At 35.9% G+C, this 144,179-nt stretch overlaps 9 protein-coding genes across 34 annotated transcripts; 7 read left to right on the top strand and 2 right to left on the bottom strand.

Moving 5' to 3' along the window:
• Positions 1 to 46: 46 nt before the first annotated feature.
• On the top strand, positions 47 to 11,343 carry LOC140795395 (poly(ADP-ribose) glycohydrolase 1-like). 2 transcript variants are annotated; one of them, XM_073147932.1, is made up of 11 exons: positions 47 to 334; positions 442 to 627; positions 1,178 to 1,281; positions 1,884 to 2,088; positions 3,953 to 4,057; positions 5,928 to 6,046; positions 7,865 to 8,008; positions 9,137 to 9,209; positions 9,417 to 9,626; positions 10,373 to 10,435; positions 10,686 to 11,343. In XM_073147932.1, exons 1-11 carry the CDS (start codon positions 86 to 88, stop codon positions 10,845 to 10,847), a joined length of 1,620 nt encoding a protein of 539 aa, XP_073004033.1. In that variant the 5' UTR covers positions 47 to 85; the 3' UTR covers positions 10,848 to 11,343. The 2 variants fall into 2 exon arrangements, with proteins under 2 accessions (XP_073004033.1, XP_073004032.1); XM_073147931.1 differs by having other exon boundaries at positions 9,134 to 9,209.
• Positions 11,344 to 27,936: 16,593 nt separating this feature from the next.
• Positions 27,937 to 31,541, top strand: LOC140794635 (rhodanese-like domain-containing protein 4A, chloroplastic). Of its 2 annotated transcripts, none has more exons than XM_073146739.1 (4): positions 27,937 to 28,643; positions 30,128 to 30,230; positions 30,798 to 31,037; positions 31,277 to 31,541. In XM_073146739.1, exons 1-4 carry the CDS (start codon positions 27,976 to 27,978, stop codon positions 31,328 to 31,330), a joined length of 1,065 nt encoding a protein of 354 aa, XP_073002840.1. In that variant the 5' UTR covers positions 27,937 to 27,975; the 3' UTR covers positions 31,331 to 31,541. The 2 variants fall into 2 exon arrangements, with proteins under 2 accessions (XP_073002840.1, XP_073002841.1); XM_073146740.1 differs by having other exon boundaries at positions 27,951 to 28,643; positions 30,124 to 30,230.
• A 16,168-nt stretch (positions 31,542 to 47,709) lies between these two features.
• On the top strand, positions 47,710 to 59,507 carry LOC140795750 (probable serine/threonine protein kinase IRE). 5 transcript variants are annotated; one of them, XR_012110350.1, is made up of 17 exons: positions 47,710 to 47,965; positions 48,127 to 48,318; positions 48,426 to 49,577; positions 49,657 to 49,782; positions 51,140 to 51,312; positions 51,526 to 51,787; positions 53,111 to 53,203; positions 53,270 to 53,410; positions 53,512 to 53,604; positions 55,609 to 55,816; positions 55,914 to 55,999; positions 56,711 to 56,799; positions 58,303 to 58,354; positions 58,423 to 58,484; positions 58,569 to 58,745; positions 58,844 to 58,924; positions 59,006 to 59,507. XR_012110350.1 is itself a non-coding variant. In XM_073148503.1 (17 exons), exons 1-17 carry the CDS (start codon positions 47,960 to 47,962, stop codon positions 59,084 to 59,086), a joined length of 3,066 nt encoding a protein of 1,021 aa, XP_073004604.1. In that variant the 5' UTR covers positions 47,710 to 47,959; the 3' UTR covers positions 59,087 to 59,507. The 5 variants fall into 5 exon arrangements, 4 of the variants coding, with proteins under 4 accessions (XP_073004604.1, XP_073004603.1, XP_073004605.1 ...); XM_073148503.1 differs by having other exon boundaries at positions 48,426 to 49,574; positions 58,428 to 58,484; XM_073148502.1 differs by having other exon boundaries at positions 58,428 to 58,484.
• A 998-nt stretch (positions 59,508 to 60,505) lies between these two features.
• Positions 60,506 to 62,904, bottom strand: LOC140794670 (thioredoxin-like fold domain-containing protein MRL7 homolog, chloroplastic). 2 transcript variants are annotated; one of them, XR_012110172.1, is made up of 5 exons: positions 62,093 to 62,868; positions 61,474 to 61,558; positions 61,176 to 61,287; positions 60,916 to 61,098; positions 60,506 to 60,747 (listed from the first exon to the last, which is right to left on the bottom strand). XR_012110172.1 is itself a non-coding variant. In XM_073146795.1 (5 exons), exons 1-4 carry the CDS (start codon positions 62,800 to 62,802, stop codon positions 60,955 to 60,957), a joined length of 1,011 nt encoding a protein of 336 aa, XP_073002896.1. In that variant the 5' UTR covers positions 62,803 to 62,904; the 3' UTR covers positions 60,506 to 60,747; positions 60,916 to 60,954. The 2 variants fall into 2 exon arrangements, 1 of the variants encoding a protein (XP_073002896.1); XM_073146795.1 differs by having other exon boundaries at positions 60,916 to 61,058; positions 62,093 to 62,904.
• A 2,949-nt stretch (positions 62,905 to 65,853) lies between these two features.
• On the bottom strand, positions 65,854 to 70,085 carry LOC140794775 (large ribosomal subunit protein uL18-like). The gene is made up of 9 exons (XM_073146950.1): positions 69,961 to 70,085; positions 69,515 to 69,584; positions 69,338 to 69,429; positions 69,115 to 69,241; positions 68,934 to 69,013; positions 68,741 to 68,857; positions 67,061 to 67,195; positions 66,249 to 66,418; positions 65,854 to 66,134 (listed from the first exon to the last, which is right to left on the bottom strand). Exons 1-9 carry the CDS (start codon positions 69,961 to 69,963, stop codon positions 66,014 to 66,016), a joined length of 915 nt encoding a protein of 304 aa, XP_073003051.1. The 5' UTR covers positions 69,964 to 70,085; the 3' UTR covers positions 65,854 to 66,013.
• A 15,201-nt stretch (positions 70,086 to 85,286) lies between these two features.
• On the top strand, positions 85,287 to 95,089 carry LOC140795481 (chromatin assembly factor 1 subunit FAS1). Its single transcript, XM_073148051.1, has 13 exons — positions 85,287 to 85,754; positions 85,884 to 86,778; positions 86,877 to 86,976; positions 90,896 to 91,043; positions 91,145 to 91,268; positions 91,689 to 92,059; positions 92,230 to 92,589; positions 92,671 to 92,752; positions 92,825 to 92,962; positions 93,548 to 93,958; positions 94,112 to 94,249; positions 94,365 to 94,410; positions 94,556 to 95,089. The coding sequence occupies exons 2-13, from the start codon at positions 86,089 to 86,091 to the stop codon at positions 94,726 to 94,728; spliced, it is 2,781 nt and encodes a 926-aa protein (XP_073004152.1). The 5' UTR covers positions 85,287 to 85,754; positions 85,884 to 86,088; the 3' UTR covers positions 94,729 to 95,089.
• An 8,532-nt stretch (positions 95,090 to 103,621) lies between these two features.
• LOC140794774 (large ribosomal subunit protein uL18-like) lies at positions 103,622 to 108,087 on the top strand. The gene is made up of 9 exons (XM_073146949.1): positions 103,622 to 103,746; positions 104,103 to 104,172; positions 104,258 to 104,349; positions 104,450 to 104,576; positions 104,679 to 104,758; positions 104,835 to 104,951; positions 106,732 to 106,866; positions 107,498 to 107,667; positions 107,785 to 108,087. Exons 1-9 carry the CDS (start codon positions 103,744 to 103,746, stop codon positions 107,903 to 107,905), a joined length of 915 nt encoding a protein of 304 aa, XP_073003050.1. The 5' UTR covers positions 103,622 to 103,743; the 3' UTR covers positions 107,906 to 108,087.
• Positions 108,088 to 109,512: 1,425 nt separating this feature from the next.
• On the top strand, positions 109,513 to 119,941 carry LOC140794772 (protein FAR1-RELATED SEQUENCE 6-like). Of its 19 annotated transcripts, XR_012110189.1 has the most exons (14): positions 109,513 to 109,888; positions 110,247 to 110,348; positions 110,626 to 110,771; positions 110,903 to 113,056; positions 113,137 to 113,247; positions 113,357 to 113,461; positions 113,554 to 113,616; positions 113,716 to 113,802; positions 115,196 to 115,491; positions 116,701 to 116,834; positions 117,647 to 117,809; positions 117,905 to 117,993; positions 118,314 to 118,486; positions 119,067 to 119,941. XR_012110189.1 is itself a non-coding variant. In XM_073146943.1 (10 exons), exons 4-9 carry the CDS (start codon positions 110,906 to 110,908, stop codon positions 114,099 to 114,101), a joined length of 2,520 nt encoding a protein of 839 aa, XP_073003044.1. In that variant the 5' UTR covers positions 109,513 to 109,888; positions 110,247 to 110,348; positions 110,626 to 110,771; positions 110,903 to 110,905; the 3' UTR covers positions 114,102 to 114,150; positions 116,701 to 116,835. The 19 variants fall into 19 exon arrangements, 5 of the variants coding, with proteins under 5 accessions (XP_073003044.1, XP_073003045.1, XP_073003046.1 ...); XR_012110183.1 differs by lacking the exon at positions 115,196 to 115,491 and having other exon boundaries at positions 113,550 to 113,616; positions 113,731 to 113,797; positions 116,696 to 116,834; XR_012110185.1 differs by lacking the exons at positions 118,314 to 118,486; positions 119,067 to 119,941 and having other exon boundaries at positions 113,731 to 113,802; positions 115,196 to 115,482; positions 117,905 to 118,118.
• Positions 119,942 to 122,826: 2,885 nt separating this feature from the next.
• LOC140795363 (transcription factor RF2a-like) lies at positions 122,827 to 130,815 on the top strand. Its single transcript, XM_073147881.1, has 4 exons — positions 122,827 to 123,916; positions 127,423 to 127,555; positions 129,599 to 129,683; positions 130,196 to 130,815. Exons 1-4 carry the CDS (start codon positions 123,240 to 123,242, stop codon positions 130,579 to 130,581), a joined length of 1,281 nt encoding a protein of 426 aa, XP_073003982.1. The 5' UTR covers positions 122,827 to 123,239; the 3' UTR covers positions 130,582 to 130,815.
• Positions 130,816 to 144,179: the final 13,364 nt, after the last annotated feature.

Genomic DNA, 144,179 nt, shown 5'->3' with positions numbered 1-144,179 from the left:
CGGATTCGGGCCGGGTTTAGCCCATTTCTCCCGCTATAATTTTTATACACAATTCCTGTCTCTCTCTCTCTCTCGATCGATCGAAATGCAGAGGAGAGAAGATCTCGACTCCATCCTCCCCTTCCTCCCCCTAGTCCTGCGCTCTTCTTCCCTCTTCTGGCCTCCCAAATCCCTCGAATCCCTCAAAGCCCTCGCCTTGGGCCCCGACGTCAGCCACGTCGACTCCGGCGAAGTCCTCTTCGACGTCATCCTCGACCTTCGCGACTCTATCGGCCTCTCCTCCGAGAAGCTCGCAGCCAAATCCGCCGATGGCTACGTCCTCTTCTTCGACGAGGTATTATACTGTTATATTTTGCACAAAAAAAAAAAAAAGATTGGATTTTGATCGGTTTTGAGCAAACTCGGGAATTGGGTGCTTCTCTTTTTGGTTTATGTGAGCAGTTGATGTCGAGAATGGATTCGAGGGTGTGGTTCGGGGAGGTGGTGCCGACATTGGCGAGGTTGTTGCTGCGGTTGCCTTCTCTCTTGGAAGATCATTATAAGAAGTCCGATGAGGTATCTGGGAAAGGTAGATTTGGGCTTCGGATAATGGATTGGCAAGAAGCAGGGGTCGTATTAATAAGTCAGGTGGCTTAAATTTCTACAGTCCTTCTATAAATAATCGGCTCATCTATTGCTTGTTCTTATAATGCTATTACCTATATTATTGCCTTTCCTTTTGTTGCAAAACACCACTTACATTTGAGCCATATTGCAAAAATAATTATGATTAAAAATCAGAATCTCTTTATTCAGGTATATCTGCAAATTAAACACCCCTTATTTGTTCAGGAATATTCTCAGGATATCTTTTTTTTTCTTTTGTTGAGAAAAGTACCCTTCTGTGTGGAGATTGGAAAGGAATTCTAGTGACAAAATAGATTATACTGAGAATTTTCCTTATAAAAGGAATCCCTTGAAAAAGATCTGGAGGTGGCTTTCTCAAATGCACCTTGAAAAGGCAGAATCGGCTTTCAATTATAGGAAGAGTTTATTTGCAATGAGGCTACAGTGTAGGCAGTGATAAGCAAGAAAAGCTTATTGTTCAGGGTGAATGGGTGAAATTTACACTTACTATGCATTTTGTGCATTGGTTTGCTTGGTTGCGCTACATTTTCTTATCATACTTTTATTCCAGGAGTTGATTGCTGCTCTGCTTGCTTGTGCATTGTTTTGCCTGTTTCCTACCAGTGATAGGGATGCCAAACATCTTCCACTGATCAATTTTGACCGCTTGTTCTCGTAAGTGATTTCTCTCTAATCTATTCAGATCTTTGTTTTTCTTTACATGTTTATATTATGTAGTACATGGTGCAACCATTAGAATCTGCATTGATTGGTGTTTTTATCTGTTAGAAACATGCCGCGCTAGGTGTTTCTCTCACTCTAGTTTGTTCCATTTGGAACATATCTAACTTATGTTGATGAGCTTAGTTCTATGCTACCCTAAGCTAAGTAGGAAAGCTATAAAAATACTTCACTAAATTGCTAGAAAAAGACTCATTCATAATATGATTCTATGTATGCAAGCAAGAGGAACTACTATTTTGTCAGAGGCTTCAGCATAATCACATCAGCAAGATCCATAAATTGGGATTAATAGGTTTATGATGATACTAATTGAAATGTCTTTCTTATTAATTAATCTTGTTCTTCTGCTGTTATTAACTATTTGATCCCAAATGTTGTCAAGTAGCAATTATAGCTTTGGGTTCCCCTCCTGTTCCTGAAGTCCTCTTTGTCGCTTTTGACTTCCAATGGTCTTTCTCTAGAAAACTTAATATCGTCTTGGGCACAGTGTTTTTGGTTTTGTCTCACTTTTTTCCATTGGCATACTTCTCCAGAACCATTCAGCTCAGTGCAAAGCAGAGCCAAGAACAAAAAATAAAGTGCCTGGTTCACTATTTCGAGAGGATATGTATGCACATACCCACAGGTTCTGTTTCATTTGAAAGGAAGATGCTTTCTCTCCAAAATAGTTCTCATGGCATTTCGTATCCTGAGGCTGCTGACTGGAAAAATTCTAATGTGTCTCTGTGCCAATTCAAGGTAATATTAAAAGTAAATCTAATTTGTCTTACATGAACAACAGCCTAACCTGGTAATTTTTACTTCTTACTTTTTTGTGCTCTCTCTCTCTCTCTCTCTCTCTCTCTCTCTCTCTCTCTCTCTCTATATATATATATATATATATATATATATATATATATATCCAGGAGGGAGAAATAGTTTGTGACAGATGATGGTCTATCCGTATCTGTATCAGCATGCGGAGATGCTTCTATCAAAAATTTAATTCGGCCACCCTCAGAAATTAGCCTTTGAATTAGTGCTTAAATGTTGAGCTTGGGCTAAGGAACTACTTCCAAGGGGTTGATCTAATGTGGACTTTTGGCCCTAAAAATATGTCTATTCATTGGAACAATTCTTGTTATCTGTGATCTCTCCGATCCCTGTTGGGAGAGGCTTGGAAAATGATCTTTTTTGTTCTCTTTAATTATTATATTACAGTCCAGCCAGAGGCTTGTTTTAACATATTATTTTAACTCAATATGCAAATATGAGGAGCATGGACAATGCACGCTTCTCTTGCTTTTTCTTTTATATGGTGCTGAAAATAACTTAATTGAACCTTACCTTTTCAAACTTTCTTCCTGTGACCAGTTGCTTTTGCATTAGATATGTCAAATAGCTGGGGTCCAAAAGCTTGAGCTCAACAATGGTGTTAGAAGAACTTCTTTGTCATATTGAAATGATTAATCTTACAACTTATGTGCTATCTCAAGACACTCAATTGTGAGTGAGGCCCAATACACTGCATGCCTTTGGCACACTTCTAATTTATTTCTAAAAAACCTTTTAATATATATTTTTTGGTTTGAATATATGTAATTTGATCTACATTAGTCTTTTATCATTAAATAATGTTGTTAATGACTTATTTTATTAAAGATATGAAAATAGTCAAATAGAAATATAATTCAGCACATAATATGATTGAATATTTATTAATTGACAATGTTCAATAATTAACACTAAAATATAATTGAACGTAGAATGGCGGGAAGAATCAAATAATTTATTTGTCAGTCGAGCTACACGGATCTCTTTGACTAACCCTTAATGGGTAGTGGATTTCAGGCGACACCCTACTCATGCTTTTGGATTTGCAAAATGTTTATAAGATATCTCTGAAGTCAATGGTGATTGATGGAGCAATTCATGATCATAATTTCCAGTATGAATAGGAGCTGCCCGGGTTGACACAAAGCTATATCAATTCTGCACGCACTTGTTCTGACAAGCATGGGTCGACACAGTCCAACATAGGATAGTGCCAGTGGCACAGCCATGTGCCCATGACAGAGGCCAATTATCCGACTGTCAAGGCCAGCCTCAGATAGAAGTTGCAAGACATGAGCTATTGCATATATTGATGTCAATTAACATGTTCTGTCAAAAGATTAAACTCTCAAAGAGTGGTCAATATTTTCATTATATGTAGGAGAAACAAGGCCCGATGTCAATAGGTTGTGTGCATGCACCACTTTCAGGACATATAGCATGAGGATGGAGAATGTTCCTGATTGATGTAGTTGATCTCTATGTGATGTAGAGCAATTTGGATTACCTTGAGGAGGGTGTGGCTTATGAGAGCAATTGGGATGCCTTAAGGTCTTGAATAAAAGATGGTCTTAGATAAGACATAAGATGAGTAGATATGTGCTTGTAATGCCATCCTCGTTTTGCTGAGTGTGAACTGGTGAGTTCTTATTCATGATGATTCATGGAATACTTCTGATAACAAAGCACAGTTAGCCAGAAATGTTATTTTATTGTTTGCAAAATATTTACCAGCTATTCTCACCTAGACTGGAAAAAGAAACTGTTATAACAACTTCCTTATCTTCAGGTGCTTCCTTTGGGCTTGATAGAGGATCAGCAGCATGATGCTCTTGAGGTAGACTTTGCTAATGAATATTTGGGAGGTGGTGCACTTTATTGGGGCTGTGTGCAGGTTTTCTTTCTTAAACTTTTTTATAGGTAGATGCCACTTTTCTCAATCTCAAGTTAATTTCTTTTGGGACTTATAATATGTCAAAAGAACATCTTGATTTTTGAAGCTATTGGTCATTCAGTATTAGATGTAATAATAAGTAGAGATGAAAAGTCAGGCAAAGCAGTCAAGCATGGTTGGATTTAATTAGATGTATGTGACAGTTGTGATGAGTCATATTTATGACCTTTCATTGGATGTTAAAGCTTCTTTTGACCTTGCAGTTTCAAATTTATCTATATTTATATTTCTTTTGGGCATTCCATACCTTTAAGTACACCTAAAGTTTCTTCGGTATGATGAACATGTAGTTTGGGTTAGTTCTGCTCAAGATGGTCTTACTCATTGCAAGCTAAGCACCTAATTCAATTCCCAACATTTATTAGTATTCATTTTATTGCTTTTGTAGTATTGTTTTCAGTTTTATTTTCAGAGTTTCAGCTGGGCTCTCGAGGTCATAATTTTGGCAGTTTTGGTTGCTTTGAGATTTGGTTTTGTGTTTTGTCCGAAAGGACTAAGAGAAGTGTAGAAGACAAGAAAGAAAGGACTTAAAACAACCGGAAAATGATCTATGTAGAATTTTTGAAAATATTTTAGAGATACATTAGACTACTTTTGCATGAAATATTAGTGATTTCCAGGTTATGTCTGAAGATAAATATAGAACTGAGTTAAATGTGAAATATACGCTCGTATAGTTAGCTATAGCGAATAATTTATTTAGATATATTTTTTTCTTTTAGAAATAAGCCTCATGATGCACATTTTATACCTTTGTCTATATTGTATAGTAGATTTACTGGTTATATATAGGGGATTCCTGCATGCCTTATTTCTTTGTGATGCCTCAACCAATCAAGGGTTTATATATATATATATATTTATATATATATATATATATATAGTGAGAGAGAGAGGGGGGGGGGGGATGAACTCCAAAATGTAAAACTCACAAAATGACGAGTTCACATTTCTTAAAGAATGTTAGGCTATTTTATTGATTTTCTTCACTTTCATGGCAGATTTACTTGTGATGATACTTGTTTCAAATTGAGGTATTCAAAATTTAAGTTTTGTAAGTAAGATATTATTTGGCCATACTAACTCAGAGAGCTTCGAACTTGGACATTTAGAAAAGGATTTTATATATTTTACTAACCAAATGATATTATTGATTTTTGGAAAATTTGTATATAATACTCTGTCTTTTAATGAAATTGTGGTTACACCCTACATTTTTACTATTTATAAATTGAACCATATTATTTAGTGAATATACACAGAAAACATTTTACCGTTTGATTAGTTAGTTAAATTTAACTAAATCTTTATGTTAAGTTAACTATACTAAGAAAATTATAAAAATACTCTCAACCAAGTCATACTAAGGGTATTTTAATAATTCTATAAATAAGGACATTTTAGTTATTTTAGAAATAAAATATCTCTACTTAATGGAATATTTTCATGGAATTAGTTCAAATATAACTCCAGGGCCTTTTCTATACATATTTACTATATTATAGGGCTCGATTTGTAAATAGTAAAAATGTAGGGTGTAAATCACAATTATGTTATAAAGCAGGGTGTTATATATAAATTTTTCTTGATTTTTTCTCACTCATTTTCTAGTTCATGCTGTCTTGTCATCACCTTTTGTGCTCAACATGCATATGAAAGAACTGTGACAGAAGAACTCTTCTCATCAATTTTGCCAAATTGAGGCCTAGCAAAGCATTAAGCATTAGAGTGTCCTTCGCAATGAACTGAGTGCTTAAACATACTGTTGATTTATTAAATTTTTATTCTGACTTATTTTTTTGCTGAACAGGAAGAGATCAGATTTATGATCAACCCAGAACTAATCATAGGCATGCTCTTTATGGCTTCCATGCGACAAAATGAGGCTATTGAAATTGTTGGTGTAGAGAGGTTTTCACAATACATGGGGTTAGTGTTATGAAGATCTATTGGACCTCTTGGACTCAATTTATGATTGTTATTAACTAAGCATAAAAGTTGTTATGCCGTGTACTTTATTAGCTACTGCAATTGATTATATATTCTGTGTGGCTTAGCTTGTGCACTGTTTCATTTACTTATACACTCACTAATTTCTATTTAATCATGTGAAGTTGAATAACTATTTCTGTAATTACCTTAGAATTGATTAAAGGAAAACTGACATATGGTTGATATGATGAAAGGAATCACTAAAAGCCACCCGTTTATAGCACCTGATGCCATAATAACCATTGTTTGACCCTCTTATACCCCATGTTAAATCACATGCACTGATTCACAAAATAATGTTGTAGGTTTCAAGCTGGCGTAATTTGCATTTCTTGAGTGTCTTCAATTCTCGAATTCCATTTCTCAGTTTTCAAATAGTTGGTATTTCTACCCGGGACTCTGGCCCTCTGTTTCTTGGCTTTTAGTTTAAGACCTGCTAGAATCATGTTTTCTTTTATTACATGGAGTTAACATGTTCTTCACCTTAAACATGTGTTGATTCATCAGCCATTCTACCTACAGAACTGGTATGCTGACAAGTGTCCCAGGTGACGCTGCAGTTTCCACATTCTTATAAAGGTGTGATGGTATGACTTGGCCGTCGCATCAAAGAGATCGTGGGTTCAAGTCTTGGACACAATCTCCTAAATAAGGGTATGGTTACTTACATATTCCTTCCCAAGACACCCACCTATGTGGGAGTATGGTTCACCAGAACACATTTTTTAGTATGAGAGCTGATGAGTTGTGGGCATGAAGCAGTTCCAGGGCATTTTCATAATTTTCTCAGCCTCATTCAACTTCTGGAATAATGAAAAATTAGCCATGGATCTATTCAGCATCCAATGGATACTTCTATTCCCATGTGAAAAAGAAGTTTGTGTCTATGGATTAGGAAAAGTTGTACTATATTGACTTGTTCAAAACTTAAATTTCTATGCTATAGTGATACAGGGATAGAATATGGGATGGAGAAGCTTAATTGCTTCTTCATGTAATCATGTTTCTTGAAATATATTCTATTATTCCTCAGACACAAAATTGACTTGAATTAAGCAAGTGTGGTTAGTGATATCACTTGTCTTCTACTGAAAGTAGCTAGCAATTGTTGACTTCTGATTTATCATGGTATCATAGAAGTAAGTCTGATGGGTGCTTCATTTTATAGCATTTGACAGTAGTATAAAGTGATTGGAAATAAAGAAACTTGCTGAAGTCAACAGGAGACTTTGGAAGTGAAGGGTTGAGAATTCAGAACAATTGTGCTTTACTCTTTAGCACTATTGCCATCAATTTTTTTCCCTTAATATCTAGATTGTAGAACAACTGAACTATAAGTTCATCCTACCGTTGTAGCTGGTGCATTCTTGCTTATACTTCTATTGATAGTAGAAATAGGATTTCCTTTCTAAGCAATTAGTGGTTTATAATGTTGCGAGGAATAGTGTGATGACAGTAAATATTAAGTGTTTCTTGACTATTTGGGGTTAGCTATAAGGAGATCAGTGTGATGGTTAAGATTGCCCATTTGACTTCGGATCAGGGTCAGGTCAGGTATCAGTGGTATGCTTGCTTATTTACTGCTATCTTCCCCAAAGAGGCATTGGTGAGAACTGAGAGCCTATATATTGAGATGCACTTTATTTTTGTTATGTCAGCTTTCTTGATTAATGAATGGCTATATTGCAGCTAAATAACAACTTTATTGAATATATGTCCAACATCATTGTCCAATGCTGTGCTGCTGTATGATAGGTATGGTTCCTCCTTTCGTTTTGTGGGTGATTACTTAGACAAGAAGCCATTTGATTCAATGGGCAGACGAAAAACAAGGATTATAGCAATAGATGCTTTGTACAGTCCAAAAATGGCACAGTATGGAATTGAATGTATTTTAAGGTATGCCAGAGTTTTGTCTTAATTTTGATACTCATCATGTGAATTACTTATCATCAAAAAGCACTGGACTTGTTCATATGTTACCCATAAGGAAAGATAAACACCTGACTTTGGAGTCCTGTTATAACATCATAAAGATGATATAAGTCTGCATACTATATTATACCTCCTGGACTTAATTTTGAGAACTTTATATCACTCCTTGTTTTTAATTAGGATTGTCAAACCTTTATCTACTACAGATATTCCAAACAATATATCCAATATTTGCAGCATAAATAAGAGAATAACCTAGAATTGGAGTTCTTTAGAGATTAAGAAAGTTACCAAGCAGAAAACTCTAGGTTAACGATCGAACTATCCCCATACATCTGCCAACAATCTTTTTTCCCCATTAATAGATAATCATTAATAAATATGCATGCATGGTTTTCACCATGCAAGCATATAACTTAATGAACTTACAAGTAGAATAGCTCTGAAATCATAGATTTCACAGTACAAAAGGTGGATGTGATTGTGACGATAGTAGGTCACATACTGATGAAGTTCAACAAAAAGAGAAAAAGGAAAAAACAGCAATCTGGTTAACATGCTTCTCTTATTCCTTCTTTTTTGCTTTGCAGTTTGCACAATATACATTGAACCCATGAATTTGGATATCTGACAGTTGTCCCTTTACTAGTGCTGGTTAAAAATCTACCTCCTTTCTGTTCCTTTTCTTCTTCTTTTTTCTTTATTAGGATTGATGAGAGCCAACGAATTATTATTTATGAGGTCAAAAGGTGATGCTCAATCTCATTAGGCAATTAGATGATCATGCCTATCTCAGATTTAAAAACTTGCTTGTGCTGGCTGCTCAAATGACAAAACCAAATTTCAATTATTCTTTGTCTCTGTATTCATTTAAGTTGAACGAGAAGATGAATTTGACTTGATGCTATAATTGTGAAAAATATGTTTGACATGGTATAAGGTTAGATACCATGTGTTTGGTTTTTACATCCTAATGGAGCTCTAAAGGTCTTGAAGAATCATTTTTTGTACGCCATCTCATACATTATTACTTCATTTTGTCAAATTGAAGTTCTTTATTTCTTTCTTCTTCTTATATGGATGTTTAAGCAGGGAGGCAAACAAAGCATTCTGTGGATTTTTGGATAGATCAAAGTATGAAAGCATCCTCAAATTTTCTCAGGAGGTTCATTCTTGTAGTTACTCTACATGTTTCTGTTACTTCTGCTCTCCTAGTTCCAGAAAACTGCTTACCGTTTGGTCTCATAGAAGGGTGTAGAATTTTGTTAAGAATATATATATGCACCAATGCTTTATGATTGGTTATGAACTTTATGAACTCGATGTTTCAGAACATTGTAACTATGTTTTCTTTCACCTACTCATTAAGCAGGCTTCTAAGGCATCTCCTGAAATGGTCGGGAGCCACAGGAATTCTGATGATAAATGTTCAAGTAATGTGGATCTGATTGAGAATAAAAAAGGCTGTCAATCTACAGATTCTAAAGAGAGTATTGGCATTGCAACTGGAAACTGGGGCTGTGGTGTTTTTGGTGGAGATCCTGAGGTTAAGAGTATGATTCAATGGCTTGCTGCATCTCAGGTATTACTCACATGTTGGTTTGCCATCCTCTTATAAGCTCCTATTTGAGTACATGTAGCACCAGATAAGTTGTAACCATCAACTGTAAATAATTTCAATTTACACATGATTCTCAACCTCCTGATAGAACCAGTTAAGTTGTAACCCCAACAACTAGGAGTTATTTATGATCTGAGCAAGGTCTTCTACATTCTAATCTTGGAGAAAGAGAGATATTATTGTATCATGGACCTCAATTCTATCTTCCACCGCTGCCTATTTTCTCTGAGGAAGATAGTAGCAAAGCTCCTATATGACTCCAAGGCCCAGTTTTTACCAGATCGGTGATGATGATTCCTCGCCTCTGTAGATATGCCTTTAGGTAGTATCAGATACCTAATAGGGTACAACCTTCTATGAGATAGAAAGGTGTGATTTATTCTTCCCACTGTCCTCTCCATTTACTCTGTACTATGTTCCAAACAGCTGTTCCTTTATCAGACTGCTTGCATAGGGACCATCACGATAGTGGAGCTTTTCTCCTTAGTTTCCTATGGAGGGACCGTCTTCCAGCCATTATTCTTTCTAGGTCTCTCCTGATTCCTGTTACCAGTCTAGTATATTCTTACTTTCTTTTTCAATAATATTGCCATGCTTGTGTATTTAGTTGCAGCACCTCTCTCTCTCTCTGTGTGTGTGTGTGTTGACAGATCAGTGCATGTTAGATTTTTCTTCTTAACTTTTTTTTGTTAATTTCTGTTCTGCAGGCACTTAGGCCTTTTATTCATTACTACACATTTGGTGAAGCATCATTGGAGGGATTAAAGCAGGTAATCCAGTAATTTTCCTTTTATTTTGATATGAAAATCTCTTAATGCAAATTGAAGAAAAAACATTTCCTAAAAATGGAAATGTTAGGCGAACACAGGGCTCATCTGCTATAATCTTTAACTGGGGAGTTTCTGCATATAAGAATATGTTGAGAATGACCAAATATCTTCATGTTATTATTGTTGCTTACCAACTGGCGAAGACAACAGCAACAGTTTGCTAATGCATAGTTTGTTTCTTGTCTGATAGGTGACTCAATGGATATTGAATCATGGATGGACGGTAGGCGAATTGTGGAACATTCTTGTCGAGTATTCATCCCAAAGGCTGAGAAGGGAAACAAATGTTGGCTTCTTAGCTTGGCTCCTACCTGACAACAGAACAAATGATGTACGGTGTATGTCAGAATAGTGTGATTTAAATTGATCTTAACAAGGAAGCAGGAAGACGAAGCAGGAAGACCGTTTCTTTCTGTTGTATTATTATTTCTGCATTGTGACAAGAAGCAATAATGTTCCACTCTGCACATTGCAGTCATATTGTTCTGAACAGCAGCAATTCTTTGCAGTATCAAATATACGATGTTTGACCATCATCTTCCTCTGGCTAGTGAAAATCTAGTGTTGTTCCTTGGGAGTGAAAACTTGAAGCTGGTCCCATGTTTCCAGATGGGTATCCAACCATGAGCTTTCAATCTGGATTCAGAGTGTTACATCTTTGGTGGTAAAGATCCCTTTTGTGTCAGATGGCATTGATTGTAATACTCTCCTTTTGGTTTTAGTGAGTAAATCCTACTATTTTGTCAACAGATTTGGTGCTGCTTGTGACAATCTTTGGATTGCTATTAGGATCTGGAAAAGAACATGTCAATTAATTTCAATTTGTATATGCCATGGTTTGTGGTCCAGAGATTCTTGTCTTCCATTTGTCTATAGAGAGACAAATTCAAGGGCCAGTTAGTTATCCATCACAGAAAGTGGTAGGTATCTTATTCAACCACATTGACTAGAGCATGATCTCTCCTAGTCAAAAGTCCTTGTGCTTTTTTTGTTCAAAATGGATCATCCTTTTGTTGGAAAAAAAAAGTTTGCAAATTGGCTGTAAAAAAGGGTGGGTAAGGTCTCAAGACTTGAGGCATGATTATGATCATTGTATTTGAAATTTCTCTTTTGAAAAAAGAAAGATAAGGTTCATATTCTAGTTTATTGTGTGAAAAGTGGATTGATAAAAATAAAAAAATATTGTTCTAGGGAAGGAAGGATAAAGAAGTCTTGAACATTTCAAGATGTTTAGGTGTTCCCCAACTACTACTCTGCTCGGAGTTGGTATTAAGCAAAGTGGAAGTGGACTTGTGGATAAAGTCAACCAGCATGTCATAAATAAGTCCATACCTGTCGCATTCATTTGTTTGCAGATAAGTTTAGGTTTTTTAGGATAAATTTAGCTTTAGCTTAAAAAAAAAAGAAATAGGGTTTGGGGCCCTTAAATCTATGATCATAATTAATTAACTGTCTCAGCACAATCTCATTTAGAGTAATTGGTTTATTTCGAATCCTATCAAAGTCAAACCTATCTATTATTTAAAATATAAAAACTTCATCCACTTAAATTAAATCCACTTGTTTGACCTATCAAAATATACCACCAATATTATATAAATTTATTTGTCCAACAACCATCAATATCATTCTAGAAACAAAAAAGAAAAGAAAAAGAATTGAACTCTAATCTTCTCTTTATCATTATTTTCCTCCTAGTAAGAGAAAAAAAAAAAAAAAGCATTCAAGAACCTCTCAGTTTAGTTCTCATCAAACACAACCTAACAGCAAGGAATTAATGGAAGGTCTCATCCCCTTCATCTGCAAGGCAATGCTAAAGAGGAGGAGGAGGAGGCCAAGGATGTACTACTACAAGTGCCTCTCCTCCGGCGCCGGCGCGAGCAGCCAAACGCTCCTCCTCAACAGCGACAAGGCTCACCGGCGCCACCGCTCGTCGGAGGAATTCCCTCGCGAGGCCTTCTCGCCGGAGGAGACCACGCGGCCGCCGCGCCGGTCGCCTAAGAACGTAAGGTCAAGAAGCATGCACGTCTTAGCATGCATCGGCGGCGGTAGCGGAGGAAGTTGGTACAGTTAAAAGGTATCAGGGGTTTCAAGGTTTAGTAGTATGGAATATTCGGTTTAAGTCCTCTTTATTATGCTATATCTCCTATTTTCTAAGTGTTGTTGATCAAGGAATAAAAGGGCTCTTATTCTCACCAACGTATGGATAAAATCTAGTTATTACTTCTAAGGTATCATATTTCACCTAATAATCTCGCATATATTTGGATAAGAGAGAGAGAGAGAGAGAGAGAACTTCACATATATATTAGAAAAAATTATAAATAAAAAAACACTCTACAATTTAATATATTATTTTATAAATAAAGCCTTCAATTTGCTAAAAAATTATGACAAGTGTTTACGTTTAATTTAACAAGCACTTGAGAATGGAATAAAAAGTAATCATTTTCATTTCAAGCAATATATTCAAATATAATATTTGAGATTAATTAACATTAGTTTTGAATTCATTGATATGGTAGGATTTAGTGTTTAAATACGATTTTAGTGTTTTAGACGCTTAATTGATTTGATCTTATTTTGTTGGAACTTACTGTTTTGATTTGTCTCCAAGCTATTTGAGAGACATAATTTTGTTTTTATAATTAAATTACCAGCTACATGGTAATTCTCCTTGATTCTAAGACCCTAGAATTAAACTACATGGTAGTTTTGAAGTGATATCAACAAAGGGTGATCATAGTCAAAAACAAAAATGTCTTATATCTATCTAATTATATATATATATATATATATAATATGCATTATGTATTACATATAAGTGTATATTAAAAAGTCAGACAAACTTGGGCCTGAGAGGCACACCTCTTCCAATGTCCAACCTAAGATCGAATGTAGGAAGCACTAAGATTTAGATCAAGAAATATATAATAAAATAGAGAAAAAGAGAGAGTAAAGAGATCTTTCCTTTTAATTGCTTTTATCTTTTAACTTGTGAGGCCTATGAAATAAAGCTTAATTTTCCCCCATAATATGTGAGGCGTTTTAGAAAATGGCTACTAAGTGGAATTTTAAGGACCCTTTCTTATTGTTTTATTTCTTAAATTAACAACTAATAGGAAATATATGTATTTTTGATCTTTTAAAATGTTCCTTGTAATGCCATCGATGAATTACTTGATTAACACAAATTATTTTCCCATATATTATACTCTTGCATTTTCTAGTAACATCACATTTTCATGAATTAAACTATTGTTTCTTATCACAAAAGAGTCATTGAAAGTATTCTTATATATTATCAAGGACTTGCAACACTCTCTTATTAGTTTAGTAGCCCTTAAAAGAAAGAGAAGCCTCCACGTGTAGGGTTTCTAGGTAACCCTTCTTAGGGGAGTGTAAACGAGCCGAGCTCAAGTAAGCTGGGCTTAGCTCGGCTCAGTTCGAGAGGTGAAAAAATTTAGCTTAGCTTTTTCAGCTCGAGCTCGGCTCAATGGCTTGTGGGCTTAATGGGCTAGTCTATAGCTCGATAAATCATAGTGTTATATGGAAAAATAGTGCAAAAATTCTTTCTGGCATAGTAGAAAAGTCATAATTGATCATAGTATATAGATTAATTCCTACAGGATTATACCCATTGGACTTTCTTTCTTTTTTTTTATAATTTTTATTGTGATGATATTCTATTTAGATCTTCAAAGATATAATCAATGACTCGCACCGCCAGACTTTTTAGTTCAGGTCTTGTTTGATTCATGCATACAATTTTTTTTAATGATAACTTAATGCATACTATTTAAATGTAAATTATGTAGATTTATAATTATACTCAAGTTTTGTTATTTAGTTGTAAAATGTAATGACTAGATTACCTTAAATAGGTTTATACAAGAATTTGCGTTTAGTTACCAATTGAGACCGGCACTGAGACGGACGTCGAGATAGTATAGTATTTTAATATATAAAAAATTAAAAATAATTATATATGATATATAATATATTTTAATATAGATAAAAATTAATATTGAGAATTTAAGTTACAAGTAGCTAAAAAATTTAGAATTATAACTAGTCTTTTTTTCTCCTTAAATAATTAAGGTGATTCTAAAAAGATAGAAAATTAAAAAATCTTCCTACTACCCTTGATTACTACTACTATGCATTTATACGAGAGGCAAAATTAGAAAGGTAGGAAAAAGAGGGAAGCAAAGAGAGCGAGAGAGATTAGCATCTCAGTGTCGTCGGAGAGGGGCAGCTATAGTTGGAGAGGGAGAGAAGGCTTATTGCTGCTGCCGCTTGCCGCCGCTGCCACTAGTGAAAGATGAATCTGACATGAACTCCAGACACAACCAGACCTGATTGCCACCCTAATCCTATATCATCAATGATCAATCCATCCACATATCCCTCTATTAATCTATTCAAAATTTTCCTTTTTTTTCCTCCTAGAAAATAAAATAAGCTAAAGGTTAACAATTTCCCTTTCCAATCTTCAAATCACTACCACACTGAGATAACTCCATTAGAATTGCATGCACACCCTGCTAGGTTGCTACTCTTAGGACAAAGAATTCATTTCAACAATATTTATCTCCTCATGAATGTGTTACTCTACATGTCTCTCTGTACTTACTCCACCATTAATTGAATAGAAAGGAAATTAAATTCTCCCACCCAACTCTTTCCTCCTGCAGGAAATTTAAACTGATTTTATCTATCATGCTAATCATCCAAGTTAATTAGCCTGTGACAATTAGATATATGTTTTATTTGGCTAAGGTTTTCTCTTCTTCTTCTTTTCTCTTGTTAAATATCTTATTTTTAAGAGTTAGATACAACATAAAATAGCCTTATCTGAATATATATATATATGGGCATAAGAAAAAAAGAAAGAATTTTTGGAGGATATATATGCAAAAAAGAACCCTTAAAAATATGATACACTTGTCTTCTTAATAGTCATTATTGTCTTAACTAAGAATATGCTTGTTACCAGTGTAGGATTTTCTGTATAACGGTTAAACATACTATACCAATGACACTCTGAACTTTTTCTTTTTTGTATATAATTACTCCCTAAATTTTTTATTTTTAGTACATAATAATCCTATAATAGAAGACGTTAAGTGAGATATTTCTAATAGTTTAAAGGGTCATTATATATCAAAAAAAATCAAAATCATTGTAAAAAAAGTAATAGTTCAGGAGGTAAAATGGTATTTATCTCTTAATATAATAAACGATGACACTCTGTTACTTCAACAATATTATAAAAGAGTCAGAAGTTTTTTCGCGTTAGTTGCTATTTTTTTTAAAATAAAATAATGGAAAAGACTACATACTATAACGTTATAAAAAAGTTTTCTTTCTCTCTCTCTTTTGATGTCCAAACTTCATGCTCTATATAGCATGCGAGAAGTTACACTTCACGTAGGAGTTCTGATAACCCCTCTTTATTTCATTACAGAGACATCACAATAACATATAAAGATATGGTAAAGGAAAAACTTATCTCTGTCATTTTATTTCGTGATCTAAATTCTAGTACTTTCTACATTCAACCTGAGCGTGCTTAGGATCTCTTATCTTAATCTAAGTCAATGACTTGTGCTATTGATGGTGCTCAGAATCTAAGCCACCGCTCACTTGTGGAATATGAATAGCTTTATTTTAAAATAAGACTCATTATTCTAATGTAATAATTAAACAACAACTTAGTTTATTCTGATATAGTAATTCATCACTCTCTAATCTTACGCCATACAATATTTTCTAAAAATATTTTAATAATAATCCATCCATTATTATATTGCCCCCCAATTAGATATCACTTAATTACATATTATCTTAACTAAAGTTAAGTTTCCTTTTTTTTTTTAGAAATAGTCATGTCAAATAAATAATTATACTGCAACGCACTACCATGTATTATCATGCACAATATAACTATGTACTACATAGCCATGCATAGCATAGTTATACACTACATAGCTACACATTGTCATGTACTGCATAGTCACATACTACCACACATTGCATAACCATTGTTCGGTGGGGTTTCGTGGGCTGGACGGAATCTATAGATGAACCCAATCGTAGGCCTTCCCACTAGGTGAGGCTATCATATCCATTGATAGGAAGTGGTGGTATCTCCCAACGGGAGGGGTGCCACCTCAAACACTAGGTCAAGGCCTCCCTCTTTGATTAGTCTATCTGTTAGCCATTACTACCAAATACAAGCTCCATGACCAAGAGGTTCCTATTAGGAAGGGTTAGACGTATTTCTCTTAGCTGCATGCACCATATTGCTGACATAACCCAAGGCTCGGTAGCAACATGTGTGGTCCTCCCATTGCCTACTAATTTTTGACAACCTAGCTTCATGCAATTCACAACGCAACAAATCATCTTCTAAATCTGTGAACCACTAGTGGCCACCCTCGCATTCTAAAGGTCTAGCATACCATACTTGTTCACCTTAATCCTCACCCACAGGGTGTTATCTCTTTTAGCACCATTAACACTAGCTTCTTAGTGAGCATTATGCGTGCCAATTTTAGTCGTCGGACCCCCCAACCTGCCATCCTCCTTGAGACTGGTGACTATCTCCTAACCTAGCAAATCGATGCCACGACCATTTCCCTTGCCCCAGGAAAAGTCTCTAGCTAGTTTTGAAATGGCATCGAGGACCTATCTCTGAGAGCTAAGAACATCTCATCCAGTAGGTCGGGATGATAATAAAGTGGAATTGATTGAGGTGAGCCTACCCGTAGTGGATAGAAGATTACACTTCCATCCTGCCAGTTTCTTCCTCACATAGTCAATCAGTCCACTATGTTCCGCAACTCCAATGTGTCAGTCGGAGAGTTGGACGCCTAGGTACTTGAAGGGTAGACTTGTGATACGATCACCTCAGGATGATTGTTATCGCAACAAGGACTGATTCTAGATAGATCTAGAATCAGACTCTGTCTTATCCAATCATCCAAAAGATCTAAGATCCTAATAGATTATCCTCTTGGAAGTCAAAAATCCAATACAATTAGAATCACGATGATCAAAGGTGTAGATCAGAAGTTGTGATAGAATACTAACCGGGGGTCACTAGTGGTGGGATGGACGTGGAAGGTGAAAGATAGAATAATGGCGATAAAGCCTAAAGCTAGATGAGGAGGAAGAGGTTGGATACATCCTTGATAGGCAAGGGGGAACGGTCAGATTGAGGGTGGAAGGTGATGACGACCAATAATGGCTACCGTGGGAGGAAGGAGATAAAAGTAGGAGAAAGAGAGAAGGTAGAGATAATAAGGAGAATATTAATAATCTTCGATATATTCAATAGGGTTGTCTTTCACATATTTAAAGACTAGCTTAACAACCCCAAAATAATAATAAAAAATAACCTTAAAAATAATGCATCCTCGTCGTGGCGCGTTCAAGCAGTCACGGGTCCCTTTGAACGTACAAAAAATGTTCCTTGTATGTGCGAACGAGTACATGCGTTTGAACGAGGCGCTCGAACGTGACTTCCTAGTATTCAAACACCCCAGCTAGAAAGTTTTATTCTTCAAAATAGGAGATTATTCCTTCCGAAGCAACAAGGTCTAGCCCTAATTGCTAGTTGTATCAACTTGCCACCCTTAGCCCTAAGCATGCACACAACTGCACCTTCTACATATCTTTCCAAGCTGTCCATCACACAATTAGCATTGACAGTCATGGCCTGCACTGTAAGGAGCAATTCATCCGCATACAACAAATGCGTGAGCTATGCATTGCCTACCTAAACCTAGCAAATTGATGGTCCGTGACAGCCGAATTCAAATTGCAATGTGTAACACCCATAAATAAAATAAAAAATAGTTAGCGCAAGCGCCATGCGCGTGCACTCTAACCGCAGTGCACGCGCTTGGCGCATGCGCTGACTTCTTCTTCCTTCCCCCACCTCTCGCCAGTTGGTTGCGAGAGGTGGGAGAGAAGTGCGCCGAAGTGGAGCTAACTCCACTCCGCTTTCTTCTCTTCCTCACCCCTATTTAAATCCCTTTCCTCTCGAGCTTTTCCACTTTTCGCAACATCTCTCTCTCTCGCTCTTCCACCCTCTCTTCTCCTCTGAGCCGCCGAAGCCTTCATCGCAGACAGCGAGTCACCGGAGCGCCGGCAGCCAACCAAAATCCCCTCATCTCAATCTTCGGGTTAGCCTCCATCCCCTCTTTAGTTTAATTTGAAAATAGCCTAGTTAATCATGATTAATTAGGAGTTTATTTATTTTTGCCTTCATCGGAGAAATTTGTTGGCCGACGACCTCGGATCGACGACCCACCAGTCCGGGGAGTTTCCCCGCTTCAGCCCCTTGCCGTGGGTACCCAATTTGGGTACCCATAGGGGCGAGGGAGGCGATGTCATGTCACCTCCCACCGCCGAGTTACTTAGGCACAGGCGGCCACCACCGGCGGTGGTGGCCTCGCTCGTCAGCCTCGACTGACCCACCTCTTCACATGGAAGAGGTATCTACTTGAGATGAGGGCTTCGAGCCCATCTTGCACTGAATTGGGAAGCTCCATGGCCGTCGGCCATGGAGTTCCTCAATTCTCAGCCACCGGCCACACCGGCCGGTGGTTCAAAACACTCCTGCACCTAAGTCGACCTCGTCGACTTGGGGAGGAGTTGCTGGAGCTGGGCTGCCGGCGACGGGGATCATCGGCAGTAGCCTCGCTCTAAAGATTGAACTGTGTGGGGGTTGATCAAACCCCCATGAGTTATGTTGGGGGGGTGGGCCGCAGCCCACACCCGTAGCCAACAGTGGACTGGGCCTGTGAGCCCGATCCACCCAACTTGTGTTGGCTATGGGGTGGGCCGTAGCCCACGCCCGTAGCCAGTAGTGGATTGGGCCCGTGAGCCCAGTCCACCCGACTTATGTAGACTACGGGTGGGCCGTGGCCCAAGCCCGTAGCTAGCTGTGGGCTGGGCTTGTGAGCCCAATCCACCCGACCCTGTGGGTTACAGTGTGGGCTACAACCCACACTTGTAACTAGGGGTGGATTGGGCTCAGCCCAGTCCACCCCAAAATTTTTTTGTTTAGCTATTTTGATGGGCTGAGCTCTCAGAGCTCAGCCCACCCGAAATCTAGGCAACTACAGTGTGGGCCAAGGCCCACACCTGTAGCTAGCCATTTTTTTTAGCCTTGTGGACTGTGGGTAGGCCCACAACCCACTTTTTTAGCATAATACTGATTGGGCCTTGAGCCCAGCCCAACCTTAGACCATAGACTAATTTATTATTAGTCTTTTATTTTTTTTTTCTTAATTCTGTTAGCTACATAAATTATATTTATTTTATTTTTCTCAATCATGTTATTAAAAAAAGTAGGATTAATACATAATTAAAATAGGTATTTGAATTTATTAGTCTTTTTAATTATCTTCGACACTTGTAAAATGTGAACGACTCTAAAGGACCTCTTTTTAAAAATTAATACCAAATAATATAATCGGACCTAGAAAATCAAACTTAATTTATATAACAAGGTAGTTAGTCCTATAAGTTCATCAATCTTATGTTTTATTTTATTTATAATTATTAGACCCATTATTGTGCGGGAAGGATCTCGAAATTCAGGAAGAGCCGACTGATTAGGAGAGTAAGACGGATTCCAGAGATATCCCAAGCAAGTAGAATTCTATAATAGTCTACGAAAATGCATACTTATGTCATGTCTTACCTGCATTAATTAAATGTTGTTTCTTACTTGTAAAAATTACATGTTATTTCATACTTGCATTAATTGCATGTTAATTCTTACTTGCATTATTTATCATTTAATGCACATGTATGATAGACTCTATGCATTGTTATAATAACTGTTATTTTGATGATTATGTTAAATAAATAATAGAGGTTATGGCACCACGCGCACGTATCATTGTTAGTCAAGTCCCAGCTAGGCAGTGCCCTCTCACCCACTCAACCCGGGGTTAAGAGTAGAGTGTATTATATAGTATTATATTAACGGTCTATACCTGAGGTCGATAGCTAGTGGAGCATTCAGGTGATTACACTGCCCTACTTGGAGATTAGTCTAGTATGATATTAGAAAAGATGATTGAGAGGTAGGGATTATAGTTCTAGCGGTACACGAGGATGCAGGATCAGGGCGTCTATCGAGCTGTGTGCTCTTACCCGTTGTATGCGATGATTCTGCTCTGTGCGATGATTTACTAGAGCGGTGTTGATGGGCCTACGACTAGGATCCTTAATCTAGTGGCCACAGACAACCGGTCGTATGGAGCGTCGCCATGCATGTATGGGCAATAATACCGCTAGATGACTAGTCCCCCTCGATTTTATGATGCTTTGTGAGACATGTCATTGTGACTCAGTTTCTGTGTAGATTTCTATGTAAATTGAGCTATAATGATGAAAGTTATTAAAAGTCATAATGTACACTTTCCCTGACATGTTATGAGTTTGCATTTCTATTTATCATGCAATACAATATTCTTAGATTACTATTGGATTTTACTTGCCGGCCCCGTGCTCATCGCCATTTTGGTGAAAATATTTCAGAGCTGATTACGGAGGATGCAGATATCGAGGAGTAGCAGATTCATTTTCTTATTTTAGTATTGTTTATTCTATTATTTCTAGTTGGTCTTGGCCCCTGCGAGGGTATTTATGTTTTAAAATTTGTGTTGGACTTGTATTCTTAGAGGATTGTTGAAGTCTGTGATATTGTAACTTTGGATTATTTGTTAGATTATTATGGTATTTCTAGACTTATCCAAATATTTTGTGAGATTATTTCACTAATAGGTCACATGAAATTCACGTGAAAATTCTTCACATGAGGAACACGTGATTTTTTTAAGTGGGTGTTTCACAATGAGTATTTGAGAAATAAGTATAAACAAGTATGGTGACAGAGGGTTCCTTGGCGCAACCCCTAGTGAGGGGAGATCCAATCCGATGAGGCTCCATTAATAAGGAGGTTGTATCTCGGCAATGATATGCAAGCTTCAAAGGGTACTTAACACAGCTTCACAGCTTACTCTATTGTAAGTTTTTTCCATATCCATTTTCAACATCATCAACGGAGAGGGAGGTCGTTGCTTGCCTGTCATCATCGAATGCGCAACCTCCTAGGCCGCAACGTTGGGTGGACAATGACACACTGGTCCTCAAGTTATTCTTTAAGCTTAGCCATAATCTCTTCCAAAATTCGGCCATGCGAGATCTTTTAATGATGCGCTTTGGATGCTACCGGGGCTCATCTCTTGCTGCCCTTTCCATGCTCCACTTCGACCTGATAGCGGTTGTTTTCCGTTTGGAGGACAAAGCTCGTAGTTGAAGGACATCCTCACCACCCACCATTGCCGGAGGGGATGAGCCATTCACATCCAATGACATTGATAGCTCTCTTCCCTCTTCTCTCTTCTCTCTTATTAGAATAATTATTCTAAAATAGACCTTATGAAATTCGTAAGTGAACACTGACAAGTTAACCTGGTTGACTGAAAATCCTACACGTGAGAGCGTCTCTTTAATTCGTTTAGTGCAGCTGCAATTGAAAATCCACCAACCATATCATTCCATAAGATGACATGATAATCATTAATCTCTAAAAATCCACCATATCCTATTAATTAACAATGCTATACGTATCCAAGAATATGCTGAATAAATACAATCACTGTGTAGGATTTTCTGCATTGCATGACAGTTAAAAATACGAAACACGTGAGGGTAGCATGTCTTATAGTAAGCTATATTTGCAGTTACAACTCCAACAACCGATCACGTAGAAAATCCATCCACATCAACGACATTATTTACGCATTCTTAGTACCCCCTATTAACGCTTAAATATCTTCCATTTTCTTTTTCTTTTTTACTTTCTTATCCTTATCATTCAATAGTGGAGATATTCTATCTATATATTAGAAATATATTATATTATATTATATTATTCGTTAATAAGACTCTACCAAAGGTATGGACATTGTGATCTCACCCAGATATGCTAGATTTATTAAGGTATTAACCAACCACTAAAACATTCACCCCAGCCGTTGGATCTGCCACGTGTCAATGACAGCCGATCTAGGATTACCCCCCCTCTCTCCCTCTCTAGAATAGAACAATGCTTTCGGACAAATCTCTGTAGAGAGAGAAACCGAAATAAAAACACCGCCTTTATTTCTTCCTTCCTCTCCCCTCTTCTCCCTCCCTTAAACCCTAAGCTGACCTCCAAAGAGACCGGCCACCGTGAGGGATGCTTGTTATTTTTTACAATTTACACCCTCTCTTTTAGTAAAAACACACTTGAGGGAGCTTCGTCTTTGGGTCCGTTTTGATCGCCAAAACCCAGAAAGGTGGGAGGTTCTTCGAGTCCTCCGACGACCCGTCTGAGATCTGCCGCTTTAGCAACCGCCGGCATTAGGGAGCCGTGAGAAATCTCTCGCCTTTTTGGGGGGTTTCTTTCTAGTTATGTCGCTTCCGCTCGACCAGCCTCCGCCGCCGCTGCATCTGGTGGGGCCGGAGAGATCGGAAGGCGGGGGCGGGTCGATCGGGGCGGTGATCGCGGTTCTGGCGGTGATCACGGTGCTGGCCGTGGTGGCCGGGATCTTTGGCCGGATCTGCTGCGGGAGGAGGATACTAGGGTATGGCGGGCCGTACGATTTGGAGGGGTGGGTGGAGACCAAGTGCGCCTCCTGCATCGACGGAAGGGTGGCGGCGCCGCTTCCTCCTGCGGCAAGGAGGACGACGGCGGCGGCGGCGAGGGAGGTGAAGGAGGAGGAGGCGGAGGAATCCTGAGGTTTGAGTTGGTTGAGGTCTGTGTGCAATGGGTCTCTTTTTGCAAATTACCATCTAAACTTTATGTTTATTATGGAAAATCCTCCGTTTTTTTTTCACATATTTGTAAATCAACTTCTCTTTTTCTTTTGTTATATTTAAAAGAGAGATATAATTTCCTTAATTATCATTCACAAAATTATAATCGCAAATATTCTTTGTGAATTATTAGGAGATGATCTTTCTTTCACTTTGCATATGTATGTATATATATATATATATATATATATATATATATATATATATATGAACAGGAGTCATTCTGCAAATATGTCAAAATAGGGAGGCTTTAATTCTCTTGAAATGGCTTAAAAGTTAGTGGTAATATGCAAAAGAATCACTATTTTGTTTCCTTTTATTATATTTAATGCTATAATCTTTATGCATGTTAAAAAAAAATTAAAAGCTCTTCTCTTTCTATCTAGCTTGGCCTCTTGGATGACAAAAAGATTAGTTGGTTGATGGTAGTTTCTCGTTTAGTGATAAGAGAGTTATCATATGTTGATGTAATAATAATTTAGACAACTAAATCGATTCATGATATATATTCATGCCAATGTTGTGAATATGTCAACAATAATCACCTCTGTTTGTGCTACTATATCTTTTACATTAGTTTCTTCTTTGTTACTTTTTAGTCTTTTCCTCTCTGAATGATATCACTCCTTTTCATAATAAAAGCTTCACCATTTCGAGTCTACTACATTGCTAAGCTTTTAATTTATAGGTGATAAAAAGTAACTCCATGGACATTCATGAAAAAAATTATAATTTAGATAATATAGACATAAATATAAAATTTTAAAGAGTACAGACAAATAAATATTTTGAAAGAGTATATTATGTAAAAAAAAAATAAACCTAGTAATTAAATGGTTGAAGTGTTAGTATTATGTTCGAATTAGCCATGCATATATCATCATGGTCATCTGTCATGTCACATGTGGTAAAGGGATAGCTCACATGACATGACTTACATATGTATATGTCATCAACTCATCAGTCATTTCTTCTTTTAAGGTTATTTTTAAATACTTTTAGAAATTTTTATAAATTATACTCTATATTTTATTTATTTTATAATTCACATGCGCTTCACTCTTTCTTATAATTTTTTTATTAATATCTGATGTTATTTTGATTAATTATATATTAATTAAATTACTAAAATACTCCTAGATCTCTACTCCTTTAGTATCTTCCTTCGTTCCCCTAATCACCTTCTCTCACCTACCTTCCTTCGTCTTCCCTTCCTTTTATCCTGTCTTCTTCTTCTATCTATCATTGCTACAAATAGGGGTTCGTCGGAGAAGATTGAGCTAGCAGATCATCTCGAGCAACTCTAATTTGGAGATCAAAATATTTGGCTTAGGCATGATGAGATGGTGAGGATAATGGGAGAGAATGAGAAGATGAAGAAGATAAGAATAATTTAGGTATTTAAAAATAATTTAATATATTATAATAAAATATTTTTTTATTGCTACTGTTTAATTCAGACCGAAAATTATAGGCAAACAAAATGGGTGGGGATACAAAATAGGTAAATTATAGAGTACTGATTTATTAATTTTTATCACCTACTTAAAGTTTATTGTATATATATACTTATTCGTATATTGTCTAAATTGACTATTTCTATTTGAGATATGTCAATAGAAGGGGAAAAAAAATTACCTCTCTTAAGTAGGACCCAAAATTTACTATGCTAACCAGTACCCACTCAGAACTTTTATTTGTAACACTTATTACTTATGGTTAGGACTTATTTTTTGCAATTGTCTATCATCTTATGGTTCTTTTTAATTATAGTAATTAGTTGTCTTAATTGATATCTTAGTAATTAAGGACTTGAAAAAAGTGCATTTAGACATATAAAACACAATATAAACATTAGTTTTTAGTTCATGGGTCTCAAAAGATATCCTTTCAATGGCCAAATTGAGCACACATGTTATTTCTTGACACCCTCTTTAACAAAATAAATGTTAAAAATACTTTCTCTCGATTTTTAGTAAGAAGAAAATTAGAAAATATATAAAAAATTTCTAGTTTATGATTTAATGGGATGCTATAAATCTCCACTATCTCTTAAAAAATTATAGTAATTAAGAAAAAAAAATATTTTGGAGATTAAGAACAATCAAGATAGAGGGAAGATAACAGTCAAAATTGTCAAAATAACAGCTTTTGAAACAATTAATTTAGATTAAATAATTATCGATTGCATATATGCAAAATTTACAAGGAAGTAAGGGTCACAAATAAATTAAATTATAATCAAAATCAAGAAGGTAAAATATATTTCTTAGTTTGCAAAAAATAAACCACCTAAAGAACAATTTAGTTGTTGTGTTATTTGAATAAAATGTTCTTCGTATGATTTTCTTAAAATTTGTGGGAGAAGGGGAGTGAAAAGAAGGGTACTCGAGCCAAAAGAAAAAGTATAATTTTTAGAGACATTTGTACAAAATCCCTTTCTCTTTATCAATTATCACTTCTTCTTTTTTTCTTTTAAAAGTGATATTTTTAAAAGTTTTAAGTTACCGTTGTACAATGTGCTCAAATTTCATAAGTTCACTCTCATATATAATATACCTCTTCTTTTGTAATTTGCATATGTTAATTGGTATTCAATCTATTATCATGGGCAATGGGTACTCATTTTATCTTATTTTTGAGACAGTAGTAGTTATAATTTTGACAATTTGAATAATTTTATTTAGACCTATTGAACTATTATTATTTTTTATATTTTTTTATTATCTACGCTATACTCTCTAAACTATAAATATATATATATATATATATATACCTCCTTTAAACTAAAAAAAAAGAAGTAATTATATAACTAAATAAACGTTTTAAATCTGGTGGTATATGTAGTAAAAAAATATTCAAAAAGTGTATGCAGAAAATAATTAATGGAAGGTTGCTTTAGCAAATAAATCGGGAAACAGAGGATGCTGATATTTTTTTTTTTATTTTAGAAGAAAAACAGAGTAATTGATATACAACAAGGAAATCAGAACCTTCCTATTTTCTTTGTTTCCTTCTTTAACATTCTACATGAAGTTCTTTAAGAAAAATCGAAGCAGCAGCAGAAGAAAAAGCAAAGGAAAAACAAAATTTTAATGTAATCGGGGAAATCAACATAATTTTGATGCGTTTGGAGATGGGATGCAAATCTTTGTTTGTCGCACAGGAAACCGAAAAGGAATCGGGTTGAGTAATAATAGAAGTGAATCCAATAAAAGCAACTCACGTGTCTTGGACGAACCACAGAGGAACTGGGACATACCATACCATGCATGATACCACCCTCTTCACTATAAAAACACTTCAACACTCCGTCTTCTCTCCCCCACCTAGATCATACTCCTCTCCTCTCCTCTCCTCTCCTCGTAATAGAAGACGAATTTTGGAGCTTCTACTACGTACGAGTAAGATGGCAGGTTGGGCTTCTCTCTCTTTCGCAATCATAATACTGATGATGAATTGCTGCTCTTTCGGCTCCGCGGCAAGGCCGTTCATTGGATTTCCTCTCCCACCTTCCAACCAAGTGACGTCGCCGCCGATTGATACTATATTTCCTATGCTACCGAAGGGATTTAATCCTCCTTCTTTGCCTTCAAACCAAGTGCCGCCGTCGCCGTTCGGTACTCGATTTCCCATGTTGCCAAAGGGATTTAATCCTCCCTCCTCCCCTTCAAACCAAGTGATGCAGTCGCCGCCGCCACCACCTGATGCTCGATTTCCTATGCTTCCAAAGGGTTTTAATCCTCCCTCCTTGCCTTCGAACCGAGTGATGCAGTCGCCGCCGCCACCACCTGACACTGAATTTCCTACGCTGCCGAAGGGATTTAATCCTCCCTCCTCGCCTTCAAACGAAGTGATACAGTGGCCACCGCCGCCTCCTGATGCTCGATTTCCCATGCTGCCGAAGGGATTTAATCCTCCCTCCTCCCCTTCAAACGAAGTGATACGGTGGCCGCCGCCGCCACCTGATGCTCGATTTCCTATGCTTCCAAAGGGATTCAATCCTCCCTCCTTGCCGTCGAACAGAGTGATGCGGTTGCCCCCGCCGCCGCCGTTTGATGTTGGACTTCCTCTGTCCAAGCCCTCAAATTAGGTGCGGCAGCCGCGACCTCCATCGCCGTTCGATGTTATGGCAGGATTGGGTGATAATAATGGCAGTAGTAATCGTATTCCTTTTCTTATTTCAATGTACTACTAGTATTACGAGAGAAATAAAGGAGGTGCTTTTTTATTTTAATTTCTATTCTAGTGTTCTTTTCTAAATAATCGGTGTTGGCGTTATAACTACAAATTAAACTTATTATTAAGACAATAAGACATGCCACCTTCACATGTATCATACTTTTAGCTGACATTTAAAGTATCCTTGTTAGAGGCTTAGAGCATCGCCAGATAAAAAATAAGCTTTTCCATTATTTTTTAGCTATTTATGTCCCAAACAAAAAAGTCATTTTGTAATGAATTCGGCAACTACATAACTAACACTGCGCCGACTTCATGTCCTTTCAAGTGACTCGCACGCTTGCCCGGATATAGAGACTGGATAACTCTCTCTCTCTCCCTCCCTCCCTCTCTCGCTCGCTCCTCCAATGGCTCTCATCCATGGGCACCACTTCGTTCCCAAATCCAATCCTCTCTCTCATCCTTCTCCTCCAAAAATCTCACGTACCCATCTTCTAAATCTTACCCGAAACCACCTCTCTACACGAAAAATCTCATCGTTCTTCAAAAGTTCCGCTACCCAAGTCGTAAATTCTCCAAACCTTCCTGTTCCGACCAAAAAGGCGACATCTTTCTCTGGTTTTATAGCTACCCATCTCATATTTTCCCTCGAAATGGCCGCCATTTTTCTCCCTTTCCCTTCCTCTGCGGCTGAGACTGAGCAGGTATCTCAGAAGATAAATTTAGAGACCATCCTTGCTTCAATCGACGATTTCTTTACCCGGAACCCGTTCTTTGTCCCCGGAATCGCATTTATTTGGCTTGTGGTGATTCCACTGACCCAAGAGTATCTGAAGAAGTATAAGCCCATCACTGCAATTGATGCTTTCAGGAAGCTCAAGGATATGCCGGAAGCGCAGCTTCTAGATATTAGGAGGAAGCAAAGTGTTATGTTCATGGCCCCTCCCGATTTGAAGGTTTTTAATAAAAATGTGCTTCAGGTGGAGTTTTCCGAAGGAGAAGAGAAGGGATTCGTTAAGGAGATCTTGAAGAACTATGGAGATCCTGCCAACACCATCATCTGTGTCCTTGACAAGTGAGTTTTTAAGAATATTCTGCTGTACAGTTCTATAAATTATCAGGAAAGAATTAAACATTGATGAATTCAAGAAAATTATACGTCGTGTGGAATTCTAAGTAACTAAATATTTTGAAATTTTGTTACTTCTATTGAGGATCTAGTTAGATGATTAAGAACAGTATTGATTGCATATCTCTCATATGGTTGGTACTTCTATGAGATTATTTCTTTTTTCCCTTCATGATAATTATTTTTGATATTTTTGTAGTTTCTTACTAAATAGATTTATGCAATTTCTGTAGTTTCTTAATAAATAGTATGGTCATTTGTTACTTTTATGAACACCTGAGCTTCGGATGCCTAATTAAAGGTGTCTTCCCTTTTTCCCTTAGTCATTTTCGACAATTGTATTCTTCTATTATCACAAGTATCATTGAAAAATTCATATGAATAAGTTATATAGTTTAAAGGGTAAACATTTAACCTCCAAAAGTAAATATGAAAGAAAGCAGAGGACTATCATTTTGGCAGGAAAATAATTGAAAATTTAGACGGGAAGAGAGAGAGATGCAGTGCTGCATAACCGACGCTACTTAAAGAATAACTTAAGCATCATGAAAGAGAGCAGACATATATGATGAACTATTATGTTTGAAGAGTATGTGACCATATGTTCTTTACGGAAAAAGATTACACAGATTAATAGTGCTTTGTTCCCTACAAACTGAATTTCTTAAAGTGCTTTGGTACTAGTTGAATTTCATTGTCCGTGACTCATGTTTAACCAAACAACCCATTCTCCGATCTCAAAATTAATTTATTGCTTGTGTATTAGTTATATACTTCTTCAAAACCAAGAAGCGCCTATGTTTCTTCATTCTAGGTAGAAAAGGTACTTTCACTTCTTCTCCATAATTGTGTGCATAGATCATTTCTGAATTTTCTTCCCACCCACAGGTGGTTGCAGCTCTAGCTCATTTCTTTAGAGACACCAAGAAGGGAGATACTGATCTTAAGGCACTTTACTAAATCACCTACATCCTAAGAAAGGCTTATCTGTCAAATTTGTCTGACACGAAAAAAGTAGGACTTAAACAAACATAAATGAAAAATATTATACATCTTGTTCCATATCAAGGAATAATTAAGTGACTATCTGAATATTTTTGTAGTGAGACATGTAACACATCATACTTGGCTTGTTTTTCTTTGAAAGTTCTCCATGTTTCTTAGATGATATGTTATGCAGACAATAGAGCTCTCCTTCAGGTTGCCTCATAATCTGGAAACCTTCTTCTTCTTCTTCTTCTTCTTTCTTTCTATTGACAGTTCTATAGGGAGATGAAGGATTAGGTTTCCTTAACCACAGATGCAGTTGTTTTAGGGACTTTCATTTGCCCCTTCTATACATATATTAATGAAATGGCCTTTTCTGGATATTCATTGTTTAAGCTTGTGATTGCTAGTCATTGCTGAGTTTAATTCTGCGTGTAAGGTAGCTTTGATGGTGATTCTTTGAAAGTGGCTGAACTATTGTACAAGAATGGTTTTAAAGAGGCATATGCAATCAAAGGCGGACTCAGAGGCAAGGATGGATGGCAGGTTAGTTCCTCTTTTTCCCCTTGCACTTAATTAGTTATTTCAGAATTCAGATGATATATTGACTAATCTGTTGCTGGATGCACTTATCCTATACTCCTATAGATCTCAATGTGGATTATCTAGAATAAAAAATTTATGATATTCACACAAAAGCCAACCACGATCACACCTTTGCTACATTTATGTAGTAAATCCAACACAGGCTTTTGATATAGTGCCTTTTTTTTTAATTCACCAATTGTTCTAAAAGTTTAAGTTATTAGAGAATGAAGGTTTTTATATTTTATATTCAACTCTTTCCTTCACTTCTAAGCTAAAATATTTTGATGGGCTTAAGAAGTGATTTTAATTTAAATTGGCTGCATTATATATTTTTCAGGCAAGCATGAACATGACATGATTTAAACTTATAACTTCTAGCTCTAATACCATATTAACTTATCTAAAAGTTTAAAACTATTAAAGAACGGTGATTTTTGTATTTTATATTTTAACATATTTACATTTAGTCCTCCTTGTATAAATGTATATCTTTTCGCTAATGGTTCCTTTCTTGTTCTTATCTAGGCAATTCAAGAAAGGTGTCTTCCTCCATCTGTGCATGTTTATCCAAGAAAAGAGGAGAGACTGAAAGCAGCCCTTTCAGAGATTAATGTCAGGGAAGACACTGGAAATGGACAAGCACTGGCTTCTCCAAGCATCCAGCCGGACAGTCTAAAGAAAGAGAATGGTTACGTTAAACATACTGAAACTGTTCCAGAAGCAAAACTCGCACCTCAAAGACGATCATCATCTCCATACCCAAATGTACGAACCCCTCAAACTCAGATTCTCTTAATGCCTTAAATTAATGGAATAATGTATGTGATTGTCTATACATATCATCTGCTAGTTAGTGTTCAAATGCGCTAGAAGTGTATAAGGCATGTTTTACATGAAGATACTTCATCTGATAGAATGAAACTAGTTACAAAGCATAGCTTGTCAATATTGGGGTCTTGCATTTCAGATGCATTTAAACCTTTTCTCTAATTTCGTTGATGCAGTACGACGATCTTAAACCGCCTTCTTCTCCAACACCATCGAAGCCCCGTAATTGAAGCAGCCATTCTCATGGTTTACAATGGTGAACGAGGCATTCTTTGATGCCATAAATATTCACATTTCTTTCATTTTTTTTCGATCTTTATGGCGAGATGAAATGTTCTTACTGGATAGGTGGAGTTATCTCATGCCGGCGATGGCATTTTTCTTTGAATGTAAGATGTACTGGATTTTTTTTATTAGACTATCAATGGTTTTGGAATGGAAGAGGTACTCGCAGGGCGTGAAGTCTAGGATCTGCCACGTGTAGAGACAACCAACCAATTTGGGATTTACCTCGCTCATTCGCTCGCTCTCGCGCGCGTGCTAGAATAGAGATCAAAATAAAAGGCACCGCCTTTATTTCTCTCTTAATACTAATAGTACATTAAAATAAAATAAAAAAGAAATACCACTACTACTGTCACTTTTATCACGTAATCTTGAGAACGTAAGTCATAACATTGAACGGCGGTGGCGGCGGCTGCAGCACCTAATTTGAAGTCTCGAACAGAGGAAATCGAGCATCAGGCGGCGGCGACTTCATCACTTGGTTTGAAGGCAGGGAGGGAGGATTAAATCCCTTTGGAAGCATAGGAAATCGAGCATCAGGCGGCGGTGGCGGCGACTTCATCACTTGATTTGAAGGCAAGGAGGGAGGATTAAATCCCTTTGGAAGCATAGGAAATCGAGCATCAGGCGGCGGTGGCGGCGACTTCATCACTTGATTTGAAGGCGAGGAGGGAGGATTGAATCCCTTTGGAAGCATAGGAAATCGAGCATCAGGCGGCGGCGGCGGCCACCGTATCACTTCGTTTGAAGGGGAGGAGGGAGGATTAAATCCCTTCGGCAGCATAGGAAATTCAGTGTCAGGCGGCGGCGGCGGCGACTGCATCACTCGGTTCGAAGGCAAGGAGGGAGGATTAAAACCCTTTGGAAGCATAGGAAATCGAGCATCAGGTGGCGGCGGCGGCCACCGTATCACTTCGTTTGAAGGGGAGGAGGGAGGATTAAATCCCTTCGGCAGCATAGGAAATTCAGTGTCAGGCGGCGGCGGCGGCGACTGCATCACTCGGTTCGAAGGCAAGGAGGGAGGATTAAAACCCTTTGGAAGCATAGGAAATCGAGCATCAGGTGGCGGCGGCGGCCACCGTATCACTTCGTTTGAAGGCGAGGAGGGAGGATTAAATCCCTTTGGAAGCATAGGAAATCGAGCATCAGGTGGCGGCGGCGGCCACCGTATCACTTCGTTTGAAGGGGAGGAGGGAGGATTAAATCCCTTTGGCAGCATGGGAAATCGAGTACCGAACGGCGACGGCGGCACTTGGTTTGAAGGCAAAGAAGGAGGATTAAATCCCTTCGGTAGCATAGGAAATATAGTATCAATCGGCGGCGACGTCACTTGGTTGGAAGGTGGGAGAGGAAATCCAATGAACGGCCTTGCCGCGGAGCCGAAAGAGCAGCAATTCATCATCAGTATTATGATTGCGAAAGAGAGAGAAGCCCAACCTGCCATCTTACTCGTACGTAGTAGAAGCTCCAAAATTCGTCTTCTATTACGAGGAGAGGAGAGGAGAGGAGAGGAGTATGATCTAGGTGGGGGAGAGAAGACGGAGTGTTGAAGTGTTTTTATAGTGAAGAGGGTGGTATCATGCATGGTATGGTATGTCCCAGTTCCTCTGTGGTTCGTCCAAGACACGTGAGTTGCTTTTATTGGATTCACTTCTATTATTAATCAACCCGATTCATTTTGGGTTTCGTGCGCGACAAACTAAGATTTGCAAAGATTTGGTTGACTTCTCAGATTACTCGTCAAGAATAATCTTAAACAAGTTTGGAAATTTGATGATCAGACTACACTCTCCTAATTAATCTCCACTTTATTCAGTTTTTATTTATTTTTTAATATCTCTGCATCAGCACCTCAACTCATAACCAATTGTTAGAATTTAACAGCCCCCACCCCCACTCAGCAAGTAAAGCCATGTTCATATCCTGCAAATCAACTACGCCCATTTCACCACCTTTTCTCAATTCAATAAAGAACATTTTTTTCTCTCACTAATACCTTGCCATGCGAAGAAGGAAAAATAATATGGTGGAATAGAATTCAACACTGAGTTAATCACTACAATTCTACCCTAGAGAGAAAATAACTTTCCAACTTTTTCAATCACCGGTCACTACTCACTAATCCTATTTTTTAAACTTACTATCATACAGAGGCAACCCCAAATATTTTATAGATAGCCTTTCAACCTTATAATTTAGCATACCAGCAAAAGCTTTTTCTTTATCTGGGTTATTACTAAGTAACTTAAAGAGCTCTTATTAAAATTTATTATTCCCGGAATAACATTAATTTTTGCTACAAGTGTGAAAAGTTTGGGCATCGTTCATGATTTTGCAAGTTGCACAAGATAGAGGAGAGGAACCCTTTGCTAGAGGGTTCATTGGTGATGCTTAGTGCTTCAAAGGAGATGAGATAGAGAAGCAGTGTGTGCTGGTGCCGGTGAAGAATGATCAAATCTCTAATAAAAATTTAGAGTTGGTGCTGGGTAAGCTGTGAGATTAGGGACACGAATGGTGGACTTTCCTTTAGTACAAAGAATGGAAGAAGTAATGAATCCCGTGGAGAGAAGATCTAAAGATGCTTTGCAGAAGAGAAACAATATAGATTGATCTATTAGGTATACCCTTATAATATTGGAATTGCATTCACTTTCTGAAAATAATAGAATCATCTGGGTTATTGGTGATAGTTGATGAAAGAACAAGTAGAAAGACACAATTTAAAATCAGCATTCTTGCAAGTGATGTTGAAAGATGTCGTAGATATCTCTATCAAAATTATTGTCATGATTGAAAGGATGGTTTTTGAGGTGAACTGTGAAATAGAAGGATCAATTCAGAAGCAACAAAAAGCAAGGCTTATACATGGATTAGGAAATGACTACACAAGGGTTTGATCAGAGCAGTAACAAAAACTAGAAAAGATTAGGGGGGAATGTCAGAATGAGTCCTGGTAAATGTTCTACTAGGAAAATGAAAGGAATAAATAAGTATATATATATATACAGAGTGTTTGGGTAATAGAGGATGTAAATAAGGAAGATAAGGGGGAGGCCAAAGATATCTAAGGAGATGGCACAAAGAGAGAATATGGTAGAAGACAAACAAAAAAAGGGAATATATATATGTGTGTGTGTGTGTGTGTGTGTGTGTGAATTCTCTAGGACATCAATCAAACTATCTAATATGGAGACTGAAAAGGAGAAAATGGTGGTGGTGGAAAAAATGTCTTACTTGAGGATATCTAACCCATGCACAAGGGAGAATCTGGGCAAAGCAAAAGCTTTGAAGCTCTCAAGCAAGAGGAAATCTAACTCAGGTACTAATCATTTTATGAAATGTCCTTGTTTTTCAAATTTTCTAATGATGAATTGTTATCTAGTGCAAAATACTTATGGAGTTCATTTGAGGACAAGTAAAGAGAAAAAGGGGGAATTTGATGGGGCAACGCTGTGATGCGAAGACGATAAGCTCTGGCTAGCAGATGTGGAAAACTATCCTTAATACCATCAAGAAATAACTCCCAAGTGATGACGGCATCTCCTATCCTTGATTTTATTAGTTTTTTTGTGCCTTTCCACCATTGTTCCGCCTCAACCCTAAGCATAAAGACAGCAAAGGCTACCTTTTGCTGATCATTACATCCTAGAGCATCTAACATTTTTTTCTATATCCGATAATCATCCACTGGTCTCTAGTGGATCAACGCCTTCACTATAAATTGCGGGGTTTAACTACATAAACTTATTTAAGGTGATATCCACTATAGGAAGTGGCTTAGAACTCTCTACTAATATGCTAACTCCTCTACTCCATAGGATTTCCTCAAGAAGTCTTTCTTGATTGTCAAGGAGGTGTGAAATAGGATCACACTCCTCTATGGATGGAGAAACTTCTAGGGTCTCAGTAGGGGCCTCAGCTGTGGAGGTCACCCTAGACTGTGAACCTCTGCGACCGGGCGACATCTTTCTGCGAAAATAGTCAAATTCATAAACTGATTAGTGATTAAGCAAAACTCTAAAAATTATCTCTTGTGTAATCCTAAAATAGCAATACTTTTCTAGACTCAAGGTGATAATGTACAAATGATCTTAATGATATGCTGGATACTTATCAAACCTAGGCTCTAATACCACTCTAAAATGTAACACCCAAATCTTAAACATATGCATTACACGAGCCCACACAACACATGCAAGGAACTTGGCAACTTGGTTAGTTGTCGATAATAAAAAATATGTATCAACATCATAATTTTATCCACAATATCTAAACAAAAAATAATTCAAGTATGACTATCAACAACGTATAGATAACCCTAGTAGGGCTCCACAAAGGCCATAACACATCATCAAAAGCTTTCACTATTACATATACACAATAGTGGTATATATATAATTATAGAAGCACAAAGTCACCTACTAAAATATAAGACGAAGATAAAGACACACTTCAAAAAATGTCAACTAATACATCATATAACATAACACATCTAGCATATAACACTAATCAAGCTCTATTTTTCACCTATTGGCAAGATCTCTAATATATAATATAACCTAATTTGATAAAGGCATCTATGGGATAAGACTACTCACCGTCTGATCAGAAGACACAAACCACACATCTCTCACGTCCGTTAGTTAACCGAGTGACACTCATCGCTAGCAAAGTCCACGGGGTCTCAAATAAGGGGGTTCAGGATCTGAAAATATTCAAGTAATATTAGTTAGTCGTTTATCCAATTAAAATTAGTTCAAGTAGAATATAAAAGTTTATTTGGTTTAAAATCACTTATTTTACTTTGTACATAACTAATTCACATTATAGGTACGATTCAAATATTATGACATACTATTATTATAAAATGCTAGTTATAATATAGGTTCGTTTCTTTTTATTTAGTATTCTAAATATATAATTATAAAGTAAAAGCTAAACAATTATAAATGGGATATAAGTATAGATAAGATCTATTTATAATACATTTATATTTCTTAGTCTATTTTGATTAATTAGAAGTTATATAGTATTTACTTAATTATGCAAAATAATTAATTAATTAATAAGACTAGTATCTTATTCTACACACGATAGTATATAATAAATTGTTAAGATTACTTAAATTATATATATTATGAATATCAGTACATAAATCTAATAATTATAATTTACAACACTATCTATTAATCTAATAGAAATATAAATACATAGTTAAATCAAAATAAGTATTACCTATATTTATGCATAATAGTTTATAACCTAGTTAATCATTAATTATACTAATTATAATTAATAATCATCATGTTGAAGAATATACATTATTATTAAAATAATTAATTTCTAAATAATTTATCTACATTAATTAAGGAAGTAATACCTAATTAAATAAATAAATAAATATAAAATAAAGTAGATAATAAAACAATGTCACGAGTGCCTGCTACAGTGCTGGGCCGAGCCCAACACTATGCAGAAAAAAAAGGAAGAAGAAAAAGAAAGAAAGCAGAAGAAGGAGGAGGAGGAGGAGGAGGAGGAGGGAGGAGAAAGAGAAGAAAAAGAAGAGAGGAGGGGAGCTGAGGGAAAAGAAAGGAGAAAGGAAGAAGAAATAAGAAATAAGAAGAAAGAAGAAGAAGAAGAAGAAGAAGAAGAAGAAGAAGAAGAAGAAGAAGAAGAAGAAGAAGAAGAAGAGGAAGAGAAGAAAGAGAGAAGGTGAGGGAGGGAGTTGCGGACCCGGGCCGGCGAGGAGGGCACCGGTCGCTGCTGGCCAGCCAGCGGCCGGCCTCTCACCGGCAGCTCAGCTTCGACGAGCCCGATCTTGGGCAAGAGAAAGAGAGAGAGAGAGAGAGAGAGAGAGAGAGAGAGAGAGAGAGAGAGAGAGAGAGAGAGAGAGAAAAAGGGGGCTCACCATATTAGTAGAGGCGGCGGCGGTCGCAGGCCGACGCTGGTAGAGGGAGAGAGAGAGAAAGAGATATTTAGAAGGAGAGAGAGACGCGGTGGGGGGGTTTGGCGGCGGCGCTAGGACCCGCCGCGGCCAACTGGCTGCAGCCGGATGGCTACGGCCACGCTAGGGGTGCATGGCACCCCCACGCTAAGCCCAGCTGCATGGGTTGTTACATTTTAAGGATAGGTTGTTACATTTTTCTTCCTCCCTTATGAAAATTTCAACCCCGAAATTTATATCATGCTGGTATTATTGTAAGATAATCCATATTTCTAGTTCTACTACCTTCTAATCAAATCGACAACCGTGCAATCTCACTTTTTTCAAATCTATAACTTATACCACCACAAATAACTCCCTTACAAAATTAAAATTTCTAGATCTATGTCAGTCAGGTAATCATACATTATCTATAAATATCAATAATACCACCGGTATGCAGGAAAGCGTATATTCATTCCACAATATAAAAAGTGTTGTCATCTATTAATTGAATCATAATCTACTCCAAAATATTCAAGCTGTCCAAATTTATTACTTTTCCTGCTAACTACAGCAATACAACATTGTAAAGCCATGATCACTTATGATAATACGATACAACCTGTTTAAGTAAATTATCTCTAATCTACTGAAAATATACTCTGGTCCCAAACATACTCCATGGATTATCTCTCAATACTATTACTAATACCAAGTAGAACAATAAATACAAGTTATCTCCAGAACATTCGAAATACTTAATTTATGCTTCTCTTTCTAGCCAAATACTATCACTTATATAAACATACTCAGCATCATTCGAAATTCTCAAAAATTTAGGCGATAGCACAAAGTCACTTATTTAAAATGCATTGCTCATATGTTTAAACCATTATACAAATTACTAGATAAATTAATATAAGAAATCACAGCTATCCATATAAGACTACAATATCAACGTGTATTCATAATACATTCTTAAAAATAGCATGCAGTGCACTAAATCCAACCTATCAATGTAAATTCTAATGCAACCTCAAATGAAATTTATATCCTCTTCTGATTCTCAACATTATCTTCCTTCTTAATCTGCAATATCTAAAAGGTTAAATTCAAACTATCTCAAGAAACATACATGATAAACTTTATAATGATCTTTATATCAATCACTTATGTATCTAAACTATTCATTCTTCGATTCCTATAATTCTAGTTTGATCATTATCTATTTAATTACTATCACTACTAGTATATTCACCAAAATATCACTTAATGATATCGATATTCAAATCCAAAGACTATCTACTGAGTTCTACTAAGTAATCCAATAATTTCTTCAATATCTTGACAGATATAATATTTAGTTCATAATATTAATCTATTGCCACACAAATATTTACTAATCTATCATACTTGATCTTTAAGAATACATAAACACATCTTAGACAAATCCATAAAATCATTATACATGAACTAAAGCTACTAAGATTAATCTCCAGAATTAATAATGCTATTATGATCTACTAATAAACTAACTGACACTAACTGATTCCTATAAATTAGAAGACATCCAAAAATATAGATAACAACCTTCTCGCAATCTTAACTTTGCAATTTATTAAAAGATTAAATTTCCACAAACTATAATAGAACTAATCATGAAATCATTATATCTCAATCAAGTATTTTTATCTTAAGACTTAAATGTAAACCTGTAAGTCTTTACAATCATTAAGATCAATCTCATCATTTAAAAAGGCTCGCTCAATAACCTCCAGTAATAATCGAACATGTAAGCCAACGGTTAAACAAATGCTAATATAATCACTTCTCTATACATCATTATCCGTTCATCAATTTAGCAGTATAATAAATATCCATCGATACACTGTATATGAAATATCATAGTCCTCTATATTCCTTTCATTGCTGTCCTATGAAGCAATTAGTTCAACTTCCAAATCATCTATCAGTCATAATAAATAATCATATATATAGGCTTTATGAACAACTCTATCAAGTTATCTCTTCAATTAGTATCATCGAAATAATTAACATGTCAAAATACATAATATCTTAATTTAACATCTATACCAATATATCTCATTCCTAATTAACTCACTTAAACCTCATATTTCTTTAATAGTCCCAACTTTATATTCTATCACATCCTCTATAAAGTCCACCACCTATATTGAACAATTTAATCTTATAGTATCATCAAAAATTATTCTATAACAACATTAATATCACCTAATAATTATGAAAAAAAAAGTATGTATATTTACAGCTAGACTTCATCACCTAAAACACACGATCGTCATGCTATAATATTATTATCCTCTAAATCAAAGCCCAAAACTAAATTAATAGACTACATATATTTTCGTTGTCATACAGCATATGTTATGGGGCTATCAACTTAACAACTATCATCACCCTATATTATTCAGTTCATTATCATTCTTTTCATCTACTCAAATTCACACAATTAGGAACTTCTAAACTAAACCTACTATCATGTCGCCCAAAACTATATACCTTATGTCTAAACTACTAACATCAGTCACAATCCAATAACTGTATCCATGCCATATTTCCTATACCCATTACCCTATTTAGAAATCAACTCAAAGATTTAAACAAGACGTTAATCCTCTAGTGGTACTATTAGACAAATATATCCCTACTAAATCATCCATCTTGTTGGTACAATCAAAATTTTATACATACTAACACAAGTATCTTGCAAACATAATTTATCATACTAATCGTCCAAAAAATTCTTTTCTGTATACAATCTACAATCACCTATATCACAACACATAATTTCTTTTCCACTATACAAATTCATCATATGTCTTACTCATCCATCCACCATCCATAATTATAACTTTCATAAAAATCAGAATAGTCTCTCATATATCTTTTATATCAACCTCCTAATCTCACATATATCCATAAAAGATCAAAAATCCAAAAATATGTTATGTCTACTCAGAATAACCTCGAATCTACTAATAATAATCCTTCTGTACAAAATACATATCTCCACACATTTATAAATTTCTACACTTTATCACAACGTATGAGCAAGTCTATATATCTAATATTAGGCTCCAATATCACAAATTATTTCTATCAATATCGCTAGAGTATCAAAACATAATAATCTCAATATCACAACCTAGCAACCAATTAATATCAAACTTATCGAGATCGACTACTAGCGTAATCTTAAACCAAATCGACAACTACTATACTTGATGGTTTGCCAAATCATCCTTAAACCTAGGCTCTGATACCACCTGAATTGTAACGCCCCCGCCGGGCACGGGCACGTGCACGCCCACGCGCTCACACGGCACGCGCGGCGCACGCGACAAGCCGAGCGGGGCCCGTCACGCACAGATACTCTCTTGTGCACATATAATCATGGCATCATCAAATAAAACCTGCTAACCTATCCATGATCACATAATCCATCACAGATAAATCATACTATTAACCAAATAAATATGTTAACATATGAATGTCCCCGTCCACAATAATATACATTAAACCACTACATAATCCGGGCAGATCCACATAGGCCACAACAAACCATCAAGATACAAGTAAAATGACTAATATAAAAGTATACTATGATTCGATCTGTATTATACAATTTATCGTCTAATACAAAAGAGAACAAATATCAAATACTAGTACAACTCAATTTCTATATTAACTATCATCTATACCGTCTCGCATCTATAGCTCACATCATCATCACTCTAAAATATCTTCTAAAGATATCTCAAGTCGCTATCACGTACCACATATCTAAGGGGTTAGAAAAGAAATAAAGAGAGTCATGAGCAAAAGACTTAATGAATAGACCTTACCCTGAATCAGTGATGTCAAACAGAGAGTAAATCATGTACTGGATAATATAAATCAGAAAGAGCATCATGTCATGAATGAGTATATGAATGTTCCTCAATAATACATAAATAAAAAATAGATAACATGTCATGTCATAACTAATAAAATATATATAATCCTCGATAATGTATAAATAACTCTCCATATCATACCATCGTCATAACTCTCTCTCAAATATGACACAAGATGCATACCGACCATGACCATGCTATGATATCAAATGCAATCATATATGATGCATATTGATCACTCGATAATCAGGTAACCAAATGATAATGAAATCATATGCATTTCTCAACATCACAATCATCACTGACATCTCGGTATAATATCATCATACTAGACCACTATGCACAGTCAACACCCGGTACTTGGTCTCAACATCATGTCCGAACGCTCAGAGCATACTCCACCACCCGCAAGAGTATCTCAAATATAACCATACCCCGCCACCCGCTAGGGTATCAACATCCATCCAGACCGGGCACCCATATAGTTGATAGAAACATCGTGAGGATAACTCGCCACATATGCCCTGGCGAACGATATTTGTCTGAATGTTTGTTGCGCACACAGACTAATGACCTCAGACGTAAGGCCAACAGGATCGCGACTATGTCGAGCGATCAATCATCTCCAGGCACGCCCTAACCCTCGCGCCCACTCGGGTATCCTCACACTTTCTATCAACTATCCTATCAATCACATTTCATGTTTTCCTTTTAAATGATAGATCATATGCATATATCCAGTACAATAATAAGTCAATGCATAACAGAAATTTAGCTTGAATAGGAATCAAGAGAAAATGATGCAATATAGTCTCCAACTGTATCGTCAACACATGCATACTCATGCTAATCTATTACATGCATACTCATGCTACAGATCAACTCGGTATACAATCATAACAGTAAAATTATCTTCAATCATCTCTATATATATCACCAATGTACTCATATTCCATATCAGCATAATCAAATGCATGATAAAATATGCTCGACTGTAATCATCTCTAGATAAAATCATATAATCATGCTGGAAGCCAAAATATGCATGCACATAATATATAATATAACCTAATTTGAGAAAGGCGTCTAGGGGATAAGACTACTCACCGTCTGATCAGAAGACACAAACCACGCATCTCTCACATCCGTTAGTTAACCGAGTGACACTCATCTCTAGCAAAGTCCACGGGGTCTCAAATAAGGGGGTTCGAGATCTGAAAATATTCAAGTAATATTAGTTAGTCGTTTATCCAATTAAAATTAGTTCAAGTAGAATATAAAAATTTATTTGGTTTAAAATCACTTCTTCTTTTACTTTGTACATAACTAGATTCATATTATAGGTACGATTCAAATATTATGACATACTATTATTATAAAATGCTTGTTATAATATACAGAGAAAGGTTCATTTCTTTTTATTTAATATTCTTAATATATAATTATAAAGTAAAAGCTAAACAATTATAAATGGGATATAAGTATAGATAAGATCTATTTATAATAAATTTATATTTCTTAGTCTATTTTGATTAATTAGAAGTTATATAGTATTTACTTAATTATGCAAAATAATTAATTAATTAATAAGACTAGTATCTTATTCTACACACGATAGTATATAATAAATTGTTAAGATTACTTAAATTGCATATATTATAAATATCAGTACATAAATCTAATAATTATAATTTACAACATTATCTATTAATCTAATAGAAATATAAATACATAGTTACATCAAAATAAGTATTACCTATATTTATGCATAATAGTTTATAACCTAGTTAATCATTAATTATACTAATTATAATTAATAATCATCATGTTGAAGAATATACATTATTATTAAAATAATTAATTTCTAAATAATTTATCTACATTAATTAAGGAAGTAATACTTAATTAAATAAATAAATAAATATAAAATAAAGTAGATAATAAAACAATGTCACCAGTGCTGGGCCGAAACTAGCATTGTGCAGAAAAAAAAGGAAGGAGTAGAAGCTGAGGAGGAAGAAGAAAAAGAAAGAAAGCAGAAGAAGAAGGGAGGAGGAGAAGAAGAAGAAGAAGGGAGGAGAAGGAGAAGAAGAAGAGAGGAGGGGAGCTGAGGGAAAAGAAAGGAGAAAGGAAGAAGAAATAAGAAAGAAGAAGAAGAAGAAGAAGAAGAAGAAGAAGAAGAAGAAGAAGAAGAAGAAGAAGAAGAAGAAGAAGAAGAAGAAGAAGAAGAAGAAGAAGAATAAGAAGAAGAAGAAGAAGAAGAGAAGAGGAAGAGAAGAAAGAGAGAAGGTGAGGGAGGGGGTTGCGGACCCGGGCTGGCGGGGAGGGCACCGGCCGCTGCTGGCCAGCCCGAGAGAGAGAGAGAGAGAGAGAGAGAGAGAGAGAGAGAGAGAGAGAGAGGGAGGGAGGGAGAGAGGGAGAGAGAGGGTGCTCACCGTGTTAGTGGAGGCAGCGGCGACGGTGGTCGCAGGCCGACGCCGATAGAGGGAAAGAGAGAGAGAGAGAGAGAGAGAACAAGAGAGAGAGAAAGAGATATTTAGAGGGAGAGAGAGGTGGTGGGGGGGTTTGGCGGCGGCTGCGGCGGCGCTGGGGCCCGCCGCATCCGGCTACGGCCACGCTAGGGGGTGCGTGGCACCCCACGCTAAGCCCAGTTGCATGGGCACGAGGTTGGCCACATTGTGGCTGGCCACGTCGTGCCCATGCAGAATTTTTTTTTAAGGATAGGTTGTTACAAAATGAATGATAAAACATGCTTAATTGTAATCATCTTTATATAGGATTATATAATCATGCTGAAGGCCAAAACATACATGTACATAATATATAATATAACATAATTTGAGAAAGATGTCTAGGGGATAAGACTACTCACTACAATTGTAGTTACCAACAACCACTCGTTCACATTGCTACAACAACGATCAGTCCTCGATTAAAAGATCCATTAGGTCTTGAACATGGGGGTCAAAATCTGAAATTATTTATAACATATAATGTTAGTCTTTCCATTAATTAAAATTAACTTGACTAGAAGATAATTTCTCATTGTAATCATATACTCTTAATTCCTATAATTTTTTTTGTTATTTATTAACTAAAATTATATTATCTAATAATGTATATAAAACATAATTATCAGTTTATTCTATTTGATAATTAAGAAAATAAGAATTAAATTAATGAAAATAATTATATATGAATATATGTACATAACTCTAATAATTACTATATTTAGCTAGGATTAATATAGTAATTTATATTGCAGGTATTTTGCTAAACCTGGTATAATTAGATTTATTTACTAACCATGATATAATTAGATTTCATTCATATAAATTAAATACATTAGATTAACTACAATAATTAAATAACTAATAGCATAATCAAAGTAATTTAAATAGTAATAAATAATATTTTAAAAAAAATACTATACTCAGTGCTGGGCTCAGCCCAGCACCTTAACACTGTAGGTGCTAGGCTGAGCCCAACACCATGCAGCCAAGGGCAATCTGCCTAAGGAGAGAAAAGAAGGGGAGGAGAAGGAAAGGGGAAACGGGGCTGGGCCGGAGGATAGGGGAACGGCCACTAGTGGCCACTTAGCAACCGACCTCTCATTAGCAGCTCAATTCTCCGGTGGCCGAGAGAGGAAACCATGAGAACTAGAGAGAGAGAGAGAGAGAGAGAGAGAGAGAGAGAGGGAAGGAAAGAGAGACTCACCAGCGGGTAGAAGGGTCGACGGCAACTTTTCCTGACAGTCGGTGGCTGTTGGGGAACTAAAGGGAGGGAGAGAGAAAGAGCGGGGAGTTAGAGAGAGAGAATGAGAGGAGGAAAAAGAGAAAATTAGAGAGAGAGCTTAGAGAGGTCACATGGCGGCGACGGAGTGGTCGGTGGGTTCGGTCCCAACTCCACGTATCGTCGCGACACTAAGAAGAGTGGCTCAGTGGAGGTGCCACTAGGTGCGTGGCACCTCCACCGCTGCCACAGAGTGCAAAGCATGTTGGGCATGAGGCCGACCACAGCGTGGTCGGTTGCGTCGTGCCCAGCTAATAATACTTTTTCTTTTCACTGCTTGAGTTATTATAGCTCTTTTAGTGAGTCAAACCCAAGTCACATCCTAAACCAACCCTACCTTGCTCAACCCAACCTACCACCTTCAACGGTTATGCATCCTTGACTTCCCTAGCCATCTCATCTTGGCCTCCTTTGCACAATAATCAATGGCACATATTTGTCATCCTCCACCTCAACTATCATGTCCACAAGCCTTGTTTACATTGTTGCCTAAAACACATTTTCCCTAGCGGCCGTATCCATACCCGATTTTTCAAGGGCTTTCTCGGATCCAACTCAATGCACACTTTCGCATTTCTCCCTCTCTTAATGATAACGGTTGAGTCATCGATGCAAATAGGTTTGTTGAAGGCGGCGACTAAGATGAGTTTTTGGATCTTCTATTATTCAAATGGAAGATATGGAAGGCAAATCCACACCAGGGCAATCTTAAATGCCTCTGACTGTGGCTTAAAATTATCTCTCTCTTTTATGAGATTGAGAACTTGATCTTGGAATACCTAAGATTTCGGGGTAAGCATAAACAACATATTAGATTCATCAAAAGAAATGAAATACAGTCTTCTAACTACGGCTTGAAAGTATCACTCCATTTCATGAGATTAAGAACTTGATCTTGGAATACCCAAGGTCACGCTGTAAAAACAAACAACATATTAGATTCATCAAAAGAAATGAAATACATAAAATTCATTATTCATTTCAGTAATAGAATATTCCTCTATATTAGCATAGACTCTACATAGTATTTCTCTATGGATCTCTAAGGAATTGGCCATCTCATGAACTGAACAAAAGAGAGAAACACCATCTCTCTCTCTCTCTCTCTCTCTCTCTCTCTGCCTCAAGATCCAACACAAATCCTTTCCTCAGTTTGCTAAGCAATTTTAGCTAGAAGATCTTTAGGGATCATGTTCATTAAATTTAGGCAAGCCCTTTCCCAAGGCTACATAAGCCTAGGATATGGGTATTGAATGCATCTGAGAGGGGTCACCACCAATCCTCAACCCCAAAAGAAATATAACTGGGTTAAGCCCACTTTTTTCTCAAAAACAAGTCATCAACCACAAAAGATTCACTCGCAGCTTGGCCAACACGTTGCAGAAGCTCGCAAGTTCCCACCTCATCCCACCATTGAGAAGAGGGGGAGGCCTCCTTCATCACCAAACACACAACAACAAATAGCCAAGGCATTGATCAAATTTTAGATACTCAACCTTTGCAACAGCCCTTCTGCACTAAACATAGCTTATTGTGGGTATTGACGAGGGTAACTTAAAATTTTTGGTACACTTGGTCTCTCAATATCTCAATTAACAAGTATTTTAATGTCTGCAAATTAATATTAACCAAATGTGATTATGTGCTTACGTTAAAAATCTGACAGGGTAATATAAAATTGGGCTTAAATCATAGGGATTGGTATTTATTTTACAAGATGGCTCAGCATCCTCCTCTAATAAAAAAGCATTACATAACATTGAAATGGAATCATCTTTTAAAACAATTCACGGCAAGTGGATCTAGCATACTATTAGAATTGCAAGATAGAGTCCCTAGCACATTAGAACACAACTAATGAGGTAACAAGCATCGAACAGCTACAAAGGCAAACTTTTTTTTTTATTATTCATGAGTCCGAAGGCTAGATATGAGTTAGAAAAAGAGCAACTCTCCCTAGATACAGAGGCATTGAAGCTCCACCGAGCTTTTAGCTACTTAGTTTAGGCTTCAAGTCATATGCGTTGCCGAATAATTGTTTCGAACTAAATGCCGTCGAGACCTGCTCCAAACAAGATGGTGCAAATTCAGCTGGAATTTTTAGAAGTAAACACTCATATGTTCTTCTTATTTATATAAATAAATCATAGTAAGTCATTGACTTAGACAACCCGTATTGATTAGGATCCCACACGTAGTGGTCAGCACAACCATTTGGCATTAATTATATAAATTTAAGCTCTCACACTTGATATTATTTTACTAAAAATGAGAAAAAAAAAAACTAGTAGCAGATCCTCTGCAGCCCTAATGGAGGAATTGACTACAATTGAAGGTGACCAGCCAATGGGAGGATGCCTAGTATTCGGATGCCGTAAAGTCCCATGCCTTGGTTTGCGGGCAATCTTCTTCTGGGAACAATTATGGATGTAATAAACAAGCAACAGATCCGAAAGAAAGGTGTTTGTCAAAAAAAAAAAAAAAAAAAAAAAGATCCGAAAGAAAGGTCCAGAAAGGGCATACAACTGGCGGTTATTTCCGTTAAAAACTCTCCGCGTCGGGTATAAATTAATTAACCTCCATCCCCGCGCGTGGCAGTTTTTCATTCGCTAGAACGTCAATTATTGGTCGATCTTAGCCAGTCGTTTTACCCGTTATAGACATTGTTACCCTTCTCCTTGGTCAGAGGGGAGAGAGAGAGAGAGAGAGAAAGAGAGAGATGAAGGCAGATACAAAAAATTTATTCGTTTTGGTGGATTTCGCTGTATGTTATCTTGTTCGTTCTTGGTTCATCTGGAATTCGTTTTGCCAATATATTTCTTAGAATTTATTTGCGATTGATACAAGCAAAGAGAGGCCCAAGATCAAATTCATCAACACCTCAGGTTTTAACCCCAAAAAATAAACATCTTCTACCGATGGAGGTAAAGGAAGAACCAAATTTCTCTCCTTTTTTTCTCAAAGCTTGAAGATTTTGTGGTTTTAGATTTAACTGTTATGATGCATACCATTTGTTTGTGTTTTTTCCTCTATGAAGCTGATTTGCATTGTACATTGATAATGTTTAATTGTGTACATCATGCAGGGAGGTGATCGCCGTGTGACCTTTGATGCTGTTAAGGAGATGGAGTCCCCACGTTTCCGTGCCATCCTTCGGGCCACGAGTGGCCGCCGAAAGAGGGGCCCAGCTGATGTGAAGAGCTTCTCCCATGAACTCAATTCCAAAGGGTTGCACCATCTTCCGATGAGAAAGCTCCGTGGCCTGAGCAGCCCAGAAGTAAACCACTACATCCTTTTCTTTCTTTCCATTCCATCAGATAATTTGAGGATCTTAAGAACTGTTTCCAATCAATTACCGATTTGGTAGATTTGTTGTTTCTGTAGGAATTAATGAGTGTTATTCGGACAAAATTCAATCGATTGAAAGAAGAAGTTGACTCTGAGTTAGGTATTTATGCTGGGGATTTAGTTGGCGTACTTGAAAAATCTTGGGGTGAGCATCCCGAGTGGAGGGTGCCTTTGGAGGATCTTCTAGTGATTGCACAGAAGTGCGCAGAGATGTCGACCGATGAGTTTTGGGTGAAGTGTGAAGAAATCGTTCAGAATTTGGACGACCGCCGGCAGGATCTTCCTATGGGAATCTTGAAGCAAGCCCACACACGGATCCTTTTCATCCTCACGAGGTGTACTCGATTGCTTCAATTCCAGAAGGAAGGGGCCTACAGCGAGGATGAGCATGTCCTCGGGCTCCATCAGCTGAGCGATTTAGGGTTCTATCATTTTCAGACTGGTTCAGGTGAACTAGGCCGCAAGAGCACACTGAGTGTGAAGGAGATTAAGGAAAGGCTCCTAAGGAGGAAGATCCTGGAGATTAGGCACCTAAGTCATGATTTTGCGGACCGACCAATAACACACTCTGCGGACAATATTTCACCAGCGAGTAGAGATAGGATCTCATCATGGAAGAAACTTCCATCGGCTGCTGAGAGGAACCAGAAGAAAAGCCATGATGTGAAGGATGTATCTCCGAGAAAGACGGTGATAGATACTTTGACTGATATAAATAAAACTAAAGTTACTATTGATGATGTTGCTACAAATATTAGTTCCACTGATCTTCATTCTGACAGTTTATCCAGTTTGGTAGATTCATCATTCAAGACAGAAAAAATATCTATAGCATACCCTGAACATCAAGAAATTCTAAATGATGGGAAGCCAAAAATGATATGTAGGATCTGTGATTTTGAGATACCAACAGTATATGCTGAAGGTCACTTTAGAGTATGTACAATGGCTGATAGATGTGATTCAAAGGGCTTAAGCATTGATGAGCGTCTGCAAAGAATTGCTGAGATACTTGAGAAGATTCTGATCTCATGTAGAACAAAAGGTTTAGATGGTGTAGAAGTGAATCGTGAGATTGCAAGAGTCAACACCTCATATGTAACTGAAGAACCTGACGGCATTTCTCCAAGTCAGAATAATCCATGTGATTCTTGGCCAGCAACAGCCGCAGACTTCTTTCCAGAAGTTGTTAGTTTTCTTATTATGACTAATCTGGATGATTTGTGTCTACCTTGAACCACTGACATTGTGTGACTATAATTGACAGGATACGCCTGCTCCATCATCAGGAAGTGTGACGCCACAATCACGATCAGTGACACCAAAAACTAGCCAGATTGACTTGCTACTGAGTGGAAATAAGCAATTTTCAGAGCTTGAAAACTTTCAACAGGTATTTTCTTCACTTGGATCATCATTTGCAAGATTTGAGTGATCTCTTTGTGAAGAATAACAGTTGCTTTGAATAGTAGGCCTGTTTAGCATGAGTATATGTAAAGCAATGTCATGCAGATTTAGAAACCCAGCTTTTTTCATTTGTAATGGACATAATGGAAGTCCAGAGTTGAAGCTTCCCATATAGGTATTATGCATCATGATATGCACTCCACAGACCTCTCATTCTGTTGATTCGGTAATCTGTACCAAGCATAATATCAGTATGAAATCCTTGTGACACTGGAGGAGACTTGTCCTAAGGCAGGATGAAACGGCGAGAAAAGAAGCCTTCTCAAGTAAATGGTTGCAATAGATTCTACCCAAGTTAAACTTCATATCTCCTATTTTTTAAATTTTTTATAGATATTACCATTATCTAATATTCAGTATCTTATTTCTATCAGCATTCTGTTGCAAGGAATTCCATCTTATCATGGATTAGTCCCTTCAAATTTAATTTTACCCGAATTTCATATCCAAAAGTTGGGCTCATGCAGTAGATCTTTTCTCAAATTAGATTTGAACTTGGTGGAATGGATCAGTCAGGGTTTAAAATTCAGGTCTATCCATGAGAATTATCTTGGAGGAAAAATGGGTCATGTAACTTCCTGGTCCAAATATTCCTATTGAAATACTTATATTTGATGTGAGTTGAAGGGAAGAGAGATTTATTTTTCATAAGTTCCCATGCAGTTTGCTAGAACCAATAGATTACCAAGTAACCAAGTTCATAAATGTAATTATTGATGATTTGCAATTTCCAGATTTTGTTGATGCTAGAAGTTCTTCCTATATGAGATTTGCTAAAATATAAAATATAAAGCTAGCATTCTCTAACACCTTAAATTTTTAGAGTAGCCGGTAAGTTAACATATTATTAGAGCAGAGGTTCAGAATTTAGATCCTGCTAGGCCTATTAGTTGTTTAGGATACAAAACCTCCAACCATTTAAATCAAGTATATTTCTTCAGCCGATCAAAATTTCTCAAGCTCAAAGGGGAGGGAGAGTGTTAGAATATAAAATATAAAAATTATTGTTCTCTAACAATTTAAGCTTTCAAAGTAGTTGACAAGTTAATAAGACTATATTTTGATACACAGAGTTTGCAAGACTTACACCTTATGGAATTTCACTTCAAAAAAATCACTCTCCTATATTTGATTATATTGTCTATTTTGAAATTTCCTAACATGGTATTGCTTTGGCCAGGACTTCTAATAATTTATCTCTCTATCAGCTATAAATTTTAGCAATGTGACTTGAGACAGATTCTCAACTTGTAATGAGCTAGTAATTCATCATATATTTGCAGATTGATAGCCTGCTAGATATCGCCCATGGCATTGTGAGTACAAAGGCTTCTGATTACAGCTCATTGGAGGATTTGAGTTCCTATCTAGATGACTTAACTGCTGTTATTGACACGAGAAAGGTGGATGCTCTTGTTGTTGAAACATTTGGAAGAAGGATAGTGAAACTGCTGCAGTAAGTCCCACAAGTTAATTAAATTCATAATGACTTCAAATATTATTTACACTACGTGGTTCTTGATATCTTATAACATTATCTCAACCATGTGTAAATCAACAATATATTCCCTTTTCATCTTGGAAGTGCAATTATGGAGCCCAAAAGGTGCCAGGTATTGACCAAGTTTCTTCGCCAGTACTGGCCTTGTTTAACACTGTAAATTGACAGGGAGAAGTTTATACATCTTTGTGCACAAATAGAGGATGAGAATAAAGATTCAAACAAAGATTCCTCATGTACACTGATGGACGAAGATGGTTCTTTGGAACATACTATGGGTCATAATTCACGAGCAAGCAGTTTGAATGCAAAATTTAAGGATCGAACTTCTATTGAAGATTTTGAAATTCTAAAACCAATCAGTCGAGGGGCATTTGGACGAGTCTTTCTTGCCAAGAAAAGAGTCACAGGCGACCTTTTCGCAATAAAGGTGATTAATTTATTTCCTGTAATGAGTATGTGCATGGTATATATGACATATTTACACTGCATCAACATAGTAAAAATCTATGCTTTCTGACATTAGAAGTTCCCTTTTTCTACAGTTACAGTATAATTCTTGTTCAAGTGCATGTTTCTTTACTTTGCACAACAAAATTAATATGCGGAAATTCCTAATTCAGAGATTTATCTCTAGTCTTAATAATTTTCTTATGAAGACTGATATGACGTTGTGATTAGAAAAATGTCTACACCATAAACAATAATTTAGCTAAGATATAGATAGGATTCCTTGTTCAAGTAATAAATGTTCCTTGGCTTTGAGCAACAGAATGAATGAACTCTGAAACTTAGAATATTATGTGGCAAGAGAAATGTCTATTTCATAAATGAGAATTACTGATTTTACTTGTAGAGAGCTAGTAAGCCAATTGAGGTTATTAGAATAGCAAAACAGCAGTCAGTATATATTCTACTAAATTTGGCAACAATAAGAAAATGGCTCTTTCCTTTGTCAGGTAACCGGTTGACCCAAAAGATCAAAATATAAGGTAATGAACCAACAATATATATCATGTCATAACACACCTTCTCATATGCAGTCCCTGTGTGCCGCATATAGAAAAACAATATATAGGAGGATTTGTGTCCCTCTGCACTGCACAAGTATAGATAAAAGTAAAACAAGCTTTGAACTCATAACCTTCAAAAAGAGTAGCTCTGCTACACTGTCAGGTTATTAGTTACAAAAATCTTAAGATGTTAGACAAAAAACCTATAATACATATCATGTCGTAGCATTCTTATGTTCTTTCTCCTCTCTAGGATCATTTTCTTGTGGATGTTTATACTGTTTGCTTTTAGTTAGTATACAATCAAGATTGTGTAGCTCATTATAGTTTACTTCCATTCACTAGTTCCTATTGGCCATATCTAGAATGTCATCATCGTCATGATCACCCTGCCTAAATCTTAGAATGTATGACGTGAATAATTATAGGTTGATGTTTTTCACAGCTAGATGTTTGGGTGAATCAATATGTTCATTCCTAGAATTTTTCATTCTGCATTCTGTAGTGCATCTGTATTGTCAATGTCATTCTCATATGCATGGGCATGTAGTGCCTGGAACATTACTACTGAAAAACTGAATGTTATTCAGAAATCCATTTTTTTTTCATGTCAAGCTCATGGTAGGTACAATTTTGTAGAATAGTCTTCTTATCTTTTTGCAACAAAATTACCTTGAACCATTACTATATCAGAAAGTTTAATTCTCCAGAAGACTAACATCATATGAGCACAAAAGTAGGTTCTCAAGAAGGCTGATATGATTCGGAAGAATGCAGTTGAAAGTATCCTGGCTGAGCGTAACATCCTAATATCAGCTCGGAATCCGTTTGTGGTAAGCAAGTCTTAAGACTTGTATCCTAATATATGACATCATTTTAACTCCCATGTTGATCGACAGGTACGATTTTTCTACTCCTTCACATGTAGGGATAATCTTTATCTGGTCATGGAGTACTTGAACGGAGGGGATCTTTATTCTCTATTGAGAAACTTAGGTTGCCTGGAAGAAGAAATGGCACGCACATACATAGCAGAAGTAGTAAGTGCATGATACCATATCTTAATCTACTTGTAATGAATAATTTTTACGACCCCTTTTGAAGTCAATAAAGATATTAATGCAGAATTTATCTTTTTCAGGTTCTTGCGTTAGAGTATCTGCACTCCTTGAATGTAATTCATCGAGATCTGAAGCCAGATAACTTGTTAATTTCTCGGGATGGCCACATCAAGGTTGCTGCACCACTTTTTTTTAATCTCTTGATCACTATTAATTTCTTTTTTAACAACACCCTTGATTAGTGAATGTACATGATCAATTTATCAATGATCTTCTTACAATTTCTCCCTTTCAGTCTTCTTTTATGTATCAGAAAGTTATTGATAATAATTTGGTCCATTCTTTAAAACAGTGTGACCAATTCTTTTTGCACATGATTTGCAAGTCGACCTAAGCAACTCTTTCACTAGTTGCATAGTTCTCCTTCTTTGATTTTGATTGAATGTAAGTTTTAAATGGCATTTTATCATTTTTAACATATACAAGGATGATTTTCATCGTTTGTAACTTGGTATATGCAGTAATTCTTTGATTTCTTTTTTTGAATCACATACTGTAAGCATATAAACAACCTCCCTGAAGTTTCTTTTTACTTTTCCCTGTCAGTTCCTCTGATTGGCTAATTAAGTAGGTCTTTCGGAGCTTCTACTTTGTCCTAGAGAACTGTTCTGTTGAGTAAATATTCATCTAGAACATGAATGTGTTGCTCTCTTGATTTGATATATGTTACTTACCCTTCCTGCTTATTGAAAGATCTCCTTCAAGGTAAAAACCAATTCAATTTAGCTTAAATAAAGCGATTGCGAGAATTTTTGTTAAATGTAAATCTGGTTATTAGGCTGATAATGTCATTTTATCTACTGAAAATGGCAGGAACTAGATGAAAAGGAAAAATGGTGTGTAATGTTAGACTCTTTAGTTCCTTAATTAGGAGGACGTTCAATACATCTATTGCCTTGCTAAGGTACTTCACGTATGAAGTTGGCTACATAAAAAAGGTTTTAAATTCGCATATGAGATATGAGTGTCACAAATAAAAAGTTTAGTTCATTGTAGCCTGATCACCTAGAATTGTTCATTTGAAGTATGTAAACACCTGCAATTTTATTGTAATGATGAAAGCAAGAATGAGACAGGTTACCTATATGAAGTATGTTCAGATGTATCAATTGGATCCATAAGTAATTGTTGTTATAACTGTAGAATGTTCAGTTGGGATTAATATGCAAGCATGAAGCAAATTCTTCTGGTACACATGTGCTATGTGAAAAATATCTTTTACTTCTATTAGATTTTGGCTACGATCAGGCTGTTGACAGGAACTTCACTTTTTTCTTTCTGTCACCTTTTTGAAGATGGATCTATTAGAGGAGCTAATGGAAGCCAAGAAACCACCAATGCTTTCTTTACCAGACACACACCCTTTAGAATTCCTTTTTCGTCCATTTTGTCTTCACTTTTTTCAGAAAAGTGGGTTGAACCCAGTTATATTATTTGGGAAATGGGGATGTACAGGGGCAGAGGAGGAGGGGAGGGAAATGTTACAGCGAGATGAGGGCAGTGAAAGACTCAAATGAAATCTAGGAAGAGAAGTGGAAGGAAGACCTCCAGTCCTTCCAGATCTCAGCAAAGGGGGTATGAATTATGAACGTGGTCGCTGTCTCGCCTTAAGACTAGGACACTCATGTTATCTGAAAGAGAGAGAGAGAGAGAGAGAGAGAGAGAGAGAGAGAGAGAGAGAGAGAGGAAGAGAGAGAGAGGAAGAAGAACTCACTGGCTTTGTTTTTTGGGGTAAAAGCCTAGTTAGCCAACCAACTTGTGCGACATACCTGATGGTCTTTTCAAGAACTCAAACTTCGATTGAGAAACATGGCGTTAGGGGAGAAAGGTCTCTATTATTTCTCATTAGGATAAAGAATATATAAATGCAAGAAGTAATGTTCCTCAGATTCAAAATAAGGACTCCACACACGTACAGATACACATTAGCAATTAAAATTCATATTTCTGTTCTATGTTACACATTTACACTACCTAGTCTTCAAGAAATCCTTAGACTTTAAAGTTATACAGACTGTTTTGATCTTTTCTATTCATTTGCTTTTGGCAAGATTTCTTATCTACTCTAATGTCATTTAACAAAGTCCTTACATCTGCTCTAATATCTTTTGGTGCAGTTGACTGACTTTGGGCTCTCTAAGGTTGGTCTTATCAACAGCACTGATGATTTATCCGGTCCAGATGTCAGCAATGCTTCTCTTTCAGGTGATAGTGGACCAACTAGGGCAGCACAACGAGCACAAAAGAGAGAGCAGAGACGAAAACAGTCAGCTGTTGGCACTCCTGATTATTTGGCACCAGAGATACTTTTGGGGATTCCTCATGGTTTGTCATTACAATGCTCAATAGAAATGTACTAGTCACACTTCATCTTCGACATTAGCACAAAATAATATATCCTCTCATGATTCTTACACCATAGGCCAAACTGCCGATTGGTGGTCTGTGGGCGTCATTCTATTTGAATTGATTGTAGGCATCCCCCCATTCAATGCAGAGCATCCACAGGTACATCACAACTCTCAACCTTCTCATGTTTGTTGTTCAAATTGCACCTCTTCAGTTGACGGGCTCCTCAATTTTTATTTTTTCTGTAGCCAATTCCTGATTTGCTGAACTATTCAATGATTTTGAACTACTATGGACATTCCAAGCATGTCTTAGTTTTGTTTTTGAAGTTCACCACCATTTATAGATTGCAATTTTTATTTTCTACTTGTTTATGTGATACAGTTACTTATTGAGATTGTTTTCCGGTCATCTTCCCAGCAGATAGAGATGTACTTATGTTCATCTGGCTAACAATGTTGTTAAGTTATAAATATTCTGCTTTTGAAATGTGATATGTCTAACCCGTTGCTATTACCTTGTAGACAACCATTTCTCAACTTGGAAACCACACTAAGCATCTAGTTATGATTATCAGAGATAATATAGATTACAAACAATTAGTTTGTAGAAAATCAATCAAAAATCTTTCATCCACAACCTCCAGCATGCTTTTTCCATTTCTATCCATTAAAAGACATTCAAACATAGGTTCAAAATAAGTCTTGATTATTCATATCTAAACACTGATTTCATGTATGTTAAACTACATAAATCTAGAAAATTTTCAAATAACTTGTGAAATTGACATAACTTTTTTCTTCATCAAGTGCATAGAGCTATCTACAACAATATATGATACTTCTGCTCTAACGGAAACTTCAATTGCAGATAATTTTTGATAACATCATGAATCGTGATATACCTTGGCCTCAGATACCAGAAGAAATGAGCTATGAGGCTTATGATCTGATCAACAAGTAAGAGAATTTTTTTTTTCCTTTGGAACTATGTATATAGTTGACATAAATTTATAAACTTACCAAGTCTATTCAACATTATGAAGCCATTCCAAATATCCTATGCCCAAAAGCTGATGCCATAGAGTGGGAAAGGCATTGTATATGTTGATGATTGATTCCATTAATCAATATATTCGCTCTTCATCTTGGAAGTACAATTGTAGCACACAAATAGAGCTTGGGAATAAAGATTCCTCTTGTACACTGGCGGATGGAGATTGTTCTTTGGAAAATACTATGGATCATAATTCACGAGCAAGCAATTTGAATGCAAAATTTAAGGATTGAACTTCTATTGAAGATTTTGAAATTATAAAACCAATCATTTGAGGGGCATCATGAAAATGTCTAGTTGACTTCGGCAACCAGACGTCAACCTGATGTCATCTTGCTGAAGTGCCAACTTCCTAGCAAAGCCATATGTACACAAGAAAGGGGCTTGCCAGGAAAACAGTAAGTCTGTTTATCAGCTAAACTTTAGAAAAACAATAAGTATACAACCCTATATCTCAAAGAAGTCCCTTTTTCCTTTTCCCTGTGACTATATTTATGCCTTGAGAGACTTCAGACTGTTTCTCATCAGATGTGTATGTCTAAACTGCAATCCAACCAATGAAGTAGATGCCTCGGGGATTGCATTCACCTCAAAGTATAATCAGCTAAAGAGTTAAATGGAAGATGCTACTATGAATGAGGCAAGAATCATAAGCGAGTCAATTAGCAGCTAGTCCCACTGGTTTTGTCTATTCAATGAAGATATTTACAACTTTGTAAGTAATAGGAAACATATTTCTTAATAAAGCAAGGAAAATCACGATGTAGAAACTTTAGGAACTTACATAAAGGTATTATGGTGCTAGGTCAAAGGAGCATTTTTAGGTCAAAGTAGAATGATGACAAAGATTTATCATTAGACATGGCAATTGTGGGCAGATTTAAAGCACAAAATACAGCAGTAGGAGCAGCAAAAACAACAAATAAGGACTTACTCCAAACTATTTGAGATCAGCTATGTAGATTTCATTTTCCTTCATTCATCTCTGCTTAGAACAAGGGCTTGTATCAAATGAAGTTCCATGGAAAAACTTGTAACAGTTGCTAAATTAAAATTCTCCTTTTTATTTAATGATGCAGCATGCTATATAGAGTGGGTCCATCATTATGCTAACGCAGGGGTCATTAAATACATAAAAGCGATAATATAAGTGCTGATAAATCATTATTTTCTTCTTTTTCAGCAATATACAGTTCTATTGATGATATATTTTGTTTATTAGTTTTGTCATAGGTTATAGATAGATGTAATGAATGTTCTCATTTTCGTATCTTTTTGCTTTTTCATATATTTTCGTAATTGATGAGTCTAAATAATGTTCCAATTTACAATGTACATTCAGAAAGTTCAAAAAGAACTGTATGCATTTAAATTTTTTGCACATTTCATCTTTACTTTATGTCCAGATTGCTAATCGAGAACCCACTCCAAAGAATTGGTGCAACTGGTGCTGGAGAGGTAACAATATTTCATTTGAACGGATTTGGATGCTGATCTAGTAGAACCTGACGTGTGTTTTGTCATAGGGCAGGTCAAGGCTCATCCATTCTTTAGAAACATCAACTGGGATATGCTTGCAATGCAGAAGGTCATATGATTGTAATTCTTCACTTTCCAATTTGTACAGCATATACAACTGAATGATCACCACTACATATTCTTCATTTTTCAGGCTGCATTCATTCCTTCAGCGGAAGATGAATATGATACAAGCTATTTTACTTGCCGCCATCCCTGGATCACAGCAGATGATCAAACTGATGCAGTATCTAATGATTACGATGATCTGAGTGACGCAAGCACTATGAGTTGCTGTAGCACTCCACAAAGTTGCAACCATGATGAAGATGTATAGATATACAAAGTTTTCTTTATTTTAATTAAGTCTAATATATTTGACTCTTTTATAGCTTCTCACCCGTATTATACTTTATATTATGTAAACAGGGCGATGAATTTGGTAGTATGGCAGACCTTGGAGCTCCAAACCTTTCTGTGAAGTACTCGTTCAGTAACTTCTCGTTTAAGGTAGAACTCAGGTCTGGATCTAATGTCTCTCCCATTGAGAATCTAATGAACTGATTACAGATCCTTCAATTTTGAATCCAGAATGTGTCTCAACTAGCATCCATAAACTATGATCTGATAACAAAGAACAATAAGGATTCTCCAAATCCTTCTGGATCTTGAGACAACATGAGGAAACAAAAGTTTGGTTCATTAGGCAGCTGCTTCCAAGTTGAATTCGCCAAGTCTGATTGGAGTCAATGGACTATTCGCAAGTTCTCGATTTTGGTCGAAAGTTAAATGGAAATATATCAAATGAGATACATAGATCAAGGGCCCTCTTGGTTTAATCTTCTTAGTAGTTTATACGTATATGAAAAACAAAATGGTGAGATCTGTATGACATGCCAATTTCCCCCCCTTTTTGGATCTTCTTCCTTCTACTTCTCATTCACCTTTTATCTTTGTACATAGAGCTGCTTGTTGATAGTCCCTGCGTGTGTACTCACGTGTAATTTACCAGCATTTTGAAGGACTGTGCTGGACTCAGAAACATGTAAACAATTTTGCAAATATGAAGTTGTTCTTCATGAGAGCTTCAGTACTCGTCTTTCACACTCATAGTGTTGAAACTACTGATTTCAGGGGGCCTCTCAACCCAACATAACTAGAAGCCAACGGATGATCAAGTTCAGATGGTCACAATTTCTCGAATATTAAGCTGAGTTCAAGCTCATTTTGTAGCACTGATACTAAGTAATCTCGTCTCTTTTCTGATAGAGAGGACCTCAGAATTTGGATTATGGCCTGAGCAGCGATACTTGCGGGCTTTTGCAATTTAACTAATTATTTTTCAAATTTGGGTTTCTGAAAACTGAGTATATAAATGCAATTAAATTGCAAATATACTTGAGTATACTATACCAACTGCCCACAGGATTCTTTTTTTCTCCCAACTTCCAAGAAGAGACATCCAACGCCTCAGTTGTTGTCCTGTCTACATAGAATAATAGCTTACTTCGAATGTCTTGTTCTGTTTTTGTTCTTTAAGTTCTTTAAAACTTCAATTTTATTTATGGATGAGAGAGAGAATTTACGATGGCTTTTATACCTATTAACCTGCAGTGCGATCAGAGTTTCTGCATTTGTTTTTGTCACTCAGGTTCTATTATTTCCAAAACTTAGGTACTCAACCCACACGATTGATACAAAGAAAATAATTTCAAGCAAACTCTCTTCCTTCATCGGTTGTTATCCAGAGAAGAAAGAAAGGTGGATATCGATCAATCCGATCCAAATCCCATAAATTCTCACCGATAAAGTCCTCCAATTCAACGGTTTCTAAGGCCCATTCTTAGACAAATTGATGTTTCGGTGGCACCACAGATGGGAGTATTTTTACACACAGATAGCAGTGCTGATCTATCTGTCAACCCCAACTGTTAGATTCAATTATCAGTCAAGAGTTTATAGGAAAATAACAGAAATAAAAGAATGGATCCTACTAACTGGTATTGTCGTATTCGTTTACAAAAGAAGAAAAACATCACCTGATAACTGTAAGGCAATTAATTGCAATTATCCTTCTTACACTAAGAAAAATTTCTTTGCCCAATTCACTATATGCAATGCATTGATTTGTGCACTTCAATGTGCTGACAACGTTTAAATTACAAATAGAACCACATAACTCCATCGATCAGCTTACTGACGAGGGGACGGATGCAAGAGCCGAGAAACCTAAGTACAAGTGCCTCTTGATGATATGCAGGACTGCCTCTTGATTGTGGGTTTTCCAGGCGGAGAAGCAGGGCATGGTTCCAAGTTCACGAGCAAACTAGTCCCTGGTAACAAAGTAGATGCAGGAAGGCCAAATCAAAATATTGCGGTCATGACCGTAATAAGAAACAAAAACATATGCCATTCTTGCTTAAGCAAATCTAGAAAGATAAGAATGAATATGATAATGGATCGCTTTTCCAAGAAAATTATGGTATGTAAATGGACATTACCAGAATAACTCGATGCGAACTTGACTAGTGGTAATCATTTCAAAATGGAGGAGCAATTGCAGCAGCATCAACCCACAAAGGTCTCTTTGCATTGTAGTAGAAATGTGCAATCATTTGGACCAGTTCATCAGCAGTTCTCATCTCTATATTTGCAAAACCCGTGCAAGTAATAATAGGGACAAACTATGGATTAGATAAACAAGAGAGCAATCAAACATCCTGTCAGCGCAAATTTTTGAAGTTAACTATGTTGTACCCACCTTTCTCCCTATATATGATCTTGTTTCCTTTCAGGAATAACAATTGAGGACATTCTTTCACTTTAAGTGCATAAGCTAAGTCCCTCTCAATGTTAATATCAACCTTGACTGTCTGTCGCATAAAAATGGAGACCATTATTAACCAAATAGAAGCATGAACTTGTTAGAAGGGATAGAAGAATCCAAATAATTTGAACTTCAAAACAGAAAAGGAATTGTGGGAACCCACATTTAATGAATCTTGAACATTGGCAAAGAACAAAGAAAAATTAGAATAAGAAAGCAATAGTTGTCATACTCTGGGAGGTAGACGATCTCTAGCACTCCAGTACACTTTAGCTGCTTTCTCGAGCTCTTTCAAAAGTTTCCAATTATGAGATGCCCTGTGAAAGGAGGAAACATAAGCTAATTCATGAGGAAATAAAAAAATTAGAAAGTGCTTTCTTTGCAAAAAGTTCAATTGTGATAAATGAATATTATGTGTAGACCTCAGTGACTACACCCGCCATCATTTTTCACGATATTTCAGATGCAGCTCAGAAAGTGTTAACTGTTAATGGGTGTGGCAGCCTGTTAACCAATTAAGTTCAGTGGGCTTAAACCTGAATTACAGATTCTACGAATCAACTAATACTTTCATCTCAAGATTATATATGCAATTTGGTACTTCGTACACAAAGTTTTACATATTATGTTGGCTGACCACGATGAGACAAGCGTCCATATTGAGCATATAAAAATGGGCAGCATTTAGGCATAAAATGACTACATCCAGTTTATCTCAAATTTAGGGAAGTTTGTGACGCCATTTGCTCCATTACTTCCAACTCTATCTATGAAGTTTGTGAAGCACTCATACTAGTTTTTCTCTCTATATTTAATAAGAAGGAAATAGAAGAACAAGAAATATATGTTACCTTCGGTAGCGCTCAAACACTAGAACGACCAGCGGACTCGGATGGAAGGCAAAGCTCTCCCATTCCAAGCAATTGATCTCCTTCACCCACCCTTCCTCCATCTCCCCCTCCCAATCGATTTCCACCCCGTCCGCCACCACGTTCTTGATCGGATGCTTCTCAAAGTACTCCGACGCCCTGATCCCCCATCCCACATCAGCATCCAAAGGCCAATCCGGATCCTCCTCCTCCACCACCTCCTCCACCTCCGCCTCCTCCTCCTCCCCCTCCACCTCCTCGGCCGCGGGCCTCAACGCCTCCTCCTTCCCCTCCAAAACCCCTGCATCCTTCTCCTTGATGGAGGCGAACGTCTCCTGGAGCCGGTCCCGGACGAAGTCCTCCACTGCCGTCGCCTCGCTCCGCCGGCCGCGCCGCCGCTTCCGAGGGATCGTCGACAGGAAGCCGTCGCTGGAAGCTACCTCGGTGAAGGGTTTGGGCTTAGGACGGGGTCCTTTAGGTTTCGGCGGGTTCGGTTTAGGGTTTGGGGTATTCGGGTCGGAGGTCGATGACGCCGCTGCGAAGGGACGCGGGGGCTTTAAGCGGAAGGCATAATTTCTGGCAGAAGAGGAGAGTATCGGTGATCTAGGGTAAGGGTTAGGGTTAGGGTTTAAGAAGAGGAAGGAGAAGGAGAAGGAGAAGGAGGGTTTAGGGAGGTGGGTTTGATGTAACATCGCCGCGGGAATAAATGAAACCCGTCGGTGGACGGCAGTTGCTACGGATAAAAGTTGCGAGAAGCCATGAATTTTGCATTTCTTTTTTTTTTCAAGATAAATTTAGGTAAAATGCATTCTACCCCCTGGATAATAATTTATTGGCATAACTACTATCAAGATATTTACAGTTAACCCCCGTTCTCATGTTGGCCTATCAAAGATAGCCATGGCGGCAATTTTGGCCTATTTACCATTCTCTTCTCTTTAATTTAGGATGTTTATAATCTCCGAATGACAGGTTTGGGATTATTAAAACAAAACAAAACAAAAAAGGTGAAGAAGTGTACTAATTTTTATCTAAAAAAATCTATATCAAATTAAAAGTGACACCTTTGGTCTTTGGCATTAAAAAGAACATCAAAAACAAATACATCCTATTTTATTTGAGAGATATTACCTATTACACCCTATCTTTTGTTTTCACCGTCTAAAATGGCACTAGCTTATAGGTCGTACATCACTAACCATCTTCGATGCTTACAGCTCTCTGATGCTCCAAGTTATTTTTGTTGCCAATCATCGTGATCACGATATTCTTGTTAGCATGGCAGCGTAGCTCATCCAGCCACCTAGACATATAGTCGAAAGTCTAACACTTCGTTATGTCATAGACTAGCAATGCGCCAATAACCCCACAGTTAGGGCTGTCAAGCTCGAAGAACAACTCGGGTTTGACTCAGGCTCACCTCGACTAAAGCTCGAGTTCGGCTCGGCTCGGTCAGAGCTGAGCCGAGCCCGAGCCATTAAAACCAGCTCGAAATTAATATCGAGCTGAGCTTAAGGTAGAGCTGACTCACTTAGGCTTGGCTCGATAAGCTAGATATAAATTAATATCGAGCCGCGTCCTTTGTTGGTGTCACCTCGTCCTTTGCCGTAGTGCGCCTTCTCCTCCTCCTCCTTCTTTGCCTCGATTTGGGCTCGATCTGGCTTGGTCCGGCTCGATCTGGCTCGGCTTGAATAAGGCTTAATGATAGTCTCATTTCAGGCTCGAGCTCGATTCGAGTTGAACTGAGCCGAGCCTGAGCCCAATTCTAAGACTCGAATTTTGAGTCGAGCCTGAACCGAAGCCGGCTTGCTCAGGCTCGGCTAGTTTACACCCCTACCCATAGTAATATGTACATGTGATAGCCCTATACTAACCATCAACAACCCTTAATATATTGATAGTTTATAATAATAAAAAAGTTATCTTCCTTATGATTCCTCCACCAAAAGGAACAATAGATCGAAAATACAAGTATTTTTATACTAATTATAAATTATTACTATTATAGCTCACAATTATTACTTTTTACAATTATTATTCTTGTAGTTTGTAATTATCTTTTTATAGTTATATAGCTCGTAGTTATTAATCTTGTAATTCTCAATTATTACTTTTATAGTATTATCCTTTATTGAACATAATTTGTTATTATTTTACCTATTAGGTAAATATATGTGTGATAGAGCTGGCATTTATTGTTTTCCTTCTTTCCTAACCAAAACAAACATAGTGGTACGTTTTAAAAAAAAATTAGACTAATTTTATAAAATATAATTTATAGGTATTAAATATAATTTATAATTTTTTATGTAATTCGAAGTTATTTTCCATATTATGTAAATCTATGTGTCATAAAGTAATTATTTATAGCCAAAAATAATACATTTAAAGAAAAAATTCTGATTAATTCACATAATATAATTCGTACATATTGAATGTAATTTATAGTTCGTTTATGTAGTTCATAATTATGCTACATATAATATAAATATGTGTGTAAGAAAGTAAATATTATTATTATCTACATCTTTTTCGAGAGAAAAGTGACATAATATTATATTTAGAAGAAAAAAAAAATCATACTAATATGCATAACATAAGTCGCAATTATTTTACCTAATTCACATTTATTTTATATATTATATAAATAGATGTGAGAGAGCAAAATTATATTATTGCTCGTATTTTTTTCAAAAAGAAATGCCCTGCAAGGAAAACGTGAAACTACTAGAACCGAATGAAATTTTGAAATCCAAATCTAATTCGTTCTCTAACCATAGCTCATTTACACTAACTTTAGGCCACTTAATTGATTTAGAATCCGGAATGAGATGACTTAGAAACCCAATTTTAGTTGAGATTGCCTTAATGTTGCAATCCTCCAAGCCAGATTCAGTCCTAAAAGAGTTGAGCTCTATTGTTTAGTTTTTTAAATTAAGTTTGGACGAAGCTATTGATTTCCAGCCAAACATTTTCTTTGACTCTTTAATACAAACCCAATCAACAACTAACAACACAAACAAAAAAGAGCGAAGGCACAGACACGCTGCTGACCGAAAATAAAAACTTCCCACCCATAGATGCTGTAGACAAAGACAATCATAGGGAGGCGATAGCGGGAACTTCCCCGACGAGCGAACGGCAGCAGCAACAGTCAGGCGGTGGCAGGATAAAAGATCCTCTGAGATAAAGGGAAGAAAAGAAAACCTGAACCAAACCCTATATCAGAACTAGGGCGGAAAAGAACTCCAATTTAATTCCCTATGCTTCCTTTGTGTTATCCAGATTAATTTCATTTCCAGCTTGATCACTAGTAGGTTTATTCACGCTCAGATCGAAAAGACTTAAAATAAATCAAACTAAATTTCAGATTCAATCATATGCTCGATTGTTCCCAGAGCTCAGCCTTTAGCTCGAAGGCAGGATGAATGAAAACAAAACTTGAATGTGAATTATGCTAGAAATCTATTTCTAACCAAGCTTGAAAAGAACTCGGCTTGAACAAACTTGACTAAATTACGAGGCCATAACAACAATCAAAACCCAATTAATCAAATCAATCTCCTGTACTAGCAATTCTAACCAAACCACGTCTGCTTTCCAATCATGCAGTATATCATTCACAACATTTTGAATAGTACTGAGATCTGGGGGTGTACTTCTAAGGACTTCACAGAACCAATTTAAACATCAATAATAATGAAACTAAATCCACGTCCAACATAACAAGAGTAGGAAGAAAATTTATCGAATTGTCTAGGCATGAAGCATGATTAGATTGTATTGTTGAAATTCCGAACACCAAGACCAAAAAAGATCTGATTTAACAAAAATGAGAATTGGACTCTGCAAAAGAAAGACAGAAATTATGGCAAATAACTAGCAAATATCCTGGCTACAATTTTACTCATCATCTTCATCCTCATCATCGTAGTCACCGGCGCCAGCAGATGAGTTGAGGGCATTTAACCGTTCGATGAGCTTAGCTTTCCTCTCCTCATATGTGAGCTTCTTCAAGTTAAACCTGCCATGCAAACAAAATGTAGTTATTATACAAGGCCAAAACTTCAACTACATACTAGCTTGTATGCTTCAATCACACTTGGTTGCAGGCTTGCAGCATAAGGATTGATAGTACCTCTTGTGCTCTGTGGGAGGTTCTTTGGTAGATTTCGTTGGACTTGGGTCTGCACGAATTGCAGCATGCACCTTCTTGTACAGCTCTTCCATGTCATCTGGTTCAACTCCCTTCTTAATGTATTCACTGAAATGGGTCTGGTACTTTTCAGGTTCATCCTCCATCAGAGTCTGGACGGAAAAGCAGAAACTGGAACTATGTCAATGTCGTTATTTGCAAGATTAAATTTTCACACAATACCATGACAAGTGCCAAGAATATAAGTTTTAACAAGGTTAGGGATGATGATGGATGAGGAATAAATTCTACAGTGCAATTCAATTAAATGATAGCAAATACAAGTTTCACATGAGCATAAAAGGAAAGAACATGATTATTTCTTGCAAAATTATAAAAAAAAAATTGGGTTTCCCAGTGGAAAATTCTAAAATCCTACCAACCTAGAGGAAGATGTACAGTCATAGCCTCATTTTTCAAGAGGTTGTTTCCAAGACATGAACCCATCACCTTAAAGAGTTTAAGATGCAAAGAGCAGGCTTTGCCATCACAATGTGATTATTTCTAACATACTGATTTTGGAATTTATTGCAATTGTTAAAATAAAAAACAAGATAGAGAACTTTTCTAATATAAAATATAATCCTATATGTTTTTCCTTTTTCTCAACCTATAGTAGAAGACTTAGTTAAGAAAATGATATGAAGTGATCTATTGTTTAGACCTCCAGAGCAGCAAGTCAAAGCTGGAATATGTATCAGAGTATATAAGCAAAATGAAAATTAAGCGCAAACAGAAGTAACAAAATGACTAACCCTCATGTAAGAAGCAATATGACCGCCAAATATGTACTTGCGGTGAACTTCTGCGTCGAGTTGTTTATCATCCTTTTTAAAACCAGCAAACCTCTTATCACTGTGAGGAATATCAAGACCACCATCTAATGCTCCCTGCTCTCAACAGCACAAAGTTAGTTAATCACAAAGACTAATATAACAAATTACAAACCAAATGCTCAGAATTATATTTCATTTAGCAATGACTGCAGGTGTCAACAAGCCAAAAATGATTGCTCATGTTCGGCTCAAAATAAAATTTATTGAATTAGAACACGAGCTGAGCTAGAAAATTGAGCTAAAATTCTAGCTAGCATTCAGATTGAAAAGAATTCAAGCCAACTCATTGTCAGCTCATTTGACTTGTTTAGCTTAGCCAATCATTCCTAAGCACTATACTGAGCCAAACATGAGCAAGCTAAGCTTTGCTCATGTTCGACTAGTTTATATTCCGAGCTACAACTCATGTCCAATTAATTTATCTAATGACCTACAGACCTAGTCAATCTCGATCAAAATTTCAAGCCAAACACGACAAACACAAGCTGGTCGCGAACAACAAGCTCGATTGATAGCCCTAGCCATAACAAGATAGAAGGTTTATACTTTATACAAAATCCAAATGGTTAGCCAACATTAACATATCAAAAGACGATGGAGACATAATAGCCAAATCTATATCTAGACTAAAATGTTTTTTTCAAAAATAATCTTATTTAATGTCTCCACTGCTTAACTGACAGTTTGGGAATTACAATCAGGTATAAACTCTGCAAATCAAAGGGTGCAGTCCTAATGTCACTAGAAAAGGTCCTGATAGAAACAAAACATTATAAATTTAGTGGACACCAAATTACTTCACATATGGACAGATTTCCTGCAATTGATTTTAAACATCAAATGATATTTTCTTTACTATAAAGCAAAGTTTAGCTAGAATTATTCAGAAAACATAGACCCACCGCGACAACAATTAGAGCACTAAATGATATTTGAATATTTCAGATAGAAAAGGATCCTTAAGGTTAAAACAAGCAGTAATAAAAACAGAATTGGTGAGATACAGAAGCAAGAACAGCATAACCAGGAGGCTAAGAGGGAGATGAAAAAATACAAACATATCTTGCTATTCAGAAGCAAGATCTGCACTCCAAAGAGGTAAGGGGAAAACCGCTGAAGAATATGTCCGCAAAGGAAAGATGTGACAATGTCTGTAATGGGCCAGATAACCGGGTAATAATCGCATGATCTAGTAACTGCACATGTTTACAACCCACTGTACTCCATCAATGTTTGTCTCTCAAGTCTCTCCAATGGTGATTAGAAAAAGCTTTAATATATAATCCCTAATACTGTCGTTACAACAGATAAACTAGCTCTACAGTATAACAATAACCTGTATAACTTCACACTCCTCTCCTGGTAATATTAGGTGAATTCTTACGAAACAAAAGAGAAAGATTTGGGAGCATAAATTCATAATGCTTCCAAAAAAGAAATGTCATATTATCCTTTTTAAGGCATGTAATAAGCAATTGATTCTTGCAATATATGCCATATCTATTGTTAGAAAGATTCATCAAGTGCCAAATAGCAGTTCCATACTTAGCAATACCAAAAAACTGAGAAACTCAATCAGAGAAAGGAAATATGTTAAACCTTGAGGGCACCAAAGACACGATTTCCAGTTGTAGTCCTGACAAGGCCAACATCAAGGAGAGCACGGAAAGGTCTCCTGCTTTCAGCAGGTTCAACAGAAAAGTCTTCTCCAGTAGCCTGCAGGGAAGTTATTTATAAATATTATCCAACTACAAAGGGACCAAAGCTGCACATATGGAATTTAGATGGATACCTCAACATTCCCCTCATATTCCTCATCCATCTCAAGCATCTTCAAGACACGGCGTGCCACAAGAAGCCCCGTGCAGTAAGCTATGTGTTACAACATAAACTATTAGATTACAAATAAAGTTTACCAGCATGTGCAAAAGATGCACAAAGAATGATATTCTTAAAAATGCATGACTGACTACCTGCAGCATAATTGGTGAGACCCACTTCAAGACCATAGTGAGGTAACTCATGAGAATAAGCAGCTGCAAGGACCAAATCACCAGCAATACTTGCAGAAATGATTTGTGCAGTAATGTCCTTGTTGGTCTACACAAATTGTTAGTTAAGACTAAAACTGATTTACAATTGTGAGTTCAACATATAAAAGCATCAAAGGTTTGCAATCAAAAAACTTCAGGATACAAATCTGACGACGAATCTGTACTTGGGCGTATTATATTTGTTCTTATCCTGGTTAATAAGTCTAATTCTTGCCCTGTAATCAGTCTTCCCCTCTGCATAGATAGAAAAAATAATAAGAAAGGATAAGTAACATTAAGCATCATATTAACAAATAACATGTGAATAGAGAGGTCATACGTCTCCTTCTCTTGAACTTGACTTGAAAACGCTTAAAGTATGCCCTACTCTTCTGGCTCTTGACGAAGACCTAAAACATACGTAACAGCACTTGAATTAGAACGCAAGTACAAAAACAAGAGATCTTACATAAAAGCCAGAAGCTTTACATCAAACCAAATACACAAATAGAGTCCCAAAGAATGATCTTTTCCCCACCAAACTATATGTACCATGGAGATCGATTTCGGTAGAACCAGCACAAAGAAACAGAATAATGCAGTTTAACATCGTGAAAAACTTACCTGCGCCGCAGAATAAGTACGACATTATCACAACAAACAACATGAGACGAAGCAAAGATCCAGAAGCAAGCAACAAATTTCCAGGGAAATCCAAAAGCGTAGAGAAATAATGCATAGCAAATCGTGAAACAAGAGATCCGAGAGGGTTGAGAGAAGTCTTACCATCTCCGCGGTGTTCTCTCTTCGTTGCTGCCTTCGCGGGGTCCGACGGCGAGAAGAAAAGAAGGCTTTTATAACGGCGCCTCGGTATGAAGCCCTAATTGCTAAGATGGACGGCTGAGATTGAAGTTCTCACGTGATTGCGGCCAAGGGAATAAGTTGGGTAGTTCGCATTTCTTTTGGTTAATTACGCATTTTACACCCCACCAAAAATTATATTTACCTCTCAACAATATTTTGGAAGTTATCTTGGCAGACTTTTTTAAGTTGGATAAAAAATCTAAAAATTTCATTTTAAGTCATTAATGCAGGGACTAATTTGATTAAAAAAGGCTTAAAATATTTATAACCTATGGATAACTTAATTGAGAGCGTAAGTGTAGTGATAATATAAATGTGGCCTTTTCTTGTTTTACTGCAAAAAGCTTTCGCCATTTTTCATATTTACAAATTAATTCCCTTTTTTTAAAAAGAAAAAATTATTTTCAAAATATCACCTTCCATTACTTTATAAAATGGAAATTCTACTGGAGTAATCGAACCAGATTGGATTCATATCTATTGAACTTTGTCGTTTTTGAAATTTTTAAATAAAATTTTTAAAATTTAAAATTTATGCCAAGATTTCCATATAATCTTTAAAATTTAAATGTAGGAGAAAATCAGATGAGTGAAAGCCATTCAACTCTGTTCCTTCCGAATCATCCTCCAAAGAAGAGCTAAAATCATATAAGGTCTCAAATTTATTGATGTCATTCTTTTGTAATCATAGGCTTCTATATTGTTTGGGAGAAAGAATTATAGGTTTTTAAAAAAATTTAAGTAAATATCAAATGTGAGGCAACAAGAGTGAAGAGATAATCTATTGGTCGATTCCAAGTCTCTCAGCACATAAAACATATATTTAATTTTTCGATCAATCTTTTTAATGAGATTCTTGATAAAATCAACCAAATATTTGCAAGGAATTTTCAATTTCTAAATAACAATTGTTGTACAAAATAAATTCCTCCAAAGCAAATAAATTTGTAAAAAGATTTGGATGCCAGAAAAATTATCATTATATTTTGTTTCAGAATGCATTCTCTTGTGATGGCTATTTTATATTATTTTTTTTATTTTTTAATAAATAAATTTGGTATTACATGAAAGTATAAAGACAAAAGACGGATAAAACGTAAATATCGTACAATTTTAAATAATAATTGTGGAAAATATCTAACTTTGTAGAGAATGAGGAAAAGATATTGTTTTTATTGGTGTATCATACAAAAAAAAATTTATGGAAACTTGTGAAGACAAATCTTCATTTTTCTTGGCCACAAAAACGAAAATGTTGTTTAACAATATATTCCAATAGATTTTGAGGCTGATGATAAAAGATTTCAGAAGATACTCAACCCCTCCATTAGTTATAATAAATGATAATCAATTAGGAGAACAATCAAATATACTATCAAGCAATTGTCTTTTACATAGTAGAAAAAGGCCAACACTAATGGAGGATGATGATGTTGAATTAATTTATATTAATTTCAATAATTAGGCCACATATGTAAATAATTAAAATGTGTATGCTATCATTTAAATCAGCTTAAAATTTAAGTGATCTAATTAATTATTAATTAATTGGCTTAAGGGTATAATTATTATGAAATTTATGTGTAGATATTATTATGTAATTTATTTTTCTATAAGGGATAAAATTAGAAATAAATAAAATTATAACCGTCAAAAATTAGTTTTCACTTTTAAGGGTAATGGTTCCTACTTTTGGCTTAGTGACTTTCCTCTCATATATCTCCTTTTGAGATAACTTTATAATATTCGCTAAGAACAAAAGAGGAAGGCTATCACAGGAATCATCTCCCGCTATATCTCTCCCGTCAATAGATTTAAGTATGCTTCCAAAAATCTAATCTTATTATACTCATAATTTTAACATGGATATAAATTATATTAATTTTAGGAATTGAACTAGAAATATTTTAGAATCTATGATCAATCTCTAACAAGTGGTATCAGATCTAATTTGTGCTTAATTCTTTGAGTCTTTTGATTATATTGGAGATTAATTATGAAGAATTTTTTATAGTTCATACGTTTATATATTTTAGGGTTTTGATCCTTTGATGATTGTTATATGGATTACAACTTAAGTTAATACCTAATTTAGATTTACTCCATTATATGCACATGTTTATATATTTTTTAATGGTCTTTGGTATTGTTTATGATTTGAAAGATGGCATTTGCCATCTTGATCTCTGCGCTGCTTGTCTACACAGCACCGATTTTGCATAGAATGCCATGGGTTAATAAAAAATATGATCGCAAATTGATTATAAGCCCCGTTTAGTTAACTCAAATAATAACTTGGGTTAAGTAATAAATGTATTATTTTGGGTCAATTTTTTTTTTTTTTGCTTTTGCTCAAACTTAGAAGGCTTTGATCTTATAATGTGATTTAGTTTTAATTTTATTTCTATTATGAGAAAATCATAAATATGTATAATAGTTTGATTTGTTTCACATGGACCTTTAAATCTAATTAATTACATATAATATCTATTATTTAAATTAATTATCTAACACTCCAAATAGGTCAATTGAAATAAGATGTTACTAAAGTAGCATTTCTTATATAGATTGGTTTATTCGGAATGATTAGATATTAGTGTGCCTATAAATTTATGTGGATATAATAGGCCCAAAGGAAGTTTAATATTTGACATAATTATATACACACTTGTGATGGTAAATATTTGACAATCATAAATATAACATAATGTGAATAATAAATCAGTCCAAAAATAAATTTATTATTTGACATAAATCAATGTCAATATTTGATCATTACAATAAGAGTACCACTTATAATTAATATTACTATGAAAGATTTGATATTAATATTGTGTTAGGTATTAGGCATTTTGAGATGTCTAAATTGTTTTGGATAAATTTGGTTATTGTTATTCATTTGGAAACAATCAATTTAGTTTATCCATGAATTCAAGTATTATTGGAACTAGTTTACTTAATATTTATGATAATCCATATTTGCTAAAAATTACTACATCTTACAATGAAACCTTGCATGTGGAATTACAATGTATTAAATGTAAATTAAGTAAAGAAAATTTAGCCTCATTATAGCATAAACTCCTAGGTCATATCTCTAAATCTAGAGATAAGCGATTTGTGTTTGATAGGATTTTAGAATCCATTGATTTTTTAGACTTTAATATCTGTGTTAAGTGTATCAGGGAAAAAACAGAATAAAACAATGAAATTAGGTTTCAAAAGAACTATAGATATTTTAGAATTAATTCATATGAATTATTTTATATAACATCTTAGAATGGTTAGCAGTTTTTTTTTATAACATTTATAGATGATTATTCAAGATATGGTTACATATTTTTTATACATGAGAAATCACATACTTTGGACGTATTCAAAATATTTAAAACTAAAGTTGAGTTACAACTTAACAAAATGATAAAGTGTGTCAGATCTCACCGTGGTGGTGAATCCTCCGATAGATATAACAGAATAAGTGAACAACATTTAAGATCTTTTGCTAAATATCTAGAGGATTGTAAAATCGTCGCACAATACACTATGCTAGGGTCACCTAGCATGAATGGTGTCTCTGTAAGACGAAATCGGACTCTTAAGGATATGATAAGGAGTATGATTAGTCATTCTACTTTACCAGAGTCACTCTGGGTGAAGCTCTCAAGAGCGGCTGCAAAAACGCCTTACGGGCTTTGGATAGGCCAAAAACCTAGTCTAAAAATACTTATATATTTGAGAATATCTAACTGATGCTAAGTTTTATATACCACATGAAAAAAAAATTTGGACTCTAAAATAGTAAGCAGCTACTTTATTGGCTATGCTGAGCGATCAAGGGGATACAAATTTTATGATCCCACAAACAAGTTATGAACTGCAATATTTTTTGAGAATATTGAGTCTGAGGGGAGAAATCAAATTAGAAATATTATCTTTGAGGAGGAAGAGGGAACAATCTCAATTCCTACTATTGCTTTTCACGATGTGCATGTTTTTATATTTGTCATTGATCTTGATTCTCAACAAAATAATGTTGTTCAACCCCTTATTCAAGATGAGGTAATTGTTCTTAAGGAACAAACTCAACAATCTCAAAGGTATTCCATTAATGTGATGTATGAGAGAAAAGATAAATACAATTTCAAATTATTATATTAAATTTTTCCATGAGAAAGAAAATAAAATGATGAAAAATAATTTAATTAATTTTCATGAAGCTATGCAAGGTTTCAACTCTCAAAAATAGATTGAAGTCATAAATGAGGAGTACAAGTCTATGCAAGATAATAAAGTTTAGAAACTTGTCCCATTACTAGATCATGCAAAGCCCATTGGTTGTAAATATATATTTAAAAAAAATTCAAATAGTAATGTGGAGAGGTATAAAGCACATCTTGTAGCTAAATAATTTACTAGAAAAGAATGAATTGACTTTAAAGAGATTATCTCTCTGATTTCTACATAAGTACATTTTGTTACATATTTTAATCTTAAGTTGCATTAGATAGATGTCAAAATAGCATTTCTCAATAATGGCATTGAAGAAACAATTTATGTGGTGCAGCCAAAAAATTTTGTGTTGGACACTCTAAAGAATATGGTCTATAAATTAATCAAATCTATATATAGGCTCAAGCAAGCATCTCGTTAGTAGTACTTTAAATTTCATGAAGTCATTGTCTTATTTGGTTTTGAGATAAACATTATTGATAAATGTGTATTATCACAAGTTTAGTGGGAGTAAACACATATTTTTGGTTTTATATGTTGATGTCATATTGCTTGTCATAAATGATATATGCATATTGCACGACACCAAGAGAATTCTATCAAATAAATTTGAGATAAAAGATCTTAGTGATGCCTCATTTGTATTAAGAATTCAAATACATTAATATCATTCTCGGGGTATTATAAGATTGTTTCAGAGGAGCTATATCGATAAAGTTCTCAGTATATTTGACATATAAAATTACAAACTAGATGACACTCCTATTGCTAAAGAAAACAAGTTCAGTTTTATTCATTGCCGAAATAACAGTCTTGAAATTAAAAAAATGCAAAAGATTTCTTATGATTTAGTTGTAGGGAGTTTAATGTATACTCAGATATGTATGCATCTAAATATTGCATATATTATTGGCATGTTATGCTGATATTTAAGTAATCTCGGTATGGATCATTGGAAATTAGCCAAACAGATTATGAGATATTTACAGAGAACAAAGGAGTATATACTCACATATAGGAGATCAAATCAATTAAAGATTGTTGAGTATTCAAACTCAGATTTTGTTGGATGCCAAGATAGCATAAGATCCACATCGGGTTATGTTTACCTTGTCACGGATTAAGTCTTTGCGATAGACAAAGACCGCGCGGCACTCAATTTTCAAGTAGCAAAGTTAAGTCAGCCGTTCACTTCACAAGCGATGCACCTGTTTTGGATTGCGACAAAGCAAAGACAAGCAAAATATAATGTATGGCAAACAAGTTTGCGATTCTCTATTAATTGGAAAAGAAGTTACAAGACATACCAACGACAAGAATTTAAAGGGGCAGGATAGCCATCGAGGGCAAAATGAACACCATTGAACCAGTGGCACTTCGGTTGCGAAGCTGGCTCACTTAATGCTTCTCGATAGTTCGCTAATAGAGCTATTTCTTAGAGTTCTGCTAGACAAACACAACTTTATCCACTATGGTAGTAGAGTTTGTAACATATTATGAGACAATTAATCATAAAATATGAATGCAGAATTTTATCACTGGGCTGTGCATTTTGGAGGGTATTAAAAGATTACTCAAAATATTTTGTAACAATAACTTAATAGTTTTATATTCCAATAAAAATAGATGCTCCACAAAATTAAAATATATTAATAATATTAAATTCATAGTTATAAAAAAAAAAGAATGCATAATGGATAGATATCTATAGAGCATATTGATAGAAACTCCATAATAGCATATCCGCTCACAAAATAATTATCACCTAAGTTTTCATGAGCACACTACTTATATGAGTATTTTTTTGTTTGCAGATATTTCATTTTAGTGGGAGTTTATATTATTTTTTGCTTATTGCTTTATCTTATACTTTGGATATTTTATATATTTTGGATTATTTTATGCAGAAATAAAATATTGAGTTTATTTCAATCGGTTAAGTTAAGTAATAATCTCAATGAAGATTGATGGATTAATTTATATTAATTTCAGTAATTTGGTCACACATATAAATAATTAAAATGTGTATGCTATCATTTAAAAAAGCCTAAAATTAAGTGATTTAATTAATTATTAATTAATTAGTTTAAGGGTATAATTGTCATGGAATTTATGTGTAAATATCATTATGTAATTTATTTATTTATAATGGGCAGAATTAGAAATAAAGAAAACTATAATCGTCAAAAAATAGTTCTCTTCGTGAATTTTCTCTCACATATCTCTTTTTCAAAGAGAATTTTGCGATATTCACTAAGAATAGAATAGAAAGACCATCACAAGGACCATCTCTCACTTTATTTCCTCCATCAATGAATTCTTCTGCAAATCTAATTTCATTCTACTCATCGTTTTAACATAGATATAAATTATATTATTTTTTAGGGATTAAACTATAAATATTTTAGGATTTCTGATCAATCTCTAACGGATGATACCTGAATTAAATTAAAGTGATGATTTACTTACTCATTTTTCTCTATTTTTATATTTTTGATCTTGTAACTTTTAAAAGAGTTGCTAAGAAAAAAGTGTCAATCTAACAGAAGACAATGAATGAAGAAATTGCATCCATCAAAAGCAACAACACTTGGGTGTTAATTAGATCTTATAAAGAAGGGAGAATAATTGGTGTTATTTATAGACAAAATTGAAGGTAAATTGTAAAGTTGACAAATTTATTATGTGTTTGGTGGGTTAGGACTATGAACAAAATTTTGGTATAGATTATGAAGATGTTTATGTTCCTATTAGAAGTCATAATATAATTAGAGTAATGACTGCATTGGCTGCTCAAATTGGCCTACTTACTAACTAAATGTGAAGTTGACATGTTTTACCTTGAGATTCACAATAGCAGTTATATATTGATCAACCTCCTAGCTATGTGAAACTTGGTAGAGAGCATAAAGTTTACAAAACGGAAAAAAATTTAAATGGACTAAAATTAACATCTAGATCTTAGTATAGTTCTATACATGTTTATTTTTCTCATGGAAACATTTTAAAACTGTCTAGATAAGCATGCTCTTTACACAAAACATAAAAAAGAGAGAAATGTTTATTATATGATTGCATGCAGATGATTTAATTTATATAAAAAATAATATAGCCATGTTTGAAAATTTTATATAGTCATGCATACTTGAATTTGATATATTTGATCTTGAAATGATGCATTACTTTCTTAACTTAAAAGTAGTGTAACATATTGACGAAATATTTATTTGTGAGAAGATATTTATGTTATTTAGGTAGGTTCAAATGAACAATTGCAATCTTGTTACGACACCATCAAAAGATGGGTTGAAACGTAAAATAAATTATAAAGAATAGAATGTTGATAACATTCTATACCAACAAATTATAAGAAGCTTGATGCATTTAAGTACAACAATGTTAGATATCATGCATGTTGCTGAATCCTATTAGCAAATATATGAATAATCTAAGAGAAATATATCTCTCAGTAGCCAAGAAAATCTTTCCATACTTGAAGGGTACTACAAATTTTAGTTTTTATATAAGAAAAGAGAAATGTCATAGTTGATTAAGTTCAATAATAGTAATTATGTTGGAGATTTAGATGATCAAATGAGCACTTATATATTTTTTATGCTGGGACTAAGAGTTATGTCGTGGTCATAAAAAAGTAACCAATTGTTACTTTATTCCATTGAAGCTGAATTTGTCATTGTCATTACATGTGACTTTCAAATTGTTTGGTTGAAAAAAAATACTTAAGAGTTAGGCTTCTAACAACAAGAATATGTAACAATTTATTATGGTAGCAATTATGAAATCAAACTCTCTAAAATCAATGTTCATTCTTTTAAAGATAAAATTTCTATTAAATTGCTAAGCTTGATTACATAAGCTTTGTTGTAGTTAGCAAACAAAACTCACACTAGAGTGGTTGGGAAAGACCCTTGCCTGGTGTATGCAAAACCATAATGTCTATCGGATAGAGTTAACTAGTCTCCTACTTTGTTAGCTTCTTGATATATATGTTTTATAGAGTGTGACATTGCATTCGAATTCTAATGAGTCATTCATTTATAGCGACGATTTCTGCTACGATAGTGGATTGGAATAAGCGCAACGACTGCTAGTAGTTATCAGAGAACCCGACGAAGAGTGTAGGATGTAGCCTACCTCGCCGAGCTCGTTGGGACCCAAAAACGAGTCGTTAGTATTAAGCTTAAGATACTCGATGGGAAGAGATATCTAGCTAGTGCGATGTTTTCCAAAGTTTCTCCTATCTAGGAGAAAGAATTTGGTGGTATTTATAGGCTAGGGTCATCATCCTTTTCCATAGAATTCCAACAAATTCTATTATCCTATTGAAATAAATATGGTTTATATTGTTCTATATGTTTCATAGGGTATTACCTATAACGGGCAGCATCAAGGACCAATTTTAATTATTAGTGTTATCAAGAGACAGAATCCAACCACCTTGGAACCAACTTTGATCTAGCATACCTATGGGCCAAGTTTTGTTAAATTCTATCCATATAGCTCTTGCATAAGAGCAAATAAATAATAAGTGATGGCCACAAGTGCGACAGACATTGAGGCGGCCTAGTCCCCGACCCTCTGACAAGGTTCTTGTTGGCAATCAGTTTCAGGCTACCTTTCAAAGAAACATCTTAATTTTTTACGGCACTCTCAACTACTAGATTGCTTTTTAGTCTTTCCAAGTTATCGAGCCCGTTGGATAAATTATATTGAGCATATTGTAGACTAACTTAGCAGTTGCTAACCCGAAAAGATTTGAGAGCCAAACTCAAGTGTCGTGACCACCAGTAATAAGGAGGTGGATCCAAAGGATCCTCTCGGTAAGACTAGGACCAAACAAGTCATTGAATCTATCTTTGATGTGATATAAAGTGAAGAAAAAGATGAGAAAATGATATTTTATTTTTTATAAAATTACTATGAATACCCTTTGATTTGATATAAAGTAGGTTCATGAGATAAATATCAAGGGTAAATAAGTAATTGTGTTAATATGTAGTATACGATGTAATTTTGATGAATAATATTTGTATTATAGAATAAGATTATTATAGTGTTTAGTTATTATTATAGAATAATGAGTTATATTTTGGAATAACAAAAAAAAATTATAAAATGAATAGAGGCTACTAAATTCAAGAGCAAAGCCACAATATGCATTTGGGAAATAAATATCTCCATCACAAATATTATTTAAGTAGGGATCGCTCAAATAAAAAGAAAATAAGATAAAATGTGAGTTAACAACAACAACAAACACATTGTCTAGACATAATAGACACTGCAATATTAGTCTAATATTTTGTTGTACAAGAATAGGCTAGTAGGCATTTGAGTGATAAATTACAAATTTAAAGACCGAAGCATGATATTTATTTAAGTAGAAAATGAATCTCTGAATCCATATACATCAATTTGGAAAGATAAAAAAGAAGTGCAAAAAATTGACTAAAACAAGGTAGAACTGAAACACCCACTTCCAAAAATTCACGTGTTCCTCACGTGGAGCATGTCCACGTGATTCCTACGTGACCTGTCAGTGAATTAATCTCACAAAGTATCTGAATAAGTCAAGAAATACCATAATAATCCAACAAATAATCCAGAATTATAATATCACAGGCCTCAACAAGTCTCTAAGAATACAAGTTTATCATAAATTTGTTAAAATATAAATACCCTCACAGGGGCAAAGTCCAACTGAAATAATAGAATAAACAATTGCTAAAAAAATAAAGGAATGAATATGCTACTCCTCGATGTCCGCATCCTCTATAATCATCTCTGAAATATTTCCACCAAAAATGGCGGTGAGCACGGGGCCCAACAAGTAAAATCTAATAATAATATAAGAATATTACATAATAAATAAAAATGTAACTCATAACATGTCAGGAAAAAATGTACATTATGACTATTAATAGCTTTCATCATTATAGCTCATTTTACATAGAAATCAACACAGGAGTCGAGTCACAATAACATATTTCACAAAGCACCATAAAAATTGAGGGGGACTAGTCAACTAGCGGTATTATCGCCCATACATGCCTGGCGACGCTGCATATGACCAGTTATCTGTGGGCATCAGACTAAGGACCCCAATTGTATGCCCATCAATACCGTTCTAGTAATCATCGCACAGAGCGAAATTATCACATACGGCTGATAAGAGCACACAGCTCAATAGATGCCCTGACCCTACATTCTCGATTACTGCTAGAACTACAATCCCTACCTCTCAATCATCTTTTCTAATATCATACTAGCCAAGTCTCCAACTAGGGCAGTGTAATCACATGAATGCTACACAAGCTACCGACCTCAGGTGTGGGCCGTTAATATAATACTATATAATATACACTCTACCCTTAACTCCGGGTTGAGTGGGTAAAAGGGCACTGCCTAACTGGGACTTGACCAACAGTGATACGTGCACGTGGTGCCATGACCTCTATTATTTATTTAATATAATCATCACAATAACAGATATTATAAATAAGCATAGAGTCTATCATACATGTGCATTAAGTGATAAATAATGCAACTAAGAATTGACATGTAATTAAATACAAATATGAAATGTCATATAAGTTTCACAAGTAAGAAAACGACATTTAATTATCACAGGTAAGAAATGACATAAGCATGCATTTTTCATAGACTATTATAGAATTCTACTCGCCTGAGTTATTTTTGGAATCCATCTTACTCTCCTAATCAGTCGGCTCTTCTTGATTTTCGAGATCCTTCCCGCACAATAATGGATCTGGTAATTTATAAATAAAATAAACATAAGATTAATGGACTTATAAACTAACTATCTTGTTGTATAAATTTAAGTTTGATTCTCTAGGTCCGAGATATTATTTGTCTTAATTAAAATAATAATGGTCATTTATAGTCGTTCACATTGTAAGTATGAAGATAATTGAAAAGACTAATAAATTCAATTACCTATTTTGATTTTTGTATAGTTCCTAATTTTATTAATAACATGGTTGAGAAAATTATAATAATTACAATTTAAGTAGCTAACAGAATTTAAGAAAAATAACAGACTCATAATAAATTAGTCTAGTGTTAAAATGTTAAAGGTTGGGCTGGGCTCAAGGCCCAGCAAATTAGGTGAGAGTGAGAGAGAGGGAGAGTGGGCTGCAGACCTACTTGCAGCCCACTGGACCAGCCCAGTCCAATAGAAAGAGGAGGTGGGCTGCGGGCCTACCACAGCCCACCAATTTCGAATGTGCTTTGGACTGGCTCAAGGGCCCAGTCCAATAGGGTGAGATGGTGGACTGGGTTCCAGAGCCCAGTCAGACAAAATGAGGAGGTGGGCCGCGGGGCCTACCGCAGCCCACCAGAAACTAAGGGGTCAAACTGGGCTCCGGAGCCCAGTCCACCGAGACCTTAGAGAAGAGGGTCTAAGGACCTGGGCTGCAGCGCAGCCCACGCCACGGCCTAGAGAGAGAGCGGTGGGGGTTGGCCCAACCCCCACCTTCTCCTCGTCTCCCTGATAGAGAAGGAGAAACAGAGGAGAAAGGGATGATGCTGCCGGTGATCCCCGTCATCGGCAGCCCCCAGCTCCGGCAACTCCTCCCCAAGTCGACTTGGGTGCAGGAGCGATCAGAACCTCCGGCGAGTGCAGCCGGAGGGTGAGAGTTGAGGAACTCCATGGCCGGCGGCCATGGAGCTTCCCGACTTAGTGCTGGGTGGGCTTGAAGCCCTCATCTCGGGTACCTATCTCTTTCAAGTGAAGAGGTGGGTCAGTCGAGGTTGACGAGCGAGGCCACCACCGTCGGTGGTGGCTGCTTGAGCCAAAGAAACCCGACGGTGGGAGGCGACATGGCATCGCCTCCCTCGCGCCCCGTGGGTACCCACTGCAAGAGGTTGAAGCGGGTAATCTTCCTGAACTGGTGGGTTGTCGACCCGAGGTCGCCGGCCGGCGAATTTCTCCGGTGAAGGCAGACAAAAATAAAATCCTAATTACGCATGATTAACTAGGCCATTTTCAAATTGAACTGAAGAGGGGATGAAGGCTAACCTGGGGATCGAGGTGAGGGGGTTTTGGTTGATTGCCGACGCTCCGGTGACTTGCTGCCCATGACGAGGACTTTGGCGGCTCCGGAGAGAAAAGAGAGGAAGGTAGAACGAGAGGGAGAGGAATTTTGAAGAGTGAAACCAATCTAGAAGGTGAGGGGGGGGGGTGGTTTAAATAGGTGAGGCCGAGAGGGCTGCGGAGTGGAGTTAGCTCCACTCCGGCGCACTCCTCTCCCACCTCCTGTAACCAACTGCGAGAGAGGTGGGGAGGAGGAAGAAAGGGTCAGCTTACGCACCAAGTGCGTGTGCTGCGGTTAGAGTGCACGCGCATGGCGCGTGCGCTAACATTTTTTTTTAAACGGGCGTTACAAGAACAATCTCTACTATCTAATTACTTTGTTTACAATCTATTGCAACCTCTCAAATTTTAACTATAAGTCATGCTCCACTTGTTCTCTGATAAAGAACATCTTAGTAGTAGAGCATCCAATGCTCTCTGAAAAGTCATCTTAAGATCTTCCACATCATTTGGCGGGAGGAAGAGGGTTTAGCATCAAGCAGAGGGTTCCGACGAGAGGAATTAAGAAGAGGGTTTCATCATGACTCGTGAGAAAGATTGGAAGAGGGTTTTATAGTTGTTAGTATCGATGTGAGGAGATGAGGACCAAGAGTGAGCCGAGGTAGGCGACTTTGGTGGAGAATAAAGATAGTGCTTTTGAATGGGGGATTTGAGAGTTAGCAATCAATGTGAGAAAAATTATGGTGAAGAATGGAGATGGGCGAGAGCTAATACAAAAAAATCGACCATGGTTAGACTTGATCAAATTGCTCAGCCCGCCCGTGCCCGGCCTGATTTGGATCGGGCTAAGCCCGGCCCGGCCCGAGCCTGAACTACCCATGGGCGGCATGGGCCAACCCTTGGCCCACCCAACCTGGCCCAGAAGCTCGCTTGTTCAGCCTGCAACTAGGCTCGCCCGTTTTGCTATAATAGCCCACCTATTTTGCTATAGTAGCTTGCCCGTTCTACTACAGTGAAAACCAACAAAAATTTTGGTGCTGTATCATTTTGTATATTTTTTAAGCAACCTTTAAATTTTTTAATTTATTATTATTATTTTTAAATGGAGGAACAAAATTTTTTTTAAAAAAAATAAGCTAGCAGTAATTTTTTTTCTAAAAATAGCTAAAAGATGGGTTGGGCCGTGATTAAATACTTAAAGCCGGTTGGCTCGAAAAGCCCGGCCCGGCCCGACCGATGATCATGTCTAACCATGGTGGAGAGGAGAGTGGAGATGGGCGAATGCAGGTGGCTAGGTAAGGCAAAGAGAGATCGATGTGAGGTAAAGTTAGGTTTGGAAAAGTTGTCTATATATTAACGGGTTAACCCAACCGACCTATGTACTCAAATAGGTCACTGATATAAACCCAAACAACATGTTTACAACCCGAATTCAATTAAACTAAATCCAAACCCAATTAAGACTTGGTTAATATATCTAGTTATCGAGTTGAGTCAATATTTGCCACCCCTATAGCTACATATTATAGTAACAAATGTACGACCCTTAATTTGTCCTATGGAACACACCATATATTAGGAAAGATCATTAACATCTACTTTTTGTACGAGATTTAAAAATCAACTTGAAAAACAATAATTAATTAATATATTCAACCTTGGTTGGTTTGAAGCTAAGTTTTGAGTTACATTAGTTGGCCTCATTTCTTAGTTTTGATTTAGGTATATTGAACTAGGGTAAGGTAATTTGGTGTTTAGTTTTGAATTAAGCTAAGAGTGTATTTTATATTTGTGATGTGATGTAAAAAAGTGAAAAAATATTGGTTACAGAGGAAAATGAATGATATGTAAATTTAATGAACAAAAATAACTTTTTTATATCATGATGGTGGTTATTATTATAATATACAAATATTATATGATATCTATAATAGCCATTTGAGGGCTTAAGTGTATATTTGAAATAATTTAATAGTTTATATGGTGTCTATAATAGGGATTTACTGACTTAAGTACATATTTGAAAGGAGTTGCTAGCTTATATAAAGTTTATAATATGTATCTCCGGGTTTAAGTGCATATTTGAAAGAATTTATAAGTTTATATAGTATTTATAATAGGTATTTGCGAGCTTAAGTGCATATTTAAAAAGATTGTTAGTTTATATGGTTTCTATAATATTTATTTGAGAGTTTAAGTGCATATTTGAAAGGATTTAATAGCTTATATGGTGTCTATAATAATTATTTGTGGGCTTAAACACATATCTAAAATAATTTGTTGGCTTATATAGTGTCTGTAAACATTTGTGAGCTTAAGTGTATATTTAAAATGATTTGTTGACTTATATGATGTCTATAATAAACACTTGGAGGTTTAAGTGTATATTTGAAAGGAGAGAGACCCGATTGGACATGATTTGATACATCCACGTATGCAGATATATTTTATAATATAAAATATAAATATTTTGGAATAGAGAAGAGAGAAGTGAGTAAAAATTGACAAGACATGAAATTAATAAATTTAAGTCATGTCAAAGATAAAATTAGAATCAATTTTGAAATAATATTAAAATTTAATATTTATTTATTGGAGAGTGGATTTGATTATAAAAAATAGTTAATTTATTAGTTAATTTAGTATTTGATACAGAACCAGATTTGGGGTCTCGACAGAGTTCACTGACCCATGAGTTCAAAACAAACAAGGCTCGGGGCTAAATGTAGTCATATTATTTTGGATTCAATATAACAAATGTGGCTAGTAGGTGCAACATTGTATGTTTATTTAGGGTTTGACTAGTAGGTGCAACATTGTATATTTATTTTAGGAAACCCTAGGAGGCATAATAAGCAATATATAAATAATAATAATAATAATAAACGTGCCCTTCTTCCTATACAACAATATATGCTATTTATAATCTATCTCAGCCCATAGAACTAATCTGAAACCCACTCGATTAATTATTAGTTTCCATCTCTGTATCAGTATATCGTAACCAAAATCAATCAAAATGGACGGCCAAGATCAACAGCCACGTTTACCTCAACGTCCTCCGCGAGACATTCCATGCTCAATTTTCCGCGAAGCGGCACGAGGCGACGAAAGATAACAATTGGCGGGAAGAGACGCGCCTCGCATCAATTACGATCAGACGGCTGACGAGTATCCATCCTCCCATGCAGTAACATCGGTCAAGGTTAGCCGTCGGATCTGATGTCGCCTTGCACGATTTGTAAGGCACCTCAGATGAATTTGGATACAGTCCCTTCTACTCGAGTGAAGAATAAAGAGAGGGGAAAAGGGGGAGGAGGTCGGTGAATCTTCGCTGAATCGCGGAGGAATTCGATCGAAGCAATCCATTTCCTCGAAAATTTCGGTCCATCCAAATTTGTATCGAGAGGTAAGGAATCCGATTTTTGTTTTTGTTTTTCCCCTTGATTTCTGCGCGATTTCTTTTATTGTTGGAAATGGGATAATTGGAGGAATTTTCTTATATTTTTCTCGAAATTTCTATCTTCTTTTCCTGTAGCCACTGTTCCCGAGGTGACGCCGTGGGAGAGAAGAGGAAAGTGATCAAGGGCGAGGGTTCTTTGAACTCTTAGCGGTAGATATTTGAGCCCTTCATTTGTTGAGGGATCAGTAAAAGATCCAAACTTTGGCTACGTAGAATTTCTCTACACCATTTTTGGGGCTTTCTGGTGTGGATTCATTGAGGGCTTCCTGTGGAAGGTGTGATGATTCTTGGTACTATTAATCCCGAGGTCCCGGAAGTCGATCGGGACCCGATAGTTGTTGATAATGCCTCAGGTGATGGGTTGAAACAATTGCGACCAAATGCAGCAGATCTCGTAGTTGTTAATCGTGCTCCTGATTTTGACGGCGATCCGATGATCCTTGACAGTTATCCAGCCGAATTGTCTAAAGAGTTACAAGGCAGAGAAGGTGTTGAAGTCAAAGGAGACTCCATTGTTAATGAAAGATCTCATTTAGAAGCAGTAGAACGATCCCAAGTTGTTGTAAAGAATAAAGAGAAGGGGGTGAAGAAACAGCTGAAGAGAAAGAGAGCTTCTATTGATGAGGACTCATTCAATAATGATAAGGAAGCTCTTGTTACAGATTGCCGCAAGGAGCTCGAAGACCTTTTTGAGTGTTATAAGGAGGTTTCAGGGCTTTCGCTACATCTGGAAGAGGGTGTGAATTTGTCGAACAACTCAATGATTGCTTTCTTGCTGGAGGAGAGTAACCTTCCATTTTCTAAGTTGGTGGATAAGATTTTTGAAAGGATGAAGGCACGGGAGGGGATTACATTGGCTATGGTGCGCAGTTCTGTGCTTTTTGTCGGGCAGAGAACAATGTATGGAACATCTAATGCGGATGCTGACGTACTGGAAGATGAGTCGGAGTCATGCCTATGGTGTTGGGAGGTAAAATCTTGGTCTTTGTTTATGTCATTTCTCAGTTTCCGTTGCATGTACAATGATGTTTACTGTTTGTCGGCTCTTGTCGTTTGCTTGTTGAACAGACAAGAGACCTGAAGTTGTTATCGGCAGGTCTACGTGGAACTTTAGCTATCCGACGTACTGCCCGGAAGAAAATTTATGAGAGGATATCTGCTCTTTCAGGTAAGATTATCATAATATTATTGGTTGGCGCTCCAAATGCTCAGATAGTAAGTAACTTTAATTAATTACTTATCTTTAATTCCTTATGTACTGGCACTGGAATAAGTGACTTTTGGTTTGGAAAGTTGTAGCTTCCCCATTGATAGTTAATTGGCATTACAATTATGTCCACGGAAATTTTGGCAATATTAGAACTACATGGTATTGTTTCTACAAATTGCCCATGTCTGTATGTATAGTAACTTTTATATGATGCTTTATCTGGAGCATTTGCATGGCTATACATAGCTGAGGCTTAAATTTTTGGACATCGGGAAAATGAGGAATGTCCATATGAGTGCAGAAGTTCCTGAACATTTATCAAACTGTTTCTTCCTTTTAATTGGGGCTGTATATCAAGTAACTATTTTCTGTAATGAGGAACAACTTTTCCTTTTATTTAAAATTTTTGCCTTCCACAGACATGCATTCATGTGTAGGGAAAATGGGAGAGCCATCAAGGTTAAAAAAAAACCGGAGACTAGAGGCAGTAGCCCGACAAGAGATCATGTAACCCCTAGCCGGGGCCCAAAATTCAAGATGGTTAAAAAAGAAATTAAAATAAGAAATATAGTAATGCATTCTTGTTAAGAACTATAGTAAGCTATTAGAATCCACTAACTCATCAACATGCAATCTTGTTAAGAATTATAGTAGTACATTCTTATTAAAATTAATACATACAATCTAAACAATATAGAAAAATATTCTTGTTAAGAACTATAGTAAGCTATTAGAACTCATTAACTGATCAACATGTATTATAATTTTGAAGTTTAGAGTCAATCTATATACTAAAATATGATGATATGCTAAGGCGGTCAGTCACCTAGACGAAGCCTAATCAGAGAGTTATAATTTATCTAAGGTGGGGGCCTAGGCTTTAAGGTGGAAGTTTTCTAAAACAAAGAGAGTTGTTGAGAAAGGAGGATGTTTAATTGATGGTGTAAGGAAATATTCTGAAAGAGGTCTTTTAGATTGGGAGGGCAGTGATACTTCTTAAAGCAGATTGCATGATGGAAGGGGCTGAGAGGAGAGGGGTGGCAGCTGGTAATCCCTTCTTATTGAACTACAGTAATTTGCATTTAAACGAGTTGAGGATGGTCCAATAACTTCAATAGCAGACCACAGCCAAAAAGTCTTTCATTGCTGAGCTTATTTGACTGTAACATTGCAGGCAATCCCGCACACTCCACAACAATTGTGTGACAAAAACAATAGAAATGGAAAAACGAAATTGCTTGCCAATCTGTCCAATTGCCTTACTTTTTTAATTTAAGAGTTGGGTATTGTATGCATGGTTTGACGTTTCGTTTGAAACCAAGACATTTCATCAAAACATTTCGCATTTCGGTCTATATTCTGATCTAAAACTGCCCCCGAAACTAGCATCTAACCAAAACAACCTTAGTAATAATTGTGTTTATATATGTTTTAAATTCTAAGCTTGATTTAATTTAAAACCAGTTTGTACCTAATCAATGTCAAACCTCATTGCTCAAATGCTATTAAATTTTGTGTGATACATTGAAAAAATAAGATAAAAAACTATTTATCAAAAGAAGTTTGAAATTGATATAACGAAACTAAAACCGAAACCGAAACCGACTGAAACTAAAAATAAGTTTTGTTTTTTAACCAAGCTAAAACTAAAACCATACTATGATTGTATGAACTGAGTTCAGCCCCTTTCAGGCCTATATATGTTTTCTGCAATCTTTTCCTGAAAGCATTTGCAACTAATTTCTGTAGCAATAGGCATCATTGTGAAGAATGTTGGTCATCCATGAAGATGCGGACAGCATGGAATGAGCAAGTAGAAAGTTTCATCGTGAATATATCAGGCACCGGCTAGTAACTTTACTTTTAAAATAAGGTAGCAGTAGGCCATTTAATAGTTTTTTTTTCCTTTTAGAGAGAAATATGAATGGGAGAACAAAAGAGAAACCTATTTAGAGCATAATTCTTGTTGGACTTGAGGATTATGATTGAATCTTGAGTCACTCTTGAGGAGCAGCTGTGCAGATGACAGCAGATCAGCAGTGGAGTTTATTAGAAGGAAAATATTGCGCAGCTGCAAAGTACATAGTACATAATATCCTCATGCACCAGTACTTTTAGTCCATATTCCTTATATTCCTTTTTTTGGTGAGCTGGTTGCATAGTAAAAGCAATGCATGTTCATAGAGTTATTTTTTTGTGCCTAATTTTCTGTAAGTTGATAAGATCAGAACTCAAGAAAAAGAAATAATTAGTTTGAATTATTGTGATTCTCACGTTATGCCTTTGCTGAACTGAGGGGTGGCAACATTGTTATGATTCAACTAGAAAGGGAAGAAATTTGCGCTAGCAGGCTGTCCTTAATTGTATCAGTTCTTTAATGCAGGCTATACCGTCAACTTTTAATAGAGGATTGCGATCTTTTTGAGAACAAGAATCAATTACAAACTGAACCAACATAATCAAGTCTTTGGTCAAAACTGAAGCTGATCAATCACAAATATATGTTGGATTCTAATTCTACAATATTGTAAGGATCGCAAGAAAGAACTACTTATAGGATTTGAGTAAGCGGTCTTGTAGAGTTTGTATATCTGTATCAAAATTAATTAACATTTTCCAAGAAAAGCTTCTTTTTTTTCTGAAATCTGAATCAATTACATGGTCACCAGCTTGTGCGAGCAATTTATTCGTTGAACAAGAATAGTGAGGCTTCTATTTGTGCTATGACAAAAGAAGTGTATTTTCCTTTAATGCCTTCTCATAACTATGAGATAATAAGGTCTTTCTGTTTTAGTCATAGGGAATAAAAGTAAGTGTAGTTGTAGAACTTATTCTAGCATTAGTTCTTTGTTTGGATTCAATAATATGCCTGGAAGATATTGTCTAGTGGAAATTATTACAATTCAAATTCTGTCTAATTTAGCATTATCTTAAATTGATAAAGTGAAAGCTTAACTTTGTATCCTTGTTCTCTTTTCCGAAGAGGAGTTGCTAGAAATAGAATATTATAATGGAAAGGAGTATGCTAAGGGCATATAATTAGGGCTTCTTTATTATTTTGTAATGAAGTCAACAATCAAGGAGTTCTTTGTTCCTGCTGATTTCAGGTAGGAATTGCCTGGATCAGCCTAAACTGGTGCTTTTTGGCCCCATTTCGTCTGTTCGAGTCAGATCCGACTGGATCCGAAAGCACAATAGCTATTTTCCCTTTTCTATCCCATCTTCTTTTCTCCCCTTTGGTCTGTCCTTCCCTGATGCATCCCCTCCATCCAGATCCGGCGATAGCAAGTGATTATGAGTAGTTTTACAATGCGAGTGACCTCTGAAGAGTTTTCTGGTAAGCTGAGGTAAATTTTTCCTATCTTTGTTTTTTAGGATTTTTGTTCCTTTTTTATCTCCTTCCCTCCACTCCCCCTATCTCCCTTGTTCCTCTCTTCTGTAGCATTCCTTTTCGGTATTGCAACAGTCCTTCCTTTGTTGCTGCACCAGTCTAAATAGATAGATAGGGATAGGGAGAGGGATATTTCCGTGTTTTTCTTGTCATTTTTCTGAACTTTTAGGGTTTTCTTGCAGTTTATGATTAGTTTTAGGATTTTACACAATTAAAAATAATCTGATATTAAAACAGCTGATATGGGTGACATATATCGTTTTCTCCATTGGCTGAGATTGAAACTGGTACCTGTAGCCTTGATCTAGGCTTTTGAATATCTGCTGTGTGTGCATTGTTCTATACCGTCCTTTTAATATTGAATTTAAATTAGATATGTTACTTTTTCTGAATACTGATGAGATTGAATGTTTCCTTTTGCAACACAAAAAGGAAAAGTAAAAAGTTCTTATCTGTGAGCGCATGGCATGTTTCTGCTTGTTGCAGCAACTTTATCAGCGTTGACAACTCCAGAAGCTCATGATAGTAAGAAGTGTGACTTAACTAAAGCTTCAATGAAACTTGGGAAAGTTTTAAATGTTGAAGGCATTCGTTCATTGCTGGAAAAGTTGAAACAGAGGAACAATGCTGAAATGTATGAACTGTTCGTTGTAGAGTTGTGTAGTGTCCTTTACTTTTTTCCATCTTCCTGATTGATACTCTAATTTCTAATGACGTTACCTCCTGTCATGACAGGGCTGAGAAGGAAGCCAGATTGAAAGAGAAAGGATTAATTAAGGAAATGGAGAGAAATAAACGGAATGTTGAGAAAGAAAAGAAGAAAATGGATCGGGAGATCCAGAAAGAAAAATTGCAGATTGTAAGTTCTATAATTTATATTTCCATGTTTGGATTTTATTTTTAACATTTTATTGTACTTTCCATGTGCTGCCTTAGTCTTAAATTAGAAAGTTGTTATTTGGCAAACTTGTTGGAGAAAAATTCAACTGACTGGAGACAATTTTTTCTTATATTTATGGAAGTTGAGTAGATGATCCTGTTTCCATTATCATAGGAACTAGTACAATAAGTTTTCTAACTTTAATTAGTCAAAATCAATTTACTTTGACCTAGACGTGTGTTCAGCATGAAATGGAAAACGCTATTCAACCTGTAGATTAGTTGGCCGTTTCTTATATAAGTGATTAATTTATTAATGATTGCTCTGAAATACTATTTGTTTTCGGTAAACTTTCACCCTTGCAGATTTTGTATAACAGTTTCCATATTCACATTGCAGGAAAAGGAACTTAAGCGGATGCAAGAAGAATCTGAGAAGGAAGTCAAGATTCGTGAAAAAGAAGAGGCTGAAATGAAGAAGCAGCTGAAGAAGCAGCAGGAAGAAGCAGAGAGGGAACAAAAACGCCGTGAAAAGGAAGAAGCAGAACTGAGGAAACAACTCGCCATTCAGAAGCAAGCAAATTTGATGGAACGGTTTCTTAAAACTAAGAAGAGTAGCAAAAGTTCAGGTGATTCTGACAACGGGTTACCTACCAAGGGCCCAAATGTTGAGTCATTTTGTCAGAGAGAAGAGGTGGTTGGTGCTGCTACATCATCAATGGACTGCATCTTTTCTCAGGAAGACAAGGGTGCACTGGAGAACCATCGGAGGTTAGTTACAACCTCTGGTGCTACCGTATCTCATTTTCTTTCCTTTAAGAAATCTATTTAAATGGGATGTGGCTTTTGAAACATGCACATCTGTGATTGTGGAAAACATCTTTGATAACTTGGTAATAAGTTGTTTATTCTCACGAATAATTGGCTGTTTCATAATGCAGATCCCATGTCATGGGCTGGCGAAAATTATCTTGTTGCAATAAGTTTGGGAGATGGGGTGTTAGACGCAACCCTAAGACTGAGTTAGTTAAGGAGCTTAAACTGCAAAAACCTTCTGAAGCTCACCCTCTTGGAAAATTTGCAACTCCAGATGGAAAATTATGCTCTCATATGGAGAGCCAAGGGAGTGAACCAAGTGCTGATGAACTTTTGGATGAATTAAAAGTATCTCTTGTGAATGACATGCCATGTCATGTTGGTCCTGATACTTCCCCAGCTCCTGTTAGGTTAGTGAAGAAAAAGCTTTTACAGTTTGACAAAAGTCATAGGCCAGCATATTATGGTACTTGGAGCAAGAAAAGGTGAGTACTTCTTTCCTTATATCACTACTATTTGGTGCATTTGCAATTTGTGATGTTTTATTTAGAATGTGTGCATTGCAGTGATGTTATTGGAGGAAGGCACCCTCTCAAGGAGGATCCTATGTTGGACTATGATGTTGATAGTGATGAAGAGTGGGAAGAGGTAATTAACTAATAATAACTGTTTTTTGTTTTTTATGAGAGAATTTGTGTCAACCTTGTATTTTATTCACAGGAGGATCCAGGTGAAAGCCTTTCTGATTGTGACAAGGATAATGAAGAAAATCTAGAGGAAGAAAATAGTAGGGCCGATGATCAAGAGGAAAGTGAAGACAGTTTTGTTGTGCCTGATAGTTATCTCTCAGAAAATGAGGTACATTGTGGGTATAACTAAATTGCCCTGTTTCAATTTAGTTTCCTGATCATTGCTTCACTATATTAATTACTCTGCATTTAGATGGACATGAGTACACCATCCTACTGCTGTGTACATCTCGTTCAGAGACTAGAAACACATAGAGCTATATAATTGGAAGAATGCCTGCATGATAATTATGTGCAAGTATGGCCCATCTACTGGAATTGCAGTTTGTATTCATAATTTTTGTTCAGACTATCAAGAGGGTTACTTGAATATATTAAAAGGGAAAAATTGGTAAGAGGAATACTTGCGGAATTTTGACGATTTTAGACATTTGATCATTTGGATGCTTGTATAGATTGGTTTCCAGTTTTAAATTGTTTATCTGGACTCCATCAAGCTCCAGTGGAACTGTAGACGTTGCTTCCTTGTAGCTTGTGTTTCTATTTAGTCAGTTATCAATCAAGTGTCCTTATGTTTTATTTGCAGTTCCTCCATGATTTAGATGTTGCATTTGCTTAATAAAGCTGAATTTTCTTTTTCTTCTGACTAAAGGGTGGTATTTATCATAATTCAACTTCATCCTAATATATGCAGGGAGTTCATATCGGGAGTCCATCAGATGTCAATGAGGATGAGGCCAGCAGCCTCCCAGGCAAGCCAGATGTTGAAGTTGAGGAGTCTAGGTGTTTTCTGCATCAGCAGAAAATTCTTCATGATTTGACTGTACAGGCTCTTCGGAAGAACCAGCCACTGGTGATATCCAACCTAAATCATGAAAAATCTGAATTAATGATGGCTCAAGATCTTGTAGGGATGGTTAAACTTGAGCAGCTTTGTTTGCAAGCTCTTTGCATGCGAGCTTATCCTGGAGGCTCCATCATTGATATGACAACAAAGGAAAATCCACCAAGAGAGGATCAAGGTATTTGCCAGTCAAATAGCAAGAACACAAGCACACCTACAACCTCATCATCAGCTATTCCAGATTCAGACTTGCCAGAATTTGTAAGTGCACACAAGAGAGTGAAATGAATATTTTATTCTACAGTATATACTGGTGGCTGGGCACTGATTTGTTCTGTTTGTTTCCTGCCATCTGTTTCCTCGATGATGATCTCGTCTTCTTTTAATGGATAAATATTACACTTTGGATTACAGGTTAGGGTGATTCAATCTTGCTCGCATGGATTGAGTAAGGTGGTTGATTTATTGCAACAAAAATTCTCAATGATCTCCAAGTCGCAATTGCGAAATAAAGTGCGTGAGATATCTGATTTCGTCGATAACCGCTGGCAGGTAGTTGAGAATTGTGCTTCAGCTTAACCCTGAATGCTGATCTCTATAATATTGCTGCATGAGAAAGACCTCAACTATTACTTGATTATTTTATTTGTCTCTGTGGCCTATGCAGGTTAAGAAGGAGGTCTTGGACAAGCTAGGAGTATCTGTTTCTCCAGGTACCCAGTTTATTTTTGCACTCACATGTACAACATAAGCATCACTGATGAATTGAAGTTTCTAAACAATCTTGTCCTAACTGTTTTTTTTTTTTCTTGCTTTTGGCTGCAATACTTCCACAACTGATGTTGATTTTCTTGTCAGAGAAAGGTGGAGGACCCAAAGGGATAGCTATGTACTTCTCGAAACGATGTTTACCCCCTGAAGGGAAGTCCATTAACACTTGTGAATCTTCACCTCGGTCGAGCTTGAAGTTAAGAGATGGCCACACTCCGGAGGCAGAAGTGCATATTACTAGTTCTCCACCTCAGTCATGATTAAGAGCTCATCATAATCAAAGTGACAGTCTCCTGCCCGAGGCTAAAGTGGAGCGCCCCCCCCTTTTCTGAGCCTTGCTGCATAAGTTGAGATGCTTTTGTTTTTTCTTGAGCTGACCAGCTCTGCTTGGACTGCAGCCTTCCTGGAACTGCGCTGATAATGTATAGAATTTAGATGTAGAATTGGAGAAGAAGAACAAGGTTCTGGTTGGTTTTCCAGTTTTGGATGTATGGTTGTACGAAGGGTTTAAAGATTAGCAAATGAGTTATTTGAACTGTTAACTTTAGGTGTTTCTATCTTGTAAACTGGCAAAAATATAATATGTTAACATAATAGAAGCCAACCTATTGGTGTTCTGTATACCAAGTGTAGCTCTTCAATTGATATCTCTAAGGTTTTTTTGATTGTATTTCTGGAAGCCAGACCTCTGCAATCTGATGCATCAGTTTGTCACCTTTAGGGTTTTTTTAATAGGTAGCTCTTAGTACTGCAACATAATTTGTCATGCTAATCAAATAGATACAATCAAGCAAAACTGTATGTCCGCATTCATTTGCAAAATTGGCTGGCTCCTCAGCTTAGCTGGGTGAAAGCTTAATATAGCTCTCTATTTAAAAAAAAAAGTCTGAACAGATGGGTCATTCTGCTAGATAAAAATGCATTAAATATTTGGATGCTATTCCTGGATTAATGATGTCTCCTTTTGCGAAATATCATTCTACTCAACCTCTAAAAAAAAATTCAAGTCGGCATTATTCATCCCCTAAACGAATTTAGTTCAAATTAGTATAAGGAAGTTAACATCAATATAAGCTATTATATTGTTTAATTCAATTTTTATATAAGTATTAATAATTATATTTGATGTAACATAAAATTAATATAAAAGTATTAGAGAATAGTGAATTCGTATACGGAATTAGTAATGTTTATACCAAATAACGAAAATACATTTGAGATCGTATGTGAAATGGTAGTAATAATATATATATTTTTAAATTATAATTTTTTTATTATAAACGCGAGTTTAAAATGATCTATATATCAACATTAAGAATAAATGTGAACTTATAAATGCATGACAGTATGAATATATAGCCACGTAGTACATAACAATACAGACATATAACCATATAATACGTGATAGTACCTAACAACGCGAATATATAACTATGCAGTGTGTGGTAGTGCTATTAATATTCTTGTAGTGCTTTGCAATGAGGATATATAGTCATGTAGTGCGATGTTATTAACGGTAGTGATGTAGGTCATAAGGCATTTTAAGCATGAGGTGTATTCGAGTGCGGAAGCATGCTATGACCATTAGATGCTATGGCATATGCATTCGTGAGACTAGGGCAATGACATTGTGAGACAGTTGAGCATTTGTGTTTTCGAGCACTAAAAAATGTAATGCTATAAGATGAACTGGTGTATGCTAGACAATAGGGTGCCTAATATCCCTATCTTATTGCATACCGCCTTCTATGTTGGAGAGAGAGCATGATATACCTACAACCTCTTGTACAGTCATGATGCATATTATGGGAATAGATAACATGCATTATTGATGAATATTTGAGAATGATTATGTTGTTTTCGTGTGTAACTTTTTCTATGTAGTAGTGTGCTCTGATATCTATTACCTTATAAAGTGATATGCATGCATTATGACATGCTTTAGGCACAATTTTTTTAGATCTCGATTGATATCTATAATAATATAGTGTGATCTGTCTTGTACATGACTGTTATGCCTTTTTATCTCATTACTTGTTGAGGCCTTGAGGGGCTAAGAGTTACTAATGATAATTTGATTTGCGTTTATATCTACAATCGAATGGAAATATTTTAAGAATGGCTAACTTAATGCTTTTATGACATGAATTGAATGAGGATGATTCATTGAATATATACTTAAATATGTGCATACTTGTCACTTGTTTATTTTTTGGAGCTCTATCATTTATTGACTTTATTGTATTTTTCACTTTGCAAATCAAATTTAAAACCAATTTTCAAAACTATTATATATTATATAATTATATTTTCTTAAAAGAAAATAAATTATTTAATTTTCTGTGCCAAGTAGTTATTAGCATAGCACATACACCAAATCTTACAAATATTATGGCTAGACATGTTGCCAGCGTTAGACTTGGTGATTCATTATATACGTTTAATAGTTTAAGAGCAGACTATGTAGAATGAGATGTGTCATAATTGATTAAACTGTGATTTCAGATAGTTATTCTCTTTATTAAGATGAATCTTAGCAGTCCATACTTTATTTCTTTTATTATAGATTGTTCTTTGTTTTTAGAGATTGATACTATATGAAAGACGAGTGAGAGATATTATCTTAATTCAATTAGGATAGGTCATCCTTATCCTAATTAGGATGCTCCTAAAGTGTTATTTTTCAAAAGTCTATTCAATTAAGAGAAGATTTTAATAACTACTATAATTCTATCCAAAAGCATCATATATGTATGTATATATATATAATGATCTTGGAGTAAAGTATCTGCATATCAACTTGATCATCACCTCGAGTTCAAGCATTCCTCCATCTGCATTAAAAATCCTATATTTGCTCCATCAATATTATCAAATATTTTCAATAATTATAGACTAGATAAAAGAGCTAGCCCTCTTCAATATATAGATCCGCTAATTGAGGCAGACCTATAAATTGCCTACAATAGTATTGTGTACAACTTGGTCTAAACTATAAAAAATATCTAAGTAAATCAAGGATGTAAGATTTATGTGAAAATTCATCAACTAAGGAAAAATTGCAGGATCATATACTAGACCCATCTCCAAATTCAAACAAAGAGTGCAAATCTATACTCATAAATCTACTATAAAAGTCAAAATCTCTAAAATAAGAATCTCTCTTATAAACTTTTCTCCAATGGACAAGCTAATCAACCAATGCACACTTTATCCATGTGAGTACTAAGTGCAATAGGTTGTTCCCTCGTAACGCACAAACATAATCAAAATTTTTTTTGCACATCTCTAAATGAAACACAAGTCTCCATGCTTGCTTATATCATGCTTGCCTATACCATTACCTTTCTACTCGGGGTCTCGAAGCCATCTCACATCAAGTTAAAAATACACTTCAAATCCTAATTAGATGAGGTAACCATCTCATGAGGTGGAGTTCATCCAACGAATCATCTCATATAGTTCCTCTACACATGAGGGCATTTGATTTTCAACTTTTCATCACAAATACTGGGACTCGACTACTACGTGGAAGTAGTGAATTTAAGGATTATTTTAAAAAAACTTGACTACTTGAGTAATAGTGTCAAGTTCTATCGACACACTAGGAAATACTCTTAGGAGATGTTCTAAACTCAAGACTAAAGACTAAGCAAAGTTTGATGCCTAAATCAATTAAAGGGAAGGATGTTGGTGTCAGCTTAATTCAATCTGACTAGGTGTGGGTTGAGACCAGCCCTATGCGGGCGGACTCCTCAAATGGTGTTACCCTGACTAAGGAAAAATTGAAATAAATATGAAGCCTACTATTAGGAGAAATTTGGCTGGGTCAAGTCATTTTGTTATTCCCACCTATCTTAAACTCATAGCTTGTCTTACTATTTCGGCAGGCAGGGATGCTAATCCAATGCCCCATATTTTAAAGGGTGAGCGTTTGTCTGTCTCTAGTGGAGAAACTCAGGTAGCTATTAGAGTGAGCCTAACAAATCCGGCAAAGGGAAGTGTCTAACTTAGTGTTAGGGGAAATTGTCAAAGATGACCATGAGGCGTTGACTGAGTGGGTAGTCCATGTCCTTCTAAGAGAGAGTCATTCGAAGACAATCTATTCAGAGGAGAGGCTCGTTGACCTTTCTAAGGATGAGTGAGAGGAGGCAAACATGGATGTGGGTGATAGGAAATTTAACTCCAAGACAAAATCTAAAGAGGATTATGGAGTTGTTACCCAAAAGTTCATGCATAAGAAGGCTAAGAAGAAGGCTCCTAAGCCTTATTCTAAGCGGAAAATAGGTTTGAGAGATAGTATGCCGACGAAGCTGGCCAACCAAGTCGGTGATTAATGATGATAGTCTCCTAGAAATGTAGATGTATGTCCAAAAAAGATACTATAAATTAATGCAAAGAGATAAGTTTTTTATTTGACCCTAATTTATTTTGCCTGAAACTAGGATTGATGCTACTAATGCCTTAAAATATACTAGCAAATTGGGCTCACAATAGTGTGCCGAGGTAGTTGCTAGTAGAGGTTGCTCTAGGGTTATTATGCTGTGTTGGAGGGAGGGGGAGCTCTGGGTTACACATTCCATTTTCAGTTTCAGGCTTTGCATGCTACAATCACAATAGATGGTATGAATTATTAGATGATCTCTTTCATCTATGCTCTATCAATAATTTGGCAACAAGCCCTCTCCAAGATAAAGCGGAGGCTGCTAGAAGGGCACTCACTACTGCTAATGGGAAAGGCTTGAAGAACATTAGGTTTGAAGTGGATTCTAAAATTTTGGTCAAAGTCTTGTATTAATAAGCTCTTATACCTTGGCAAATCAAACACATTGTATCTAGGGTGGTAAACAAGCCAAGGTTGAGTGAGCCGACTCTAGGTCGGGCTCAGCTCAAAATTAATTTCGAGCATAGTTTGATTTTTAGACTTGGCTTAGCTCAAATCGAGTCGAGCTCGAGTTGAGCCAGCCAGAGCCGGAGCCGAGCCTGAGCTCAAGTCCGAGCCTAATTAGAAGAAGTTGTAATGGTGGATTGCCGAATGAGGAGTAGGTTGAAAGAGGAGGAGGCGGTGGCAACAGCTTGCCGAAGAAGGAGGTCGGATAAGGAGGCTAACAAAGTAGGAGGAGGTTGGAGGAGGAGTCAACAGCTACGATAGTTTGTTGAAGGAGAAGGAGGCTAGATGAGTAGGAGGAGGATGTGAAGGCAGTGAGAACACCCTTTTTCATTACAACCTACTCTTCATTCACTCTCTCTTTATTTCTCCAAAATGATAGGAAGAAAAAGCAAATCGAGCCTACTAAGCAAACTCTCTTTTTTAAGTATTTTTTTGTCATGGGAGAGGGAGAATGAGAAGGTGGCATCGGAGGAAGGGAATGGGAATTGAATGCGAGAGTTAACAGTGGAAATAGAGTCTACTAAGCTGACACAACTTAGACGAGATGGGACGGAACAGACTCATTACAATGTAGGAGAATAGCACATCCTTCTTTGTAAGTAGGTGTAACTATTTTACACTATATTGGATAAAAATAAGAGAAGACAAGTAGGGTGTAAACGAGGGTATTAGGCCGAGCCTGAGCGAGTCAGCTTCAGGTTAGGCTCGGCTCAGAATTTAAATTGAGCATCAAAATAAGCCCAAGCTTAGCTCAGCTTGAACTGAGCCGGAGCCGATCCCGAGCCGCTCATTTATTTTGACACCCATAATTGTATTTGACATTTTTTCTCTTTCTCTCTTTTTTGATTTATGTGCCCCTTTTCATTTTAGGAAAACTAATCTTGTGGTCGACTGGTTAGCTAACAAAGGAAGGGAATAGGGTTTTGCAACTCTTTGAGTGGGTTCTATACCCTCTAAATGTCATAGTTTGGTGTATAGGAATGTTTCACGTATCTCATGAGATACTTGAAATGTTGTGCCCTTTGAGGTATTAATTGCCAATTTTATCAAAAAAAGAGGAGGGGTTGATTGCTAAGTTTTTTTTTTTCATTATTAGGTGGGGGTTTTTGTGAGGAAGAGATGGTTATGACCACCGGTCATTGATGGAGGTTGAGATTGTAGCCGAGGGGAGCTTGGCCGAGGAAGGAAATGTTTGATTTGGATTGATGAGATGAAATGTTTATAGGGGACGGGGATGAGTTTTTGGTGTGGCTAAGTAGAAGATGAGTGAGGGTATTATAGTAATTTGTGATAGTTTTTTTTAATTGATAAATTTGTTAAGTTGGATTGAAAATCTTAATAGTGCTATGGTTCAGTATAGAATATTGTACAGAGGTAAAATAATTTTTGGTGGGGGTGTAAAATATATTTAAGCTTTTTGAGGATAAAGTTGGTGGTCGCCCTTTTTCATTTTCTTTTGTCAGTCTTGAGCTTTCGTATATTCACTCGTTGTTGTGGCCTTATTTATGTTGGTTTCTCAGAGCTTCTATATACCTAGTGTAACAATACGCATGGGAGAGCTAGAGTTCTTGTCCGACTAAATCATGTCTTTATTAACTCTGCCCTTATGGGCTTGTTCTTGCGTTGTTAGATCATGCTCGCATTTTGCTCACCCTAGGAGTCTTTCATCGAATTTAAAAACTCCATAAGTTCCTTTTTATATTTGAATGGTTTTAGTTTAAATACCCGTAAGTGAATGATTTAATTTCTGATTTTTAGAATTGGCTGGTCTCCTCTTCTACCTCTCTTTTTCTTTCTCTCAGTAATAAGCTTGACCTTGTCCAAAAAGAACTTTTAAGATGAAATAAAATTTGTTTAGGCAGTTTTGAGGTTCCGCTATACAAGGTTAAGAAAGCTATTACTGATAGATTACGAACTTTAAAATAAATAAAATAAAATATGAAATTTTTGTTCTTGATAGATTGATGACTTGATAAACTTTCTTTCTCCCACATCCTAAACATGCAAGATGGTACCTTTCCTTTTAAGCATTTGGGTTGAAAAATCTCGCCTAAGCATCTCATGATTAAAGACGAAGAGAATTTTCTATCATAAGTTGAGTGCAAACTTTTTGGGTGGAAGATGGTTAACATAACTCAAGCGGCGAGAGTTGTTCTCATTAACTTAGTCCTCAGTTCTATGCCTGTTCATCTTATGGCATCCACTTGGACAATTTTAGCTGTTGTTGATCGTATTACTAAGATTTCTAAAAAAATTATTTATGAAAAATGCTTATTAGCTGGGATAAAATTACTAAATCTAAATGTGAAGATGATCTAGCTATTAGAGAGTTGCTCACTATCAGATATTTTTTGCTTGCTAAAAATATTTTGCATGTGTTAAATAGTGGTGATAAACTTTGGACTAAGGTGGTTACTGCGAGATATGTGATTTCTCATCCTTGGTATTACTAGAAGCCTAGAAACTTTTCTTAGTTTTGATGCCTTTTCTTATGGCTATGAATGAGATTAAGAAGAATTTGTTTATGGCTACAAATATGTGGCATGACTCTTGGATCTTTACCATCCCTTTGGATAAATGACCTACCTACATTAATATGAAAATGAGAAATTCCAGTACTTATGTGTTCGACATTATTCTAAATGGGTTGTGAAATATTGACTTGATTTGCAACTGTTTTGATTCAATTTTGGATCGCAGAATCATGAGTATTATTATTCCTTTTAGGAAAAGAGATGATGTTTGGATTTGGAAATTGTAGCCCTTGGGAAATTTCTCGTCCAAGTTTGCCTATAATCTCATCCATAATCCTGAGAGTAGAAAAATTGAATGGGAAGGTTGGAAAATTCTCTAGTATATTAAAATTCTTTTCAAAATCAAAATGTTTCTTTAGAAAATCTGTTTGGAAAAAAAAATCCCTACCAAAACTTATCTCAATAGCCCCAACCTGGTTACTAACGCTCTTTGCCCTCTTTATTTTTTGGAGGTGGAAACTGTCCTCCACTTACTTTTCTCTTATAGGGTGGCCCATACTTTATAAATTTTGTTGAGAGTTAATCTTGATGTTACTCTCGATCTTTGGGATGAGGCTTTTAGAGAGTCATGGTCTTAATGCAAAGACTAAGTCTTGGATAAGAACACTTATTGTTATTACTTCCTAGCAAATATGAAAATATTATAATAAGATAGTCTTCAAAAATGAGCAAGAAGAAATTAAAAAGGTTTGGAGTCAATTCCTTATCCTTAACAAATGAATATTTTCAAACCTTTTCATTGGATCCACATGCACACCCCAACTTGGTATCCTAGTTCGTCGAAATCCTCCTCTTTTGAACTAGATTAAAATTAGGGTTAAATATATTTTACCCCTTTGTACTTATGTCTAAAATCACTTTACACCTTATACTTCAAAAAATCTCAAATAAGTTCTTATACTTATAACTAGACTGAGACTGTTAGTTTTTCTATTAAATTTAATCAAGTACCATAGCTATTTTTATAATTTTGCTATATTATATCAAAATCTATAAGTTTTCTCTAACAAACATGATAGGAGCATTTTAGTCATTTTGATAATATTTAATTAAGTTTAAAACTAACGGTTTTACTTTAGTCATAAGTGTGAGGACTGGCTTGAGGCTTTTTAAAGTATAGGAGCGTAAAGTAATTTTGGACATAAATACAGGAGCGTAAAATACATTTAACTCTTAAAATTAATTCGGATGGATCTTTTGTGGATCGATTAGAGCTTGGGGGGCCGAGTTTGTGGTCCGGCAGGCTAACTGTTGCCATATTTTTGCAGGAGTCAGGTGTGAAAAATATAGATTGGTTCTGATAGCTAAGCTATTGCTACGAGAAAGACACTCTTATTTCTTAAGGACAAGAATTTTACCAATATCTATTTGGAGTATGATTCTTTTTTCCTAATCAACATCATCGAAGGTACTTCTCTAGCTCTATGGTCAGTGAAATCCATCAACGATGATATTTTAAATTTAACTAGCAATTACTATAATTGTCTAGTTAAACATATCTTTGTGAGGCTAATTTTGCTGCTGATTAGCTTGCTAGCATGAGTAGATCATTAGGTTTTAGATGTACATGGGATGATGGCTTCTTGATCTTATGTCAGAGTTTTTTTTTTTTTTTTTTTTTTTGTAACAGTGGATAATTTATAAAATTATCCTATTCTTTTTCAAAAAAAAAACCCAAAAGAAATGCAAACTCTCCAACTTCTTCCCTCGCCGCGATCACGTGAGAAATTCAATCTCGGCCGTCTATCTTAGCTATTAGGGTTTTACACCGCGGCGCCGTTATAAAACCCTCCTTTTCTTCTCGCCTTCGGACCCGGCTAAGCCAGCACCGAAGAGTGAACAGCGCGGAGATGGTAAGCCTTCTCTCAACCCTCTCGAATCTCTTTTTTCCCGATTTCCTATGCATTATTTCTCTAGGCTTTTGGATTTCCCTGGAAATTTGATTTTTGATTCTGGATCTTTGCTTCGTCTCATGCTTTTTGTTGTGATAATGTCGTACTTATTCTGCGGCTCAAGTAAGTTTTTCACAATGTTAACTGCATTATTCTGTTTCTTTGTGTTGGTTCTAATGGAATCGATCTTTTGGGAAAGAAAGATCATTCTTTGGGACTCTATTTATGTATTTGTTTTGCAAAGCTTCTGGCTTTTATGTAAGATCTCTTGTTTTCGTGCTTACGTTCTAATTCAAGTGCTGTTACGTATGTTTTAGGTTTTCGTCAAGTCCCAGAAGAGTAGGGCATACTTTAAGCGTTTTCAAGTCAAGTTCAAGAGAAGGAGACGTATGACCACCACACTTACCACACGTTATTTGTTATTATGATGCTTTTTGCTATTTATTCTTTATTCTTTTTAATGTCTATGCAGAGGGTAAGACCGATTACCGGGCAAGGATCAGACTTATTAACCAGGATAAGAACAAATATAATACGCCCAAGTACAGATTCGTTGTCCGATTTGTATCCTGAAGTGTTTTTTATTGACAAACCTTTGATGCTTTTATATATTGGAACTTATAATTGGTAAATCAGTTCTATCCTTCACTAATAATTTGTGTAGACCAACAAGGACATTACTGCACAAATCATTTCTGCAAGTATTGCTGGTGATTTGGTCCTTGCAGCTGCCTATTCTCATGAGTTACCTCACTTTGGTCTTGAAGTGGGTCTCACCAATTATGCTGCAGGTAGTCATTCCATGCATTTGTAAGAATATCATTTTGTGTGCATCTTTTGCACATGTTGGTAATCTTTATTTGTAATCTAAGAGTTTATGTTGTGACACATAGCTTACTGCACGGGGCTTCTCGTGGCACGCCGTGTCTTGAAGATGCTTGAGATGGATGAGGAATATGAGGGGAATGTTGAGGTATCCATATAAATTCCATATCTGCAGCTGTGGTCCCTTTGTAGTTGACTAATTTGTCCAAATAACTTCCCTGCAGGCTACTGGAGAAGACTTTTCTGTTGAACCTGCAGAAAGCAGGAGACCGTTCCGTGCTCTCCTTGATGTTGGCCTTGTCAGGACTACAACCGGAAATCGTGTCTTTGGTGCCCTCAAGGTTTAACATATTTCCTTTCTCTGATTGAGTTTCGCAGTTTTTTGGTATTGCTAAGTATAAAACCGAAAATGGCACAACCAAATGATTGTTTAACCAAAGATGAATTTCGCACCGCGGAATGAATCGAGGAACTGAGGACATTTTCATTTTTCAAGCTGTTCCCTAATGAGAGAATGAACGAAATTGGGCCTTTCCTGAATCTCTTTCAAGGAACTGATATTTGGCACTTTCATGAATCTTTCTAACAATAGATATGGCCTATATTGGAAGAATTAATTGCTTATTACAAGCCTCAAAAATAACTTTTGAAGAATCTAACAAGGGATAACCTCGAGAAAGAAAAGGAGAATATGACATCTCTTTTTTGGAAGCATTATGAATTTTTGCTCCTAAATCTCTCTTTTATTTTGCAAGAGTTCACCTAATATTACCAGGAGAAGAGTGTGAATTTATACAGGTGATTATTGTACTGTATAACTAGTTTATCCGTTGTAACGATAGTAATATGGATTATATATTAAAGTTTTTTCTAATCACCATGGGAGAGACTTGAGAAAAGATATAGTGACAAACATTGACGGAGCACAATGGGTTGTAAACATGTGAAGTTACTAGATCATGCGACTATTACTCGGTTATCTGGCCCATTTCAGATAGTCTCATCTTTCCTTGGCAGACATGTTCTTCAATGGGTTCTCTCTTACCTCTTTGCAGTGCAGATCTTGCTTCTTAATAGCAAGATATGTTTGTATTTTTTCATCTCCCTCTTAGCCTCTTGGTTATGCTGTTCTTGTTCTGTATCTCACCAATTCTGTTTTTATTACTGCTTGTTTTAACCTTAAGGAACCTTTTCTATCTGAAATATTCAAATACCATTTAGTGCTCTAATTGTTGTGGTGGTGGGTCTTATGATTTCTGAATAATTCTAGATAAACTGTGCTTTATAGTAAAAAATATACCATTTGATGTTTAAAATGAGTTGCAGGAAATCTGTCCATATGTGAAGTAATTTGTTGTCCACTAAATTTATAATGTTTTATTTCTATTAGGACTTTTGCTTTATACCTGATTGTAATTCCTAAAACTATTGGGTAAGCAGTGGGGACATTAAATAAGATATTTTTGAGAAGTATAAACCTTCTACCTTTTGTCATGGCTACGGTTATCAATCGAGCTTGTTGTTTGTGAACAACACGTGCTTGGCGTAAAATTTTGATTGAGATCGACTAGCTTATTAGATAAATTAGTTGAACATAAGTTTAGCTCGGACTATACTAGCCGAACACGAGCAAAGCTTAGCTCAATCATGTTTGGCTCGATATAGCTTGAATGATTTATATACATAAATAAAGAAATAAATAAATAAGTATATATAGTCTTCATATTCAAATGTAATGGTTGAGAATTGATTATTAATTAATATCTCTTCTAGTCACTATTTGGTCCAGGTGAATCGAGCTCGTTGAGCTGAGTTAGCACCTAAGAAAGTTAAGTTATAATGTGCTTGACATGATTGGTTAAGCTAAACAAGCCAAATGAGCTGATGATGAGTTGGCTCAAATTCTTTCAAGTCTGAATACGAGCTACTATTTTAGCTCAATTTTCTAGCTCAGCTAGTGTTCTAATTTGATCAATTTTTATTTTGAGCCAAATATAATCAATCATTTTTGGCTTGTTGACACCCGTAGTCATGGCTGAATGATATATAATTCTGAGCATTTGGTTTGTAATTTGTTATATTAGTCCTTGTGATTAATTAATTTTGTGTTGTTGAGTGCAGGGAGCATTAGATGGTGGTCTTGATATTCCTCACAGTGATAAGAGGTTTGCTGGTTTTAAGAAGGATGACAAACAACTCGATGCAGAGGTTCACCGCAAGTACATCTTTGGTGGTCATATTGCTTCTTACATGAGGGTTAGTCGTTTTGTTGCTTCTGTTTGCGCTTAGTTTTCATTTTGCTATTGTATTCTGATGCATATTCTAGCTTTCACTTGCTGCTCTGAAGGTCCAAACAATATTTCACTTCATATCGTGTTCTTAACTAAGTCTTCTACTATAGGTTGAGAAGTAGGAAAAATGTATAGGGTTATCTTTTATATCAGAAAAGTTCTCTATTTTGGTTTTAATTTTGACAATTGCAGTACGTTCCAAAATAAGTTTGTTAGAAATAATCACATTGCTATTGCAAAGCTTGCTCTTTGCATCTTAAACTCTTTAAGTTGACGGGTTCAAGTCTTGTTAACGACCTCTTAAAAAATGAGGTTATGACTGTACATCTCCCTCTAGGTTGGTAGAATTTTCCACTGGGACACCCAATTTTTTTTTTTTTTATCATTTTACAAGAAATAATCATGTTTTATCCTTTTATGCTCATTATGCAAAACTTGTATTTGCTATCATTTAATTAAATTGCACTGTAGAATTTATTCCTCATCCATATTCATCCCTAAAACCTATATTCTTGGCACTTGTATGGTATTGTGTGAAAATTTGATCTTGCAAATAACAGCATTGATATAGTTCCGATTTCTGCTTTTCCGTCCAGACTCTGATGGAGGATGAACCTGAAAAGTACCAGACCCATTTCAGTGAATATATTAAGAGGGGAGTTGAACCAGATGACATGGAAGAGCTGTACAAGAAGGTGCATGCTGCAATTCGTGCAGACCCAAGTCCAACAAAATCTACTAAAGAACCTCCCAAAGAGCACAAGAGGTACTATCAATCCTTATGCTGCAAGCCTGCAACCATGTGTGTGATTGAAGCATCCAAGCTAGGATGTAGTTGAAGTTTTGGCCTTGTATAATAACTACTTTTCTGTTTACATGGCAGGTTTAACTTGAAGAAGCTCACATATGAGGAGAGGAAAGCTAAGCTCATTGAACGGTTAAATGCCCTCAACTCATCTGCTGGTGCTGGTGACTACGATGATGAGGATGAAGACGAGGATTGAAATTGTAGCCAGGATTGTTGCTAGTTATGTCATTGTTTCTTCCTTTCTTTTGCAGAGTCCTATTCTCCGGTAGTCTGTCATTTTTGTTAAATCAGATCTTTTTTGGGTCTTGGTGTTCGGAATTCCGACAATACACTCTAATCTTGCTTCATGCCTAAGCAATCTTTATTATTGATGTTTTAGATCGGTTTCTTTCTTTAGTTTCATTAGCCTACGATCACTTGTAGAATAATAGAATAAGTGTAAGTATTCTAAGCATAAGTATTCTAATATTTAATACCAGAAGAAGAGGGCTGATACTAGTATAATACTATTTTAAGTTATTGTAATGATTAGTTTAATACTAGTATGAGTAATAATTATATTTGATATGATATAAAGTTGATATTAAAGTATTAAAGAATAATGAATTTGTATTGGGAATTAGTGATGTTTTATATCAAATGACGAAAATACCCTTCAGTATATGTTAAAGTAGTATTAGTAAATAGTATTTTTCTAAAATATAATATTATTTAAAATACTTTATATACCCTAATAACTATACACTACACCTTAGACAAAATAACTTTACACTCTTTATATAAAATAACTATGTACTAAATAAATAAGTATTGTGGGTTAATATAATATTATAAGTCCGCACTGCGGTATAACATAAGGATATAAACCCGCACTATAGTGTAATACGAGGTTATAAGCCCACTTAATATAAAATAACCATTCACTAGAAGAAATAAATATGCACTACGGTTAATACAAGATTATAAGCTCGCATTGCGGTGTAATGCGGGGTTCTAAACCTGCACTACGATGTATTACGAGGTAAGCCCTATCGTGGGAAAAATGTGTGCTTAGTATTTTTTATTTTTATTTTTACAGAATATCTAAACTTTAGTTAAAATGACCGTTATTTAATGGAAGAGATAGTGGAAAGAGAGACAATCTCAACTATAGTTGAGATGATGTGTAATTAAATGTTGTCTAATCTAAGGTCAAAATAGTAATTATAGATTATTATTAAATTATTTTTTAAAATTTGTATTTAATAAGATTAGAGAAAATGGTAGAAAACTATACTAGAATAAGGTAAGATGTTGTTTAGTTACAACATTAGAATAAAGAGGCTTATTATAGAATAAGCTTATTCTTATTCTACTAGTGAACGGGAGCTTAGGGTTTGGCGCAGGATTTCTTTTCCTCTAGCTTGAGTGTCTAAAGGAGGCCCGTGATTGTCCTCGCCATTATCCACCTCCCCTATTTCCTCTCTCTTTGTTTTTTATATTTATTTATCTATTTTTGCTATTATATATAGATGGCTCTTGTCTCTATTATTCACCACCTGTGGCCATAATCATTGTTCGCTCGTTGTGGAACTATTTACTCACAGCTCGATTCAGACCAAATTCATGTTGAAAAATTCTATTCAACTTGGATAGCGATTCAGATTCGGATACGGGTTGGATTTTTATAAAATATTCGAATACATATATGGGTCAAGTAGGATATTTAGGATAGGAATACCTATTTACCCGCATAAATTATAAATAATATTCTCAATTATTATATATTTATATGGCCTACCCGGCTACTGCTAGAATTCCACCAATTAGGCTGTTAATAATGGGTCGGGTTGAGGCTTCAGCTCCCGTTTTCATCCAAGGCTCTAACTACTCTCTGTCTCACTCTTTCTTCATCCCGACATCTATTCATCTCTCATCTCTAGCCCTAGCCACCACGAGCTACACCCTCTTCATCTCCTCCATCGCCAAGTCACTACCTCTTCACCAAGCTCCGCCTCCGCTTCTCCGCCAAGCTCCGTTTGACCATCTCTCTACCTTCGTCACCAAGCTCCGCCTCTCCGCCGCCGCCAAGCCACCGTCTCTCGGCCGTCGCCAAGATCTGCCTCCGTCTCTCTACCTCGAGCTTCCCTTTCACTTTGAGAGCCCCCTCCCTTCGCGGTTAGCTTCCGCTGTCGCCAAGGTCAAATTCTTTTGTTTCTTAGATGTGATATTACCATGACTCAAATTAAATTCTCACAATGATCAGCTGTGATATTACCATCTCGGACATCTTAGGAGTATCCGAGAATTTGATCTTTGTTCAAGGCGGACTGGTTTTGCTTGTGGATGCCTACTTTCTCACATATATATTTACGTAATATTTAAAATAATTACAAATTATGTCCAATGAATGTTAATAATTTTTTTTTTAAATTGAAAAAGATTCTCCATTATGCTGCTCTATTTTAAGTGAGGGCCATTTTATATGCAACTCTAGCTCTTCTCTATAAGTATCTCTCTCTTGCTTGCATTGGCTGATCTTTTATCATAAAAAACAGGTTCTTTTGACGCCCAATCCAATTTGAATTTGGTTTTACTTAACAGAGCAACTAAGTCAACCGGCAATGCAGTGCTATTTGTGATAAAGTTGATAACTTTTGGTACCATTCAGAACTTTTTTTTCTTTCTATTGTCATCTATTGCGTTCATAATTTTATATTTGATGTAAATTAGCACACGAATTGTAGTAATTGCTTTGTGTTTCAATCAGTCATGAGTTTTGACTTTTGACATGATTTCGTTTGTTGGTGCCACATTTTTTATTTCTGTGCGCCGACCATGCTATTTAATTTATTTGAGTCCTGGTGTATGCCTTGCTTTTGTCCATAATAATTGTGGTACTTGCCATTCATGTATTCATTTTTTATCCATTTCCAGTAATGTTACAACACACTGGCATAGAAAGGAGATTTGATTAGAACAGAAGATTAAGTTTGGCAAAAGGTGGTACTTGCTTTTACAAGGATTATGAGGAAGATGGGCTGGATGATGGAGTAGCCTCTGGTGATGGTGAAGTTGGTCTGGTGGGTATTCAAAGGCTACCTTTTCATCTTGTTCCTAGCACTCCTGGCATTGTGGTCTCAACATTTGCATTTCGTGGTCACAATAGTTCTGGCCCTTTTCTATGTTGACTTCAGTCTTTCCATGTTTTCAGAATATGCTTCCTGAATCTCCGAAGAGCGTTGCTGTAAATGGCGATAAAGAAGTGCTTGCCATCGTGGGCACTGATGATGATGATAGAAAGGATAACAATTCTAAGGCAGATGAAGTTTGCAAAATATCAGGAGGAGATGATGATAGAACACCTAAGGTGGGGATGGTGTTTAGAACTTATGATGAAGTTGTTACTTTTTACAAGAGATATGCTCTGCATGTGGGATTTGGTGTTGCTGTTAAAAAGTCGTCTTTTACAACCTATGGACTTTGTCGCCGGCTAGTACTTGTATGCACCAAAGGTGGAAAGGGAAGGGGAAATGCGTGCTACCTGTCGAGGCCTACTGCAAAGACAAATTGTCAAGCCATGATTATTGCGAAACTGTGGGGTGATGGTTTATTGCATTTGATAGAAGCTCATCTCGAACACAATCATCCAGTAAGTCCTTCGGCAGCGCGCTTCTTGAGATGCTATAAGAAGATGTCTAGTGGAATGACTAAAGATCTTGTTGTACAAAGAGCTGGACATGAAGATTCATCTTATGGCGATAAGGAATACACAGACTCTGTTGAAGTGGGGCAAATAAAGCTTGGAGTGGGTGGAAGTGAAGCTTTACATCAGTTTTTTGCACAAATGCAGGCTAAGCAGCCAAACTTTTTTTACTTGATAGATTTTGATGTAGAAGGTCATGCGAGGAATGTTTTTTGGGCTGATTCCAGGTCTAGAGCAGCATATCAATATTTTAATGATGTTGTTTGTGTCGATACAACCTGCTTAAGAAATAACTTTGATGTTCCTCTTGTTATATTTGTTGGAGTGAATCATCATGGTCAGTTAGTTTTGCTGGGTTGTGGTTTACTTTCCAATGAAAGCACTGAAAGTCACTTATGGCTATTGAAGGCATGGCAGACATGTATGTTAGGATGCGCTCCTACTGCCATAATTACTGATGAGTCTGTGACTATTCGTGCTGCAATCGGGGTAATTTTTCCAAAAGTTCGTCATCGCATCTGCCTATGGCATATAATGAGAAGCATCTTGGACAAGTTTAGAGGAACTACAGAGTATAAAACAATTAAAAAGGAATTGAAGAATGTAGTATATGACTCTTTAAAAGACATTGAATTTGATGAAAGATGGAGAAATTTGACAGACAGGTTTGGGCTTCAAGGTCATGAATGGCTTCAATATTTGTATGAAAATCGGCATTTGTGGGTCCCTGCTTTTCTGAAGGATACTTTCTGGGCAGGGTTGTCTACTGTCCAACATCAAAAGAGTTTGAGTAGCTTTTTTGAGGGGTCTATTACTCCAAAAACTACATTAAAGTGTTATCTTGATATTTATTTGATCCATGCACAGAGCAAGTATGAAATGGAAGCCCACGCGGATTTCGAGTCATTCAACATAAACCGAGTACTTGTTTCAAAATTTCATATGGAAGAGCAGCTATCCAAATTATATACACTGAACATGTTCAGAAAATTTCAGGATGAGCTGAAAGCAACTCTTAACTGTCATGCTTTGCTAGCAAAGATAGATGGCTCGATCTCTACATTTGAAGTCAAAGAGTGTGCTTTTACTGAAGGGGGTGGAATTTTAATGAACAAGAGTTATGAGGTTGTATATAGTTCAGAGGAATTTGAGGTGCAATGTAACTGTGGATCTTTCCAGTTCAATGGCATTTTGTGTCGTCATGCATTATCTGTACTCAAGCTGCAAAAAGTGTATGAGATTCCGTGTCGTTATGTACTATATCGATGGAGGAGAGATTTTAAGCAGTTGCACGCTTTGGATATCTCTTTAGAAGATGTTGCAAGTAATAACCAAATGGAGCGTTATGATTATCTCTCTATGCGCTGTCTTCGCCTTGTTGAGGTTGGCATGGTATCTGATGAAAAGTATCAACTTACTTTGAAATTAATAAATGAAGTGCGAATGTCTCTTTTAGATGATGACATATGTCGAGAATTGCAAAGGAGACTTTTACCATTTGAGAGGTCAATTCAGAGTGACGACTTTAATGCCCATGCACAGCAGGATATCTTTGAGGGAAACAAGGTACCCAATTCTTTGCCTGCAAAGCGTAGAGGGCGTCCTCCCAAAAAAAGGAAAGAGACAAACATGGAGACAATGTTAACTGAAAGCCAGAATAAGGTAATTTGTTGAAGTTATTTCACTTCATTTTCTAATTGACCTTATTGATTCTAACAAGGCTTTAGATGTTCTACAAATAGGAATCTTTGAGGGCATCATCCAACGGGAGTCGAAGCAATGCCTTACATTCATCTTCAACTGTTTCACATCATGGCATGCATATCAGGACATATGGAGGCGCTGATCTTATGGTTGCCAATTTATCATTTTTTTTTGTACGCGTCTTTAGGAAAGTTATGATACAATAATGTACATGCTTATACATGCTTATTTTTTTGTTATTATGCTAATCTTTTTTAGGAAGAAGTTAATCCAAATTACTTATCATTCGGTAGCCACTTTGGACTACATCCTAATCACCAATATCATATTGCCAACCAGCTGCAGTCTGTAAATACATTACAGGTCTATACCATATCTCTTATGTGTTTTGATTTCTACTAACAATTATACTTGAAGCATTTTCTGAAAAGTATCTACACTTATAATTTAGCCAGTTCGGGCAACAAGCTGCTGGAAGTCATTCAAGGATGCAGTGGATATATCAACAGATGCTTCAGGTTATAATTTTACATGTCCTCTCCACATTTTCCTTTGTGTAATGAGGAGGAATCTTACATTTTTATTTTGAGGATATCTGCTTACATTGATGCATTTAGAATAACTAAATGCAGGAAGATCAGGCACCTATTGGCAGGAAGACAGGGTAGGGACTGGGAACAGGAGCTGTAGTTTTTTGGCCTCAGGCATGTCTAAGTAACTTTCATTGAAGTTCTCCTTTTCTTTTCTCATTGAAGTTCTGAATTTCTTTTATCCTTTTCCATTCTCTATTGAATTCTTTCGATCTTAATTCTTTATGATATTGTTATATGTGAATATTTGTATTTCCCTAGCTCCTGTGCCCTTTTACGTGCTAGTAAACTTGCTACAGTATGTTGAGATCCAGAGTTAACCTGGACTGTTTCACAGTTCCATTCATAGTTTGACATTGAGATGAAACACATGAATTTGATTTGCTGGATGCATTGCAGATCGTAGAATTTAAATTTATGGAGGATGTACAGCCACATGCTTGGAACCACTCGAGATTCAAGGCTAGTTTCAGACCTTGCTGGCCCTCTTCACTGTTATTGTCTTCATCTAATCTAACTAGAGAGGAAGTGTTTATGGTTCAAAAACCACTTGCAAGGCAATCACAATCTTGTATGTGCAGTTAGAAGTGGGCAAGTCAAAGTGGATCTCATGTATATATTTTACTTTAAGTTTTACTTCTTATCTATTAATCATAGTGGTGCCCCTATCCTTGCCTTGACCATTAGTTGTGGAACTTCGCACTCAACTTCCATTTAATAAAATAATAGATTTTCAGACTTCTCATGTTTTTCTTTCTTTAATATTTTGTCAGTAACTTGTTGTAGCCTTCTATCTTGTTATCACTAGCTTTGGAGACAAATGCTATATGTATGATGTTGTCTGATACTCCTGATTTTTGTGTGAAGATTCTATACTACTACTATGTTTGCAAATAAATGAATGCTAAATTGCTTCACTGGAAACATATCAATCAACTATATAGGATGCAGTTCTTTTGAGCCAATGGATGGGGTCTTGTGCAGTGCATGAATGCCAGGTCTCTGTGACGCCTGCATAATTGAGTGGTAATTGCCAACGTTGATGACCGTGATGATGACGACGACTGTGTCTTATCATCAGATTAGGGTTGCATTGCAACACATCAAGAGGGAAACCTAATGTGGCTATTACATTGTTCTCCCATTGTACTGATTTCTCGCTACCAGAGTGGATACTAACTTCAACAATCTCCTGACTGTCATGCTAATTTTTCATCATTTTTGAGTCACTTAAGACAATAATTTGTGATTGTCGAACAGATATCGTACAATCTCCTAATTGTTAGTGATGTATGATCTATAAACCAGTGCCATTTTAGATAGTAAGAAAAACATAGGGTGTAATAGGTAATATCTCTCTAGTAAGATAGGATGCAGAATTAAAGTTTGGAGAAAATATGCTGCAGGTAGTCAGTCATGCATTGTAAAGAATATCACTTAGTTTGCATCTTTTGCGCATGCTGGTAAACTTTATTTGCAATCTAATGGTTTGTGTTCTGACACGTAGCTTACTGCACGGGGCTTCTTGTGGCACGCCGTGTCTTGAAGATGCTTGAAATGGACCAGGAATATGAGGGGAATGTTGAGGTTTCCATCTAAATTCCACGTTGACAGCAGGCCTAGTTCATCTGTGGTCTGTTTCTAGTTGGCCAACATGTCTGAGTGACTTCCCCATAGGCTACCGGAGAAGACTTTTCTGTTGAACCCGCGCAAAGTAGGAGCCTTTCCGTGCTCTCCTTGATGTTGGCCTTGTCAGGACTACTACTGGAAATCTTGTCTTTGGCGCCCCCAAGGGTTAACTAAGTTCATTTCTCATAGTCAACTCAACAATCTTTCTTGTGCTGCTAATTATGGAACTGCTATTTGACAATTACTTGATGAATCTTTCTAACAAGAGAGATGACATGTTGTAGGATCAATTGCTTATTACATGCCTCAAAAATAACTTTTAAGAATTTAACAATGGATAACCTTTAAAAGAAAAGGTAAATATTGAATATTTTGTTGGAAGTATTATGCTCCCAGCTCTCTTTTCTTTCTTTAATAGTTTACCTATCTCCAGGAGAGGAGTGGTTTAAGTTATCCAGGTGATTTTTGTACTGTAAAACTAATTTATCAGTTAAAATGATAGTAATAGAGATTATATATATTAAAGTTTTCTTTAATCACCATTGGAGAGACTTAAGAAATGATATAGTGACAAACATCAATGGAGCAGTGGGTTGTAAACTTGATATTACAAGAACATGCAACTATTACCTGGTGATCTGGCCCATTACATACATTGCTTGCATCTTTCCTTTGGGAACACGTTCTTTAGTGGTTTTCCTCAAGAACCTCTTTGGAGTGCAGGTCTAGCTTCTCAGTAGCAAGATATGTTTGTGTTTTTGACTTTTTTCATCTCCCTCTTATCCTCTTTTGTTAAGCTGTTCTTTCTTCTGTTTCTCACAATTTCTTTTTATGCTACTGCTTCCTTGTCTCAATCTTAAAGAACCTTTTCTACTCTGAAATATTCAAATATCATTTAGTGCTCTACTTATTATCATGGTAATGGGTCTTCTGTTTCCTGAATAATTCTAGATAACTTGTAAGTTAAGAGTAAATGAGATAATATCATTTGATATTGAAAATCAGTTGCAGGAAATCCGTCCATCTGTGAAGTAACTTGGTGTCCACAAAATTTATAATTTCTTGTTTCTATCTGGGCTTTTGCTAGTTACATTATGACCTGCACCATTTGATTTGCAGAGTTCTTACTTGACAGTAAACCAATGGAGACATTAAATAATATATATATATTATATATATATATATATTTTAAATTTAGTCTAGATATAGCTTTGATTACTATGTCCACATCATCTTTTGATTTGTTAATGTTGCCCAACCATTAGTATTTTGTATGAACCTTCTATCCTTTCATGGCTAAATGAGATATATTTCGAAGAATTGTAGTTTGCAATTTGTCTTATTAGTCCATGTGCTTAGCTAACTTCCTTTTGTTGACTGCAGGGAGCATTAGATGGTGGTATTGATATTCCAGACAGTGATAAGAGGTTTGCTGGGTTTAAGAAGGATGATAAGCAACTTGATGCTGAGGTTCACCACAAGTACATATTTGGTGGTCATATTGCTTCTGACATGAGGTTTCGTCATAATTGTTCAATTGTTTGTATCTTACTCTTCATTTTGCTTATGTATTCTGATCCATATTCTGCTTTTAGTTGCTGCTCTGAAGGCTTACACAAAAGTTCACTTTTAAATCATGTTATTAATTTAGTCTTATAGTATAAGTCAAGAAAACGAAACAAGAAATTGTGTTTCTTCTAAATCAAGAAAGGTCTTCATTAGTCTTTTGATTATGACAAGTACAATAAGTTCTAATATCAGTTTGCTAGAAATAATCGCAATGTCATGGCAAGGCTTGCCCTTGCATCTTAAACTATTAGAGGCTGAGTCCGTATGTTCTTAGATGTCATGGGTTCACATCTTAGAAACAACCTTCTTCAAATGAGGCTGAGACTGTACCCTCTAGGTAGGAAGGAGTATCACCATTGCAACACCCAAACTTTTGAAGTTTATAAGAAATGATTATTTTCTTTTGTTGTCTGCTTATATTGTGAAACTTGTATTTGCTAAATTTGTTTCCATTATAGCATTTATTTCTCAATACATATTTAATCTCTAGCCTTGTTAAAACTTAGGGTCTTGTTTGATTTGAGATTAAGCTCCGAATTTAATTAATTGGTCTCATTTCTTAGTCTTAATTTTTTGGAGAGTGAACTTAGTTAAATATAAAAAAGATAAAAAGATGTTTGATTACTGAACCAGTTCATGGGAGGTCTCTGAACTCAAAGCAAATAAGACCTAGATTCTTTGTGCTAATCATGGTTCTATGAAAGTTTGATCATGTACAGAGCAACAGTGACATAGTTTCAGTGTCTGCTCTTCCTTCCAGACTCTGATGGAGGATGAACCTGAAAAGTACCAGACCCATTTCAGTGAATAAATTAAGAGGGAAATTGAACCAGATGACATGGAAGAGTTGAACAAGAAGGTGCAATTCATGCAGACCCAAGTCCAGTGAAATCTTCCAAAGAACCTTCCAACAAGCACAAGAGGTACGATCTAAGTGTGATTGAAGCATCTATAAGCCAGGAAGCAGTTGAAGTCTTGGCCTTGTACATAACCAATTTTGATTTGGTTTACATTGCAGGTTTAACTTGAAGAAGCTCACATATGAGGAGAGGAAATCAAAGGATTGTCACTAGTTATTCGTTTCTCTTTGATGGAGTCTAATACTCTGTTAGTCAATCGATTTTGTTTAGTTAGTTCTTTTTGGGTCTGTGTTTGGAATTCCGACAGATACACTCTAATGATGATTCATGCTTCAAACAATTAATAAATCCTTCTATTCTTTTGCTTTGTTACACGCAATTTATCAATTTATTGATGTTTCAATTGGCTGTACGAATATTATCTGAACAAGTGCATTAGCTGATGGAGGTGATGAGTAGTAAATCGTATTTTGCTTGCTTTGCTTGCTTAGTTGCCTTGTAGATTTCATGTGTATCCAATTTTTTGAGCAGTCACCTTTCTCTACTAATACGTTCGTTTTTTTTTAGGGAAGGTCCGTAGACCATTGTCATGTAGTTAAAAAGTATTACAAAAGGCATAACCAAAGATACCAATCCAGTTTGCTGCCAATTTACTCCTTCAAATGCAACAGCAGCAACAGGTAAATGCTAAATCTGCACAAGGATCTGGAAAGCAACAATGAGAATCTTCTGGCATGCAGGTATGTGTTGTCTTAGTTGGTTTAATTATATAATGAAGCCCACATGCTGCTATAGTACTTACTCCTTTATTTTAAGATAAAGTTTAGAAATTTTTGCGGGTCATTAATTGCTGTAGATGAGCATCCATAGTTTTGCTTGTCAGTTTTCCTTTCAGATATATCTACTCTTGATTTTCTGTAGCTAGATTTTTTTTCCTTCATTTTTTAATGCTTTAGAGATATTATGGTTACTGGTTTTCTCGTGCTGATAGGAATGGTCAGTTCATGTTTCATCATTCCAGTGGTCATACCAATTAATATTTAATAGTCATTGACTGCATCAGAAAAAATCTCTTTTTCAGTGCTTCAATATTAATGTTCTTTCAATAGTAACATAACTGTATTTATAGTCCCGTTTCATGTCCATTACACTTTAGTTCTCCTTTTGCCAGATGAAGTTTTACTTGTTTTCTCTTATTTTGGTATTTTGTTGTTGAAGTGCTGCATATATTTTGTTAGTAATAATATTAATACTACTAGGCAAATCTTTCATCGAAACAATGAATTTGTTTGATCAGTTTTGTTGTCCACCCACCTGTAGGTTGTATTACTTGGTGCCAGAGATGTCCATGGACTCAGGTCTAGTGGAGTTGAAAAGCGATAGAGATGTATTGGAGATTTTCAAAGTAAATTCTTAGGAGCACACAATTGATATATATTTAGTACATAGTCAAGTCCATGGGACAGATGATGTTAATATAGGGAAAGAATGTGCAACTCAAGTAGATTGGATCAAGACTGTCACTGTTGTAGATATTGGCAGTGCATCTCATATTGACAACATGGGGGCTGATCAAGAGTCAACTCACTGGATCATAAAGAGGATGGCAGAACATGGGTTGATCAAGACTGCTATAGTGCAAGACTGCAAGTGGGTCTTCTCTTGGGTGGACATTTCAAGTGATGAAGAAGATGATGATGAGGTACTACTACCTGCAAGTCTGCAATAACAATTGCCCATCAGCTGTAAATGACAATAGTCGGTAAAGCAATTACACAATCAAAGCCGAATGAGCAAAGAAAATGTGGAATTTCATCTGGCTACAGAAAGCAATTTCTTTCTGCGTCTTTCTTCAATGATACGATGGATCAATGATGACTTTAGAAACTTCGATGGTTCTGATAATGAAGGGGAAAAAACTTGGCTTTCCAGAGTTCAGAGAAGGGAAGGATATGCAGGATGCTGAAACTTGGGATAATATTAGCTACTGCAACAGAATTTAGGACATTCCTAAGAGTATTTTATTAAGTAAGGGTTTGAATTCAAGTTGTTAAAGACTGAAACATCAAGAATTACTGTGGTCTGCAAGAGGGGCTGTGAATTTATATTACATGCATCTCCTATGGGCCATACTATGAATTTCCAAATTAAAAGTCTTGAAGGTGGCCCCGTACATGTGGTAGGGCGTACACAAATGCTGGATCTCAAGTAAGTATCTAGACAAATTGGTGGACAATCCTAATTAAATCTTAAGCAATTAAGAGGGTAAGTATATGTGGTTGGATGTTGGATGTTTCTTGTATGCAAGTGTATAGAGCTAAGATGAAACCATTAATGTTATACATGGAGATTATTCTAAGCAATACATGAGAGTAAGATGTAAGAGTAAGGGTATAAATGGGTAGGAGTTAACCTGCTATCTAAACCCGATTCGTATTGGATTTGGGTAAAACTTCCTACCCGACCCGAATTCGAATAAGGGTAGGTTTTAAAAAAAAAAAACCCAGATATAGATTCATACACAGGTAACAAACTCAAATATTGATATTAGTAGGATATTATTTTTCGGATACGGATATCGATATACATTTACCTATATATTTTTTGAATAATTTATGATTTTTAGTTTAGTTATTTAAATATTGATATTGTTACTAATAATATGTTCTATATTGCATGTAGAGATTTATTATGCTAAATTTATTTGTATTTGATATGTAATTTTCTTTTGTGAAACTTTTTAATATTTTATTTTAATTGTCTCAAAAGAAATATTATAATTTATTTAAAATTTGATTCAAGTTCGATCTATTTGAAAATTATTTGATCTATATTTAAAAATTATTGCTATACGAATTTGTATTCAGACTAAAATATGGATCTAGATATGATCGAGTACTATCGATTCAATTTCACTCTCAGTTAAGATGTAGTAATATGTAAAACAGCATTTACTTTTAAAGAGTACTACTGCTAGCGATGCAATAATCACTTAAGTTGTTTGATAGTATTCCCAATTAGATATCATATAAACAATAAATGGCAGCAAACTTATTTAGTCTTATTTGGTAAATGAACATACGTCGTATTAATGTTAGTAAATTTGGTAACATCAATATTAATTTCTCCTTAATGATTAATGACACATGTATGAGGCCTACTCGTGAATGTCTCAATTTATTTATAGCCATGGTAGAAATGTTCCTAATTTTTGGCAATAAATTTTGTAACGATAACATTAGATTCTCCAGTTTCTGACCAAATTGGGCCTCTTTATAAACTCATTTACTTAAATAGTTTATCCCCACTTCATTGATTTATATTTATTTATTAATTGGATAAATTAAAGATAAATTAGAGAGGTTTATAATGATATGCAATAAATATTATTTAATAATTAGCTTTGCAGCAGCCATTTAATCGAGGAATGAGCCATTTCTCATCAATATTGACCTCACTCCAATTGATATTATAATCGTTAGATTAAAATTATAAATTTTAGAGTGGTATTAAATTAGAAAGGACTTCGATTTTTTTTAAGAATTACATAATTTATCAAATCTTTGTACGAGTGGCATGGTTGTCATACATGTTTGCATTTCAAGTCTTCTCTCTCTCCACCGTGATAAAATATATCCAGGATGAACTTTTTAATATCTTCTATGAGTGAGTAATGAAAGAATATGTCTATAATAATAACATATGCAATGGACTTCAAACTCATGTTCACCGAGGAGAATGATACTGAAAACTAAATCTTTCCTTACTTCACTAAATGAAAAAAGTACTCCTTTCTTATAAAAATTTGATAAAGATAGATCTTATTTCGCAGCTCATCTTGAAACTCATTGAATTTAGAATTAGTGCATTGCCATCCGATCATATGGGTTAAATTGAGTTAAGTTAGTTACTTAGTTTTATTTTATTATTTTAATTTTAAATAAATCGAATAATCCACATGTGGATCTTATTTTACTTCTATAAATAGGGGTGGACATGTGTTGATAATTATCATTGAATTCTTATCTTTTATCGTAACCGTTAGATTGCTTTATTTTTCTAGGAATATATTATAGCTGTAGATCATCCGCTACCCTCCGACGACCGTCGCAATATCGAATAATTACTAATCTACTATCCTTCGACCTTGCTCTACTATTTTATTTTTAGCTTTTTATCTCGATCTCTGATTTAGGTAAAACTAGAGCCATCAGAACCTTACCTCATGAGGCGACCACTACCTAATTTTCATAATTTTCTTACATCCGGATCAGTCCAGATCTGATTCGTAACATAGTATAAACTTTTTTGAAATTATTTTTCAATATTATTATCAGTAACGTATGATATTCTTTGTGTTGAAAGATTTATAATCAGCAAAATTCCATTGTCATATTGCTCTACAAATTATTTCAGAGTTATCTCATAGCCATCAAAGAATGCATTCATGCTTCCATTCCTCTGTGAGTAATAGACATTCTTACACAAAAAGTATCTTTTCACCTATGCCCAAACCCAAGGATGTTTATTGCTATATAATCCTTCAAGCCATTCATTGCCACAAAGATAAAAAGCTATTAATTATATCTTTCCAACTATCTTCAAAGTAAATACATCTTATAAAGTTGTATTTACTTTAGGGTGTTATTCCAAAATTTATTAAAATGCTTTTTGTGTCAACTAATCTGCTTTCTAATAAGGGAAAATTGTACTTTTACTTTATTCATGATGAGGCCTAAAGTCTTGCTCCGTTTTTATTATATTAAAATTAAAATCATTTTTTTCCTATTATATTTGACTAAATTATACGCTAGATTAAATTATAGATAATTAAATAAAAATTTTAATATATATAAAATAATATCGATAGAAATATATATGTTTAATATATTTGCTATATATTTATTATTTAAAAGTTGATCGGTATTAATTTAGGTAAGTCAAAAATTTATTTAGTTTTTTTATAATTTTAAATCTTCATTATTAATTTATTGATTGGTTAAATATAGGAGATAAAATAAAATTTAGGCCTAATGCTGGCATTGGTAAAATATATATATAATTTCCCTTTCTAATAATTAGGACTCACATTTCCTGTCACTCGCTTCTTCTTCCCTGCCTTTCAAGACGGTGGGCTTATCGTGCCTCCTCGAACCTCCAGATCGAGGCATTTCAAGGGTTTCGATCCTTTTACTTTTACGTATCTTTATACGCTCTTACGATCGAAGTAAAAGGAGCCACCACTGGTTCGATTTCCTTGTGTCCACCCGTGGAGTCCATCTACTCCACCTTTAGTTTCGTTGGAAATGGTGAGTCTTTCCCTCTTTTCTCGGCAACCTTAGATCCAATTCTGCTAGGGTTCGTGAGTCTCCTTGCGGCGAACTATAGTCGTGCCGCAGTTTTGTTAGAAAGGAAGCATCTTTCCTCGTTATAGAAGAGATTCAGATCTGGAGATCTTCTTGAGAAACAATTAGGCTTCTATGATCAACAACCATGGACAGGGACAAGTCCATAATCCAAGGCGGCGGCGGCGGCGGTAGTAGTAGTGGTTTACCACCTCACTCATTACGCTATGCCGCCCCCTCGCCTTCCTCTTCTTCTCATCCATCTCTAGATTCCGACCATTTTGGCCACTCGGCGCAACCGGACGCCGGGAAATATAGCCACGATGTCAGCCGGATGCCGGATTTCCCTACAAAGAATCCCGGCCACCGGCGGGCACACTCGGAGATCCTGTGCCTCCCTGAAGACTTAAACTTCGATACTGACCTTGGGGTTGTTGATTGCCATGACGGCCCCTTGTTGTCTGATGAGAACGAGAACGACGAAGAGCTCTTCTCGATGTTCATGGACGTTGAGAAATTGAATTCTTCGTGTGCCACTTCGTTGGGGTTGATGGAGGGTGAGTCATCGGGGATGGTGGAAGCATCTCCTACTCCTGCTACTGCTTCTGCTGCTGGTTCTTTGCAGATTGAGAATTTGGGGGCAATATCTAATGAGAGACCTAGGGCAAGGCACCAGCACAGCCAGTCTATGGATGGCTCTACCTCTATTAAACCCGAGCTGCTGGGGTCAAGTGGAGAAGGGACATCTCTGGTGGAGACGAAGAAGGCCATATCTGCCGCAAAGCTCGCTGACCTTGCCCTTGTAGACCCGAAGAGGGCAAAGAGGTTCGGTTTACTTACTTGCTACTTTCTTTCTGAGTTTTCTTGAACTGAAAAGCAGGCAATCAAAACAAATTACTTAATATGTGGTTGATCATGCATGTACTGTTGTTTGTGACATTTGTTAGTAATCTGATTGAATTGAGAGTGTAATCTAAATTTTAGTTGCAGTGGCGCTGCTATAGCTACCTAGAGAACAGCTAATTGACTCATGTTTCTGAAATTGTTGCCTTACAACTTACAAGTTGGTCTAACATGTAACAAGATCCATTAAATGCTCTTCTAGTATTGTTCTTAGTAATCTCTCTTGAGTCTTTTCACTATTGTTCTTCATGACATTACTTTAAAAATTTGACTGAACTGAAAAATATCTACATATGATAATGCTCTGGTTGTTCTGATTTTGTTTTCCAATACAAGCATTCCCAACAAGTTTTTAATTATACTAGGCAATGTTTAATACAAACATACGATGAAGCATCTACTATTTCTTGATCTAATAACAATACTTTCTAGCATTATTATGTAAATACTATAAGTTTGTCATGCGCTATGAACACTCATGCTCCCATTTTTCACTTTAAAGTCTGTTTTGACTCTGGGAAAAAGTAGAGGAAACAAAAATGTTCTCCAACAAATGAACTTTTTCTAATGGATAGTTGTTGGAAAAGCAAATTTGAATGGAGTCGAGGGATTGAAATGTTGGACTCTCCCTCTAGAGATATGGAAATTCAATAGTCCAGATTTTTGTTCTGGAAAGTCAGAAAAATGTTTTCATAATCAATAGGATCCTGATACCCAAACAATTCATGTACCGTTATGGGATATTTTATTATTTCTAGATTTGTGCCAAGTCCAAAGAGATTCTTGGCAATTCTAGGGGCAAGAATTCCCTTTCTCATTAGCTCCTTTTAACCTTTTGGTTGTTTTTCATTTCTACATAATTCTTGGCAATTTTTAGCTACAACAACTAGCAAGCCCTTTATCCAACTATTTTGCATGCAAATCTATACTTACATTATCTAAGATGTCGTGGTGACATGGTTCATAACCAGAAGTAAATAATTCAGTATTTTAGTGCTTTTGTTTTTTAAATATTGAACAGTGACCTCTTCTTCCTTTTTCACTTCATAAGTTTGCTTGCGCTATTGTTTTTTTCTCCCACATATCCACTTAGGGGAAAGTCTTTTTGTTTTTTAACCAGTATAGTGCAATAAGTATATGTATGTAATGCATTAGGCATAAGGCTAACATTGAGTTGGCATTTGTTCATGAAATCTCCATGCCATCTACAACTCTTATTGTTATTGGGATATGAAAAAAAAACTAAAGATACGTGAATATATCTATAAAAACCCTAGGTAGGATTTCTAACTCTTTGCTTAAGGAAAAAAATGCGGAATAATAATCAATGAATAAAGCAAAGATAAATATCAAGATTTTTACGTGGAAAAATTTCAAACCGGGTAAAAAATCATAGATCCAAATTTGGATCGAAATCAATCACTAAAACTTATAGCAGTTAACAAAAAGCTAACAAATTACCTGCCGATTCCTACGACTCAATCTGTATCAATCTTGCTCACTAAACTCCGCGACACACTGCTTCCCTGATAGATTTTCGAACCTTAGTGACCCTTGAGGTTGATAATTTCATCTTAGTGACTCTCGAGACATAGTTTATGTAGATGTGTTGAGATAAGAATAATTCAGCACGTTCTGTCTAAAGCCTAAAAATAATTTTCAATGGTCTCCAAAAGATGAATTCAAAAGATGATAGACCCGTAAAAAATATGATCTCTAGATAATGATCGATTGCCTCTTTAGAGTTAGATTAAACCTATTTATATACCTCTTAGAGATAAAACAAATATCTCTTCTAATCAATACCAACTACCTTTGGGGTTAGGGTATCCTAACCCTTATATTTCTTATAAAAATAAGGCTAAATTCAAATCAAATTAGGTCTCACGGAATCCTAGATTTTATAAAGTTTCGCGACCACGTGCGAACAGCCTCCAAGTGCGTTCGAACAACCAAAACTGCACTTCTATATGTGTGAATGTGTGGCGAACTTTTCAGGGTGTGTTCAAATACCTGCAAATGCCTGTGAACGCGCTGACTAAAATGATTCAAATCTTAAAAATCTTCAAACAAAATCCTATCAAAACTTGTAGATATGCTTATATACATATATAAAAACACTTAGAATATTTTATACACATTTGTCAACACTAAAAATCTAACAGGATGTTTTGACTTGTAGATATATATATATACTGAAGGCAATACAGCAGGCTAGTTTGCAATCTCTTCTACTTTTATATCTTGTGGCTAGATGAAAATATGCCATTTAGATAAAATCAAATTTGTATGTGGAAGTTTCCTTTTTCTCACCATTTTCATGAGTTCTTGAAGAATTGGAATAAATCATATTGATCAACTCATGAACTGATTATGTTACATATGTATATTTCAAATGTCTTTGCAAATCATTATATGAGAAATATTCCTTATCCTTTCACAACCATTCAATATATTGTGTTGCCCGGGCATTGACATCGAGTGCTATGCAGAATAAACTTCACTATGTGTCCATTTGTATTGTTACTAATTCATGTAGAGATTTAGAAATTATATAAGTTATCTTTATAGGAAATATAGGCCTTCTACCTATCGTGTTAAACTATGGCCTCATTTGGTTTATGCATAAGATATTTCAAAGATAACTTTATGGGTAACTTTTAAAATGTAAATTAGGTACTTTATAGCTTTATTCATATTTTGTTATTTTGTTGTAAAGTGTGGATAAAACAATAATAATTACTTTGAATAAATTTATTTGAGAATATGTTTTTAGTTATTATTGTGAATAAGTATGGTCAACAAGGCTTAAGATGAAAAGATTAAAATGCTTTCGTAGTAGATAGTGTGAAGCTGAATAGAAGAAGATAAATAGTTACAACTTGCAATGCAAAGATGATTGTTCTTACTAGTCATTTATAATATATTACAAGTACTTTAACTATAGAAGAAGGTATTTTGGTCATTTGGTGCTAATGGAAATAAATATAAGGTTTTTGTACTGTGGTGGAAGAAATGGAAAGTGAAAAAGGGTTAGATATAAAAGGAGAGTAGTTTGGTCAATTTTTGCTAATAAAAATTTTACTTAAAAAACGTGCATTACTTTATTGCACCCTTTTTCTTGTGATAAGATTTTGTGCATAACTAGTCATACGATTTACAATATGCAAGGTTTGATCAAAATATACATAAATAAGCATTTAGTTGTAAAATATATTTAAGAAAGATCTAATCCATGAATAACAACTTCTTATACATAAAACAAGCACCACCGATGAAATCGAGGCACTAATATTCTATGAAGGGTTGTAGTCTTTGACATAACACTAGTTTGAAAAATGAGTTGTCAGTTTCTTGAATTGTTCTAGTCCTAAATTTTTTTCCCTTTCATGATTTGTACTAATGTGTACTTTGATATCATGTGATAGGATTTGGGCCAATCGACAGTCAGCTGCAAGATCAAAGGAAAGGAAAATGCGCTACATTGGTGAGCTAGAGCGCAAACTTCAAATTTTGCAAACTGAAGCAACAACATTGTCAGCTCAGCTGACATTATTACAGGTATACATTTTGCCAATCATATTCGATAGTTATGATCTTGTAAAAAATTTTGAAGAAGAGAATTCAGGTTGAGACAATGTAAAAATTTTTGAAGAAGAGAATGCAGGTTGAGACAATGTAAAAATCTTGTATAATCAAATGCTTCTCAGTTGTATGGGAAAAAAAAATTTGAAAAGCTGTGGTATTGTCTAAACCTAGATCTACATAAATCTCTGTTGGCAGAGAACTATGAAGCATGAATACGGATATGGAATATAGGATACATGATGCGGGATATAGCTACTGATATGCTGATATGAATATGTCAATATGATAAATCATGAAATTTAAGGATACGATATGCTTAGGATACGTAGCTCATATATGTATATATATATTATTATATTAGTTAACTTGCATTTATAATTGAGGAATTTTATAATATTGTTGGTTATGATAGTTTATACAAGGATATGTCCAATTTTTCCATTAAAAGAACTGCTATTCATAACAAAAGGTCTAGTATATTATGTAGTATATTACTAACTAAGATGTAAGATAAACAAACAAATTCAATCCATCAATCAGAATAAAATTGTAACATGATTTCCTAATATAAATCATAACATAAACAAGTGAATTCAATCTTCTCAGCCATAATAGAATTTGATTTATTTTTGTCATTATGCTTTTAAATGGATGTGTCAGAACATATGTTTAACATGATTATTTGAAAACGGGTATCATTAAAACCAGAACATGAACCAAATATTAAATCGGATCTATGCTTCTAAACATGAGTATAGCATTAAGATCAAGTTGAATCCACAAGGAGAAAATGACAATTTCATTAAAATTAAAGGTCACTGGGAAAAGAGATGAATAATTTTATTTAAATAATTAAAAAGTGATCGAACTAATCACTGAATAAACTTGCATACATGAGAAAAAAACAATTTAAGAAAATGTTGGGTTTAGAATCCACTTAAGTCCATGGCTTTGAATTGTGAAATCATGTAAAGTACTTTACCTCACCTAGGCATATTCTATCTACTGAAATGCAACATGATGTATCAACAAGCATAGAAGTAATAATAAATCAAAAATAAATTAGTTTATGAAAATCTATTTCCTAGGCATAGGTTATCTTCATAATACAAAGAGTTTATAAAATCATAATATATTTTGAGTCTTTCTCTGATTTAATCAAGCATAACATTATATTATGGAAATAAAGCATAAAACCAATATCAAAAGTTAAACATTAACATAGCTGTTCAACTTAGGCTTCATCTTCTCCTAAGAAAGAGAATTAGTTACTCATTGTCATCATTACCATAACACAATGACAGTATCACAATTCTCATTAAAAAATTTAAATTAATTTAAGTTTCTACAATGGTGCTTGAAGAAAAAACAACAAAAATAAAACTAAAATTCCTCAATGAGAGAACCAGCCAAAAGCCCTGTTTTGGTGGAAGGTTGACCTTTTTAATAAACTTTGATACGCCTTCTCTCCTTTGGTAATAGCAGCAATGCAGGTTTGTCAAAGGAAGGGGTTGCAAATCTGCTAAATTTGTCGTCTTCACCTCATTTGTCTTTGCACCTATCTTTGGCTCCTTAGATGTTCAAATTTTGAAATAGTTATTAGACATGATTTTGTGGCTCTTTAGCTTAGCTTTTGAATGCAAATTGAATTAACTCAATCAGAGACTTGCTGAGAAAGTTTTGGTTGAAATACTAGACATGTGTAAGTAGGATTCGAATTGATTCAAGTTACATTGGAAAAACTAAGTTAAAAGGACCACAAAATTGTGTCTAAGTTAAGTTAAGTTATGGTTGAAAACTTGAAATACTATAAGAAATTGACAAATTAGAAGAATAATAATTGATTTATAGCACAAAACTTTGTATGGAAATATAAAAAATATATGAGTAATCACAGCATGCTTTCTTTTCCTCTAGATTTATAATATCTATTCTTCTATATAAATGCCATTTTGGAAGAAAGAGTGTTACATGTTGAGATTGACTTGAAAATTCTTCCCTTCATTGCTTGGACAGAGAGACACTACTGGACTGACTGCTGAAAACAGTGAGCTAAAGCTGCATTTGCAAACTATGGAGCAACAGGTTCACTTGCAAGATGGTAGGTTTTTTGTTTCCTTGTGCGAAAGAGTCTGTAGGCAGTTCATTCGTCAAAGACGAGTACATGGTTTTCTGGCTATCTTCTTAAAATTGGTACCCTGCTTCTCGTCTTGCTAAATTGTTCTTCATAAATAACAACTTGATCGAATTACTATGCATTTTCTGGTGGGTTTCTAGATTTGCAAATTTTTGGTACTCAGCTTGTAGTAAGTTTGGAGCTTAGGATTAAATTCCTTGCCTCTACAAGATTTTGGAATCTGCTGCCAAGCTTTATTCCTTACATATTTACGCTTACTATTGCTCTTGGTCATATATTTCCATGGTATTGTCTAATGAGGCAACAAATGAGTAATTTTCTTCACATTTCTCTCTCCTCTCTGTGCATGTCTGCCTGCATGTGCACATCTGATTTACTTTTGATTTCTTGCTCTAGAGAAGCTGAAGGTTTGATAAATAAGCTTATATTTAGCAACTTGTTCTATCTGAAAACAGTATTACATTGTCTTGTTGTAGCTTTAAACGATGCACTGAGAGAGGAAGTTCAGCAGCTGAAGATAGCAACCGGCCAGATGGCCAATGGTGGAGCAATGAATTTTGGGCCCCACTCATTTGGAGCAAGTCAGAAAATTTATCACCAAAACCAAGCAATGCAGTCTCTCTTGGCTGCCCAGCAACTCCAGCAACTGCAGATTCAACCGCAACAGCAGCAACTGCAGATTCAACCGCAACAGCAGCTGCATCAAGTGAATGCACATCAACGACATCTCCAAGAGCTGTTGCATCCACAGAAACAACAGCAAGCAGGTACAACTGCAAATCTGAGAATGAAAGCGCCACTGACTTCTCAGAGCCAAAGGGTAGAAGCAGAACCTGAAATTAATGTCACTTACAAGGATTGATGGAAAGCTATGAGTTCGCTCAATAGTAGCTCACTGCATCTCCCTATGTTTATTTAGTCATCACACACTAGTATTGTCCAGCAAAGATGAGTTTGATTACTTCTCTAATTTGTGGTTTCTTTTTGTTCCAAGTAGGGTTTATCTTGTTATCCGAGGTTTTGATAAAATGGTGTACTGTTTGCTTTATGCTTTACCCTCCAAGTTAGCTATGTGAGATTGCCTGAGTTTGGAATAGCTTTCTTTTATCAACATCGAAGGATGTTTTACCTTTCGCCAAAAAAGTGTTTGCCAGTTCTGTACTAACGGCTGAGTGATGTCCATTCTAATGTTTGTGATCAGAACAATGCCAGATAGGTCCTGGTGAGCCATTTGATGCGAGGTTTGTACAGCTCCTAGCCTCTACTATCAAAATTTTATTGAATAGGAATGTCTTTTATTGGTTCAATTGCTATTTAATGCATGTCAGATGAGCAAAAATATTTCATTCTCTATGCTTATATTGTAACCATGATGCTTACCCAAAGGTTATCCTTTTTTTTTAATGTGCCTTTCAGGATCTCCTCGACAGGAATGCAGTTAAGGATGAGCTGCTGATTCGGGTTAATTCAATTGCCAACATTGCAGCAGTGACGAAGACAGTCAGTCTCTATTGCATAATATAAATGACTTCGACTTCTACCAGCTTTTAGGGTTATTAGATTGTTTTAGGCAACACACTTGATTTTGTTTAGCATGCTTTTGTTACACTTATTAATGATTGTAAAAAAAAAAAATTGAGTTACCATAATATGCTTCATATGTTAATTTTTTTTTTTAGAAGAAAAGGGGTTAGAACCCAAATATATACGAGAAAAGACTTAGATAGAGGAGGGAGGTATTCTAGGGAGGGGTTTTCATTTCAATCACAGCCCCGCCACTTTTGGCATAGAACCTGTTGGAGTAAGGGTCTTGAACTGGAAAATCCTGCTGTTTTGTTTCCTCCATATATGCCACCAGATCATGACAATTAACATCTGCAATCTGGGACGACTGGAGGAGGGAGGGGACGTTTGTGAATCTCCACTCGATCCAAAAGGAGTATTTGGTGAAGCAGCATTGGAACATGAGATGTTGGATGGTTCCGATATCGTCCATACAGTGCTCGCAAACAAGGGGGCCTATGATACCCTTTCGATATGTTAGTCTTAGTTTGTAGCTTGTCCATAGTTGCTAGCTAAAAAAATATATTCTGATTTTGGAGAGAAGTGGCGATTGTTCTTCCACAATGAGCCTCAAAAAAAATAAAGATTGTTCTTTCATGATAAGCCTCACAAATTAATTCTTTCCATAGAAAATTGGTGTTGAAACCTAAAACTTTTGCCACCATTTTCCTAATATGGTAGGCCATATTTTGCGATCTCAGATTGATCATGTCGAGCTCTTCTTCTTCTTTAGATTTGAAGACAATGTCCCATTTGATAATGCAGTGAAAACTATTCGTCCTTGTTACAAACCTAGGGAAGGGAGTAATCAAGCTCAATCCAAGTGGGCTGAGGGCAACCCAAGATGCGCTAGGGTTGGCTTGGCACCCAAGATGGGGAAATAAGGGAAGAGGCCATGGACAGGAGGGCTCTCAACTAGGGTGGCACTCGACTAGGAGCGGTGGTTGTGCACACGAGAGAAGTGCTTGGCTAGGATAGGCCAAAGATGAAAAAGGGGAGAGAGAAGAGAAACTTAGGTCAGTTTCAACAATTTCATCAATTATCTTGCACTCCACAATTTATATAGGAAGCTAATCGACTAGAGGACTTTAGCCAGATTGGATATCACCCTATAATTCAATAGCAAATTTGGTTTGGATTGAACTATACATGGAACTAAATAAAAAATAATAAGCAAATAACCAATACAATAAGGAAATAACTTGATCAACTCACGAACTTGGGTTAACTATGACTCAGACTCCACCCAAATCTAACAATCTTCTCTCCTTTGCTACAAGAAGGCCCGATGTATGTTGTCAATTTTGTAAAGAAGACATCAAAATATTGAGATGTAGTAGAAATAGATGGCAAAGATGGCCAAATTGAGAAGGGTAATTAAAGTCCTTCTAAGCCTTTTGTTGATCTTGGAGATGAGAGCAGGTTCCCAATCCTCCCTACACAGATCGCCTATTTTAAGTGGGAGTCCAAGGTATTTGATGGAGAAGTTTCCTAAAGGGCAACCTAGAATAGAAATCTATTGTAAAATATTGAGATTGCTAGTGGCACCCAAGATGTAGGATTTGGTAAAATTTATTTCAAGTTTGTGACAAACTCAAATAAATACATAATATTTTTAAGGTTAAAAATATTGATGGAATCTGCCTTACAGAAAAAGAATGGTGTTAGCTATATATTGAAGTATTGAGATGTTCAGAAATGACTTAGATCTCCAATGGATCAACTTGTGTGCAGCCACAGAATTGGCAAGAATATATCTGCTTCAAAGACCTTATTTAAGAGAAATTGAGGCTATCAAGCATTGTTGCCAGCCGATTTGCAAAAACTTTAGTGAAGATCATAAAGTTATAATTAATTAGATTAATTGGTGTGAAATTATCAGTTTGGAAAGCCTCACTTGATTTGGTGATAAGGATGATAAATGCTTTAGCCCATCCTCTTGAAGAGAGTTATTGGAGTGGAGGTTGTGAAGAACTTTGATTGAATTGGTCTTGACTATTTTTCACTTTCACCGGTAGAAATGAGTCGTGTAGCCATTTGGCTCAAGGGCTTTGTATCTTGCTAGATCAAAGATGACATATTTAATTTTCTATTCTTGAAATAGGCTACTTAAATGTTGCAGATCTAGAGGAGTCTCATAGGGTCTAGACTAGTCCACCACCAATCTAGGCCTATACTGCTTCTTGAATAATCTGTTGAAATAATTTTTGAAGTATTTGAGGATGGCTTTGTGATAGGTGATCTCGTTGCCTATGGATAGATTGATAAAAATTTGTGGAAAAAATAATATTGTTGCTTCTTTTCTATAAACAGACTTGATAGAATTGTTAGAGCCAATGGTTTCCTCATCTTACAGAATTTTGAAAAGTTCATTCTTGAGGGAATGTCGAGGCCAAGGGAGGTTTGGATCAAGAGGTGGCATCTTCTTAAGTATCAAGGTATATGATTTTATTCTAGATTGAAGATATTAGTTTTATAGAGAAGGGAGTAGAGTTGGAATCTCCACAAATGCACCATGGAACATTATCCTCTGGGCCCAAAAAATTAACATCATGCTAAAAGAAATCTTTGAGCGTAGTGGTCGTTAGGACTCTAGAAATTAGTGATAAAAAAATTAAACTTAGTGGTGGTGTCAAACAATAGAAAGGAGAGGAAAAATGTCTTGCTTCTCAGCTATTTCAAAGATGAAGATCAAGTTCTATCTAATGAGCAAGCCTTCTATAGATCCTTATCTTGGCCCAAGAGTCCAAATGGTTAGTACCAAGGAAGTTGAAGAAAGCACTCTTTGCAAGAAGAGCAAGGAAAAATATGTGTAGGTTATTTTGTTGAGGTAGTGGCTCATTGTCCTCGGTGGTAGACATTAGTGGCACCATTGTTGATAAAAAAAGATAGTGAAACAGAGGTAGCTGGCTATAATTACTTAGATCAGTGAGGCTTTTGGTATAAAATTAGAGGTCATTGGACTGCTTACCCATGCATTGATTAGAGAGTCAGACCATAAATGTTAGAGGAGATGGAAATTGAACTTTTAACAACCTTGCCTAACATGGTATGCATTTGAAGCTTAGGAGGCCTTAGTGGCTCAACTCAAGCAGAGAAAGTCTTATTAAGGTGGAAACAAAGAGGTTGGATTCTGAAGTCACAGAGTTGGAAGAGGTAACTTGACTTTGATATTAGATGGTATGCTTAGTATGAGATTTTGAGACACCCTTTTGCTTCATTGGCTACCGGTTGCCTGTAGAGTCCTAGTCTACCTGGTCATCGAATGTAGTGATAGATAACCAAAACATTTCGTCGCCAACTTGTGTAGGATCATTTTCCTTTCCAGTTGCTCAACCGAATCTCTTCAAGAAACAAATCTACTAATCTAGACACTTTTGTTGCTTCCCAATGTACATCAAAGGTGGTGACAAGTCTTTGTGCCATAGATATCATCCAAATCCATTTAGGTACTCATGAGAGATCATCACAAGAGATGATTGCCCTAAACTAGGTCAAGTCTTTGCGCCATAAGCAATCCATGTTAAGGATTTCTAAGATGCTAAAAACTCTAATAATCTCACTCTAGCAAAGTACAGTAAGAGTAATTGATCTTTAAAGCTCTCTACTTCACATACTATGGTTTTAGGATGAACTCCCTCCCATTGCTGGGAATCGACACCTAAGCACGGGTCTCCTAGAATAGATTTCTAGTAGGAAAAGTGGCAATGAACTGGCTTTCTTTAGTCTTGATAGCCCACCATATCCATTCTTATTTTACTCTAACATACTCCCAGGGCTAGCTCAATACTAGTGGACATGACGAAGTTGTTAGCAAGTACCATTACAACACAAAAGAGTATGATGTAGGTGGCATTGACATACGAGTGGGTCAAGAAGAAGGCGCAAATTTTCTCCACTCGCACTAGAGCCTCCATTGAGCTTCAACGTTGATAAGAGAAGCTTTCTTACCCTAAATGCCTACACCAGAAGAAGAAGCAAACTATATTTCTGTAAGTTGAGACATAGTATCTCATCTAGGCACACTTGAAGCACTTGTTACTAGAAGGAGAGAAGAATGGGAGAGAAGGAAGAGAAGGGAACCACTTCTCAAATGATAAGTTAGGTGAGAATGAGGCTTGGAGGTCAAGATATTGTTATAGGTAGTCGGTGCAAATTTGAAAAGGTTTGTCATCTAATATTTATGTCAAAGGTGATTACTTGCACGAGTGCAAGTCTCTTCATTGGATGTCACTCCTAGATGCTCTCTTCCATTTGGTAGTATCCTTTGAATGGTAGTACAAGAATCGCTTATTTTTTTATATATATTTAGTGCCCTCTTCACTTCAGGAATAATTTTTTTTTAAATTTTATAATTTAACCTCTTATTGCAATTTAACATTTAAACATCATAATAGTCATATTTTAGAATACAAACTCTATATATCAAATTTACACTTTATGTTACACTCTAACCTAATTAAATCATTGAAATATATCCTATCAATTTTCTTTATATCAAATCAAAAGATATTTCTCATAATTTAATAAAAAAATATTATTTTCCTATCTTTTCTTTTACTATGTATCAAATTAAAGATAATTATTACACATTTATTCTAAAATATTAGTGAACATAAGAACATTTGTTCTAAAATAAACCTCTCATTTTGATAATAACAAATAGGATTGTTATTCCTATTTGAACCCTATTTCCACTACCTCCCACCTACTTCTTCATTCATGGTTTATTGATTTGATTCTGGGAAATTCTCTTCAATAACCGGGCCACGGCCGTGGCGTTGGGCAGAAGGGAAACTGCCTGAATTGACTCTCTCTCTTGATCAGTGGCCGTCATTTGATCCTTTTTTTCACTGGAATAAGTTGGAAACCCTTTTGGTAATATTTTATTTTCTTTCAAGCCAATGTTTCTTCAAGCTCTGATTGCCTTCTGGGAGACAGCTTGGGCTAGCCAATCCTACCACCAAGCTGAGTTTGGAGCAGGCTTCATCCGCTTACTCCCCAAAGTAGCCTTTTTAATCCTAAATACCTGGGTTGGAGATGAGAGATTTAAAAGGATTAGCTCAAGAAATTAGAGAACTAAGTAATCCTACAATGATGAGAACAAGGAGAAAATTGCTTGCATTTCCTCAAGGGAGGATGTTTGTCCAGATTATTTGATCTACAAAATGTTGCCTGGGGGAAATCTACTTCCTCTGTCCCAATTCTGTGAGCACAGGCAAGTTTAGAGAAGAGATTGAAGTAAAAAGTAAATTTCAAGTGCATGTATTCCATAATTCATTCAGCAAGAAGCATTTTTCCCTACTTCTATCATGATTTTCTTTTCACCTTTGTGATTTCCACCATACCATTAGTCAATTACTACAAAAACGAAAAGAGAAAAAAAGTATTCATATTCATACTTGTGGAGGCTTGCATGCTGAACTCCTGCATTAATCAGTCAATTACCTCAAAATTGTGTTGTAGCGGTTTTGACTTAAAATTGACAAGTTTGCTCAGGAAATATTGCAAATATGCCTTCTACTTTGATATCCTTCTCATATCAGGCGTATTCATTAGGCTTCTGAATAAATGTACATTTATTCTTTTTGAGAGAAAAGCTACTGTTAGAAATTCTTGGAGATGAATGAGATTGGAGGGCTTACATAAAGATTGAATAAGAAATATATAATATGAAGAGATGATATTAAATCATTGTAGCTAGCCTTCTGATGATAAGGTGTGGTGTATTTACCTTACATTCTTATCTACTTACAGAAACATCGAACAATATCCTAAAGCTTATGTATACAAGGGCATTGCTGTGGTCCAAATTGATGCACCTATCTATGTATTTCAAACATAAGTTACATCAAGGGCAGCTGAAGATAATAATCTATAAGAAGGAATGAGCTAAGAAGCAGTACAAGTGAATGGTTAGACTCTCATAAAGCATTTAGAAGTTTGAAATTGCATTTCGCGGCCACACTACCTCAAAGATGGACCAGAAACTGGAAGAAATAATTTTGTGAGCATTGAGAGAGATGGCATGCAAGTTTTTAGCATTATCTCATCAGAGGTCAATTAGGAGATGAAACCAATAAGTTACATCTTTATGAGTTCATCTGTTTCCAGTTTCTGAACATCCACACAATGATTTGCATTTTGTCCACAACGATATGAAAACAAACGTAGTGCACACAAACATGCAGTGGGATCTTCCAGCTTTTGAAGTGATCTAGCCAAATCAAGAGAAGCCTAGGATGGGAAGTCAATTGGCCGAAAGAACTTTAAGATCCTTATTTCTTTTTCAAGAAGTTGATGGAGAGGGAAATATCTTAATTTCGAATCCATGATATGCACATATTTACAACTAAATGAACAGTTCATAAGTCTGGAAACATGTCATTGCAGATGCATGAAGTCACAACCCTCCGAACCTATTGTATAACTGGATATTGATTTACTAAAGCATAGTTCTTACCGAATGCAGCATTACGTAGAACCAAAACTGCCTTGAGAGAAAGAAAAAAGAAAAAAAGAAAGATTAGGAGATATTAAGCCTGCAATAATTGACGAGTAATTTGAGAAGTCAACCAAATCTTTGCAAATCTTTGTTTGTCGCGCATGAAACCCAAAAGGAAACGGATTGATTAATAATAGAGGTGAATCCAATAAAATCAACTCACGTGTCCTGGACGAACCACAGAGGAACTGGGACATACCATACCATGCATGATACCACCCTCTTCACTATAAAAACACTTCAACACTCAGTCTTCTCTCCCCCACCTAGATCATACTCCTCTCCTCTCCTCTCCTCTCCTCTCCTCGTAATAGAAGACGAATTTTGGAGCTTCTACTACGTACGAGTAAGATGGCAGGTTGGGCTTCTCTCTCTTTCGCAATCATAATACTGATGATGAATTGCTGCTCTTTCGGCTCCGCGGCAAGGCCGTTTATTGGATTTCCTCTCCCACCTTCCAACCAAGTGACGTCGCCGCCGATTGATACTATATTTCCTATGCTACCGAAGGGATTTAATCCTCCTTCCTTGCCTTCAAACCAAGTGCCGCCGTCGCCGTTTGGTACTCGATTTCCCATGCTGCCAAAGGGATTTAATCCTCCCTCCTCCCCTTCAAACGAAGTGATACAGTGGCCGCCGCCGCCGCCGCCTGATGCTCGATTTCCTATGCTTCCAAAGGGATTTAATCCTCCCTCCTTGCCTTCAAACCAAGTGATGCAGTCGCCGCCGCCACCACCTGACACTGAATTTCCTACCCTGCCGAAGGGATTTAATCCTCCCTCCTCGCCTTCAAACGAAGTGATACAGTGGCCGCCGCCGCCGCCTGATGCTCGATTTCCTATGCTTCCAAAGGGATTTAATCCTCCCTCCTTGCCTTCAAACCAAGTGATGAAGTCGCCACCACCGCCGCCTGATGCTCGATTTCCTATGCTTCCAAAGGGATTTAATCCTCCCTCCCTGCCTTCAAATCAAGTGATGAAGTCGCCGCCGCCGCCGCCTGATGCTCGATTTCCTCTGTTCGAGACTTCAAATTAGGTGCTGCAGCCGCCGCCACCGCCACCGCCACCGACACCGCCGTTCGATGTTATGAGTTACGTTCTCAAGATTACGTGATAATAGTGACAGTAGTAGTGGTATTTCTTTTTAATTTTTTTATTTAATGTACTACCAGTATTAAGAGAGAAATAAAGGCGGCGCTTTTTATTTTGATCTCTATTCTACCGCGCGCGCGAGAGCGAGCGAGCGAGCGAGAGAGAGAGAGTCTACACGTGGCATATAATAGACTTAAAAAAAAGTAGCTTTCTAATAAAAATAGTTAGATCGATCAAAGATTGGAGGCATGACAGCCAGCTGATATTCTCTAAGTATATTTATATCTCTACAATCTCTCTAAGATAAGAGAAACTTATATCAATTAAAATTTATAAGAAAAATCAAAGTCAAAGTCAAATATAATTTAGACTAGGAAAGACTAATTCTACTTAAACTAAAAAGATCGATTGCAAATCGTACTTGAGGGAGAAAGCCAAATTAGAATAGAAAAAAAATAAAAACATGATAAACATATAACCATAATTTATTTGACATGCAAAACTCTCAATTCCTTGAGAGGGGAAAAAAAACTATGGACCTATATAATTAGATCAATCTATTTCATATTATTAGTACATATAAGAAGTACTTACAAGCTTTTAGACAATTCTGTCATCCAAATGCTTAAAATCTGTCTCTTTCCCATAATATGTAGCAATTAATTACTCCATAAATAGATTGTATCTACGTCCGATTCGCAATATGTCACTGCAAATCACTCAGTATTGATGTTAATGATGACAATTTTGGTTTATAGCTCCTTCGATGCTCTTGATCAATATCTAATATAGATTTCATGAGCAAATGTATATGTGTGTAATAATCATTTATATTTCACTATCTTTTAGGACTCACTCGGAGAAAGACTATTAGTCCTAGTCGAAAATGAGTGCTTACATGCCATAGGGAAATGATGATAGACTTAAGAATGATGTTGGAGAATTACTCTTCACTTTTATATTGGGAGTTAGATAAAATAGTCCCCTTTTAGTTCAAAACGGATACAAAATTGCCTTAAATTCTAATCAAGCTATAATAACTCATGAAAACCTTTTATTACTTAACATTATTTATTAGATGGCATATTTAAATTAAATATTAAAAATTTGAGTCATAATTATTCTAGCATTTCTAATATTGTTATGAATGTATGTATAAGACATTCTAGATTAAGAATAAATAAAATGGTGAAATATAAATTTTGTTAGGTTTTATTTGTACATATGTAATTGACAAATTATATTTTAAAATATAATCTTTATTTATGTAATGTGTGGTGAATCGGGCTAAGGTGGTATATTTGATGTGATGGTGGGAGCGATTTGGTGGTGGAATTAATGGAGATGGTGAAATCTATATGATGAGAGCAGAAGGAATAATGGAGATGATGATAACGTGAGATAGATTTATGATTTAGAAAGAAAGGGAAAAAGATGGTTGGCCTAAAAAAGAAGAGGGATCGATAGATGAGAATGGAGAAGCTAGCCGAGGGCTAGGGTTTGAAGGACGAGGGAGAAGATGGTGGACCCTACTGGGCTAGGAGGGTTGACAATTGAGAAGGAAGAGAATGGTGTCCACTTGACGGCGTCGGCCTTAGATCGAAGGAGTAGGTTGAGAGAGATGAGGTAGGAGACAATAGAAATGTTAATATTCTTTCCTCCTCCCAAAATGGTTACCTTCCACATATTTAGAAGTTAACAAAAATTCAAAATAATTTAAATTAAATATAACATAACGATCTTAGCATCGAGCGTTCTAACGCCATTGGACTAGTGTTCGAGAGCAGTTAGCATGTTTTGGCGTTCGAACATCGGGCTTCTGTCGTTTGAACATCAAAACACAAGAGCACTTATTCTTTAATGGGGCTATGACATTCGAACACTGGGTGGCAGTCATTCTAACACCAAAACTCGAGACCGTTTATTCTTTGATAGGCCTGCAGTGTTTGAAAGTTGGCGATTATTTGAACACCATAGCTTGAAACTACAACTATTGAAATAAAAATTTCGATGATAATCTAGTTAGACCCAATGAATCTAATGTCCCCTATGAGGTGATCTGATTAGGCCCAGATCACATCATAATGTGTCTAGATTTTATATATGAGCCTATGCACAACTTATGACAAGTTACAAGATGGTTGAAATAAAAAATTAACTTTGAAGTCAAAGTGTTTAAAATGATTTTAAACTCATCATTGAAGTTCTCAAACGATATCATGACGGTTGAAATAATATGAAAAATTATCCAAGGCCATAGGAACAACCACTTTACATTCAACTGTCTACTCAGTTCAAATATGTTTGCTCCCATGGGCGTTGGAACATGTTTGCCCAAATGGTCGAGCATGTTGAGTCCAACTTATTATAGGCATTCTAACAGAATTTCGCGTGTTGGAACGACCCAACAAAAAATACAAGTCCAAGATTGAAATTAGTTTTCTCGTCTATTGTAGAAACCTATATAAGTCCTTGAACCTTAGAAGAGTTGGATGGATTGAATTGAAGCCATAGTGAAGATTTTGTTGAAGGTTCTTCATTGATCAAAGAAGATAAAATATTTGAACGCTTAAGGATTTTTCTTGATTGTATCATTATCATCGTTGGTACAACTCATTATCTCGAGAGTTATTGAGACAAATTTGTTTAATCTCAAGGGTCAAAGAGATCGGTTCAATCAATCGCATAAAGTAACTCATTATGAAATCTAGCGAATAAGATATCTTCAGATATAGCTATGAGATTCAATTAGTAATCTATAAGCAGTTCTTGTACTTATTTTTTATTGGTAGTTGATTTGATCCTAGTGAAAGGGATCCATGACTTTTACCCTAGTTTTGAGTTTTTCATGTAAATATTGCATGTTTGCAAATGTTTACTGTTTATCGTTCATTATTTATTGTCAACTTTTTTCGTAAGAGGTTGTATAGTTCAAATTAGGGTTTGCCCTAGATTTTTCGAACTTGATCCCCAAGTTTAACTTAGACTTAACACCTAAAGAGGTGCAGAAGGAATCCAAATAAATGAGAAAATGTTTTTAAAGGAGTTAGAAGAGACGATAATATTTTAGAGCTCATACCTGATGTATGCGATTTATATACAATATCTACTGTAGGTGGTAATATTTTTTTGTAACACTTATCGATGATATTTTAAGATTCTATTATTGCTATTTTTGTTACAAATAAAGGACGACATCATAGATAGATTTAGAATCCATAAAGCCAAAGTTGAAAACCTTTAAAAATGTCTAGATCAAATAGAGGAAGTGAGTATACTTCCTCTAGTATGACCATGCAGGATCACCCAAAAAAATTTGGGGTGAAGCACTTCTTAGAGCATGCTTTATCCTAAATTGAGTATATTTTAGTAAAAGTAATAAAACTCCCTACAAAATTTGGAAATGAAGAAGCTCATTTTCTAAATTTTCTCAATGTGTGGGGTTGTTTAGCAAAAGTTCGTATACCTGATACTACATATATAATATTAGGACCTAAAACTGTAGATGCAATCCTTATAGAAAATCTAGAAAATAGTAGATAGATTCCTAGTAATTAACTCATAACTCGGTGAAATTTCAAAGAACTCTTTTGAAAAAAAATCTAGACACACGTATATATCTAAATCCTAAGCAATGATATCACTTCTTAGCTTAAACAAATGTGGAATACATATTAAAAAAAACAAAAGCAAAGATAAATACTAAGATTTTTACGTGAAAAAAATCCAAACGGGAAAAAAAACTATAGATCCAAATTCGGATTAAAACCAATCACTAAAATTATAGCAGTTACGAGACCGACGCACAAAACAACCCATCGATTCCCACGACTTTGTTTCTCTCAGTCTCGCTTGTTAGAACCCATGATTTGCCGCTTCTCGTGATTGATCTCCAATCTTAGTAGCCCTCGAGATTGGAGATCTCACGTAAGTCCAGAATTTGGGCATCACAATGCTTATATATGTTACTAAGATAAAGCCAAATCCAAATCATATCAGAACTTACGTAGGTCCAGAATTTGCATATTACGCAGGTGCGTTCGAACGTGGCACGAGTGCGTTCGAACGGACTGACTTATTTTCAGGTGCGTTCGAACGGGCCCAAGTACGTTCAAACACAATGACTTGATTTTTATTAGTTGAGTTTGAACGCACAAATACACTCCTTTGTATGTGTGAATGTGTTGTGAACGTATGCAGGGTGTGTTCAAACAACGAAAAGATGTTCTCTATATATGCGAATGCCTGTACACGTGCTCAAGCGCCCTAAACGCGTTCTCTGTATATGCAAACACCTATGCATGCGTTCGAACGCCCCGAACGCGTTCTCTGTATATGCGAACGCCTGTGCACACGATTGAACGACCTCAATGCGTTCTCTATATATGTGAACTCCTGAGAGCGCGTTCGAACGTCGCATTCGAACGTAGTGCGAACGCAGCAACTTTTCTCCTTTGATCTTGAAAACAATCCAAATACTTTCAAAACTTATATAAATGGTTATGTACATGTATAAAAATACTTAGAATATTATCATAATAGCAAATCTACGCATTATCATCTAAATCAAGCATTCAGCACAATATACAAAATAACGCAAATAAAGCAAATGCTAATGCAACTCATTCTTTACTTCCCCTAAACTAAATTTCCTACCCCCCTAAATTTGATCTCTCACTCGCTCTCCCTTTTTTTGACACAAATTTCCAAAGTCTAAGCACTAGAAGGAAAGTGGCGATGAAGAATAGATAACACGGAATCAAGCAAAGTCCCTTGACGAGCTTGCTTAGCCCGTATCTCTGCTATAGTAGTAGAAAACCCAGCAACTGCCATTTGCAAATTATGAACCTAAGTGCCAAGTTGATCATACTGTTCATTCATAAACTGAAACTCTCCCTCAGGTTTATATGTTTATTATCAGAGCCGTCCTCAGAAGAGATTTCTTGGTGTGATGATCGTTCAACGGCGGAAGAGGAAGTCGGTTTAAAAGGAGATGGTGGATCATGAGCTTGACTCCTCTTCATAGTGATTCGATCCAACAGTTTTTTAGCCTTAACGGATGCTTCTGACGAATCAACTCTTACACCGCTCTGCATGCACAGTTTGATAATGAAGATCCAAACAGCAAACCTTCACGGGGGGCCTCTTTTTGTGCAGTTGACACAATGCTATCATAAATAACTATGGTGATGTCAATGGAGACGCCTGTAAGCATCGCGTGAAGGAGAAACACCCAATCTTGACTAATGCTAGAGTGTCGAGTCTTTGGGGTGACGTTGTAGAGACAAATTAGGTGTAACA

The sequence above is a fragment of the Typha latifolia genome, chromosome 9 (assembly GCF_019914945.1).
Source record: "Typha latifolia isolate L0001 chromosome 9, TyphaL0001v2, whole genome shotgun sequence".
Lineage (NCBI taxonomy): Eukaryota > Viridiplantae > Streptophyta > Magnoliopsida > Poales > Typhaceae > Typha > Typha latifolia.
This window is presented reverse-complemented; position numbering and strand designations above follow the sequence as displayed.

Coding starts and splice junctions, on each gene's coding strand:
- LOC140795395 (XM_073147931.1), top strand. CDS start 86: ATGCAGAGGAGAGAAGATCTCGACTCCATCCTCCCCTTCCTCCCCCTA. Junction 1,282..1,883: donor AATTTTGACCGCTTGTTCTC/GTAAGTGATTTC, acceptor ATACTTCTCCAG/AACCATTCAGCTCAGTGCAA. Junction 4,058..5,927: donor TTTATTGGGGCTGTGTGCAG/GTTTTCTTTCTT, acceptor TTTGCTGAACAG/GAAGAGATCAGATTTATGAT.
- LOC140794635 (XM_073146739.1), top strand. CDS start 27,976: ATGGCTCTCATCCATGGGCACCACTTCGTTCCCAAATCCAATCCTCTC. Junction 30,231..30,797: donor GAGGCAAGGATGGATGGCAG/GTTAGTTCCTCT, acceptor GTTCTTATCTAG/GCAATTCAAGAAAGGTGTCT. Junction 31,038..31,276: donor CATCATCTCCATACCCAAAT/GTACGAACCCCT, acceptor TCGTTGATGCAG/TACGACGATCTTAAACCGCC.
- LOC140795750 (XM_073148502.1), top strand. Junction 49,783..51,139: donor AGCTTGAAAACTTTCAACAG/GTATTTTCTTCA, acceptor ATATATTTGCAG/ATTGATAGCCTGCTAGATAT. Junction 53,605..55,608: donor CTCGGGATGGCCACATCAAG/GTTGCTGCACCA, acceptor CTTTTGGTGCAG/TTGACTGACTTTGGGCTCTC.
- LOC140794670 (XM_073146795.1), bottom strand. CDS start 62,802: ATGTTACATCAAACCCACCTCCCTAAACCCTCCTTCTCCTTCTCCTTC. Junction 61,559..62,092: donor GTGTTTGAGCGCTACCGAAG/GTAACATATATT, acceptor CTCCTTTCACAG/GGCATCTCATAATTGGAAAC. Junction 61,288..61,473: donor GAGATCGTCTACCTCCCAGA/GTATGACAACTA, acceptor TTTATGCGACAG/ACAGTCAAGGTTGATATTAA.
- LOC140794775 (XM_073146950.1), bottom strand. Junction 69,014..69,114: donor TCTCACCAATTATGCTGCAG/GTAGTCAGTCAT, acceptor TGTAACACATAG/CTTACTGCACGGGGCTTCTT. Junction 67,196..68,740: donor GTGTCTTTGGTGCCCTCAAG/GTTTAACATATT, acceptor TGTTGAGAGCAG/GGAGCATTAGATGGTGGTCT.
- LOC140795481 (XM_073148051.1), top strand. CDS start 86,089: ATGATTCTTGGTACTATTAATCCCGAGGTCCCGGAAGTCGATCGGGAC. Junction 86,977..90,895: donor GAGGATATCTGCTCTTTCAG/GTAAGATTATCA, acceptor TGCTTGTTGCAG/CAACTTTATCAGCGTTGACA. Junction 91,269..91,688: donor AGAAAGAAAAATTGCAGATT/GTAAGTTCTATA, acceptor TTCACATTGCAG/GAAAAGGAACTTAAGCGGAT.
- LOC140794774 (XM_073146949.1), top strand. Junction 104,350..104,449: donor ACAGATTCGTTGTCCGATTT/GTATCCTGAAGT, acceptor TAATTTGTGTAG/ACCAACAAGGACATTACTGC. Junction 104,952..106,731: donor GTGTCTTTGGTGCCCTCAAG/GTTTAACATATT, acceptor TGTTGAGTGCAG/GGAGCATTAGATGGTGGTCT.
- LOC140794772 (XM_073146943.1), top strand. CDS start 110,906: ATGCTTCCTGAATCTCCGAAGAGCGTTGCTGTAAATGGCGATAAAGAA. Junction 113,248..113,356: donor ATGGAGGCGCTGATCTTATG/GTTGCCAATTTA, acceptor AATCTTTTTTAG/GAAGAAGTTAATCCAAATTA. Junction 113,617..113,730: donor TATATCAACAGATGCTTCAG/GTTATAATTTTA, acceptor AACTAAATGCAG/GAAGATCAGGCACCTATTGG.
- LOC140795363 (XM_073147881.1), top strand. CDS start 123,240: ATGGACAGGGACAAGTCCATAATCCAAGGCGGCGGCGGCGGCGGTAGT. Junction 127,556..129,598: donor CTCAGCTGACATTATTACAG/GTATACATTTTG, acceptor TTGCTTGGACAG/AGAGACACTACTGGACTGAC. Junction 129,684..130,195: donor ACAGGTTCACTTGCAAGATG/GTAGGTTTTTTG, acceptor GTCTTGTTGTAG/CTTTAAACGATGCACTGAGA.